Source organism: Stenella coeruleoalba (assembly GCF_951394435.1).
Source record: "Stenella coeruleoalba genome assembly, chromosome: X".
NCBI lineage: Eukaryota > Metazoa > Chordata > Mammalia > Artiodactyla > Delphinidae > Stenella > Stenella coeruleoalba.
The window spans coordinates 122,286,993-122,416,335 of record NC_137152.1 but is presented as its reverse complement, the minus strand read 5'-3'; the positions used below and the strand labels follow the sequence as shown (position 1 = coordinate 122,416,335).

At 53.1% G+C, this 129,343-nt stretch overlaps 4 protein-coding genes across 10 annotated transcripts; 1 reads left to right on the top strand and 3 right to left on the bottom strand.

Moving 5' to 3' along the window:
- Positions 1 to 2,394: 2,394 nt before the first annotated feature.
- HCFC1 (host cell factor C1) lies at positions 2,395 to 24,654 on the bottom strand. 4 transcript variants are annotated; one of them, XM_079911654.1, is made up of 26 exons: positions 23,479 to 24,654; positions 17,865 to 18,013; positions 17,547 to 17,707; positions 16,776 to 16,984; positions 15,780 to 15,864; positions 15,173 to 15,279; positions 13,930 to 14,109; positions 13,488 to 13,847; positions 13,088 to 13,248; positions 12,390 to 12,587; positions 11,795 to 12,019; positions 11,600 to 11,704; positions 10,977 to 11,196; positions 10,515 to 10,657; positions 10,227 to 10,365; positions 9,866 to 10,086; positions 7,818 to 9,252; positions 7,456 to 7,619; positions 6,352 to 6,928; positions 5,593 to 5,913; positions 5,277 to 5,395; positions 5,044 to 5,181; positions 4,528 to 4,713; positions 3,621 to 3,921; positions 3,136 to 3,199; positions 2,395 to 2,905 (listed from the first exon to the last, which is right to left on the bottom strand). In XM_079911654.1, the coding sequence occupies exons 1-26, from the start codon at positions 23,669 to 23,671 to the stop codon at positions 2,866 to 2,868; spliced, it is 6,201 nt and encodes a 2,066-aa protein (XP_079767780.1). In that variant the 5' UTR covers positions 23,672 to 24,654; the 3' UTR covers positions 2,395 to 2,865. The 4 variants fall into 4 exon arrangements, with proteins under 4 accessions (XP_079767780.1, XP_079767781.1, XP_079767782.1 ...); XM_079911655.1 differs by having other exon boundaries at positions 5,593 to 5,910; XM_079911656.1 differs by having other exon boundaries at positions 6,352 to 6,796.
- A 4,548-nt stretch (positions 24,655 to 29,202) lies between these two features.
- Positions 29,203 to 30,452, top strand: TMEM187 (transmembrane protein 187). Its single transcript, XM_079911792.1, has one exon. It carries the CDS (start codon positions 29,419 to 29,421, stop codon positions 30,217 to 30,219), a length of 801 nt encoding a protein of 266 aa, XP_079767918.1. The 5' UTR covers positions 29,203 to 29,418; the 3' UTR covers positions 30,220 to 30,452.
- Positions 30,453 to 54,957: 24,505 nt separating this feature from the next.
- IRAK1 (interleukin 1 receptor associated kinase 1) lies at positions 54,958 to 63,501 on the bottom strand. Of its 2 annotated transcripts, XM_079910939.1 has the most exons (14): positions 63,319 to 63,500; positions 63,068 to 63,235; positions 62,795 to 62,926; positions 62,572 to 62,675; positions 62,235 to 62,420; positions 62,020 to 62,084; positions 61,701 to 61,815; positions 60,904 to 61,022; positions 60,218 to 60,425; positions 59,832 to 59,897; positions 58,455 to 58,691; positions 57,504 to 57,939; positions 56,865 to 57,008; positions 54,958 to 56,477 (listed from the first exon to the last, which is right to left on the bottom strand). In XM_079910939.1, exons 1-14 carry the CDS (start codon positions 63,452 to 63,454, stop codon positions 56,416 to 56,418), a joined length of 2,178 nt encoding a protein of 725 aa, XP_079767065.1. In that variant the 5' UTR covers positions 63,455 to 63,500; the 3' UTR covers positions 54,958 to 56,415. The 2 variants fall into 2 exon arrangements, with proteins under 2 accessions (XP_079767065.1, XP_079767064.1); XM_079910938.1 differs by having other exon boundaries at positions 62,020 to 62,420; positions 63,319 to 63,501.
- A 7,098-nt stretch (positions 63,502 to 70,599) lies between these two features.
- MECP2 (methyl-CpG binding protein 2) lies at positions 70,600 to 128,096 on the bottom strand. 3 transcript variants are annotated; one of them, XM_079911265.1, is made up of 4 exons: positions 127,747 to 127,834; positions 122,465 to 122,588; positions 77,161 to 77,511; positions 70,600 to 75,883 (listed from the first exon to the last, which is right to left on the bottom strand). In XM_079911265.1, the coding sequence occupies exons 2-4, from the start codon at positions 122,488 to 122,490 to the stop codon at positions 74,800 to 74,802; spliced, it is 1,461 nt and encodes a 486-aa protein (XP_079767391.1). In that variant the 5' UTR covers positions 122,491 to 122,588; positions 127,747 to 127,834; the 3' UTR covers positions 70,600 to 74,799. The 3 variants fall into 3 exon arrangements, with proteins under 3 accessions (XP_079767391.1, XP_079767392.1, XP_079767393.1); XM_079911266.1 differs by lacking the exon at positions 122,465 to 122,588 and having other exon boundaries at positions 127,747 to 128,096; XM_079911267.1 differs by lacking the exon at positions 122,465 to 122,588 and having other exon boundaries at positions 127,722 to 127,807.
- Positions 128,097 to 129,343: the final 1,247 nt, after the last annotated feature.

Below are 129,343 nucleotides of genomic sequence, written 5' to 3'. Positions count from 1 at the left end.
GTCGGTGTGGTGGAGGCCCGACAGGACCCCACACTCATGAGACCCCGCGCTTCCAGCGGAGGGAGTACCAGGGACAGGGGCGCACTCTGGGGGGCCTCTTGGGCGAGGCGCCGTTAGGCGTCCGCGGGTTAGAGAGGGAGGAGGTGGCTTTTGGTACCAGAGCGACTTGCCAAGAGCGGGGAATGAGGCAGGGCCCCCGGATCCCTGTCAGAGTGCGGGGCCCGCAGCGAGGTGCTCCCCTCTGCCCCGCGTGGCACCAAGGCTGTGCTGAGCCTCGGCCGCCTCACCCCGCGCTCTGCGGAGCTCCCGTCTGGTCCACGCTGAGGACGACCTCTGCCCGTCTTACCCTGGGTACGGCACCACCCTAGCGATAGCAGCCCACCCCAACAGTGCAACTGTCACAGTTGGTTCAACAGAAGCTCTGCTGCCCCCCCCTTGGGGGCCCTGGCCCGTGTGCAGGAAGGGCAGACAAGGAGTCACTCGGGCAACGCCCACTGAGCACCAGACGGGAGGAGCCACCCCTCGGTTGACGCCGGGCTCTCCTGCAGATCTGACATCCCAGGGGCTCTCCGGGGTCTGTGAGCGCTCAGTGGCAGGTGCTCGGCCCTGGCCAACCGTCCGAGGAGGGTGGCGGCTGGTGACCTGCCAGGCCTTGGACCCAGTCCCCTGTCCGCTGGTTGGGGAGAAGGAAGGTGACCTGGTCTCCACACAGGGAATCGGCAACACGTGTCCAGGGAGCCCCTTGGCCTGTAGCCTGCGCTCTGGCCGCCATCATGGGATTTTCTGTGGGCAACCTGGTCCTAGTGTAGCTCAGTGCCAAGGTCACAGCCCACAGAACTGTGAGACACGGGAGCCAATGGAGAAGCAGAATCCCGCTCACAGCAGGCCCCGCGAACAAGAGGCTCCCTGAGGGTTCTGGTGAGCCCTGTGGGGCCCAACTTCCCCACCTCAGGCAGCCTCCTGTGGGAGCCCCAGACACAGCAAGACGGCAGATGGTTATTTCAAAAAAAGTCTTTTAATTGTTCAAAATAGCACAAAACGACATCGCACTATGGTAATATTGAGTCACGGGGGTTACTCTACATTAGATGAACAAGCTTACTGTTTCCAGAAACAAGAGATCAACGGGTGCTCGGGAATAGGGATGGGGGGAAACAACGGGACCAGGCGGTGGGCTCCAAGGTGACTAAACATGACGTTTTCCACAGCGAAATATACTATAATACAACAAATCAGAGGCCCCAGAGGGCGTGGGCCAGGGCCGGGGGTTTGCAGAGGCTGGGGTGCCCCCGGCCACAGCTGCGTCTCCAGGGCAGAGAAAGGGGTTTTGAAGAGACCGGCTGGTCGTTTCAAATCCTTCTGTGCGACCCGCCTGCAAGTCTCACTCGTTGCCTAAAGCTTGGGTGTGGGGCAGCAAGCTGTCACTAGCCATTCCAAGCAGAGCCCCAAGCCCACCAAGCCTGGCCCAGGAGGACGGGCCCAGCTTGGGGACTGCACTGTAAATTCACAGAGTCAGTGGCACCACACAACTTGCCCTCCCAGGCTGCCTCTGAGGCCAAGCTCCCCTCCATCATGCACCAGCTTTGCCGAGAGAGGGCGGCTGCAGGAAGCGGCAGTTGTGGGTGTTGGATGCTCTAAGCAGTCATGCCGGGGAGCGAGCCTGGGGGTCGTGGAGAGTGCTGTGGCCCCAGGACTGGCTGTCAGGCCGCGGCCCCCACCTCCACACCATCCTCCTCAGCAACCTGACTGACCTCGGGCTCTAGCGGACTCTGAAGCTCCCTCTAGGTGTGGAGCAACTGCCCGTGGGGAGTGAGGTTTGACGGCTCACCCTCCTTTGTCCCAGAGGCCTGGGGACAGGCAGAGGGGCAGAGGACAGGGGCCAGAAAGAGAAAACCGGGCTGGGCAGCAAACACCAGGCCCACAGGGGAGATCCCATGCCTCTCCTACCCTGGCTGCCCCAGCTTCTCCTCCAGAAAGATCCCTGCCAAGGCTTAGCCAAGGAGAAAAAGAGTTTAAAAAAAAGGGGGGGAAAAAAAGATACACATTCTGTACACAGCTAACAACAACAACAACAACAAAAAAAAGGGACAAAACCCCACACGCTAAGGCTAAAATTACAATAAAAATGTTAACTCCGTCAACTTCAACTTAAAAAAAATACAACAAATGCAGCAGTTGGTGATGTGGCCCCTAGCCCCAACCCCAGACAGGCTGAAGCCAGGCTCCGTGGGCGGCTACTCTACGCCCCAATTGGGAGTCGGGAGGTTTTCACAGAACACTGCTCAGGCCACCACGGGGTTCCTTCTCCACCTCTTTCTTTTTCTTTCTTCTCTTTTTTTCAAATGGGAAAGAAGAGGGGAGGGAGAAAGAGGTGGGTGTACGAAGGCCTCTGAGAAAATGTGTCAGCTTCCCATGGGAGTGCCAGGCAGGGCGGGGTGGGAGAAGCGGAAGGGCGGGCGGGTGTCGGGAAACACTAATGGAAGAAAATGCAACAGAACCAGACAGACACCCAGTTCAGGGTGCGGAGGCGGGGGAAGGGGCCCAGGGGGGCACCTCTCCTCAGCTTCCACGCCCACCCCCCACTCCTGGGGCCTTGGTCCCCTGGCAGGCGCTGGGCGGGGAGAGGAAGGGGGGCTCTTCCACATCTGCCTTCTGCTTCCTCCCCACAGCAATGGTAAAATGTGCTTTCTCGAGATTATTTTTAAAACAGAGGGAGAGAGAGAGGGAGAGAGAACGGGCAGCCGGTGTGGCGGCTCGTGAGGGCAAAGTGAGCGCCGGGTGGGCGGGGCGGGCAGGCCCGGGCGGGCGGCGGTCCTGAAGCAGAGGGGGGTCTGGAGAAGCAGCCAGGCGCAGGGCAGCTGCCTCTCACTGACCGTCTGCCTTCGATTTCTTTGGAGCGGATTTCCTTGGGAGACGGGAGGCAAAGGCAAAGCGAGAAGCGTCAGCTGGGTCCCCACGGTGAAGCGAGTGGGACTCATCGGGGGCTCTGGCTGGGCCCTAGCGGGGCGTCGTGCCCGGTTAAGCAGCCCCCCTCGCTTAAGGAGAAGGCGGGCCCTACTGTCCCCACCGCTCCTTCCTCCCGGGATCCGCCTACCCCTGGCCTCAGAAGGCTCTTCAAAGGCACTCCCCGCTTACATTTCTGGAGAGGACATGGGCCGCTTGCTGGCCGGCTTGGCGCCAGAGCTGTCCTTACTGGTTTCTGAAAGGAAAGAGGCCAACAGTGAGTGAGCAGCTCAGCAACGGGGGTGAGACGACTCCAGTGGCGCAGCTGAGGGAACGAGAGCGGGGACGACGCCCGTGGCCCCCCCAGCCCCGCGCAAACTCTTGACGGAGCAGCCCGAGGCCTCTGCTCCCCACCCCATGCCTCCTGCTGCCGGTCTCGGCAGCCCTTCCCGCCCCCAGCAGCCCCGAGCAGTTTCCTCTGCACCCCCAGATGAGGCGAGTAACCCTCCACTCCAAGACACCTACCCAGGGCCCTAGGCCATCACCCGCCCCAGAATACAAAGCCCCCAAGTCCAGCTTGGAGCCGGGTGGTCCCGGCGACGCTCGCGGGGCTTTTCCCCGCCATCCCCCAACCTCTCCCTAGAGCTGCCCAAAGGAGCCCAACGAACAAGACCCACCTTGCAACCACCTGACTTGCGTGGCTGGGCCGTAGCCCTTCTCGTTGCGGGCAGCGATGCGGAAGATGATGGCGGGCTTGGTGGTGTAGTCGATGTGGGCGTTGGAGAGGCTGGAGGACTGCACGAGGCAGGAGGGGCTGGGCCCACAGTACACCCGCATGAAGGCCAGCTGCGCCGGGGTGGAGCTCTTGGACTCGCCCCCAGACTGCGAGCTCTGGATGGCCAGGTACACCGAGTACTCGATGATCTTCCCAGAGGTCACAGAGGGCGGCTCCCAGGTGAGGTGAGCGCCATCCGGACTCTGGAACCGAGGGGGCAGAGATCAGGCTGGGCCATCTTCAGCCTTGTGACTTATTCCCACCCCGGCCACCCGGGTACAGAGGGCCTAGAATGCTTCGAAGCCTCCGGAACTGAGTGTTCATACTTCACCCTCCTCCTAACACAACAAAGCTATTTCAGAGCAGAGCTCCAGGAGCTCCAAAGAGATGGCTTCTTCTGCCCCCACCCGGAAGGCAGCCTGACGCAACAGCACGATACAACCAACGGGACTCCAGCAGCCTTCCCAGCCCCGCTCTGCCACCTAGCATGTGGCTCGTCTTTTAGCCTCTCGGCGCCTCAGTCTCCTCATCGGGGGTTTAAGGATTAGATGAAGGAGCACGTGGAGCACAGCACACAGTGTGTCAAAAGGGGGAGGCGGTGGCAGGGGCACGGGGAGGAACTTGCCCTTGTCTCCCTGGCCATTGCCGACAGAGCCAGGACCAGAAGCCTCACCGCAGAGCCAGCTGGCTCTGCCCGCACCCTGGGGCCCCCTCCCGAGTCACCCCTGCCGGAAGCCAGCACGGAAGAGAGCGCTGAGTGCACGGACTCAGCCGAGGACAGAGGCTGATCCCAGGGCAAGAAGACTCACTTTGCTGATTTTAATGGCACAGGGGGCCCCCGGGAAGCCAGGCAGACACGTCTTAAAGGCTGAGATCTCGCTGAAGGGCCCCCGGCCACAGGCGTTGACCCCGGCAACGCGGAACTTATAGGCGGTGCCAGGCTGCAGCTCCTGCTTGCGCAGCTGGTTATAGTCCGGCACCGCGCCCGAGTCGTCCTGCGGGAAGAGGCCGGGCGAACAGGAAGGGAGACACGGAAGTGCCTGACGTGAGAGGGCTGCTGGAGTGTGGCTCTGGGGCCAGCAGAGGAGTTTTCTACCCTGGGGACGATGCAGGTCCACACAGTGGGGTGGGTGGGCCGGGGAAAGGGCAGCCACGGCAGCCCCTGCACGACAAGGCGGGGACAGGGCAAGGTGGGCCAAGGCTGGGCTTCACAGCCACTTCAAGGGTCACAGGGAGAGAGGGGGGCAGCCCTAAGACAGGCATGCCCCCGGGGAGCTTGATAAATCCCTACCCACCCGGGGGTCTCAGCTCGCGGGGACACTTACGTCCGACGGAGCAGCGTCATCAGGTGGCAGGAAATAGTGTGTCACCATCACGTTGGTGCCTTTAATGACCCCCACATCAAACCACTGGTTCTCTTTCTTCACGGGGGCTTTGCTGGGCGGGGGTGGCAGGTCTGGCTTCTGCAAGTCAGAGAGGGGAGAAGAGATCAGGCCCTCCACCCTCGGGGCCCAAATGCTGCACCCCAACCCCCGAGTCCCCGTCACTCCAGACTCACTACGCCCAGGGACTCGATGCCATTGGCCACTTCCGTCAGGGTAGCCGCGGCCTGCAGCTTCGCGGGACTGGCGACCACGACTGGCTGGGGGGCCACAAACGTGTTGGACGGAGCCAGGCCTGGGAGTAAAGATGGCATCAACAGGAAAGGCCCCGGAGACCTGGCTTTTGCGTGGGAGCCCTTCCCGCAGGCTAGAGGACACGCCCGCCTCTGCACGGAGGGGCCCGGGACCAGCGCCGCCCCCCACCCCCACCGCCGCCCCGAGACTTTCTTCCGCAATCAACCGAGTTCCCTGGGGGAGCAGGGCCCCACTCACTCTCAGTGGCTGTGGAGGGCAGCAGTGCCACGGTGCTGGGCGCAGCCCCGGCCAGCTCGTTGAGGCAGTTGCTCTCGATGGTCGGGTCGTTGAGGCTGTCGGCAGGGGCCAGCGCCTCCGTGGGGAGGTGGTGCTGCTGCTGCTGGGCCTGCGCCTCCTGGAGCTGCTGCTGCTGCACCAGGGCGGCCAGCTCCTGCTGCGTCAGCACGATGGGGATGGTGGTAGCCTGGCCCTCCTGGCCCTCGGCCGACAGGTGGCTCAGCTCCGCCTGCGTCACAGCGGCCGCCGCCTCCGACGTGTCCATGGGCTCCCCGGTGCCTGCTCCAGGTGGAGATGACTTCTACTTAGGAGGAGCGGCAGGTGGGAGAGCCCAGCCCCGGCTACCCATGGTCACCGCCCTCCCGGAGCTAGGGGCAGCCCTGGTGCCCTGGGGGGTGCCGGCCCTCAGAGCCTGTCTCTCGGACCTCGTCTCCGGCCCACCTCTACCCTGCCCTCCCCCGCCCGAGAAAGCCCGCTTCCTTCCTGGGCGCCCAAGTCAGCCTGCCCTCCCCGTCAAGTCTGCGGCGTGCTGCCCTGGCGGGAAACAAGCCTCCTCTTCCCAGGCTGTCACTGGGGCCCGCCAGCCAGGGCTGCCAGCAGGGAGGCTCCAGAACCCCGGTTCCTCACTCCTCCCGAGGAGTCCGTCTTCCCCTCGGGGCTCCCACCTACCCTGAACCAAAGACAGTGGGGTAAGCCACCTACCGTGACCCCAGCACCTACCCATGACGGCCTGCTGCGCGGCCTGGAGCACGGCCTGGATGGCCAGGGCCTGGGCTTCCTCTGTGGCCGCGGCCTGGGCGGCCGCTTCAGCGGCAGCAGTCACCGCCAGCTCCTCGGGGGTGAGCCCCGTTACCATGAGGGTGGTAGTGCCCGCCTGGGCCTCGGCCATCAGCTCTTGGGGAAGTGACAACTGGTCTACTTCGGACTGCGTGGGCGGTGGCGGCTGGACCACCACAGTGGCTACCACGGCTGAGCTGGCAGGCTCCTGGCCTGAAGACGGGTCCCCCGTACTGCTCAGATCCACGGCGGCCTGGAGCTCGGGGGCCTGGGAGGCTGACAGGACCTCGGCGGACTCCCCCATCAGGGGTGCGGAGGCAGGCTGCAGGAGCTGCCGTGGCGGAAGCTGCTGGCGAGGCCCTGGAGAGGCCTGGAGCTCCTCTGGGGGCTGCAGGATGTCAACAGCAGAGAAGGGCATGTCAGAAGTTTCTGTGTTGGCTATGGTCACTGTTATCGTGGCCGGGATGGGGACTTCGGTGGTCAGAGCCCCTGGGGTAGTCTCGGTCACTGATGAGATCTTCTAGAAAGGGAGAGAAGCCCCTGTCAGAGGGAAGGAGCGGGAGGCCAGAACCAGGCAGACCTTCATCTTTCCCTGTGGGCCAGGATTTGCATTCCCCAGGGGCCGCCACGACCCCATCTGATGAGCAGGGGCAGTAGGTCACTGAGCAGTGGGGGGCGTGGCAAGAGGAGTGGAGACCCGCGACCTGCCGGCCAATTTTACCCCATCCTCACAGAGGTCTCCCGGCCTCGCCAAAGGGGCCCTCAGACTCCCGCTGTGCCACTCTTACAGGCGACAGCCGAGTAACAAGCCATAGGAAACAGCTACAGAAAGAAAAGCGCCCACCAGACACCCACCAAGCCTGGGGGTCTCCTGCGCCCTGCCCTGTCAGGCACGAGGCTGCCCTTCTATGGTCTGGAAAAGGAACCAGGAGTGGCGCGTGCCTGGAGCGAGAGCGACACCTGGTGTCCAATCCTGGAACAGCGCAGGCCTGAAGTGCGGTGGGCAACAGGGAGGCAGACAGAGGGGGGCGTTCCGGGGGCTCTTACCGGCACCGAAGGGCCCGGGACCGGTGTGGACTGTGTCACAGTGGTCACGGCCCGTGTCAGCGTGGAGGACACCGTTGTCGTGATAGGACTGGAACCAGGGATGTTCACGCCGTCGCCCTGGGTGCTCTCCACCTCTCCCTGGTCGCTGGCAGGCGGCGGGGGGTCTGCGGGGGGCAAGCGGAGAGCGGGATGACAGGCCCCCCTCCAGCAGGGTTTCCACCCAGCTCTGCCAGCAGGGGACACCATCGCCCAGAGGACCCGCCCAGGCTAGTAAACCGAGCTCCGCGGAATCAAACCGAAGGCCTCTTGCTGGGGCCTGGGCCCCGGGGAGCACGGGTGCCAGGCTGGCCGCCTCCACCTACCTTGGTTGGAACTCATGTTGGAGGTGACGGTGGTGGCCGTGTGCGTGGTGCCTGTCTCGTGGGTCTCACAGGGTGGGTTGGAGCACACCCTCTGCGTCGGGAAAGGAGCCAGCAATGAAGCTCCAGCCTGGGGGGTAACTGCGGGCGGTGCCGCCCCCTCCAAGCCGGACTCCAGGGTTCTGTGGGAGGGCGCGGCGTCAGGGAGCAGGGCGCCCATGCTGACTGACATGGTGGTACCGGTGGAAGCCGTCTGGTGCGTCTCACAGGGGCGGCCAGCCGGGGGCTGCTGCCCACCCTCTGGCTGGCCCGCACCCCCGGTGGACGTGGCGGTGGTGGGCGTAGGGGTGGTGCCTGTCTCGTGGGTCTCGCACGGGGGGTTGGAGCAGACCTGCGTCACGGTGGCCGAGGAGCACAGCAGTGCCTCCAGGGCCTTCACAGTCACAGCGGCGCCAGGCGAGCTCTCGTACCCAAGTGCGGGCATCCCCTGCACCTCACTGGGTTCCCCGGCACCCACGGTAGAGCGGGCCGTGGTGGCGGTGTACGTCGTGTGGGCGTGATGCGCCTCCGGCTGGCGCCCCACAGATACCAGCGGGCCCAGGCCAGCTAGGGGGCTACCCTCACCACCAGGCCTGACCTGGGTGCTCAGAGGGCCCAACTGCACGAGCGTGGCGCCACGGCCACCAGCCTCCAGGGCCAGGCTTGGTCTGAAGAGCGGGCCAGCTGAGCATGGGGCCCCGGTGGCCATCACAGTCATGGTGGTGCTGGTCGCGCCGGTCTGGCGGGTTTGGCACGAGGGCTTGACAGAGCCCTGGGCTCCCTCTGACGCCCCGGCAGCCATGCCGACCCGGACCACGGCGGGCACGGTGCTTGCCACACAGGTGTACCGGATGTCTCGCCGCTGCCCGGCTCCGATGCCCGACATGGCGGTGGTGGCCGTGCTGGTGGTGCCCGTCTCGTGGGTCTCACACGGCGGGTTGGAGCAGCCGTGCTGCCCAGCCATGTTGGAGGTGGCAGTGGTGGCCGTGTTGGTGGTGCCCGTGTCGTGGGTCTCGCACGGCGGGTTGGAACAGACGCGAACCACACTGCCGTTCTGCTGGCCCACTGTGGAGCTCACGAGAGAAGCAGCTGCCTCTTGTCTGTCGCAGACAAACTGCACCTGGGTGGGCTGCGGGTGTCCCCCGAGATTAGCCACGACGGTGGTGGTGGCTGTGTTGGTGGTGCCCGTCTCGTGGGTCTCGCAGGGCGGGTTGGAGCACACCAGTGTCACAGTGCCGGGCTGCACGTCACCCTGGCCTGAGTCAGCGATGGTGACCGTGGCCGTGGGCTGTTCTGTAGTAGGCGAGGCCAGAATGGACACGGGGAGGTCGTGCACAGGCTGGGCCTCGACCCCGCTGGGCGCTGTGATCAGAGTCACCTGGGTAGGCTGGGAGACAGGCTGGGGGAGAGGCCAGATGGGAAATTAGTACAGCATCCCCTACGCTGGCTGGGACCACCAGCTTGGCTCCTAAAGCAACAAAGCTGGCAAATCCAGGACCTGCTCACCCTCTGACCCCAAGAAACTGACTCTCTCAGGAACCAAGGAAGAGGTACTGCATCACCTCAAGGGCCACAGGGACTGGGAAGGGGCTGGGCGGGGGGGAGGCCTGGGCTGGGAACCCTGCTGACCCCAGGCTGTACCAAGGCCAGCCACAGACGCTTCACCACTTCACCAGGAATTCAGCTTACAACGTACGAAGAGAAAGATGCTATATGCACCCCAAAATGAACTGTCGTACCCTCTACAGTATCACGAAAGAAAAAGCCTAACGCTCAAACACTAAAAATGGCTGAAATACGTTATCTCAGCACGACACGCTATCAAACGGTGACTAAGAATCGCAGTTACGTGGCTACAGGGAAACCGTCCTACGGGTGCCACACACGGGAGGGAAAAAAAGGACCCAGCTGCACATGGCAGCAGAAGGAAGCCCGGAGAGGGTGGCCCCAACGTGGAGACCGGAACCCTCAGGCTGGGCCCGCGCTTCCACGTGCTCTCCTGGCTGCCCTACCTGCATGGTGATGGTGGGGGTGGTGAGCCCACCGGCCGCCGTCAGCGTGGTCTGTGCCGCCGACACGGTAATGGCAGTGGGGTTGATCACTTGGCTCGAGAGGGTGGCGATGGTGCCCAAGGTGGTGATGGGTGTGGCCAGGGAGGCACTGGTGCTGTGGCCCCCGGCCCCGGCGAGGCTGGTGGACACGGTGCCTGTCACGGTGCCTAGGGTCGTGACGCCTGAAGGCAGAGAGGGAGGCGGGAGTGGGATGTGGGAGGAAGCCCGCTGTTGGCACCGCCTTCCCGGCAGCTTTTCTCCCTGGGCAGGCGGGGCCGGGGTGCACCCTGACTCTGCCCCACTCCCCCCGCGGCCTACACACCTGTTGTGCCCTTCACGACCAACGTGGTGACAGCCGGCTTGACAGCGGAGACGGTAACGGGGGTGACCAGGCGGACGCCGCCCATGGGCACGGTGCGGAGAATGGTGCCCGGCTGGCCGGGGGCTCCCTTCAGCACCACCTGGGATGTCAAGAGGAAAGCAGCCTCACATCACATGTGGGCTGGCCAGACCCTGCGCTGGCCCTCCCAGGCCCCACGGGAAGACCCACGTGGCCTGCTGTGCTCCCGGACTGGACCCTGGGGTGAGGAGAGGGCCAGGCACGCCGCACCTGGGTCACTCCTTGCTGCCCGTGGCCAGTGGCGATTTTGGGAACAGCAGTGATGATTTTGGCGGGGGCTCCAGTTCCGGAAGTCATAACCTTGGTGGTGATAATGGTGATGGGGGACTTGATGCCGGGAGTGCTGGTCACACCTGGAGGAGAGGGGGGCAGCCTGGCTTCAGGCTGGGCCACGAGGGACAGCGCCGGCCTCCCACCCGGGCCTGCTGCCGGGTCCCGTTTCTCTTGGGCCCCCTTTCAAGCAGTTACTCCTGCTGCCCCTTGATTAAAACAAAGAAGTACCAACTGTAGCCGTAACCCCTGCTACCTCCCGACCTATCTTAAGGAAAAGGCAGGGAGAGGGTGGAAAAGAGGGGAAAACCAGAATGGAAACACGTCGCAGCCCGCCCTCCATCTGCCTGCCTTTTCCCTCCTGACATGGTCCCTCACCAGCACGCTGGAGGAGGCCCCTACCCGTGGCGCCCGCCTGCGTGATGATGGCCGACATGGGGATGGTCTTGATGATAGTGGTCGTGCCGGGCTTGGTGGTGCTGGGGGACACGCTGCTGATGCCCAGGATGGTGGGCTTAGTCCCTGCCCCGCTGGCCTGCGTGGTAGTGATGATGGTGGTGGGCTTCCCATCTGCTGATGTCACCAGCTTCAGGATAGTCCCAGCTGGCAGGGGCCCTTTGGTCTGTAAGGGGAAAACACGCAAAGACGGGGTGAGGTGAACCAGCATCATTGTCAAGATGAGAAATGTTTTTTTTTTTTAATTTTTAACTGAAACACAGCTGATCTACAATGTTGTGTTAGTTTCAGGTGTACAACTAAGCGATTCAGTTATACCCATATATATCTATCCAACCTTTTTTTTAGAAGAATGGCAAGTTTAACAGTGACTCTGGTCTGGCTAGTCTCCACTGGCAGCCCAGGCAGCTCAGAGTATTCTGAAGACCGAGGGTGACAGGTCCTACCAAGCAGTAGGACCTTCTGTGCCATCAGTGTTCATGGGATCATGTCTAGCCAGGGATGCGAGTTCTAACCCCAGGCCAGCGCCCACTCTTGCTTGTGTCACAGTCTGGAGCCCACGAGCTCACCTGGATGATCTGAGTCACCGGGCCTGTAGACGCCTGGCCTGTGACTGCAGAAGTCTGAACTGGTTTGGTCTGGACCACTGACATCACTTTGCCCAGATTGGAAATCTGAAAAGGAAGACATGGAGCACAAAGAGTGATCCAGAGACCAGTCAAGGGCACGGCCTGGGCTGGGCTCTCCTGGCACCCATCACTCACCAGAGCACTGCCTCCTGGGACAGAGATGGGGCTCTTCACCAGGGTGATGGTCTTGGTGACCCCACCCACCACTGTGGTCACCACCTGTGCTTGCTGGGCCACCGTCACAGTCCCCGACTTGTGTACTGTGATGATGGGGCGGGTGGACGTGTTGGCGGCAGAGGAGACAGACGTCCCCACCTGGGCGGCTGCAGTCTTCAGCATGCGAGTGGCTGGGTTGCTCACCTGGAGGGAGCAGAGAAGAGTGGTGGGCGGGGCAGAGAGCACCCCAGCCTCTGCCTGGAATGGCGGGGGTGCGCACACAGCAAAACTCTAGCCTGCCTTGCCCCATGCGTGCATGAGTGAGTGCGTCCCTAGCTCAGTTTGGTTTACCTTTCCTCTAGCAAAGCAAGGGAGGACACTGGGCCAGCAAGTCTAGCCTAAGGCTGCCACACCCCTATAGCTATCAGCTTATTCCACAGCCCACAGCAAACACGTTACGGACCTACAGCCTCTGCGGGTTGGTCCAAAGCCCGGAAGGAGTGACCGCTGTCTGATCACAGTGCCCAGAAGCCCCCGGCCCCAAGGCTGAGAACCAGGCCCAAGGGATGCTCACCATGACTGGCGAGGAGGCCACCTTCACAGTGGCTGGGAGGGTGGTGGTGCCAGGTGTCACGGCCACAGTTTTGACGATGGTGGTGCCGGCCGGGACACTCAGCACCGTGGGTGCCGAGGAAGGAGGGATCTTCTGGGTGGCGGCAGCCGCGGCTGCCAACGCCGCCATGCCACTCATCTGCGGGTTGCTGCCGATGACCTGCAGCAGGCGCAGGGAGTGTGAGCCCACAGGGAGTGCCAGGCCCGCGGCCACCACACTCCCTGCTCCACGGCCTTCACCAGAACCCGCCTGGCTCGCTCGCCCTGAAGTGGCACCTCTCAGCGTCAGGACTGCTGGGCCCTGCTCTACTGACCCCAGACGTGGACTCCTACCACTGATGAGGCACAGCAACCTGGCAGCAAGAGTTACGAGTAGTTCTGGATCTTTCCTAAAGACCACGGAGACAGATACAGCTCTCTCCTCAGGGGGCTGAGTCAAACCCCAGCTGGCTAGATCCTCCCCTCAGGCTCCAGGACAAGAAAATACACATTTAAAATGCCCTCGAGGTCAGACGGGCGGTTCTGAGGCATGAGCTTATTAACCCTTAAGTTAGTGCCGAGTGGTCGCCTCATCAGCGCTTTACGGGCGCAGGATGAGCGGGACTCGAATCCCGCCAGCGCACTACCGACCGCCAGGAAAGCCCCGCCCTAGCTTCTCACCGTCCCCTGGGCGCTCTGCGTAGGCACGACCATTCGCACGCCTGCGGGAAGGGAGGTCACAGTGACGGGGGCTTTCCCAGCCTGGCTGGCAGGTCGCATGGTGACCAATGGGGTTCCTGTTGTAGCCTGAGGACCGGTCACTTTGAGAACAGCAGGGACACCTGGCAAGAGAAGGGGCAGAGGCGAACAGCTTCTGTGACCTGCTTGTGCTTCAAATCTGGCCCTTCCAGACACCCTCAGTGACAGCCTCCAAGGTCGGGACCGAGGTCCCCCGCCACCACTTGGCCACAAGCCTGCACGAATGGCCACCAGGTGTGCCGTCTGTCTAGCGGTCCTCACTCGGACACGTGACCCCCTGGTGGGCCGGATCTTGCCCTTGAGAGCCCGGCCCCCGGCTCACCTTGAGTCCTGGCTGCGGCAGGCACGGAGATCGAGCTGCCAGGCACCGTCGGCAGGACCTGGATGGTGGTGGTGGTTGGGGTGGTGGCGGCAGCCTGGGGCAGGAGCGTGATGCCTACTTGGGTCAGTGGCTGCACAGCAGGCGCGGCTGCTGCTGGGGCAGGGCTCTTGGGAGGGTTGGCAGGCACAGACGGGACTGGATTGGGTGTAGGGGAGGTGGCAGTAGCAGCCGTGGCAGGAATGTCATATTTCTGGAGCTGCAGAAGATAACTGTCGGCTGTTGCCACAGCCCCCCAGCTCACCTCCAGGGAGTTGGTGTTGGCTCGTACCAGCTGTACCCGGGCCGGGGGCGGTGGCTTTTCTGTAAGAGAGCACCGCTGGTGAGAAGGCGGCAGCAGAGACTTCAGGGACGGGCATGGCAGCTCTCCTCCGGTCGGCCTTACCCGTTTCCAGGTACCAGAGGTCCTTGCAGCAGACCTGGTTGTTCCAGGCCTTTCGGTAGCCGTCACGCCCACTCCAAATGTACAGGCGGGTGTTGATGGCTACAGCACAGTGGCCGGCACGGGCCCGGGGAATATTGTCCTCCAGCGTATCCATCAGGATGGTCTCCCAGGCCATGGTATCTGGGGAGGGCAGGATGTGGAGGTCAGTAGGGGGCAGAGGAATAGACAACCCCCAAGGGCTCTTTGGCCTTTTGCTGTCAGGGATGGGGAATTAAAACCAGGAAGTCATCAAAGATTACTAAATTAAGACAAAGACAAAAACAAAAACAACTCCACATAGCAAAAAGACCGTAAAAAATTATAAACCACAAACTACAAACTGGGAAAACTATGTGAAACACACAGCCAAAGGTTTCCCTTCTCACACATCAAGCAACAACAAGAGCCTCTAGAAAGAGATGGGTGAAGAGGAACGCAAGTTACAGAAAAGGTGACAAGAGGATCCGAGGAAAAATACATACCCTCACTCACGATTAAGGCAAACTTAACCCAGAGGGTGCCTGGCAGTTTGATGTTCGTGCTGGTGCAGCCAGGGCTCAGGGTGAGCCAGGGGAGGGAATGGGGGCTGGCCCATGGGGAGAGTCAAGTGCCTACCGGGCTCCGCAAAGAGCGAACTGTTTACCGGCCTGGCAAACACTGCCAGGGGCATCTGTGTGTACAGCAACATCCCTCTGAAAGCAAGTCTACCTCTAGGTCTTCCTCTTTGAATACAACTGCGCTTGGCGAGAATGGTGTGAGGATACTCACGAGCAGCGTTGGTGCAAGTTTTGACACCACGAGAGCAATTCAAAAGAATGAGGCCACTCGCCCTGCAGGGATGGGATGGTCTCCAGGACAGAGTAAATGCAAGGGTCAGGGGCCGCACTGCGTAGAGCAGGCCGCTGTCCTGTTTCCTCGGTTTTAAAGGAACCTAGAGGCAACGCTCGTGTATATAGCAAAGTCCCTGCAGGGTGGGTGAGAAACCACCAACAGGAGACAGGAGGGATGCTCTGCGTGGTTACGCTGGGTAGGAAGAGCCTATTCAAAAGACGCAAAGGAGGAGCGTCCCTCAGAGCACTTGGGCCACTGGCTACTCCTGGCGGATTCTAGAGGCACGGCCTAGAAGCAGCTCGGCTCCCTGTGCTCCCCACACAGCTTTCAGGCCGAGGAGGCCGCTCTGAGCCCAAGCCCGAGGAGGCCATACCCAGGTTGAGACAAGCCAGTGTGTTGGTACACTTCCACTCCTTCTCGTGTGTGGCCACTTTGACGTCATCCATGACGAGAGGCACCCAGCCACCAAACACGTACATTCTGGGACGAGGGAGGGAAGAGTAGGAGAGGATTGTAGAGGAGGTGCCAAGCTAGAGGCCACCTCTTCCATCCAGAAACTTCTGAACACACTTGGTCCTCTAGCTCTCCCCAGGACGCACGAAGCTCTGGACGTGGCCCTCTCCTACTTGGTGGCTCAGCCCTCACAAGAACTGTGTCACCTCCAGTATGTGGAGCCTCGGTTTAGCTCACCTAAAGCTCACCTCAGTCCCCATCGTTCTTATATTCACTTTGGGACTTTGGCATTGACAAAAACACTCAGCTGCTGGCGGAGAGGACGGTCTGTGCCCCTCTACCCTCTGTCTTTTCTCAGTCCCCCAGGGTCATAATGGAAAGACGGGGCTGCCGAACGCCAGCCCAGCCAGAAAGAGGTCTCCTCAGGCCTTAGGGGTTGCTGGAAGGAAACTGCGAGCCCACGGGGGTGGGGGTGGGGGTGGGGGTGGGGTGGGCTAGGAAGGGAAAAGCCGTGGCTGGCTGCTCACTTGTTTCCTATGGTCGTAGCTGAGTGGAGACTTCGAGGAAGAGGTGCCACCCCGCTGAGGCTGGGCTTATTCCACGTCAGAGTCTCTGTGCAAAGCAATGGGAAGGGAAGGTTACCCATACCAGGTCGGACACGGGCCCTCTGACCCACAGGATGTGCCCCGGACACAGGGAAGGTGCGGGGAGGCAGGTGCTGACCCAGCGCAAGAATCCATACCTGGCCTCCTTACAGCCCATGGGAGGCCCTCCGGTCACCAGGTGCTGGCATTTCCCAAGCTGTGTTTACCATCCTCTGAACTTTTACTGAGCACCCACTACAAGCCAGCACCGCTCCTGGGCTGGGGTAGGAGCGGCGGGCGCACCTTCTGACTCCCGGCAGGACGCACTCTCTCCCACACCGCCTCCGCCACCTACAGAGCTGCTGCTGCTGGGGATTCTGCTCCCGAGACACTGTTTCTTTCGAGCACCGATGCTGCCCCACAGGACCACCTAACCCTCCAGACATGTGTGGTCGGCCACCTTCTCCCCTCAGCCTTCTTCAGGTCGAAAGCCTGAACTCCTTTCAACCGCTCCCGCTTCCCCACCTGCCGACCAGCCCGAGGAGTCCCCACGGCTCTAAGGGCATCTGTACATCCCCTCTGACTGTGACAGACCAGGGGGCTCCGCTCCTGGCACAGCCTGACCACTGACAAGTCGACAGGGACAGGTGCTACCTCATCTACACAGTTCCATTCTAGAAAGGCCCTTCCCTCTCCCCTCACTCTCCTGGAAGACAGCAGACCAACTCAGCCAACCGAGCCTTGCTCTTTCTTCAAGCAACGCCACAAGCTCGGGGCAAAGATGACAGCCCCAAATGGGTCCTATCCTGACCCTGCAGCAAGTACAGGGCTAGGCGGGACACTCCCCTCCCTGTGAGCCCCAACTCAACACCCCACACCGGCCGCCCAGCAGACCAGCTTCGCGCCAAGACTACTGGAGCCGCCGCACCCACATCTTACCAATATCCAGCGTCCAGAGGTCCCCCAGCCTGCAGCCACTCATCCCTCCATAGATCACCAGCTTGGACTTCTTGTTGTCTTTCTCGGTGTAGACCACTGCAGTGTGGGACTCCCGGGGTGGGGGAAGGACGCCGTAAGTGATGGGAATGTCCCAGGCTACCACTCCAGAGCCTGGCCGCAGTTCCAGGATGTATAAGTCATTCAGGTACCTGGAGAAGAACAGTCAGTTATGGCGGGCCACCGGCTTCGATGGGTGAACAGTGGACTCCTGGGGAGACAAAGGGGGCTGAGGCTGTGCGAACCCCAAGGTCTTCTACCTTCGCCCCGAAGGAGGGGCTACCAGAAGCTCCAGAGGAGGAGAGCAAGGAGAAGAGGAAGAGCCGGATGGGGTGTGCCAGTCTGCCCTGCACACGAAGCTGGGCGTGACATGAGGGCCTCCCGGGTGAAAAGGGGGCACCATCTCAGGACTACCTCCAAACTTCAGAAAGGACAACAACCATCACGAAGCTTGCAGGCAGCAGATGCTGAGAAGCAAAGCGCCAGCTCTAAACTGGGTCTGAGGAGCAGGAACCAGCCCAAGGCAAGGTGGGTTTCTACCTCCTGGCCTGGCCCTCCTCCCGCGAGGCCTCCTCGGGGTTAGAAAGCTCCTTAGAGGGCATCCAGTGCCACCCTCGTTTCACAAAGGAAAGGCACTTGGTACGGCAGGCTTGGCTGCTATGTGAGCAAGCACCCGCCTTCACGGGATTCCACGTGAACAGGACAAAGCCTCACCTCGGAATGTTGTTCTTGGGGTCCTCGCTATCGTTGGCCAGACCTCCAAACAGGTAACATTTGTTGCCCACAAGGGAGAAGCTGTGCCCGAGCCGAGGACACGGAGGGGGCCCGTTTTTGGGCGTCTTTGCTTTGAGTCTCTTCCACTCCCACCGGCTTGCCTGCAAAATGAAGACCCAGTGATTAAATCGGGGATGAGCCGGCCACTGGCCGCACAGGGAAGGGCTGGTGCTGATGAGGGAGGGACCTGAAGGGAGTGAGAAGGTCCTGGGTGACATGGGGCCTGCCCCCGCCCCTGCCCCAAGAACCAGGGCCTACCTGGAGCTCGTAGAGGTCGTTGCTGTATTTGCCGTACTCCACCATCCCGCCAAATACCAGCAGGCGAGTCCCATCGCACACAAAGCCATAGGCTGCACATCCAGGAGGGATGTCCCCTCTCACGGCCGGGATGAACCACTGGTTGGTCGCTGGAGAACAAAAGTTAGCAGAAGTCAGAACTCCTCGGGAGCCCCTAGAACCAGAACCTCCACCCCTCTTCCTCCCCACACCCACCAGCCTTCAAAATACAGTCTAAGAAAGGAGGGGCTGAGGCACTGCCTCTCTTCCCAAGGATGTGGGACTTTCTCCTTTTACCATCCAAGTGCCAGCCCTCTATCCGAGCCATCTTCCAAACTCCTTGGCCTCAGAGGCCACCTCAAAACAGCCTGTGATCACCCTGCTTCTCATCACGGTCGTCTTAAAAAGCAGGAAGTCACTGACCAAGAAAATTCGTCGGCTTCTGGCGATGTGGCCACCTCCCGCCACTCTATGGGTCATCGGAAAGAAACGTCTAACACCCAAAATACCGTCCAGGGGCCCGTGGCTGCACCTCTAAGTGGCCAAAAGAGCTACCAGTGCAGGCTGGGAGCAGCAGCCTGCGGTATAGGCTGGGGAGGGCCATGGGGGTACGAATCAATCTCTACTGCTGTTTCCCGGGTGACGGTCCGGAGCAGCCCTCCCCCGGGCTCACCCCCTCCCCCCTCCAGAACACGGGCAGAGGTGGCGGCAGTCAGTGCCAACTAAGCTGCCCAAAGCCCATCGCCTCTAGCCGGGCTGGAGCTCCCAACCTGCCCCTGCTCTGCCTGGCATCCTTGCCCCTCCTGGGCCACCGCCCTCACGTCTGCCATGCCAGGTCTTCCTGGAAAAGTCCGGGGGCAAACGCTGCCCTCTTGTGAGGGATGCCTTCTGTCCTATGTTATTTGAAGGGCCATCCCCTAAAACATACACCACACTCTCTCCGAAAACCCCAAACCGGCAGCCGACTGCAAATCTGATTCCACGCCCCTCGATCACTTTTGGTCAAACGTAGGCAAGTGAATTGGGACTGAGGGGCCAGTGGGCAGGGCACGGATCTGGGAGCGAACAGAGCCCCTGTGGGGGCGTGACAGGAGCCGGGACAGCACGGTGCACCCGGTCCCTGACCCCGTCCAGGCTGGGTAACCCGACTCTACCTGCAGCTGGGCAGAGAGGCCTGCCCCACCCCGCCGCCAAAAACACACCACACCTCCCGAGGTAAAGGCGCCCGGCTCGCCGCTTCCCAAGTGTACACGTTAGTTTGCAGTGGGCTGTGGGTCCCGTCCTCAGTTCAGCAGCCAGCGGGCCTCCGGGTCCCCTGCCTGCTCTGCACGCCCAGGCCCCAGACCCCCGCGCTCCACCTCGTCCTACCGCGCAGCGCAAAGACAAACCAAGAAGAGCAGCAGCTTTCCAGGCTGGAGCCATCAGCCCTGCCCGAACTGGGGGAGATGGCCTCCCGCGGGGCCCGGAAGGAGCTTCATCCAAGTTCCCGGGATTGAAGCCGCCACAGACCTCTGAGCCTCCCTCCGTGGACAAAGGAACAGAGACCAGGAGTGGAAGTAACTTACCCGAGGTCACAGGGCCAAACACACACACACAGATGAGAACCTTGTCACCGACGTAAAGTGACTGCTAGGTGCCCACCTGAGGGCCGGGAGGAGGCTACACGGGAAACGGCAGCTCTCTCGTCACATGCCACCACTGACTCAGCGGGCCGGGCTAGAGGGACCTGTGACGTCCTGACAGCTCATTCTACAGCACCCAAGAGGGGCTGATCTCATTCTAGAGCCCTCCAGGCAGGGCAGGGGCTCTCTGCACTGCCATCAGGAGCAGTCTGTCAGGAGGCACAGTTTCTGGTCTGAAGCCAGAACCTGCCGCTCTTCACATCACCTACAGTCCCAGTTCTACCCTGAGATGGCAGCTGCCCCCAATCATGTCATCTCTCGCTCATCTAGCGGGGCGGGCGGCGCATGACCCGACCTCCGGGTCCCTCCTTCTCCCTAGGCTTGGGCTTGTCGCCACTCTCGGCTGCGAGGGGGGCCGAGGAAGGGAGGCCTGTACCCAGGAGGCGGGAGGTGGCCGAGCCCCTCCCCCCGCAGCTGCCTTCCCGCTCGGCTGAGGCTCGAAGCGGGGGTGGGGGTGGGGGTGGGTTCTCAGAAGGGGTGACATGGGAGCGGGGCCTTGAAGGCTGAACAGGACTTCCCGACAAGTGAAACCAGCCGCCGGGCCGAGCAGGAAGTGACTGTGAGAGCAAGAAGGACCCAGAACGGAGGGGGAACGGGTTTGAGATAAGCTCAATTTAGTGACCAATTAGCTCCAGGGACAGAGGAACAGGGAGGTGTCTCCAAGGTGGTGGCCCGCACCCCTTAACTGAAGGGCGAGACAGCCCGACAGTCTCGGTGACGGCCTGTATTCTGCCTGACTCCACTGCCAGCCAGCAGGGTGACCCTGGACCTGTCACTTCCCCTCTCAGACCCCAATTTCCTCATGTGCAAAAACAAGGAAGTTCCACTAGATGTTTTCCAAGGCTCTTTCCGGTGGTATCAGTTGCAGACATTCGAGAACCACTGAGGCAGACCAGCCTTGGGCCACTGGTTTGGCAACCAGCCACACCCTCCCCTCACCAGGGCGCACCCCACTGTGTCAGGGCCGGGTCCTCCGAGTAATCCGCTTTGCTGTTGAAGTAAAATTCCCCGAGGTCAAGGACAGTTGCTACCCTAAGATCTCCCAAAGGCCTGTGAAGTGTTCCACAGCCACCAAAGAGGAAGGACACACACTTTCTCACACACACCCTTCAAGTGCACACCTGCCACCCCCAGCCCCGTCACCCCCCCCCCCACCACCGCCCCGATCTCTGAGCTGACCAAGACAGCGAGGCAAGCACGTGCCCCCTGGAGCCCTTTGTCTTAGCAACGGGGAACTCTCTCCGAAGGGCGAGTCTCTCTGAGCACTCATCTTGCAGAAAGAAAAGCACTAGAGAGTATGCTCTGACCTCATTTAAAACAAAACCAAGGGACTTCCCTGGCGGCACAGTGGTTAAGAATCCGCCTGCCAATGCAGGGGACATGGGTTTGAGCCCTGATCCGGGAAGATCCCACATGCCACGGAGCAACTAAGCCCGTGCGCCACAACTACTGAGCCTGCGCTCTAGAGCCTGCACGCCACAACTACTGAGCCCGAGTGCCACAGCTACTGAAGCCCGCGCGCCTAGAGCCCGTGCTCCGCAACGAGAAGCCACTGCAATGAGAAGCCCACGCACCACAGCGAAGAGTAGGCCCCATTCGCCGCAACTAGAGAAAGCCCGCGCGCAGCAACGGAGACCCAACGCAGCCATAAAGAAAGAAAGAAAGAAATTTATAAACAAACCAAAACCAAGGTAAGCAGGAGGCTGGCTGTCAAGACAGCAGCTAAGGATGCTGCGCATCTGTGCCACGGCTGGTGGGAGAGAGGCAACACCAAGCCTGTCTTTCTGAGAACAGTAGGAGCTCGAGGCTCTGTCAAATAGCAAACACTCGGTGAGGACAGGGGAGCTGGGTCAGCTAACGGCTCTCCCGAGAAGTCACCGAGGGAGTTCATAGGGCACTTTCCAAACTGCTACCCTGGAGGAATCCAGGGCTGCAGCCCTTCGGAAGGCTGGCTATCCTCTACTATACAACACACCCTTGCAGATGGGGAATGAATTAACGCCAAAGGGCTCGATTCATTTTAATAAACTAATGAATACGCAGAGGCCCCAGGAAGCAGTGGACTTTGGAGCTGATGGTAATTAGGCCCCTGCCCTACTTTCTAAAATTGTCCTTCCTTGCCAAGGAGCCTGCTCCAGGCCTTACGAGAATGAAGTTGGTCCAAGTAGTTTAGGAGCTTCTGCTCAGGGCAACGGCCTCTCTAAAAACAGCCCTGCCCCTCAGCCTTACCTTACCCGGCTAATCGCTGCCGCTGCAGCTGTCTGAGCTGGCACAGAGCACCACCAACCAGCCCAGCCTCACTGGAGGCAACAGGTGCTCAGACCCACAATGTGAAGGGTCACCGGCAACCCACCAGCCTCTTGAAAGTCAACTTTGTAGGGTCAACAACCTACAAGATGCAGAGAAAACTAAACTCTGTGCCTTGGGGGAGGCGGCGGTGGGGAGCACCCAACCGAGAGCCCAGCTCCAACCCTCAGCACTCCAACCAACACCTTATCCCAGAGCAACCTCAAAGCTGGAAGAAGGTGCCCAGGCCCGAGGACACCGTACCAACAGAACCCTCGGACAGGATGGCTCTGGGGCCAATGGAGCTCGCCAGATGAGATGGCGCGGGGGAAAGAGCTGGAAGCCGGCCCCTGGCCGCGGCTGACCCGAACGCGACTGCGAGCTGCGGAGGGGAGCTTCCTCAAAGCACGCTGCCTGAGCTGGGAGGGGGTTTTCGCTGCCTGAGCTGGGAGGGGGTTTTCCGCAGCCCCGCCTCCACCTCTCAGGCTGGGGACTGGACCGGAAGGCACCCAGGCCCACCGCTCCCGGCGAAAACGCCCGCCGAGCCCCTCCCTCCGGGCCAGGCGAGGTCCTGCGGGCCAGCGTCCATTCAACAGGCAGCTCGGGCCCAAGGAGGCGCCAGGTGTATCAACCTGGCCAAGTGGCCGCCAAGGGGGAGGGGGCCGCAGGAGGATGCGGCTAAGCCCTAGAGACTTAGCGGGGACACCAGGCAACAGGCCGAAGGCGAGCCGGCACGGCAGCAGCACCCGGAGGCAGAGGCGCACCGCAGCCTCCAGCTATGACCGCACCTTGCTTGCCCCTCCCAACCAACCAGGCCCGGGCTTTGGGGGAGGCATGAGAACGGGCAGGGGAACCTCCTCAGCCTGCTGCGGGATCACTGGAATTAATTCATCTCTTACATCAAAGGATCCCAGATCGAGACAACATGAAATCTGTAGAGAAACGCTGGAGAAGTCAACGCTGCAAGAGGGAAGCAGCAATGTCGTCTGACCTGTGGGTCCCCAGGAGACGGTTACGCAGCGCAGCACACAGCCCGCCCCCCTCCCCCAGGTCGGGATTACGCTGCTCAACTCTGCCCCTTTTCTCGAGACGGCGACCTAATCTGTAATCTAGAAGTTGTCATTTCTCCCGAAAGAGCACCAGAGATGAGGAAGAGCGGACCAGGCGCAGGAGGAGGGAGGAAGGGGGTGGGACTCTGCGCCAAAGGGACGCATCCGCCCGCCTGGCGGGGGTAACGGTGTCTGTCTGAAGTCACCGCCGCGGGAGCCGCCCCCGCTCCTTCACCAGCCAGGGTACAGGCTTCCTCTCCAATAATGAAAAGCGCCTCTCAAACACATGGGAATCAGGGCTGGAAGAATGGGAAAAAGAGCAAGGGAAAGCAGAGGTGCCGGGCAGAGCAAACCGTCTCGGACGGGAGAAGTAGCACCTCGGTGCGGACGGAGAGGGGGAACAGGAGGCGGGGGAGAGGGCTGCAGGGGAGGGGAGGAGAAGGCGGGAGACGGAGGAAGGAGAGAGAGGGAGGAGGGACGGAGGGAAGGAAGGGGAGAGAGAGGGAGGGAAAAGGAGGGAGAGGGAGGAGATGAAGGGAGGAGGGAAAGATCCGAGAACCCAGCGGGCTTTGCACTCACCCGTGTTGTACACGTGCAGTTCGTCCACTATCCCCTCGTTGCCGCCGCCAAACACCACGATGAGCTCCTTGATGGCCACGGCGCGGTGGCCGTGGCGGGGCCGGGGCACTGGACCCGACCAACCCACCACTCGCTTCCAGCGGGGCTGCAGGAGCACTGCTGGCGAGTTGGCGGGTGACACGGCCGAAGCCATAGTTCCGGGAAAGGGCGCGGTGGAAAAAGTCACCAAGCGAGAAGGGAGGCCCCCAATTCCACTCACACACACCCCCTTTCGTCTAAGGCGTCTCGCACAGAGAAGCGGTTCTTCACACAGCGGTGAACGGCTCCATGGAGGCCGCCATCTTAACTATTCTCCTTCTCTTCTACTCTTCCCCTTCTTCTCGCTCACCACGTCTCCTTAAGAGCCTCCTGAAGCTGTCGAGCGCCTAGACCCGAGAAGCTGGAGGCCGCCGAGTCCCGCCGCCCTGACTACTTGCCTGGGAGCTCCCACTTAGAAGCTCGAGCGGGAGGCCCTGGGAGCCGCCATCTTGAGCCGCCTCTCTCTCCTCCCTTCCTCAATCGTAGCCCTCCCCCGCCGGAAATGGCGGAGCCCCGGCCCGGTTCCCACACCCTCCCCAAGTCTCCTGCACTGGCCGGCTTCCGGGGCGGGTGGAAATGAGCCACAAGCGCCGCGGTTGTCCCAGCCCCGCCGGAGCTCAGACCACAATTGTGGGAGCCGCCATCTTGAGACCGTCCCGCTTCCCCGCCCAGCGCTTAGTGCAGAGGCCGCTCCCTAAACAGCCTCGACACTTGGAAAGAATAGAGGCGCGCCGGAGGCCAGTGAAACGAGCTTGAGTTCTCGAGGGCTGCTCGGAGGCTCGCGCCGTACGGCTCGTGAGGTCTCGAGCGTCTCCCTTTAGTCCGCCTCTGCTGCTCAGGCTGCGCCTGCCGCCCTGGGAGTCGCCATCTTGAGACTAGCTCCCCCTTCCCCCCTATTCTCTTCCTCTTGGGTCAGTTCTTCCACTGCAAACCAAACGCAAGGCAGCGTCCGATCCTCGCTTCCCTCCTTATGACTCCTTCCCACAGGAGCCGCTTCAAAGAGGCAGAGTTAGGCCCCGAAGTGGCAACTGTACGGCAGGAGGAGCGGTAACGGCAGGGCGCTCATGCCTCCTCCCTGGGAGCCGCCATCTTGTGTGAAGAAGTAACAACTAAACATGGCGGCGGCGGCGGTCGGGCGAGGGGGCGGAGTCGGGCGACGTCACTGTTTCCCCCCCCACCCCACCCTCGCAGGCTTCTCCTCCCGGCCGCGGCTTCTTAAAAGAACCTCGCGCTGCCTCGCGGCGAGGGACCGGTGCCGCTGCGCGCTTTGCTTGGGGTCAGGCCGCGCTCGGGTCAGGCACAGGCGTCCCCAGCCCTGTGGCCGCCGAAGCGCGCCTCCACGCCTCCGCCCTGGGAGCCGCCATCTTGCCACTTCCCCTCGCCCGGCCGTCCGCGGGCGTCAGTAGCGACTTTCAGCACAAAACAAAGATGGCGGCTGCGGCATCTGGGGAATGCCCGGATGAGAATGCCTCAGACGCCGTTGGCCCCGCCCCCTTGGGAACTGCCCCCTGGGTCGCTGAAGGGACACACGCCAGAGGAATCGCTTTAACTAGCAGTGGGGACAGGGCACAGGTTGCTGAGGGTGGCTGACGGAGACATTAGAGTCAGGCTTCGTACCGGGGAGCGGACGTTTTCCTGCTCCGCACGCCCAGCTGCCTCCGGAAAGGTGGCCCGAAGCCCGCCTCCGGGGGAGCCGGAGGCGGGGTGGGAGTGAGCGGTAACGCGGCCTGGCGCGCCACGCCGGGGGCGGAGCCCTCCCAGGCTCCCAGGCCTGCTGTCCCGCCCCCACGCGGGGGCGCCGCCGCGGCCAACGGCGCCCCGAGAAAAAGAGCGGGGCCGCCGCGCGCCGAGCCGCCTGCCGCCCCTCCTGCTGTCGGGCGGGCAGCCAGGCTGGCGGCGCCTGAGGCGAGCGGGCGGGCGCGGGAGCGGTCCGCATCGCCCCGCGTCACCTCGCGTCACCCCGCCCCGCCTGCTTCCCAGGACCCCGCGCCCCACCCCGCGCGCAGGCGCACGGCCGCCTTTCGGCTCCGCCCTTTTTCGAGATTTGAATTTCCCCCAGCAAAGCGAGAGAGGCAAAATACCCGGATGGTGATCGCTGGCCTTTTCGCGCCAATCCTGTAAGTTCTCACAACAACCTTGAGAGGTGGGTACTGTCATCACCCCTATGTTCCAAATCTTGCAGGAGGCTGTCTGGTCGCTGCACTGTCATGCTCACTGCCAGACGCAGGGTGTAATGCGCTGCTCTCCGGGCTCTTGGAATGACAACAGATGATTTTTCTTGTTTCTCTCATCTTTATTTGATCTTTACATTCACCAACCTCCAGCCGAAATTTGGCCTTTCCCGCAATTACGAGTGTAGGCAGCAAAGCACAGAGGGTTAGCCTGGTGACTGTGTCACCAAAGGAAATGACAGATCATTTGAGATCATATAAATTTTCTTGTAGATATCCTGAAATTAAAGAAATTACACGTTATTATAGAATAACTGCTTTGAAATTACTGTAGTTGGGCTTCCCTGGTGGTGCAGTGGTTGGGAGTCTGCCTGCCAAGGCAGGGGACATGGGTTCGAGCCCTGGTCCGGGAAGATCCCACATGCCGCAGAGCAGCTAAGCCCGTGCACCACAGCTACTGAGCCTGTGCTCTAGAGCCCGTGAGCCACAACTACTGAGCCTGCATGCCACAACTACCGAAGCCAGCGTGCCTGGAGCCCGTGCTCCGCGGCGGGAGGGGCCCCTGCGGTGGGAGGCCCGCGTACCACAGCTGGAGAGAGCCCGCTCGCAGCAATAGGACCCAACGCAGCCAAAAATAAATAACTAAAATAAATAAATTTATTTTAAAAAGGAAATTACTGTAGTTATTCAACCTGCCCATAGATCCTGTAATTTAACCTATTAGTAAAGAAGCACGTATATTACTATATCATACATTTTCAAAAATACTTTAATAACTGTCTTTCGACATATTAAGTTTCTGTTGTAATTCTGTTTTAGTTTATGCATTTGGAAGCATTTGTTTGAGTAAAAGACCAAAGAGTCCTGTGACACAGGCAAAGGACAAGAGCCCTCATCTGTGTTTCTGTGCCACCAGCTGCCCTAGGTGACCTTGTCCGTTCACGTCACCTCTCTGGCCCCAACTCCTTCCCCTGTAAAATAAGGAAGCCAAGCTGCTGGTTCCCAGGCGCCTTAGCCACATTCAGTGATTCTGTCCTCAGAGTTCAAGAATCACTACGGTAGTTCCAGGCTCCTTGGGCATCCAAGTGGCCCAGATTGAGCTCTCCTGCTGCTGGTGTCCCACGGTACAGCCCTCAGACTGGCGTCCCCTTAGCCGCAGAAAGGGAACAAGGTGGTCAGGGTAGTCACGGGCACGGTAAGCAGTTGTCATGAATGATACAGGCCAAAGAAACCACCACTGTGACAGTGGCAGTGGCTCCTGCTTCAATGCATACAGACTGCGGAAGCAGGAGAGTTTAAGGAACACGTCTTAACCCCTTAGCCAGGAGATTGTCACGTTTTGCAGGACTTCCCCCAGAGACCCCAGCACCAGACCAGGGGAGAGCCCTTGGACCTTCATGTGCCGGGGTAAGCTGGGAAGAACTTTGAGAGTCATGTAACAAGTGTCACAGCACCTCAGGGGTACGGAGGAGCTAGGCCATAAGGTACCCAGCCTGGCCTTCCTGGTGGACTTGGGAAGTTCGTTTGATTACACGTCACTTTCAGCTTGCGCAAGGGCTCAGTAGCCTCTGGCCAGCAGTGGGAGAGGAGTCACTTTCCACGCCCTTCCTGGGCCTCCTTGTCTATCAAGCTGACAGTGCTGGACTCCGGTCCCCAGCTCTCCTCCATGCTGGCTGGCAGACGAGAGGGTCAGGCTGGCGCTGGCCGCGTGGGGCCCAGGAGGCCTGGGTCTTCACACCAGGGAGTCGGGCCCCAGGTGGCGCCAGGGAAGGACCTGGAGAAACGAGGCCGGGCCTCAGCTGGTGTCCCAGCCAGACTCAGGAGCGGAATGGGGAAGTGCTGGTGCCAGAGCGGAAGGCATAGCCGAGTTGAGGGTGTAAGCAGGCCAGGCACAGGAGGGACCCGCAGGACTACATGAGCACGGCACTTTGGTGTCTGCGAGAGGTTGGGGCGTGATCGTGTGTGAGTGGAGAGCCGGCCACCGAAGGGTGCTAAGCAGGGGCGGCCCTTGAGGGAGATGCTGGGGGCTGCTGTGTGCAGACCACGTTAGCGGTGGCCAGCCTGGAAGTGGGAAGCCCGGGGCAGGGGCAGCCCCCCAGCCTAGAGGCTCCTTAACCGGAAGCCGCAGCGGGGAGGCGTGAGACAGCGCTGCGTGCTGAGGTGGCGGTCAGGACAAGGCCTGCGGTTCCCTCGTGGAAATGCCGGTCCCCTTAGCAACAGGCCCCCAAGGCAGGATGGGGGCCAGAAACCTCACCAAGACACCCAGCGGGCCCCGTCCCGGATCTTCCACGTGGGCCCCACGGCCAGTCTGAGAAGCGAAATGGCAAACAGGATGAGGAAAAAGAGCAGGGGTGCTGGTTTGGGGCTTGAACCGAAACTGAGCAGGTCTTTGCTGAGCAGCGGAGGGCGAGTGCAGAATCAGACCCTGCCCGGCCCTTTCAGGGCCTGAACTGCAGGAGGGCAGGTGGACATTGGGCCTCAGAAATAAACTGTGGTCTACATAGCTAAGAACTCATTTAATTCACACCATGACTCTGCAGGGAGGTACTGGTAGCATCCCCATTCTGCAGGTATGCAAACCGAGGCCCGGAAGGGTTAAGGCCCAAGATCACACGGTTAGTAGCTGGGGGCACTGGGCTTTGAACACGGACAGTCCCTCTCATCCCCATGCTTGCCTGCCTGATTGCTGTCTTCGCTGTGAGTCACTTTCAGGGCATTGAACCTCTTCTCTTGTTGATATTAATACATCTCTTGGCTACCTGGCCAGCTTACACTGCAGCAGGCCCCAGAGCAGTTGACGGTCCATGAAAAGTCCACATTGTTTTAAAATTATCGGACTGCTTCTGTGACTGCAGGAAGTGGAAGGTTTTCTTGTGAGCCAAGGACAGAAGGTGATTTTGAAAGGCGTGGTACTTCAGGGGCAGGCAGGAGGGTGAACCAATGGGGGACGGCTCCCTGTGCCACCTGGCCTCACATCTAAGAAGCAGAGGGGAGTCCTCCCCCGCCCTCCTCCTACCCACCCCCGCCATCCTTGCCTTAGATTCCAGAACTCGGACCACAGCAAATGGTTTCTCTTTTAAGTGGGTATTTGGTTCAAAGGGCTTTGGGACTGGCTTGGAAACTTCCACATTTGTAATGTCACTGAGGTGGAAAAGCCCATTCTGAGTCTTAACAGCAGACCTAGGAAAGATTTAAGTCTCCAACTGCAGTGGCTCGAAGGGAACGAGGGCAAAGGGGCGGGACTCTTCTAGCACACAGATGAAAGAACAAGAGGGTTCTAGAGCCTTCTAGAGGCCGTGCATAAGAAGGTGAATGGACTGGGTATTCCTGCACTTTTATTTCTGTGGGGTTGTTTGGGTTGTTTCCTGATGTTGGTGGATCCTGAGGCTGAGATGGATTTCTACCCACACTCTTTAACTACACTCTTTTTGTAACCACAAAGGAAGAAGGCAGAACGATCCTCCACTGGTGCCAAGCAATCAGCAGAACCCTCGCCTTCCTCTGGGCCACTACCTCCACGCGGGGCAAGGTCGCAGCATCTGCGTCGGAAATCACGGGGAATTCTTCCTGCTGGCTCAGCTGGGAGGCCGAGGAGTGTTTTGCAAAAAAACTGTTTATCTGAATTCTGAAATAACAGTGGAGACGGCTGCTCTCTTAAGCTCTCCGACCCGGGTCACACATAGGGTTCCAGATGAAGCCCGAGTCGGGGCAGGCCCTCTTGCACGTGGCCCTGGTCAGCTGCCTCTGCGCGGCCACCGTCCACACCGGCGTTTTCGCAGGTGTCTCTGTCGCAGTGGGCTATGAGCACTACGCCGAAGCGCCGGTCGCCAGCCTCCCTGCCTTCCTGGCCATGCCCTTCAACTCGCTCGTTAACGTGGCCTACGTGCTCCTGGGGATGTACTGGCTGCAGAGCAAGGCCAGCGCCCCGGGAGGCCCCACAGAAGCATGGAAGGCTTGCTACATGAAGGACGTCTTTGCGGGCATGGCCCTGGTCTACGGCCCGGTTCAGTGGCTGCGCATCACGATGCAGACGCGCCCCACCGCCGTGTTGGACCAGTGGCTCACCTTGCCCATCTTTGCATGGCCGGTGGCCTGGTGCCTCTGCCTGGACAGGGGCTGGAAGCCCTGGCTGTTCCTGGCTGTCGAGGGCCTCTCCCTGTGCAGTTACAGCCTGGCCCTGCTGCACCCCCGTGGGTTTGAGGTGGCACTGGGTGTACACGTCGCAGCAGCTGTGGGGCAGGCCCTGCGCACTCAGGGCCGCCACGGCAGCGCTTCCTCGGGGAAGTACTTGGCTCTGGGCGTGCTCTGCTGCCTGGGTTTTGTGCTCCTCAAGCTGTGTGACCACGAGCTCTCGCAGTGGCGTCTCTTCCAGCGGCTCACGGGCCACTTCTGGTCCAAAGTCTGCGATGTGCTCCAGTTCCACTTTGCCTTCTTGTTCATGACCAACTTAAACACCTGCCGAAGATGCCCTCCTGCGGAGAAGATGCGTTAAAGTGTGGAAGGAAGGTGCTTACCCACCCTAACATCAAAATGCGCCCTCCGCTGGCATCCTGTCATCAGTGTTCAGAGTCCTGGGTGCAGCAAGATAGGATGATGACAGAAGACTGCCCCTTCCTTCAAACGTATGGGCTTCAATACTCTGAGTATGAATATTCAACATTATGAAACGTTATGCTGTCTGCAACTTACTTTCAAAGGGTTAAAGCAAATATCTAAGGGCCGGGATGTGGGGTTCCATTTGACTATTCTTGTAATTTTTCTGTAGTTTGAAATTTTTCAAAATAAAATGTTGGGGGGAACTGACCCCAAGAAATCCATCAGACTCACGGTTGGACAAAGAATGGTTGTCTGCTTCGGGATGTGGGCTACAAGCACGGGCTGGCCGACAGTGGGGCAGGGTAGCCTCTGGCTGGCGTGCCAGGCCAGGCGCTGGGGTTACAAGTGAGCGTCTCCAGAGGTATCTGGCCTCAGGGAGACTGAGTCATAGTAAACACACGCGCCTAGCAGACTGGTGGGGAAATCCGAAGCCCAGAGCACTAACTCACTGTGCCATCTGTGACTGCCAAGCTGACAGCAGGTCAAATGGGAGTCACATCACCTCAGATCCTCTGTGGAGCAACACCCGCAAATGTCAAGAGGTGAGTCCTCAACAGAGTGTTGCTTGCCGGGTCTTCCCTCAGAGCCAGGGTATAGCTTAGGTGTCCTCAGCAGCTAGGGTTACTGCAGTGTCAAGTGTCTGTCACCCACGGAGAAACCTGGGTCCTTCGGAACCATGATCCCCTGATGGCATCCCAGTGTAGGGCCATGGAGTTGGCATCTTTCAACCCCAAAGCGTGCTTCTCATGCAGATGATGATGTTTGAACAAGAGAGCCCCCCTGGGTGGGGGAACACTGAGGCCCAAGAGACGCTGAGGAGTCTGCCTTTGGGTTGCCTGCTTGTTAACGTGTTCTTTAGACACCTGTTTCATTCCCCGTCACGGGAAAGGCATCTGGTCTTTGAAGACAAAGGCAAGGGCAGAAGGGAGAGGATGTCCTGTCCCTGCCGAATGGCGTCTCAGGACGGGCAGCCCACAGGCATCTGTTCAGTGTCCCCTGAGGCCCCTCTCCCTGGAGCCTCGAGGGTTGGCATGTGGACCGTTGCCATGACTACCAAGGTGCTTTTGAAACTGGGTACCTGGGCAGGATGTTCTGTTCTGGGCACATCTCCAGTGGGTGGCGGGTCTCAACCAGGCTGTTGCCTGAAGAATCCTGTCGGTGATCATTGCCTCTGCCCCTCCCCTGAGGACTGGGGCCCGCGGCGGGGCCTGCCGGCTTTGAAGAGCACGGCCAGCATTTGCTTCGGGAAGCAGCTTTGTTCCACTACAGTTATCTCGAAGGCTTTGTGTGTCCTAGAAGAGGAAAAAGGCTATGGGCATCTCCTCGAAGAGGCCAGAGGGAGGGAGGGGAAAGGCATGATTTCTCGGGTGGCTCAGTTAGAGACGGAGGTGGCAGTGTGGAGGAATGGGGGAGGACCAGGGTCTGATGTGGGGTGGGCTCTGATCCCCCCCTGCTTGGCAGAGTGGATCCCCTGAGAACTGGGGCTTTGCATAGCCTCGTTCATTCCATACCTTTGAGCCGCAAGCCCTCATAACTTATTTTGTTGTTTTTATTTTATTTTATTTTTACCAATACCTATTTAATAAATAACCCTGGGAACCTTCTGGGTTTCATTCCACTCGTGTGTCAGGCTGGGTCCCCACAGGAAACAGATGTCACGCTGAGATCAGGGTGATTCAGGACTGTTTCATGAAGAACTACGAACACCACTGTGCCACGGGGAGGGAGGAAAGGGGGGAACCGCAGGGGGTCTTTTCCACTCTGGGGCCTGGGGAGAGACTCGTGTGGAAGGGACACCTCGGATGGGGCGGAAACCTCCAGAAGCCCACGGTGGTCAGATGAAATGCAGGACATCAAATAATGTTTCAGTACCAGTGCGTCCCCAATGTCTCATGAGATGTGCTTATACTAAAAAAGTGTTCATTGTTTATCTGAAATTCAGGTTTCACTGCGTGTTCTGTCGTTATTTGCTAAGTCAGACGACCCTATATTGAACCCATCCAACCAAAGCCAGAGGCCTGGAACCTTCTCTCTCTGCCCCCTGTTTTTGATCAGCGTTTCTCAAAGTGTGGCCAGCCTTAGCCACGCAGCTTCCTGCGTCCCCTGCAGCCCTGGTGAGTCCTGGCTTCCGGGGCCGGGGCCTCAGCCAGCCTCAGCCCTGCCCCAGGCTGCGAGGGCGCCCGCGATGTCTGAGGTGCCAGAGGACGGAGGCTGGCGGCCGGGCCCCCTCTGGGCTCTGCTCTTTCCTCTGCAACTTGCCCCCGGAAAGCAGAGAGGCCAATGGTTACCAGACGGGCCCTCCCCCTGCGTCTGGCCTAACGGCTTAGAGGCTCTGAAGCTGGGAGGGATCTCAGAAACCATGTGCGCGGCGCCCTCATTTCGCAGAAACTGAAACTATACATGTGCAACTTTGCTGAAGGTTTCAACACTGAGCATCCGAAAGGCGGGCGGCGGCCTCCAGGCCCTTCTGCTGTGATGCCCCACCTCTCCCGGGAAGCAGTGACAGTGGCGGCACCACCTGGCCTCTTCCTCACTTCCCCACACGTGGCCTGGGGATCTGCTCCCCCTGAAAGTGGTGGCATTGGTTTTGCTCTGATCGTGCAGGTATACAGGCTCACGGTGGGGACGACGAGCCACCTGAGAGCGCCATCAGGGTTGCGGTGGCCCCAGCATGGGACACACCCCCCTGCACCTGTCTTTCCCGCTCACGGTGCTGGGCCCAGATGCCACCCCCGGCCCCGCGCTGCTGCAGTGGCGTCTATACCGGCCACCCTCACCCCGACATCCTGTGCCTGCCCCTTCGCCCCAGAGCTCGCCTTCCTCTGGGTCAGGATCAGGGGTACCCGGGTTGCCTTTCCCACTGATATTATGGTTCAGTTTCTAACGGCGATGAGAGAGGCTGGGCAAGGCGTCAGGGGGCTTTTCCAGTTTGTGCCAATCTGATGGGGGCAAAGCAAGACCTCGTTGTGATTTTAACTCGTGCCCCTCCACACACACGTATGCACACTTGTGCACAACTGGTGCTTGTGCACCTGTCTGTTGGAAGCTAGGATTTATTCTTCTGTAGGTTGTTGATTTCCATCCTTTCCTCATTATTGGATTTTTCTTCCAAAAGTTTGCAGGAACTTGTTTTACATTATAAACGTTAACCATTCATCTGTCATGCAGATGATACGTACGTTTTGTTAATCTCATTTGTCTTTTGCCTTTGTGGGCATCTTAAAGGAACGTGGTTGAAGGTTTCCCCGGTCATGGATGTCTAAACGTCTGTCTTTTTCTTTGTAGCCTTTGGGTTTCTTGTCTATACATCAGGTAGCTTTGTCGAATCTTAACATCTCCTATAGCTGCTTCAGGTAGTTTTCATTATAAAAAGTTAATTATAAAATTGAGACTAATACTCATAAAATAGTTGCAAGTTACATTCAGAAACAAAGCAGTGCAGCTGTCATCACTGTTAACAGGACAGTTCACCAAACTGTACTTGCCGGAGCCCTTCACAATCGTGTTCCATGGCGGAGAGGAAATGCCCAAACCCCGAGGAGCATGTTTCATCGCAGCCTGGGGGACAAAGGAGAGTTTGTTTCTCGGCACTTAAAACTGGGCACGTCCCACAGGTAAACATTTCCCTCTCACCTCCGAAAGCCTCCATGAGTAGAAATCTTTGGGTAACTATAAACTAGGCAATTTCTGTTCCCGAGCGAGCCCCCAAATAGCTATGAAATTCGAGAGCGCCTCTTCCCCTTCTAAGCGGGTCTTGCTTTCCCGGTGTTTTCAGCTGCCAGGTGCCCCTGGAGCCCTGGCTGCCTCTCTGCTAAGCGCTGAATTCTGGGGCCTGGCGCCCGCAGGCCGGGAAAGCTCCTTGCAGCCCGCGCCCTGCTAGCCCAGCAGGCCCTTCTAACCGTTTTCATGTGTTTCTAGTCTTTTCTTCCGTTTCCTGCTTTTCACTTGGATCTTCAGAACCGCTGACTTGTGGTTTTACTTCTGCCTCTCCTTTCTCATGCAGCCTAACAGATCACACAGGGGCCTGACCCTACTCTCCTGCCCCAGAGGAAACCACCGTCCGGAGTTGGGTGGAGTCCACTCCCCAACACGTTCCGAGACCTTTCCCACAGGGGAGCGGGGGGAGATGACCAGCGGTGTGCACTGCCGTCTCGCACGTGCTGTAACCTTCCCTAGGTGCACCACGTGGCCCTGATCCGTCTCCCACCGGCTTCGGGACCGGATCTGTGGGTGTTTTTCCCCAGGTCTCCTGGCTGCCCATCAGGGTACTTCCTCCTTTGGTGCTGCTGTCTGGGCCTCTCTGCCTACGTGTGAGCACGTCGCCAGGGGATCTGCCTGTGCACAGCACATCTGCACTTCAGCTGAACTACAAGTTGCCAAATCCCTCGCCACGGTGCTTGCTGAAATGACTGCCCAGCAGAGTTCCCGTTGCTCCGTGGCCTCACCAGCACGTAGTACTGGGAGAGGAGTTACTGTCTGCTGCTCTGATGGCAGTGAACTAGAATTTCATTTCCTTATGGTTTGCCTTTCCCGGCTTAAAATTGAGGTTGCCTGGAAAAATCAAACATAGGATCCAGCAATTCCACTTCTGGGTATCTCCCCAACAGAAGAGAAAGCAGAAAACCAGAAATATAGATCAATGGAACAGGATAGAAAGCCCAGAGATAAACCCACGCACCTATGCTCAACGAATCTATGACAAAGGAGGCAAGGGTATACAATGGAGAAAAGACAGTCTCTTCAATAAGTGGTGCTGGGAAAACTGGACAGCTACATGTAAAAGAATGAAATTAGAACACTCCCTAACACCATACACAAAAATAAACTCAAAATGGATTAAAGACCTAAATGTAAGACCGGACACTATCAAACTCTTAGAGGAAAACACGGGCAGAACACTCTATGACAGAAATCACAGCAAGGTCCTTTTTGACCCACCTCCTAGAGAAATGGAAATAAAAACAAAAATAAACAAATGGGACCTAATGAAATTTAAAAGCTTTTGCAAAGCAAAGGAAACTACAAACAAGATGAAAAGACAACCCTCAGAATGGGAGAAAATATTTGCAAACGAATCAACGGACAAAGGATTAATCTCCAAAATATAAAAACAGCTCACGCAGCTCCATATTAAAAAAACAAACAACCGAATCCAAACATGGGCAGAAGACGTAAATAGACATTTCTCCAAAGAAGACATACAGATGGCCAGGAAGCACATGAAAAGCTGCTCAACATCACTAATCATTAGAGAAATGCAAATCAAAACTACAATGAGGTATCGCCTCACACCAGTTAGAATGGGCATCATCAGAAAATCTAGAAACAACAAATGCTGGAGAGGGTGTGGAGAAAAGGGAACCCTCTTGCACTCTTGGTGGGAATGTGAATTGATACAGCCACTATGGAGAACAGTATGGAGTTTCCTCAAAAAGCTAAAAATAGAACTACCATATGACCCAGCAATCCCACTACTGGGCATATACCCAGAGAAAACCATAATTCCAAAAGACACATGCACCCCAGTGTTCATTGCAGCACTGTTTACAATAGCCAGGTCATGGAAGCAACCTAAATGCCCATCGACAGACAAATGGATAAAGAAGATGTGGTACATAGATACAATGGAATATTACTCAGCCGTACAAAGGAACGAAATTGGGTCATTTGTAGAGACGTGGATGAATCTAGAGACTGTCATACAGAGTGAAGTAAGTCAGAAAGAGGAAAACAAATATCGTATATTAACGCATATATGTGGAACCTAGATAAATGGTACAGATGAACCGGTTTGCAGGGCAGAAATAGAGACACAGACGTAGAGCACAAACGTATGGACACCAAGGTGAGAAAATGGTGGGGGCGGGCGGGGGGGGTGATGAATTGGGAGATTGGGATTGACATACGTACACTAATATGTATAAAATGGGTAACTCATAAGAACCTGCTGTATAAAAAACATAAAATAAAATTCAAAAAAAAAAGAAAAAGGAAGGGAAAGCAGGGTCTTGAAGAAATACTTGTACACCTGTGTTCACAGCAGCATTATTCACAATAACTAAAACATGAAAGCAACCCAAGTGTCCATCAATGGATGAATGGACAAACAAGATGTGGTCCATCCAATCAGTGGAATGTTATTCAGCCTTAAAAAGGAAGGTCGCTCTGACACCTGCTACAACATGGCTGGACCTACAAGGCATCATGGTCAGGGAAATCAGCCAGACACAAAGGACGGATACTGTGTGACTCCACTTGTATGAGCTGCTTAGAGCCGGCAGGTTCCTAGGGACAGAAAGTAGGATGGGGGCGGGGCACGGGCTGGGGGAGGGGGAGGGGGGCTAGTGGCTAACGGGGACAGGGTTTCCCTTGGGGAAGACGAACGGTTCTAGAGATGGATGGTGGGGATGGCTGCACACCAACCTGAATGTACTTAATGCCGCCCAGCTGGGCGCCGAAAAATGGTTAACGTGGTAAACTTGATGTTATCTGCATTCAACTACACTTTAAAAATCGACATTGATCTCTGCAGTTCACTAGCAGAGACACCTTGAATACGTTTTGTCAGCCCTCTGTGCCTCAGTTTCCCCTCTCATACGGCATGGCTGGTTGTGAGTACTGGTCGAGGTGACCCATAAAAGCAGTTCAGGACAAAGTGTCTGCTCAGAACCAGCTGTGGGTCCTGGCCGCTCTCCCCAGTCCGGGGCTGCATCTCTTGGGCTGCACTGTAGACGAGGAAACACGAATCATACTGGGAGTAGCTAATGGTTACTGAGGGCTTACTGTCGAGGAAAGTAAGTTTAGAGAAGTTGAATAGCCTTCAAGTTTGTGGAGGTAGGAAGTGGTCAAAGTGGGGTTGGCCCTGGGGCTTCAGAATTCCCTCCCTGCTCTCGGCTGCTACGTTGTTATTTGTAAATAGAGTCCTTGCCACCATGGCTTGGGAGCCAAATTTCATTTTGAAAATACGTTTAAAGATTGAGGGACTTCCCTGGTGGCGCAGTGAGTAAGACTCTGCGCTCCCAATGCAGGGAGCCTGGGTTCAATCCCTGGTCGGGGAACTAGATCCCGCATGCATGCTGCAACTAAACGATCTCGCATGCCGCAGCTAAGACTCGGTGCAGGCTAAATAACTAAATAAATAATTGAGATAGGAATCACATACCATACAATTCACGTTTCTAAAGTGTACGTTCGGGCTTCCCTGGTGGCGCAGCGGTTGAGAGTCTGCCTGCCGATGCAGGGGACACGGGTTCGTGCCCCGGTCCGGGAAGATCCCACATGCCGCGGAGCGGCTGGGCCCGTGAGCCGTGGCCGCTGGGCCTGCGCGTCCGGAGCCTGTGCTCCACAACGGGAGAGGCCACAGCAGTGAGAGGCCCGCGTACCGCAAAATAAATAAATAAATAGAAAAATAAAGTGTACGTTCCAGTGTTGTTTAGTATATTCTGTGCGACCATCACCGTGAATTCCAGAACACTGTTGTCAGCCCAGAAGAAACCGCAGGCCTGCTAGCAGTCTTCCCACGCTGCCTCCCAGTCCCTGGCAGCCGCTCAGCTGCTTTCCGCCGCTCTGGCGTTGCCTCTTCCGGGCCTTTCGTATACACGGACTGATACACCATGTGGCCTTTTGTGTCTGGCTGCTTTCACCCAGCATCACGTTTCCGAGCTTCATCCGTGTTGCAGCATCTATCAGTACTGCATTCCCTTCGACGGCCGTATAGTCCTCCACGGTGTGGTTAGACCACCTTTTGCTTATCCAGTCATCAGGTGGACATTCGGGTTGTTTGTACCTTTGGCTCTTATGAGTAATGCTGCTCTGCACACTTGTGCCTAAGTTTCTGTGCGGACAGGGTGTTTTCCTTTCTCTTGGGTCGGTAGCTGGGAGTGGCCATGCTGGGACGGGGGCTGATTCCATGCGGTCCGGGAGCGGCCGGACCGTTCCCACCGCAGCACACAAAGCTTGTTACTGATTTTTGATTATAAGCATCCTCGTGGGCGTGACGTGGGATCTCATTATGCTTTGAAAATATATTCTTAATTTTCAAAACCCTCTCATCGGCACTGCACGGGCACACGCACCTGGCTGTGTCATGGGGCATCTCAGCTTCCCCAGAGAGTGCCCTGCCCTTGCCGGGCAGCCATTCGGAAACGTGTTCCATTTGAAACTATTTGTCCTTGCCACTCAGATGGGCTTTCTTTCCGGACTGTTCTTTATAGTGTACAACCCAAACAGGTGGTGGAGCTGAGCCTGTGACACCCACAAGGAGCTGAGCCAGCCCCACTAGCGGGGCTTCTGGGGTGGCTGACACAATAAACAACAGATGCCACCTCTGAGAGGACTTCAGATCGGGGAACTGTCAGAGATTACAGAGATTGTCACGCTGCATCAAAACCACAACCTCCAGGCATATGCTGTTTACTAGACACTCACCTAAAACATATGTCTGCGGAAAGATCACACGTGAAAGAAGGAGAAAAAAGATATACTCGGCACCTCCTAACCAAGAGGGAGCTGGCGTGGTTATATTAATATCAGACAAAACAAGAACATGTTAGGAATAATGTTAAAATAGCTTCAAAATATATAAAGCGAAAATTGACAGAACTCCAGGGAGAAACAGACAAATCCAGCACCGTAGAGGGAGGTTTCCATGGGCTTTCCTCGAAGGTATTTAGGTCAAGCAGACAACAGTTCTGCGAAGATTCAGAAAACGTGAAGGAGCGAGTGACTAAGGGCACCCTGACTGCCCCCGTGGCCGCAAGTGGTGTCTGAAGACGGTGGCAAGTTGGAAGCTTGGTGTCAGACCACTGTATTTGAAGACAGTGTGATTAGGTTGGAAGTCGGTGCACGCATGTGCACACACACAGACAGACACACAATTGCCACACATTGTGAAGTTAAAAAAAAAGGTAACGAGAATTTTAAAATACTTCGAACTACAGTAATAAAAAGAACGAAATAATAGAAGTGGTGGGTGATACTGAAAATGTTATTTAAAGTAAAATTTACAGCTTTAGGGGCTCACGTATCTGCATTATTTTTACTGACCCCAAACATATTAAGTGTAATCACTTGGACTTTCCATACACACAGCGGAGGCGCCATCACACCAAGCCCCAAACTAAACGTTACTGTGACCTCTAGCACTCCCGATTGGTTGTGCACGTTCTAGAAGTTCATATAAACGGAAGCTTACAGCGTGGGACAGCCATACACGTATCAGCACATTGATTCCTTTTTATTACTGAGTAGTGTGCGCGATATGGATATCCGACAGCTCTGTTGATCTGTTAGCCTGTTGATTGGCATCTAGCTGGGGGCTCATATAAAGAAAGCTGCTGTGGACACGCAGGTACAAGTCTTTGTATGGACGTGCTCATTCATTTCTTTTTGGTACACACCTAGAGCGGAATGGCTTCCTGGGGGTAGGTGAAGTTCAAGTTCATAAGAAACCGGCCAGCTGGCCCACTTTGCACCGCGGCTGGCTCCACTCCCTTGACGACACTTGGTATGACCAGTCTTTTTAGTGTTAGTCATCCTGGTGTGTGTGCACAGCCCTGTCACTGCGGTTTTCTCTTGCGTTTCCCCGCGACTGACGAGGCTGTGCAGGAGGCGGGGGCGGGGCTGTTGGAGGAGGGGGGAGGGCGGGGGAGTGGGCAGGGCGCCGCAGGGGGGAGCTGGGGCCTCCGCAGGGCCAGCTCCTCATTCCTGAACCGCTAGACCCCGAGGCCAGCTGCCTTCTGGTTCCGAGCTGTGGCCTCGCCTCGCCCAGCTTCTCTGCGGCTTGGCAGCTGGGAGGCGGGGAAACCGACGTCGCCGACCTTGACCCCAGAAAGTAAAGACAAGCTTCCAAGTGTGTTTAATGAAACCGAAGGAACCTTCTCCCAGAAGCGCGAGAGCAGCACACAGGCAGACTCCCTGTGGCTCCCTGTCCGGGCTCCATTCCGGAGGTCCAGGCTGGTGTCTGGTGCCCAGTGGGCGCTTCTGGTCTGAGGAACTGTATGATCTGGTTTCCAGACTTGACAAAGATAACACACACACACACACACACACACACACACACACAGCACAAAGGAAACTGCAGATCCTTTTCACTGAAATGTCGATGCACATTTCAAAAATTAAAAATTAGCTCAGACAGTCCGAAAGCAGATTAAGAAATGAATACACCATAACCAAGTGGAGTTCATTCCAAGAGTGCAGAGATGATCCAATTAGGAATGATGTTTCTATGATTAGTAATATTAATACGTCCAAGGAGGAAAACATGACATCAATAGTTGTCAAAAGGTATTTAAAGCAATCCCACTTGTGGGTATCCACCCAAAAGAATTGAAAGCAGGCTTTGGGACAGATATTTGTACACCATTGCTCACAGCAGCATTACAATAGCCAAAAGGTGGAAGCAACCCAACTGTCCATCAACTGATGAATGGACAAAGCGTGGTAGAGACACACAGTGGAATGTCATTCAGCCTTAAAAAGGAAGGAAATTCTGATGCATGTTTCAACATATGGACAAACCTTGAAAACACTGTGCTGAGTGAAATAAAACAAGACACAATTGGACAGAGCGTATGATTCCATTCTATCGGGTGCCTAGAGTAGCCCAGCTCGTAGAGACAGAAAGTAGGATGCTGGGTGTCAGGGCCTGAGGGATGGGAGGGGGAATTGTTGTTTAACGGGGAAGATGAAGAGTTCTGCGGATGGATGGTGGTGACGGCTGCACGCCAGTGTGAAGCATCTGAACTTAAGTGCCACTGAACTCACAGTTAAAAGTGGTCAAAATGGTAAATTTTAGACATATTTTTACCACAATAAAAAATGAAGGGAGGGCTTCCCTGGCGGCGCAGTGGTTGGGGGTCCGCCTGCCAATGCAGGGGACACGGGTTCGTGCCCCGGTCCGGGAGGATCCCACGTGCCGCGGAGCGGCTGGGCCCGTGAGCCATGGCCGCTGAGCCTGCGCGTCCAGAGCCTGTGCTCCGCGGTGGGAGAGGCCACAGCAGTGAGAGGCCCGCGTACCGCAAGAAAGAAAAAGAAAAAAAAGGGAAAAAGGTATTTGGTAAAATTCAATTCACTTAATAAGAGAGGAATTGGAATAGATGACATTCCAGTTCACTACGGCTGCACAAGAAACTACCCCAAAACGGTGGCTTAAGGGACTTCTCTGGCGGTCCAGTGGTTAAGACTCCGTGCTTCCAATGCAGGGGGCGCGGGTTCGATCCCTGGCTGGGGAACTAGGATCCCACATGCCACGCGGTGCGGCCCAAACATAAAAAAGCAAAACAAAACAAAAAAACGGTGGCTTGAAACAACGCCAAGTGCCCATTTTGCTGGTGGGTCTGCAGCGTGGGCAGGGCTCATCTCTGCTCTATGTGGTGTCGGCCGGGGCCAGCCCACCAAGAGCAAGTGGGTGCTGGATGGCAGCTGGGCGCTCAGCTGGGGTGACAGAGGCACTGATTCCTTTGCACACATGACCTCCGCGTCACCTTCCTCACCGCTCGACACCTGGTTCCAAGGGTGGTGAGCCTCTCGAGAGACGGACCTAGCCTTGGATGTCACGAGTCCCTTCTGCCAGACTCCATGGTCAAGGGGACTCTACTTCTTGATGGGGGAGTGGAAACGTTCTGGAAGAACAAGTGGGATGGGAAGTATTACTCCACCCAACTTTGGACAGTGAAATCCGTAAACAGACGCTAGTAGCTTCAGAAGCTGATGTGTATGTCTCTCAAGCCAAAAGGCCACGCTATGCTTCGTGGTGAAAGACGACATCCCACGGCCGATCAGCATTATTATTTCACATTGGAAAAGATACAAGGAATATGTGTTGGAAACGACAAAGTTCTCATTATTTGTAAATAAGATGATTGTACAACTGAAAGGTCCAAGATAATCAACTGAAAAAAGAATTCTAAAACATAAGGAAACGCAGTCAGTTGGCTGGTTAGAAAATTAACACCGCACCAAAAAAGGGGCGGGTTTCTACGAAAAAAGAAGTTAGGAAACGTTGCGGGGTATCCCGTTCCATCCCCATTTCCTAAAGCCACACCAAGAACGGGAAAACTTGACAGTCTCGAGTCTCCTTTGCTGGGGGTCACTGCTCCTTTCGGCAACTGGGCCCCGCGTCACTCAGGGAGGTGTGTTTCTGATCCGGGCTAATGAGATGGCACGTGAGGCGGGCCTCGCCAGCCCGGATTCTGGCGTTCTGTGCTGGGTCTGATCTGAGACCGGGCATGGTTTTCTCTTTGGGTTTGTCTGGTTTTAGGATCGGGCTTCATGCCTTCAATCAGCCTTCACAGGTAGTCTCAACTCCTTGGAAGCATATGCATGAAAATGGTTTTATTTTTACCAGCGATTGCCCCCTCCATTGGGCTGTAGGAAATCCCCCTTAAGAAATGGGAGGCCGAGTCCGTCACTTTTCATTGTAGTCAGTCTCATTCTGGGGCTTAAATCCAATGGTGTTCATTTCCAAACGTCCCCCTTGTACCCGATTCACATCTCTCCCCTGCCCAGGAGTCCGTCCGCCTCGGGCTCGCCTTCTCCCTCGCCTCTCAACCCTGCCCACCCCACGGCTCTTGCTGCTGGGGGGGGGGTCCCTCAGCAGGACATCCTTGTGGGTGGAAGTCAGCGAGACAGCCCACTTGAAACGCACCATCTCCTCACTATGCCAGACGGTGGCGGGGCAGGCCGCCCGCGGCCGGGCCCCCCAGCACCAGGAGCTCCGCCACTTCCAGATGAGACGGGGATGACTCGAGCACCTCTGGTCTCCAGGGTTGGTTCTCTGGGGGCACCCCTCCCTGGGCTTTGCAGCGGGCAAGCCGCCCATGCGTTCCCCTCCAATACTACAGCACCGCCACCGGTGGCCCTCGTTGCCTGGTCGTGGGAGGGCCGGTTGTGCTGGAAGGTGCCTGTCACCAGCCCCAGGGAGAGGTGGCTTCCCCCACCACCAGGGCAGCTTCTGACCTGCTCGGGTGAGAACTGAAACCACGATCGCCCAGCCCTTAGCTCCTGGTGCCTGTACTGTGCCCGGAAATTCTTGTCTAGGACATGGAAGTTGCAAATAACTCTATTGTTGATTTCAGGAGCTTCCTCAAGATCCATTTATCCAAACATTAGATTATTCAACCGGCCCTCATCAGGGTAACAGCCTCCAGCCAAGAACCACAGCAGGCTCAGCGGGGCTTTTCAGAGGGCCCTTTATTCTTCCAGTTACCTTCAAAGCCTTCGCTTGGCAGATCCGCCAGTCCTGAGCTGGGTTTGCTCCATCCCGATCAGACCCCCTGGTTGAAAGACCTGCCTTACACCAGACTGGAAAAACCTAATGAAAAACACCTCACCCTTGACCTCGCCCCTCCAAGAAGCCTCTAAGGCTCTGTCAAGGTCGTGGTCTCTCTTACTGCAGCTGCAATGATCTTGGCCTTTTTTGACCAACAAGTCATCTTGGTGGCCTCCCAGGGGAGCGAGTGGGGGCCGACAGTGGCCGAGGGGGTCTTACTTGTGAAATCTGACACCAGTACCCTCTCCTAGTCCTGTGTTAAGCTGCACTGGGAACAAACAGGCCACCCTGTCCCCACGACGAACAATTCTGGGACTGGGCATCCTTTCCCATTGCCTTGTCAAACTGGGAACGGAGCAGAGGACACTAGCGTTTGGCTTCGGGACGGACTTGCCCTAGGAAGGTAAGACTGTAACCCAACCCTGGGTGGAGCCCCGCCCCTAGGCTGTGTCCGCCAATCCAAAGCCCTGTCCCCAGGTTCCCACCTGGAAACCACTGCACGGCTCTAAGGCTCTGCGCCTTTTTTCTAGGTTCCTCTGTCGAGGCGGGTGTTCTTCCTCATTGCCTTGGCAGTGAGTCCAGTAAACTCAGCTTTGCCAGATCAACAGGTTTTTCTGGTGGTCATTTTGGGGACTCTGCCCCCTTGGTCACCTCTAGTGGCTCTGGTGGCTGCACACAGGTAGCAAGGGACCACGCACACATCCTCAGCATAGGCGGTGTTAGGTTCCCAGGTTAATTAGCCAAAGACGCAGAATGGTCCGAAGCCAGATGGCCACACGGGGTATGGGGAGGGGGTGCAGACGCGGCCTCAGCCCCCAACAGGCCTCAGCTGGGGAGGGTCCCCGAGTCTCATTTCTGCTTACACTCGGCGATCCCTGGGCTTGTCCCACCGCGGGAATGCCTCTGTGAAAGGTGAGAACAATTTGCTGAACACGGGCCCTTTTCGTATGATTCCATATCATATGTGATTTTTGTTGTACTCAGTTTTTCTACTTTTTGAGACAATTTTGGAGATTTTTATTTTTCAAAGAAAATCATTCATTTAATCTAGAATTTCAAATGTACCGCCAGCATAGGGACTTCCCTGGTGGTCCGGTGGGTAAGACTCTGCGCTCCCAATGCAGGGGGCCCGGGTTCGATCCTTGCTTGGGGACCTGGATTCAACAAGCCGCAACTAAGAGTCCTCATGCTGTAGCTAAAGATCCCATATGCCGCAACGAAGAGCCCGTGTGCCGCAACTAAGACCCAGTGCAGCCAAAATAAATAAATGTTAAAAAAATAAGCTATTATTCCAAATGTACTGGCATAAGGCGACATTTGGTATTTAGTATTTTAAAAGATTTAGATTTCCTCCTTAACCCATGAGTAGTATTCCGCTGTATACATATACCGCATCTTTTTTAATCCATTCATCTGTTGGACACTTAGGTAGCTTCCTTATCTTGCCCATTGCAAATGATGCTGCTACGAACATGGGGCTGTATGAAACTTTTCAAATTAGTGTTTTCGTTTTCTTTGGATACGTACCCAGGAATGGAATTGCTGGATCACATGGTAGCTCTATTTTTAGTTTTTAGAGAAACCTCCATACTGTTTTCCGTAGTGGCTGCACGAATTTCCATTCCCACCAACAGTGCACGAGGGTTCCCCTTTCTCCACATCCTTGCCAACATTTGTTATTTGTGGTCTTTTTGATGATGGCCGTTCTGACAGGTGAAGATTAGTACATTTTTGAATGGAAAGTACCAGGAACAAAGTTAAAGACACATCACAAATGAGGATAGAATACTTGTAACACGTATGATCTCGATTATGGAAAGAACTCTCCGTACCAATAAGAAAAAGACCCACAGCCCAGTGGAATCTAACCACGAATATGACTAGATAGCTCACGTGAAAAGAAATTCCAAAGGCCAATGCAGGCAAACCGGTGAAGAACGTCCAACCTCACTTATACTGAAACGAAAATAAAAAGCAAGATATGCCTTCTCACCGATTAGATTTGCAAAGGTGGGGAGTTCCCTGGGGGTCCAGTGGGTAAGACTCCACACTCCCGGTGCAGGGGGCCCAGGTTCGATCCCTGGTTGGGGAACTAGATCCCACACACATGCCGCAACTAAGAAGCCCACATACTGCAACTAAGGGTCCGCATACAGCAACGGAGATCCCGCACGCGGCAGGGAAGATCCCACGTGCCGCAACTAAGACCCGGCACTGGCTAAATAAATAAATAAACATTAAAAAACCCAAAAAGCTTGCAAAGGTGAAACCTTTGCCAATACCTGGTGCTTTGGAGGCCAGGTGGGCTACACGTACCAAAATGACCTAGCGACCCAGCTCCTGAGGGCCTCGCCTAAGTGTGTAAAAATACACCTGCGAGGATGCAGGACTGTTTATGGTGGCAAAAGCACAAACAGAAGAAAGAACTAGAAACAACCCGACTCTCCGCAGAGGACCACTTACGTCACTTGATAGTACATCCAGACAGCGTGCGCACCAGGGCACAGCCTTTGGGGGCCCAGCTGGGTGCAGGGGGGCGAGCGTGGTCTGGGTCTCAGGATGTGGACCACTGAGGCTTGCGTGGCTGCCCTCTGCTCTCGGGGAGGAGATGCAGGCGGGGAAAGTGAGAAGGGGTTTGTCTCCCTTTGTACACTACACTCATGTACCGTTTGGGATTCCTCATAAAAAGCAGGTATTTTTAAAAGGCAGTGTTCTGGCTAGGAAAACATGACCGCATGGTGGCCAGGAATGGGACTCCTGATCCCAGGCTGGCTTTGCTCCCAGCCTGCTCACTGGTTGCCTTAGAAACCGGCTAAGAGAGGGGGAGCCAGTTATCTTGGGGAGCCATTAAGGCAGTGACTCAGCAGAAAACCCAACCCAGGAGGGAGGTCTCCATTCACTGTTTGTGCCTGCTGACTTTCTCTTCTAGAGAAACAACAGCGAGGGAGTATTTCTGATGTCACATTTGCAACCTGGTGAGATGATAAAAAAATGAAGGTGACAGGACAAGTCGACCGTCTCTTCTAATTTGTCACTAGCTGAGCGGTGTCTCTCTGCTCTCCAGTCCCTAGGAGACCACGGGTCCCCTGCCCTCTGCCAGCTTGGACCCTCCCGCTGACGGTGCAAAGAAAGCTTCCTTTCGCAAGTGTTTACTCCAGGTTGCCACAGCAACTGATGGCCCGTAGAGCACAAGCAAACCAAAAAAACCACCCAGCATTAGCGGTGGAACTTAGTACAGTTCGTACCTTCAACAGAGAGAAAAGTGAAGGGACATAGGTTTGCTTGGACTTTGCTCTGGCTTGCCTGGGCACAGACCTGTCTTGACTGACAGCACAGTTTAACCTCTGAGTTTTGTGAAGAGACCCGACTGGTAGGAGAGAAGGCTGGAGGGCCAGGCAGGGGCAGGGTCCCCGCAGCAGGGGACAGCTGCAGCCAGCCGTGACAGAGCTGACGGCGGTTTGGCCAAGGCGGGGCTATGGAGACGGAACGAGGCAGAAGGGAGAAATCTACAGTGTGCAAGGAGATAAGACGTGCTGGCGACTTCTTCTGATTCTGGCCGCGACTGATAGAGTATATCAGACTAACTGTCACTGCAAACAGCTAGAGAAGCTGGACAAAATGTATATTTTTAAAGAACCATTTGAAGGCACCAGAGAACAAGCAGGCAGCAGAGGCCTGACTTGAGGGGCTACAATCCTTGAGATGAGGGTGCACTGGCTGGTTCTCAAGCAGCAGAGGAAAGAGGACAGAAGCAATGTATTTGAAGAGATGGTGGCCGGGGATTTTCCAAAAGTGACAGAAAGACACCAAACCCCAGGTTCAAGGAGGTTACAAACATTAAGCAACACAGACACCAAGAAAATCACAGCTAGGCACGAAGCACGTCACAAAGTCAGACCGTTGAACATCCAAGACAGAGAAGAAGTACTGAAAGCACCTAGAGGGAAACAACACATCGACTGCGGAGGCACTGTAATAAGACTGATGATGGCTTTTCAACGGAAATAATGAAAGGTGATGGGATAATATAGTTAAAAGTGCTGAAAGAGAAAAACTGCCAACCTGGAGTTCTATACCGAGCAAAATAGCCTTTAAAGGTGAAGGCAAAATAAATACGTTTCGGGCAAACGTTGGGGCAACTCAACGCCAGCCTACCTGTCCTGTAAGAAATATCGCAGGTAGTTCTTCAGGCTGAAGGAAAACGAGCCTGCCCGTGAAAGGACGTTAAACGTCATTAGTCACTAAGGAAGTAGAAACCCAAGCTTCGATACACTTCACACCTACTAGGGCGGCTATCACTGAAAGGACAGACGATCACGTGGCGCTGCTGACGACGTGGACCACAGGTTGCCGGTGTGGCTGTAAAATGGTGCAGCAAAATGTTACACATACGTTACCATATCACCTAGCAACTCCGCTCCCAGAGAAATGAAACACAGCCACAGGAAAACTTATACACAAACGTTCATAGCAGCACTCTTCATAGCAGCCCCAAAGTGGGAACAACCCACATTTCCATCTATGGAAGAATGGATAAACAAAGTGTGGTCTCGGGACTTTGCTGGTGGCGCAGTGGTTAAGAATCCGCCTGCCAGTGCCGGGGACACGGGTTCGAGCCCTGGTCCGGGAAGATCCCACAGGCCGCGGAGCCACTAAGCCCGCGCGCCACAACTACTGAGCCTGCGCTCTAGAGCCCGCGAGCCACAACTACCGAAGCCCGTGCGCCTAGAGCCCGTGCTCCGCAACAAGAGAAGCCACCACAACGAGAAGCCCGCGCACCGCAATGAAGAGTAGCCCCCGCTCGCTGTAACTAGAGAAAGCCCGCGCGCTGCAACAATGACCCAATGCGGCCAAAAATAAATAAAAGAAATACATTTATAAAAAAATTTTAAAAATGAAGCGTTATTCCAAAAGTACTGACGTCTAGGCCATGGGATCCATAGAGGGGTTTTGGTGGTTTGCAGTAGTCGAGGTCAGAAAACATCTGAGGATGGGTCATGCTCGTTAATGCCTCCTATGGTGATGTTATCCTCCGGTTATTTTCTTGACCTTATTTTCGGTCAAGAAATGAAATCATCTGAGAAAGAAAGCAAGGGAGGGAAGGAGGGATCCAGGGTGGAAGACCAGAGCTGCGGGAAGGCATGCAGAGCGTTAGAAGGGGACTCTACGAGGTAAACACAGCAAAAGTCAAACCACCCCGATGTGAAGACAGCAGCACCAAGGCAAGGGGGACCCAAGAAGGATGACACAAGTGACACTGAAAGAAGGTGAGAAAGGAAAAAGGAAGGAACAAAGAGCAGATGGGACAACACGACCATCTCAGGAGGGAGAATGGGGCGTCACTGGTTAGTGGGCACAGGGTTTATGTTGGAGATGATGAAAAAGTTCGGGGGTTTCGCTAGTGGTGATGGTTACGCAACACGGTGAATGTATCCAGCGCAACTGAATCGGATCCGAATGGTTCACACGATAAATACTATGTCATGTGTATTTTACCACAACAAATACACACACAACCACATGGACAATTACATCAAAATGCCAATGACTAAACAATGATTGCCAGGCTGGATTAAATGGAAAACCACCCCCCCGACAATATGTTGCTTAAAAGAGTCACGTTGTATTTTGAAAGAACAGCTATACTGAGGTAAAATTGACATAAAATCAACGGCACGTAGTTTAAAGCCTAGTCCTGGAAAGTTCTATCTGTGAAACCGTCACCACAATTGAGAATGGCCATATCCATGACCTCCGAAAGTTTCCTCTCGCTCCTGGTGACCCTTCCCTGCCGCCCAGCCCTAGGCAGCCACCTATCAGCCTCTGTCAGGAGACAGAAGTTTGCATTTCCTAGAATTGTATATAAATGGATTCATCCAGTGTGTATGATCCTTTCACTCTGTAGTTATTCTGAGTCCAATAGTTTGTTCCTTTTTATTGCTAAGTTTTCTGCTGTTGTGTGAACACACAATTTGTTTATCCCGTCACCCGATGGCCGTTTGGATTGTTTCCACTGTCTGGCTGTTGTGACTAGAGCAGCTGTGAGCATTCGTGAACAAGTTTTTGTGTGGACATAGATCGATGTCTCTCAGATCGACGTTGGCGGGGGAAGAGCTGTATCATGGTATACGTGGATGATGACGTTTTAAGACACTGCCACACCATTTTCCAAAGTGGCTGACCCATTTTACATTCCCACCAGCAGTGGAGGAGCGTTCCAACTGCTCTACAATTTATATGGAAGTGCAAAGGGCCCAGAAAAACTACGACAGTCTGGAAGAACAAACCCGAGGGCTCACCACTCACAGCAACTGACACTTCCTCTAAGGCTGCAGCGATGAAGCCGGGGTGGTGCTGGCAGAGGGACACCAGAGAGCCTGGTGTCATGGAACAGAGGCCACATCTGGCTAGCAGACTGATGACAAAGTCCCCACTTTGATTCGGTGGGGAAGGATGGTCTTTTTACTAACTGGTGTGGGACAGACTGGATGTCCATGTGGGAAAAAAGGACAGCCTGAGGCAGAAACAAAAATCAATTTGAGATACAGCAGGGACCTAAATAGGAGACGTAAAGCAATGCAGTGTCTAGAAGTCTAAGGAGACTATCCCCACGACCCTGAACAGAGCACAGAAAGCAGTAACCCAAGCAGAAAAGATCAACATGTTGAACTTCACTAAAATTAAGAACTGTTAATCAAAGACGTCATTAAGAGAGTGAACAGGTAAACTCCAGAGTGGCAGAAGATACTATGGGACATATATCATCCAAGACCAATCCTCTGAATGGACACAGGGCCTCGTCACACAATGTGCCTTTCCCAGGAGAGGACCTCCAGATGGCCAATAAGCCAACGAACTCACGTTCATCATTAGTCATCGGGGAAATGCGAACTCGAACCACGAGTCTGACCCCTGTCAGAATGATTACAGTGAAAACGTGCTGAGAACACCAAGTGCTGGGGAAGGGGGTAAACTGGAACAGCCACTCGGGAAAACGTCTGTTAGAAACCTGCTAAAACCGACCGCGCGCATCCCGCGTGACCCAGAAGTCCTGCCCCGAGTACGATGCTTGGGCTACTCTGCTCCCACGTCACTCTGGCTGAACCAAAACAACGTTTCCCAGAGTCCCGCTCGCCGTGTGGTCCCAGGTCAGCGTTGGCCACAGGAGAAATCTGCATGGGATCTGGCAGCTGTGCGCGTGACTTTGTGCTGTGGGGTGCCCGCTTGTCTGTAGGCCACCTGCATCGCCAGCACTTGGATACAGCGAGAAAGACGCAGGCTCCATTTGGGTTTGCTCTCCCACGAACGGCTGTCTCTCCCTTCCAGAGGCCAGGGCTGCTGACCTGAGGCCCAACACCAGAGGCAGAAGCCACAGCCTCATGGAGATTTGCAGGGTCTAACCGTATCTGTAACAATTCTTCTCTTACCAATAGTCGCTCTGCCTCTCGGCCTAAACCCTAACGGATGTAACATCCAAGAGGAAGGGGGGCATCCGTAACCAAGACATGCATGAAAATGTCCAGGGAAGCTTTATTTATACCAGCACCAAACTGAAAACAACCCAGACGTCCGTGAAGGGGAGAAGAAGGGACGAAACGCGGTCTGTTTCTACAACAGAACACCCCTCGGGCGTGAAAGCCCGTTAGCTACTGCTGCTCGCAATAGCACGGCTGCATCTCAAAACTACGGGCCGAGTGAAAGGAGCTGGGCACGAAAGGGCCCGTGCTACACGGTTCCACTTATGCGAGGTTCAAGAACACAACAGACTCGTCTACGCGTCTGAAGCCAGCCTAGCGCTCCTCTCGCATGAGGGACCTTTGCAGGGTGACGGAAATGCCCTTGGGCTGCTTTTCAACCCGTCCCTGAATCTTGACGCTCCTCCCATCAACAGGTGGACTGTAATTCCTTTCCCCTCAAGGGAGCAGCAGAAAGCAGACCATGAAAGGTGACACAGCCTCCAGCAGGCTGTCTCAAGAGGTTCGCGCTTAGAAGCCAGCCCCGCGCTGGAAAGAGGCCACACGGCCACAAGGAAGAGGTATGTGTAGATGTCCTAGTCCCAGCAGGGCCCCTGGCTAACCACCAGACACGCGCGGGAGCCTCTGGACGGTCCCAGCAACCAGCCTTCTGGTCACTCCAGCTGACACTGAGTTGTCCCATCGGAGCCCTGCCCAGGTTGCAAGTTCACAGGCGAAGTTACTGTCATCGTTTCAGCTCCTCAACTTCGAGGTGGTTTGGAACAACAGATAACTGGTACCGACTTGGATCTCAGCAGTGGCTGGCACCTGGCTGTTTACAGCTATACAAAGTCACTGAGCTGATGAAGGTAGATCCAGGAGGGAGGAGGAAATGGATCGTGCAGGAGAAAGATGGGGTGATCTCAGGATTGAAGAATTCCGCAGAAAAGAGGGGAAAGTTCTGATTCTGGCCAGAATAGCCCTCTCGGTGTGAACAACTAGGAAACCAGGCAAAGTATCTGAAACAACTATTTTCAGATAGTGGCCAACGGGCAGCGCACGACTGTGATCAGAAGGAAGACAGATGTGGAGATGGCTCCGAGCAGCCTGCATCTCTGCCTGGAGGTACTTTCCAGAATATGGTGCAGGAAGAGGGGGCTCCTGAGCAGAACCAGTGGCCTCAGTTATCAGAGCTAACAAACCAACCGCAGAGAAAAAATAGAACGCCAGAAATATTTGATTAATCCAAAGAAACCAGGGATAGAGGAGAAAAGGAACAAAGAACAGATGGGACAAATAGAAAACAAATAGCAAGATGATAGACTTAAACCTAACCATCACACGTAAATGGATTAAACAGACCAATTAAAAGGCAGAGCTTATGAGAGTGGTTAAAAAAGTAAGACTGAGGGACTTCCCTGGTGGCGCAGTGGTTAAGAATCTGCTTGCCTATGCAGGGGACACGGGTTCAAGCCCTGGTGCGGGAAGATCTCACATGCTGTGGAGCAACTAAGCCCGTATGCCACAACTACTGAGCCTGTGCTCTGGAGCCCGCGAGCCACAACTACTGAGCCCGCGTGCTACAACTACTGAAGCCCGTGCGCCTAGAGTCGGTGCTCTGCAACAAGAGAAGCCACCGCAAGGAGAAGCCCACGCACCGCAAAGAAGAGTAGCCCCCGCTCGCCACAACTAGAGAAGGCCTGCAGCAACGAAGACCCAACACAACCCAAAACAAACAAATAAATAAAATTGATTCTAAAAAAAAAAAAAAAGAAAGACTGAAAAAGAAACAAACAGACAAAAAACAAAACAAAACAAAAAGTAACACCAAACCATATGCATCTATAACTGCACTTTAAATACAAAGACACAGGTAGGTTAAAAGAACAGAACCGGAAAAGTTATACCACGGAACAAATTAGGCATAAGGAAGTTGGGAGTAGCCACTCACATTCATACCAGATAAAGCAGGCGTCAAAAGAAAGAACATTATCAGAGATAAACAGGGGCATTAAATGATAATAAAAGGGCCAATTTATCAAGAACACAACAATCCTAAACGCCTGTGCACCCAACGATAGCTTCAAAGCAGCAAAATCCGACGGAACTGAAAGGAGAAAGACAAACCCACAGTTACAGCTGGAGACTGCGGGCCCTCTCCCAGTCCGCCAGACACTTGAACACTATCAACCGCCTTGACCTAACTGACATTTACAGAACACTCCACCCAACTGCGGAATATATACTCTTTTCAAATACACAGGGAACATTCACCAAGCTAAACCATAGGTTAAGCCATAAAACGAGTCTCGATAATCGTAAAAGAAATGCAGCTATACGGAGTAAATTTTCTGACCACAACAGAATTAAAAACACATAACGAAAAGATATCTGCAAAATTCTCAAATATTTGGAAATTAAATACACTTCTAAGTAAGATATTGGTTAAATAAATAATCACAAGGAAAATTAGAAAACATTATGAACTGAATGATAATGAAAACAGAACTTATCCACATGAGCAGAACGCAGCTAAAGGTGTTCTCAAAGGGAATTTATAGCTTTAAATGCTTATGTTAGAAAAAGCGAGGTTTAAAATCCGTGATTTAAGGTTATGGTTTAAGAAGCTGAAAAAAGATGAGCAAAATAAGATTTATTACTCCAAAACAAGTAAAAGAAAGGAAATGATAGAGCGGAAAATCAATAAAACAGAAAATGGGCAAACAATGGAGAAAAACCAGTGAAACCAAACTTGCTTCTTTGAAATGATCAATACAATTGATAAGCCTCTATTCAAGCTGATCAAAAAGAAGGAAAGACAAAAATTACCAATATTGGGGATGAAAGAGGGGCTATTGCTATAGATCCTACAGACATACAAGGGTAAGGGGGGATTATTAAGTTTATACCAACTGAGATGAAATGGGCAAATTCCTTGAAAGACACAAGTTATGAAAACTGACCCACGAAGAAACAAAACCTGAAGGGCTTCATATCTAATTAAAGAAATTGAACTTATAATGAAAAACCTTCCCACAAAGAAAACTCCAGCTGCAGATGACTTCACTGGCGAATCCATCAAACATTTAAAGAAGTAACACTGGGGACTTCCCTGGTGGCGTGGTGGCTAAGACTGAACTCCTAATGCAGGGCGCCCGGATTCGATCTCTGGTCAGGGAACTAGATCCCACATGCATTCCACAACTAAGGAGCCTGCCTGCGGCAACTAAGACTTGGGGCAACCAAATAAATAAATATTGAAAAAAAAAAAAAGAAGTAACACGAAGGATACACAAGCCCTTTAAGAACACAGGAGGAGAAGGAGACACTTTCCAACTTATTTTATGAGGCCCTGACACCAAAACCAGATAAAGATATTACCAGACAACTACAGATCAATACCCCTCATGAACACAGATGCAAAAATTCTCAAGAGATATTAGCAAATGGAATTCAGCAATATATAAAAGGATAACACATCATGACCGAGTGCTGTTTTTATCTAAGGAATACAAAGTTGGTTTAATATTGGAAAATCAATTTATGGGGTTTACCACATTGACAAAGTACATCTATGACAATCCTATAGGTAGCATCATACTTAATGGTGAAAAGCCAACACTTTGCCCCCTAACATTGACAACAAGGCAAGGATGTCCACTTTCACCGCTCTATTCAACGTTTAACCAGAGGCCCTAGCAAGTGTTAACAAGGCAAGAAAAATAAATGAGGGAATTCCCTGGCAGCCCAGTGGTTAGGACTCCGCGCTTCCACTGCCATGGGCCCAGGTTCGATCCCTGGTCAGGGAACCGCGATCCCGCAAGCTGCGCGGTGCAGCCACATTAATTAATTAACTAATTAATTAGAAAAGAAAAAGAACTGAAAGGCACACAGACGGAAAGGAAGGGGTGAGACTGTCTTTATTTGCAGATGAAATGATTGTGTGCATAAACTGTCCCAAGGTATCCACCAAAAAACTAGAGCTAAGGTGTGAGTGAGAGCCAAGGCCACAGAATGCAAAGCCAATATACAAAACTCAGTTGTGTTTCTATACGCTGTCAATGATCAACTAGAAAACGAAATAAAAATACCATTTACAATAGCGTCAAAATCCATAAACCAGGGAAAACTTAACAACCTGTGAAAGTACTGCTGGGTAGTAGTGTTGTGGATCTGCCGCCAGCATGGTGGCTTGATGGGAATGGAAACAAGAACCTCCAGAGGACCTGCGGGTGGGAGGCTAGGGTCTGGGTTTGGACAGTCAAGAACACCGAGATGAGAAGCACTGGAAAAGCTCAAGGCTTTCAGTGCCACAAAGCCTACAAGTACAGCCAGCGATCAAAGTGTACGTATTTATTACTCCAGGACGACTTGGACTTCACCAGTGCCTAGCTTCGCGGGGCATGTAGTGTGACTCGTGATCGCAGACACAAAATCATCCGAAGCCTGTGCTACAGCCCTGGGCTACTCTCAGAGACACTCAGTTACACCAACGCCGACTTGCTTCCACAAACGTGAGTCCCATTTTCATTTTCCTTCCTCTCTGTCTTGCTGCCAACTTCCTGCTGTCTTGGGGCTTCTCACTGTCTGACTAACACAAGGTTTGGGCCTAGCCAAACCTGGGGTAGTGGCCCCTCTGTCACGAGCAGTGCCCGGGCCTGAGGCTGAGCCTGTGGCCTCTGGAGCCCGACCTGGCTCGGTGGCCTGTTAGGCTGGCTCCCGGCTCCCTGGGGAAGCCTGCGGACGCTGGCCTGCCGGGAGGCGCTGCTGCACTCGCTGGGGCCTCTCAGAACTCCCGCTTCTAGCTAGTGGACTGAACCACGGGACGGCCACAGCTCACTTTCCCCTTCCCAATTACAAGCAGCTGGGAGGGCCCCTGGCCTCATCGGTTCCCGTCATCAGAGTGGCTGCTTTTCCCCAGGGCTTCAGCAAGGTCGGAAAAGAAGGGCTAAGGGCTGCTGCTGTAGGCCTGGGCTGCAGAAGCCCCGCCCAGCTCTCAGGGGAGCTGGCGCCCCGCTAGTCCCACTGGACCACTCACCTCTCCTCCTTGGCCTGTGTGGCCAGCAGCCTTCAGACCTGCCCTCCTCCCCGCCACCGGCCCCTCCAACGACATCGGCTTTCCTCTCCCGCGAATGCTGGCCTCAAGGCAGGCTGTTGAGATGTCCTGCCCTACTGACAGCCAGCCGCAGCCGGCCTGGGGGGCCCTGAGCCCTGCCTGTGCCCACGCCCCAAGAGCAGCAGGGCCACCACCTGCCCTCCTCCGTGAGGACGGAGCCCCCAAGGCTGCCGAGGGTTCGCGAGCTGTGAGAACTTCCAACCGTGAGAACTTTGACTTCTGGGTTTAGGGATCTGACCAGGCGGCAGTTCAGCTCTGAAACTCATCACTCTCTTCGGGCCCCTGCCTGTTCCCGTGCTCCAGGCCCAAGTCTGCAGAGGGGGGAAGAAATGCCAGTCGGTTAGCAAACGGGGGAGGCACTCGAGGGCTGGGCTGCGCTTCCCCCTTGCTCCCGGGGCGCTCTCTGGAATGGAACGTAGCTGTGGGGGCTGCCTGTGTTCTGGGAGCACGGGGGCTGCTGCCACCCCCAGGCTAAGGGAAGGTGCGTGTCGTCAGGAGGAGGAGAGCGGGCCGGGACAGGGCTGTACCCAGAATACACGATGTCCCAAAGGAGGTGTGGGGGCCGGCCGGGCTCCCGGCCGCCGTTCGAGGGGGTGACGGGCTCGGGGAGCGGGGGCCCTATCTGGGCCCCAGCAGAACGAAGGCTCCGAGTGGCCCAGAGGCCAGCCGCCCGGCCGCAGAGCACAGTCCTGGGGTACCTGGGAGGGAGCTAGATGACAGCAGCTGCAGGCTGTCTAGGACCCCATCCTCGTACAAGGCCAGCTTCTGCAGCATCTTCTGTCGCGCCGGGTTGATGACAATCTGGGGGGGTAGTGGCGACGTGGAGCCGCCCAGGAGCGGTCCTGGGGTGGAAAGAGGGCCCACTGAGCCACAGGGGCCGATGGCCCTGGAACGCCCTGCTGACACTTCTGGCCCCATGAGCCTTCCCGGTCCCCAGCCCAGCTCCCTGCCCTTCGGAAGGACAGAGGCCCTCAGCGCTCTGAGAGCGGGGCCTGGAAGGGGCCGTGCTAGGGCCCTGGCTAGCTGCTGGGCCTGGAGCCCGGTCCTGGACTGGGCCTTCCTTGCCCCCAGCTTTTGGGGAGCAAGGTCCTGGCCTCTCCTCAGCCAGCTGAGGCCGCGGTCTGGGGAGATGAGACGGCACGGGACCGTCCTCTGTGGGCCTTTCCAAGGCCGGGTGGGGGGCCTCCCCGAGACAGTGGCCTGGAACTTGCTAAGGACACAGGGAGCTTAACGGTAGGCCCCAGTTCTCTCCTCCCAGAAGGCCGGGGGTGGGGAAGATGGGGACTGCCACCAAAGGAGGCCGCTGGTCCCTCTTCTGGGCACGTGTCCCCAGGTACCTTCCACAGCTGTGGGCTGGAGCCCCGGGCTGCTCCCCCAGCTCGACTGTCTGGTGGCATCCCCTTGAGTACAGCCAGCCTGTCCGAGGGGTGCTGGCGCCCACACGGCGGCCCCTGGGCCAGGGCTGCCTGGCCGGGCTGGGCCCGGGGGGCAGCTCGGGGTCAGGTGCCAGGAATGCAGGGCAGCAGATAGGCCGGACATGCTCTCGTCGCTCTCCACGGGCTGGTTGGCGCCTTTCTGCAGCCGCTCTGGAGCCTGGGCCAGGGCTCCCGAGGGCGCCGCCAGGGGCTGCCATGGGCTGGCACCGCTCAGGGTACTGCCAGTGGTGGACACGTAGGAGTTCTCCTGAGGGGAAGGGGGGCTGCGGCTGGTGGCCTCTGGCTCCAGAGACGGCCCTGCCACTGCCGCCTGCAGCGTCTCCAGCTTCTGGTACGCCTGCGAGGAGGGAGAGGGGCTCTCAGGGCGAGTGGTCCTCACAGAAGGTGGTCAAACTGCACAGCGGCTCCGGGTCAGGGATGAAGAAGAGAGTTGTAGCCAGCAAAGCTAAGGACTTAGAATGGCTTCCCTCTGTCTTCTAGGAAGCGAACCTCGCTGCCCTGGTGCCCTCGAATGGGGCTTCTTCCTCTTCTCAGAGACAGAGAGGTGGGTGATGGGGAGGGGACTCAAAAAGTTAGGTGCAGTGGCACAGCACAGCCAGAAGGGGGCGCAGTAAAAAGCCTCTCGCCTCCCTCTGTGTACCAGGCGGGGTTCAGTGGAGCTCCGGCCACTCCTAGCAGAAGCACAGGCAGGCAAGGCACATTTGGAGACTTCCTCCAGAAAGAGGTCTGCGAGGGGCTGTGTCTGGCTCCCTACACGGCAGTGCCAGGAATGTGGCATTTCCAGCAGGCCACGGTCTCCCACGGGTGGCTGGCATCTCAGCTGCTTCCCTTCCCCCTGCCTCACAGGCCTACCTGGGTCATGGCGGGTCTCCTCTTGGCCCGGCGGTGCAGGCAGCAGCAAGCCAGCTGGCCCAGGGCCAGGCCCAGCTCTGGTGGGCACGGCCCAGGCCTGGGGTCCAGGTGCTTCTTGTAGATCTGGGTGGCGATCGGGGCGGCCCAGGCATCTGCAGCCAGACCTGCTTGGAGTGTGGTCTGGGTGCTTTTCAGGGCCAAACCAGCCTCCTCGGCTTCCTCTTCAACCAGGTCTTTCTGCGGGACACGTAACGTGAGTGTGGTCACCGGGGGCCGTGCCTTCTGCTGCGACCCCCAGACCCTCGTCGCTGGTGGCCCAGGCCCCAGGGATCCAGCTACACACACAGCACCCGGGCCCGCTTTCACAGAGCTGACTTCCTGGGAGGGGAGAGACGCCGACATGCCTCTTAACCAATGGAAACTGCGGTAGGGAGGCCCACGGGGCTTTCAACTGGGGCCCAAGCAAGTGACACTTCAGCGGGGGATCTAAAGGGATGAACTAGCCGGGGAGGGCGGAGCCGAGAGGGGTGGGAACAGGACCAGAGGCCACCTTGAGTTCTGAGAGGGGAGGGACTGGCAGGAAAGACTGGGGTTGGGTGGGGGGTTGGCCTTTCAGGCAGAGGGAAAGGCTCTTACAAAGGCCCTGGGGCAGGCCTCGGGGAGTCGGCCCGAGTCTGGGGGGCAGGTGAGGGGGCTTCCACAGCCTCCTCATGGTTACGGAAACTCGCTTTGGCTGTGGCACAGAGAACCAGCGGTCAGGCCCGAGGGGTGTGGTGCGCTGCTCCGGGCGGGCGGAGCGGCCCACGTGGAGGAGGTCTCCTGTTTGGCTGCCCGGCTCTGGCACAGACCCACCAAGACCCGGCAACGGACAGAAATAGCCCCAAGCCCGGGGCGGAAGGCCAGGAAACACAGCAGCTTGTAAAGCGTGAAGCACACGCGCCAACCGAGCAGACGGGCCTGGCGAGGAGCTGGGCTCCTGGCTCCAGGTCAGGCCCCGGGCAGCGTGGACCCGCTCCACAGCACTCGGGAGGGCTTCTCAGAGGCGGCCGCATTCTCTGCCACAGCCTCTCCCGTCCCCACGCGCCCACCCGGTTCTGTTTTCCACTGTGGCTGGCACCCTCCTCGCCCGCCCCCAGCCCAGGAGGGGTCTGGAAGGGCCCACGGCATCCAAGAGGACAGACAGGTTTCTCCTCGGCAAGGTAAATGAAGCCGTCTGGGGCCCTGCCTATTTTCAACGATGAGTCAGCAACGGCAGAGGCTGGCTCCCATGGGGCACTGCGTTCCAGATCATTCCGCCCTCCAGGTCTACGCCTGTCTGTCGCCCAGAGCAGCACCTCCCGGCCCACCTTCCTCCCTGCCCTGCCTCAGGAGGCTCACCAGATACTTGGTCTGGGCACCGTGCATCCTCACAGCCCGCTGGCCGGTCAGGGTCTCCAGCACCACCTGGAGAGAGGACAGGCTGGAGGGCGCGGCAGGCAGGCCCACTGCGGGGGGGAGGGGTGCACAGTGGATGGGGACGCCCAGCTGGGCGTGGACCGGGGCTGACAGGGGCACATCCCTCAGACAGGCACACGAGGACCGACTCTCAGCAAGGACAGAGCCGCAGCCGTGGGACTAAAGCTCTGGCGGTTTGGAGGGCCCACTTGAAACAAAAGAATTCAAAACTACAAACGTGAAACGAGGTGCGGGACCGAGGAAGTGGCCTGCGCCGGGGAGGGCAGGGCCCTGGAGCTGAAGCTTCATCACAGGGCCCAGCGGCTCACCACGCCGAAACTGAAGGTGTCGGTCTCCACAGCCAGCCTCCCCGTCTTGATGTACTCCTCGGGCAGGTACGCCAGGGTGCCACGCACAGTCCGAGTCTGGGCCACAGTGCTGCTCCGGCTGGGGTTGGCGCCTGCAAACCGGCTGAGACGGGCCAGGCCGAAGTCTCCCAGTTTGGGCATCAGTCTCTCATCCAGAAGGACGTTGGAACTTGGGGAGGGAAGAGAGTGGTGTGGGCCCAGCCTTGGCCCTGGCCCACTCCGTGACCCCCCCCCCCCCACCTGCCTGGTCCTGACAAAATCAGACTGCAGACAGTGGCCGGTGCGCCTGAGCGTTCCAGCCACCTGGGGCTCCGAGCACATGGCCCCCAGAGCACCCTCACACGGTTCAGCCCCCGTTCATCGGTGGGGCCCGTCGTTGGCCTCTGCTTCCACACCTGTCCCACACCGGGTACTCAGTGACCCAGAGCCCCCAGCCCTGACATCCCCAACCTGAGTCTCGAGCGGGAGAGGGTAGGCCCACTCTCATGGGGGGCGCTCAGGGCAAGGCTTCTCGGGCCCAGTGGGCCGTGGCGAGCAGGCACCACGGCTCCCTGCCGGCGGAAGGTTTGGGAGCGTGACCCCTTGCCGTAGACTATGTTCCTGCCACTCTGAGAGGCCCCGGGGGCCTGGCTGTGTCCCCTCCTCACCTCTTGACATCTCCGTGGATGAGGCTGGGGCTGTCTTGATGTAAAAACTGAATTGCCCGGGCCGTGCCCAGAAGGATGTCCAGTCGCTGAGGCCAGGAGAGAGGAGGCCAGGTCTGGGTCTGGAAGGGCAGAAGGAGCAAAGGGGCAGAGGGGAGGCTGCGGGCCACTGTTCTTTGACCCCCATCCTTCCCTCCACCTGTCACCAAGGGGTCTGGACGAGCAGTTGACTCTCTGGGCCTCAGTTTCCCCTTCTGGAAAACGAGGAGCAAAGTCTCCATGAGCTACTTCAGAAGAGGGTGGCGACTAAGCTCCCGCGGTGCTCTCTCTGCACAGCGCACGGGGCTGGGATCATGCCCTGGGGACCCCCCACAGGCTCTGGCAGTCCTGGCTCTGGGGTGATCAGGATGTCGTCGGAGGCTCTTTCCCCGCCTCCCCGCACACAGCACGCTTATCCTGAGCCCTTCAGCGTGAGGTTAGAGGTGCTCCTGCCCTGTGTTCGGTTAGCCCTTGCGTCTTGTGGGTGCCTCCCTAGATGGGGCCCCGGTGCTGTCTATCGCCTCCTTCCCTCAGGGCAATGCTGACGCGACCCTTCCGCTACCCTGCTTGCAAAGGGCAGAAGCCCAAGTCAAGCTATTCCGAGTCCAGAACCCCCTTTCAGAGGCACCACGAGCCAGGCTTCTGGGCATGCGGGAGCAGCAGGGAGGGGCCCCGCTCGCAGAGGCCGAGAGCCCAGGCCCCGTGTCCCGCTCTGCCCGGGTGCCAAGTGTGATGCAACGTGCCAGCCTAGGTACGGCTACCTGGACATGGAGGCGGTCTTCCAGGGAGCCGTTGGGCAGGAAGCCATAGACAAGGCAGTAGAAGCCACTCTGAGCACAGTAGCCAGCAAAGTCCACGATGTTCGGGTGACGAAACCTGCTTGGAAAAGTGGGGTCTGAGCACTTTGGCCCCCAGCATCCACCACGCCTTCCATCTGACCATCGTGGGGACAGTCCCTGCCGTTTCCTCAGCTAGCCTGAGCCTGGCAGGCTTTGGGAGACCAAGGGAGCCAGGTGCGTGACACACGGTCCTGGCGGGCCTCTCCCGCTGCCCGCACCAGGAGGGACACCACAGGCTCACCGTGACAGCTGCTCCACTTCGGTCCGAAAGCTCTGCTTCACCGTGGTCCACTCCAGGTCTGCCTCCTGTTTTGGGCCCAGAACAAGCAAGGGGCGGGGGCCTTGGACTGGGAAATCAGAGGGCTGAAGGAGCCGTGTGGGGTAGTGGGGGGAGGACCAGAAAAGTGAGGGTCGGCTAACAGCCTTCCAGAGCCTTTGCCTGGACGCTACACACACCTCCTTTAGCCTCTTCACAGCATATACCGTGTTCCTCATCACAGCCCGGTACACACACCCAAAGCCGCCCTCCCCGATCTTCAGCTCCTCTGAGAAGTCGTGGGTGCCCTGGCAAATCTCATGGAGGGGCCAGCAGAAAGAGGAGTGGGCCCCCTGCAGGATGGACGCTGGGCTCTCTGGGCTCCGCTGTGGGAAGAAACCCCAGATCAGGCGAGGTCCCGCCTCCTCCCCTCTGCCTAGCCCACCCCTGCTGGTCTGGCTGGGGCTCCCCAGGGTACCAAAGGCTGCCTTCTCATCGCTTGTCTCAAACCTCTGGGTGGAGGCAGGACCCACCTACCTTGATACAGGAAGGGGCTGCCGATGGCAGTGGTGGCTGGAGGGCAGCAGGGCTTGGGACAGGGCCGAGCTCAGGGTCAGAATGAGTCTGGGAGCCTGGAAGAGCTTCATAAAGACACCAGTGAGAGGCAGACAGAGACCAGTGGCCGGATCTACAGCCGTGGCCAGTGTCAAGGGGCTCCTTTCCTCCGGTTCATCAGGCCAACCCCCGGGAGCAGCCTTACCTGGGGAGAGGAGGGTGGAGGCCGACGAGTGCAACTTCTGGGGGCTGGGGGCCGCGGCCTCAGAAGGTGCAGAGATGCTGTTAGGCCTCGGGGCGGTGGCGCTGGGGGGCAGAAGCGGGGCGGGAGGGTGCCCTGGGAAGCAGAGGAAGGAAAGGGCTGTTAGGCCCAGGCGAAGGGGGGGGGGGATGAGCTCCAGGGGAGGCCCTGGGCGGCCCCTCTCCCGAGGTCCTGGGGGTTCTGGGGGTCCCAGGGGCTCCGGGGCCGCGCGCTCACATGCCGTGATGATGTCCCGCGCGCGGAGCAGCTGCAGGTGCGTGAGGATGCGCACGAGGTCGGCCACGCGGGCGTTGCGGTTGATCCAGGGCCACAGGACGCTGGCCGTGCGCTGCCCGGAGCGCTCGCATAGCCGCAGCTCGGTCTGGTCGCGTACGATCAGGGCGGCTGCGGGGCGGGGGTGCGTCAGGCCGGGGCGTCCGGCCCCCGCGCGCCCCCCGCCCCGCCCCCGCCGGCCCGCCACCACCCACCGAACTGGCACCAGTCGGCGGGCTCCAGGGCGTCCATCACTTTGTAGAAGCGGCACATGACCCAGGGCGGCACCTCGTACAGGAAGTGCTGGGCGCCGGGGACCGCGGGGTCTCCCGGGCCCGGCCCCCCGGCCATGGCCGCCGCCGCCGCCGCCGCCGCCGCCGGGCCGGGGCCTCTCGGGGCCGCGGCGGGCGCGAGCCTCGGCCGGCCGAGTCCGCGGACACTGACTCACTTCCCCTTTAAGCCGGCCTCGTGCGTCGCCCGGCGGGGCGGAAGGGGCGGTGCCCGGGCCCTCCGCCAGGTCGCCCGCCGCCGCCGCCGTCACGAGCCCCGGCCACACGGGGGCGCCGCGCGCGGTCACTCCCAGCGGAGGCAGCGCCCCTGGGCCCGGCGAGGAGGGCGGGGCGGGGCGGGGCAGGCTGCCGGGAGGAGGAGCCGTCTGAGCAGGGCCCCGAGGGCTGGAGGAGAGCGGTTCTCGGCCCGGGGACGACGGGCACAGCGCAGGCGTTCCAGAAAGGCTAGAAGCGGGCCTTGTGAGAGACGCTGGGAGGTCCTCTTCGGAAGTTTCGGTTTCATGCGGGAGGCTGTGGAGAGTGGTCAAGAGATCCAGGTGGGACAGGGTCAGATGGTGTCACACGAAGGCTCCCCGGCTGACTCCCCTCAGCTGGCCGTGAGGCTGGGTGCAGGAAGAACGGTCTGGAAGCTCAGAGCATCTCCACCCACCTCCTGGGCCCTGGATCCCATCTTTTCCGCTCCTTCAGGAACCTGCTCCAGCGATTGTTAGGTCTTTGCAGTACCTGCCATCTTTCCTTCTTCGCTGGCTCCTTCCCACTAGCACATAAAACGTGTTTACATGTCTTAGAAACAGGCTTTCAGCTCTGGCTGTCCCTCCTCTCCTGTCACACGTGAGGACGGCAGGCTCCGGCTGCTCCCACTCTCTTTTCTGAAGCAGGCACCAAGCTCCGTTCCCGGCCTGACGTCTCCCCACCTTCGTCCCACCAGGCTCTGCAGCCGCTGACGTCTCTGGACTCTCTGTTCCCTACCCTGCTGCTGCAGCCACCATTTTCCTGTCACCCCCCTGAACTTCTCTGGAGTCCCTCTCTTCCCCGCAGGCCCACTGCCCCCTACTACCTCCTGCCTAGATGAACCTAGATCAACTGGCTTCCCAGAGGCTTCCCTGCCTCATCTCTGCCTGAGGGGCCTTCCTTAGGGACAAATCACTCCACACCGACTTCCTGCTTAAGACTTCCTGCTTAAGACCGTCCCTCGGTTCCCGAAGCCCTCCGATGGGATCCCGGCTTTTCTGCACGGCCTCCACCGTTGTCACGATGTGGCCCCTTCCTGCCCACCTCTGTCTGGCTCTTTGCACACATCAGCAGCCTTAAGCCATCCAGAACTCCTTGGGGTTCCAAGAATGCGCCGCGGCTCCCGCACCCACGAGTTTGCACCTATAGCTCCGTGGCCCTCACGCGAAGGTGGAGCTCAAGCAGCTCCTCAGGTAGGAGCTGGGTTGAGAGCCCCCGGGCCCCTCGGGCGGAGCTGCCCTCAGCCCCTGCTATGCCTGGTATCCCTGGTGCGTCCTTCTTCAGCCTCGGCACTCACCTGCCTCCCCCACCAGATGGGGGAAGACCCCCCCCAGAGCAGTAAGGGTGGCTTCCTCTTTTGTCTCTCCAACTGGATGCACGCTTGAAAGGCAGCAGGTCTTCCCTGGCCACCCCCCTTGCCCTCTGGATCCTGACCCCAGAGGGCTACTACCCCCCTCCCCGCCCCCAGGCTGTCCATCCACAGACTTATTTAAGGCTCTTTCCAGAAAACAGGTCCGCCCAAGATGGGCCTCCGTTGCAGCCTCTTCCTAGAAGCTGCAGCCAACGCCGGCCACTCCCAAAGAGGAGGCCAGCCACACCCTGAGCCCCAGTGGCTTCCCACGGGGACAGCCCTTACCGAGAGTACCAAGCCGAGGATGGGAAATTATTGGGCACGCACACACTGAGGGAACAGGCACTTGCTCGGTCCTACTTGCTCACTGCTGGACTGCAGCTCCTGGGACAGCCCTGGCACCCGAGGGATGCTCAGTATGCACACGGGGCGAATTTCAACCCTTCGTTTTAATGTTCCAGGCCAGGACTGTCTAGTGCTCCTCCTAGTAGGTGTGTCCACATGTGCCTGTGATTCTGGACTCTGAGCACCTGTCGTCCGCTCCAGGCCATCGACAGCCTGATGGAGGACGGCTGTGGGGATGCCGCCAGCTCCTGAGCGCCCACAGCCTCACGGGAAGCCAGGGAACACGGGCAGCCGGAGCCAGGTCAGCAGAGGCCATGGGAGGGTCTCAGGCAGGAGGCGCCAGAGGAGTCGGAGCTGGGGGTGAGGGGATGGGGGGTTTCCAAAAGCACCTTGGCACATCCAGGACGAGGGGATGGCCCTGCCCTGGCCCTCGGGGAGCCCCGAGAGGGGGCCGGTGCGGGGCGCAGGCTGCCTTTTCCTCCCGTGGCCGCCCCCGAAAGCGGCTGGCTTCTGCGTGTTCGGGGACAGCCAGAGTGGATCAGGAAATGCACCACCGTGCTGTCCTAGGAGCTGTCTGATAATGAAAGCCCAGACCTGGAGTCACTTTCACAGAGAGATTTATCGAGAATGCTAACAGCACAGGATACAGTACTTCCCAACAAAAGGTGCGAACGCGTCACTTAGAAAGGCATGCTGAGTATTCTTGGCTTTCACACGTATTAAAAAACTTACAAAAATAAAATAAAACTGCGTGCTGCCCATCTTTTCAAATAGTAAAAGAACCTTATGAAAAAATCACTTGATTTTACAACAAAAGACACAAACGGACATTTTTATGTAAATTTATAAGGCAAACTCTTTATATAATAAATAGGTTACAGGGATTCAGTGGGGGGGGGTGTTTTTGAAACGTATACAGGTACATTCAGACAGGTTTACTGAAATGGTACAAATTTCCTTAATAAATTGCCTTTTGTTTTTAAATATATCAGTGCTTTCAGTCATTTGGCTATACACAAAGAACCTTTTTTTGAACACTACAAAAAAGCAATCAATATTTTTTGTTTTTAAAACGACCTACTTATTTTTCTAAAGTAATTGTCCCAAAACACAAAAACTGAAGGTGAATGCGATAGAGGGCTTCTGGAGACATCTCCAGCCAAGTCTGTCCTGGGCGGCTCCCCACGCCCCACGCACACCTCTCCCGCCCTTGGTCAGGCTTCTGGGCTTCGGGGCTGGAGCCAGCTCCCTCTGCACAGGGCGACCTGTGTCCCTGCGACTCAGGAGGGGGCAGCAACCCTGCCTGGTTCTTCCCGCTCCTAAGCCCCATGCACAAATGGTCACTAGGGTCAGCACTGTCCTTGCCTTTCAGAGGAGGGGCCCCCCGGGCGCTAAGGGAGCACGCGTCTGTCCCTGTTCCATCAGCCCTAAACAATGGGAGGTAAACGGCTTCTTTGAGGAGGATCGGGTTTTGCCATGAAACAAGAAGGGGGTTTCTCATGTCCAAATTTTGCTGGGGATCGGATGACAGTAAAGGGAGTGCGCCCCCCTCCACCATCATCTTCTCGTCCAGGAAAGCAGGGGAATCGAGAGGTCACGTTAGTGTCGTGCACTGCGGGATGGGGTGGGATGTGATGATGGTGCCCTGAACAGTAATGCCCACCCTGAACAGTAATGCCCTGTCAACATACACCTGACCTGTGGCCACGGTGGAGGTCTCCAGGGAGATGGCCATCCTCTAGCTGAGCCCCGCCCCTCAGGCCCACCCCAGCCTTCTCCCACTGAGGCGAGGTTGGCTCTGCTCACACCCCTCCTGGCTCCCCTTGCAAGAACATCAACCTTGTCTGTCCTTAAAAAAAAATAATGATGCTAATAACCTGGCGTGGGGGCGGTGCGCAAAAGAATTCACTGAGCGGAATAAAACCTGGCTTTGCTCTGACTTTGCAAATGGCGGCACGTCAGCTATTCGGTCCGCTGGCTTTAGGCTCAACTTCTTTGGGTGGCTTCTGGCTGATCCGGGCAGGGGTTCTGTCTTTGGATCTCCCCTCCTGGGGAGAAAGGACAGACCCTCTCCTCTCAGTTACCATCCCCTCCCTCCGAATTCTTTTGTTTGTAAAGAAAAGGTGTCTAGAAGCATTTGTCTCTGGAACAATTACTTTAAACATGGTTACAATACAGACTTCAGTTCAAACACAGAAGAGATTTACTTCGCAAAGTTCCTTTCACCCACCAAAAATTACACAAATATAAGCCTCAACACCACAGTTAAGAGGACCAGTAGAGAGAACCTCATGTTTGGAACACAAAAGGAGAAATAAAAACCAAACCAAACCCAAACAGAAAAACCCCAGAGAGACGAGGGGAGCGTGGAGGAGGAGGGGGAGGAGCGCAAACACAGCACACGTTACAGTGTCCGGGTACACGGAGCCCAGCGCGAGGAGAGGGCTCGGCACACACTGAGTAACAGTCCTGGTGATATTTGGTCATGTATTCATCAACTACTGACTCTGGAGCGGCTGTTATTGATTGAAGCAGTGACAACTCAAACGGAAAAGGAGGCCTTGGTAGCAAGGGAAGGAGCAGGCTTCGAGTTCTGCAAGCCTTTTGCACTCCACCGTCCAGCTCCCCAGAAACACTGAACTGGGTGGGCCCTGCTGCGTCGGGCGGGCAGGGCGAGAGGTCACCGGGTGAGGCTAACTCGGCGCTGATTTCAGATCTCGGGCAGAAAGCATATGCGCGCAGATAACGCGGACACCCACCTGCGAGGCCGGACAGCAGCGGCGGCAGCCTCCTCTGCCCCCGGCCCCGGGCTGGGTGGGAGAGCAGGCAGGGACCCACCGCTAATACTGAACGAAGGCGGGGGCGAGCCCCCAGGCCGGGCCCGGAAGCTGCCCCTGCCCAGGTCCTCCGAGGGGCCCGAGGGGAGCCTGGCCACCCAAAGGGCCTACGAGTGTTTCTCTTTTGGATTCAGGCCTCAGAAGTAAGTAATGATGCGGGGAGGGAAGCTTTTGGCCCTGGTGATTATAATGCTCTCTGCTTTGGAAGAACAAGTTTCTGGATTTATTTTTTTTTTGGTGTTTTTAATTACTTAAAAAAAATGATCAAAAAGAACTGTTACGGCTAAACTCTCTAGCAGATATTGCTCATTAAGAATTACAAAAGCAAATGCAATTACTCATAGGTTGGAGGAGAAGAGGAAGGGACATTTCTGGAGTCTTCGCTACCTCCTGGAGGGGACCCACTGAACCTCACGTGTGGTTCTGGGGTCCCTGGTGTTCTACCTGGTACGGCTCACACTTTCAGAGACAAGACACGGCCTTCTGCCTCCCCTCCAGCCCCCAGACTCGGCAGAGCGGGGGCCCTGCCGGTGGGGAGGCCTGCTGAGCCGGCTCTCCACATACCATCACTCGGACTGGGTCGCTGGAAGGCGTGGGGGGACCAGGCCACCCCCATGGACTCCAGCTGCCCCACCCAGAGATCGAAGGGGACCAGGCAGTGCCATTCCGGGCTTTGCCAGAGCCAGGGAGCACTCTTGCACCCACCCACTGAAATGAGCCGTCCCGCAGTGGCACCCTGGAGCCTCTCTCACAAGCTCGGGAGAAACAGTGCAAAACCCGGTGCTGCCCGGAGCCTCCTTCACTCGGCACTGGGAAGCCCTTGAAAGAAGCGAGGAAAGACCACAGATCTGCTTGGACCGAAGTGACCAGCAGACGGATTTGTCGGTTTTTTTTTGTTTTTTGTTTTTGGTTTTTTTTTTTGTTTGTTTTTGTTTTTGTTTTTTGTGTTTTTTTTGTTTTTGTTTTTAAAATTTTCCCTTGTCCTATGCTATGGTTATCAGAAATATTGTAATTAAGCAACAGGTATAATTTTAACAGGTCTTCTTTTGTGTGTGGAGCCACAAGCAAAATGAGTTTATAACTGTGCAATATACAGGTATATATATATAAAACTTCAGCTGCTTTGTGTGTCTAGTCGGTGCATTAAATCAAAGGGACAGAAGAACTTAAAGCAAAACGAAAAGGCAAAACAAAAGCCCAGGATAGAGGAGACCAAGCAGGTCTATGCGTATAGTCTATAAGATACTGGATATAATCAGGGTCACCAGGAAGAACAGCTTTGTCACTTGACACACAAACACTGTGGGGAGAGGAACTACCAGTGGGCAGGGGCCAAAGCTTGTGGCCTTTTGATTTCATTTTCTCTCACTGCTGAGCAGGACCTGAGGAAAGGGAAGATAGAGGGGGACCCAGCACAGCAAAGGTAACTTGCAAGTTTCCCAAACGTTCTGAAACTCAAAGCTGGACTTCCCTCCGTGAGGGTCCTCGCCCCCGCCCTCCCTCTGCCCCGGGGGCGCCTGCGGGTGAGGGGCGAGGGGGCGCACCCCTTCACCCAGGCCCCAAGAAGAGCAGAGCCGGGGGCTGTCCTTGGGGGCAGGCTGCACCGCAGGCAGAGGCTGGGGAAGAGACATCACCCTAGTTAGAACTTCTTTTTCCTGACACATCAGCACTTGGGGTAGGCTCTGCGGAAATCAGAAAGGAGCAAGGAACAGGTGGTGCCGGGTAGCGAGAAGGTCACGGGCCTTCGGATTCACTGGTGAGCACTCTCCTTCCTTCCCACACCCAGAGCTGGGCTCCTGCAGCTTTGCAACAGGCAGGCCTTCTCCCAGGACCGGGTGGCAGCTGAGCCCTCAGGGACTGCTACCCACGGAGAGACGGGCTCTCCAGTGACACGAGGGCCCTAAGGCTCAGATCCAGCAGTTTCAGGCCGGATTCCCCTTCACCCGCAGCACTTGCCACACATTAGGCCAGGCTCCAAGTACTGTTAGATCAGCGTTTTTGCAAAAGCTTGCTCTTATTCATTCAGACATCGAAATGTAGTTTCCTGCTAAATGTTTTTTAGGTCTTCCTTCTGAATTGTCGACAAGGGGTTTCAGTGTTCACTTTTTTTCCCCTTTAACATGGAACTTTAGACCCTGGGGGAGGCAGTATCCTAGAGAATTGTTAACAATTACACTATGTTTTCTGAAGATTGATAGAGTTTCTAAAAGAGAAAGAAGCAAAAACCGAGACTCAACAAACCCCTCGAGTGGACGGGTTCACGGATGAAGAGAAGTGAGACGGGGCCCTTGCAGAGAGCAGCTAAGAGCCAGAACACGACGTGGCGGGGCCATCGGGCAAGAGAGCAGGGGCTCTACTACTAGGCCTGGTAACGTGGCCGTGCTCCCCCCCACCCCGGGGCCACTGGCCGGGACTCAGGGGACTGGCTAGGCCAGTGCACACAGGGCTCTAGAGAGAGCTTACTTCCCGAGGTCTGGATGGCCTGGGCCACCCGTGTGGGAAACTCGCATCAGGAAACAATTTGGGGCCACAACCCTGCTAGGGATGGCTGGACAAAGCTAGAGCTGGTATCTGTGACCTCCCCTGGCCCCGTCACCCCAGAGAGCCTGGCAGGAACGCTCCGGAAAGGGGGCACAGAGCTCAGCTGCCAGGCTCCACTTGGGTTCCAGGAGATCCAGGTGGCCACACCTGGTGGATTCACTTCACACCCTCTGTTCCCTCCTGGGCTTGAGCTGCTTATTAAAAGTTACTTAAAATCCAGAGGTCCCGTCAGCTAAGGAAACTCCTTTCCCACTGGTTTGTTTGTTTCTGGCTAGTACCCTCCTTCACGATGGCCATCACGACGATGACAAGCTAGGCAGAGGGGCAAGCGACCACGTGGGGCTGTTCCAGGTCCCACCGCCACCATTTGTGGCCTCTAGCCTGGAATGCCACTGCTGAACAAGACTGGTGCCGGCACCGGCATGGGGTCTCAGGAGTAGAAGTCAGGTGCTGGCTGTGGCCGTTCCGGCGTCCCCGGGCCACCACCACGGCTTCCACTTTCTGGGGAGCTGAGGGGATGGGGCCCTTGGCTAGTTTGGCACTGACGGACTAGGGGCCGTGGCATTTCTGAGTGTCTCCTGTGCCTTTCGATACGGGAGTACAGCAGCAGCGGAAGGAGCTGAACTGGATGGAGCCTGGCTGTGGCCCAGTGTCCCCAGCTCACTGCAGTGTCAAGGCCAGCAACTACACTGGTTAGGACAAGCCCACCAATGGGCGGGGCGGGGCTGGGCCGGGCACGGTGGGAGGAGCTTGAGGACACACAGAATTCCATCAGGTGAGGAGGTAGTCACTAATAACCAGAATGAGGGCCGGGGAGACCGAATGTGACTCTGACCTAGCCCACGGGTGTCTGAAAGCTGTCGGTCAATTCCTGCCTTCTTTACACAGTCCCTAAGAGATGGCCCCCGATCTTCATGGTCTTCAAGTACACACAAAATCGAGGTCACACCCCCAAATTGGGCCAGACACAGCTGGTGAGAATTCCGTGGCTTAGGCCTTCCCTCCAACCTCCTGTCAACCTGACTCCAGGACAGAGGTGGTATGGGAGCTTCGGGGCCCCTGCCCAAAGGTGACTCACTAGTAATGCCTTTATTTGGGGAAGAGGGAATGTGGAAGAAAGGGGGGCGGGGAGAGAAAACCCTAAGGTGCCTCAGGCGCCACCTGCAGCCTTGAAACTCTAAGGGAAGAAGCCGGGAGTGAGGAAGGCTGCAGGTCGGGCCAGGCCCAAAGAAAATGACACTTGAAACTTTGTGTTCTCGACCACCAATGCCAGTCAGCCCCAGAATGAACTGTTATGGGTGAAAGGGGGGCAATGGCAGGCCCAGCTCTCTTTTGCCCAGGACCAGATGGTACCAAGCTGATGGGGAGGCCAGCTCTTGATACTGGTCCCAGGAGCCACATTTTACTGGACGAAAAGTGTAATTAATGCCTAAAAACCTGACCGAGCAAAAGAGATGGTGCCCCACGACAAACGGGCTGGACACCGTGCTCACGTGAATAAGAGTCCTCTGGGGGTTACCAGGAGTGCGAGGCCACTGCAGGGTCAGGAGCCTTTTGTCCTTGGAGGAAGAGGGATCCCGAAGGACTCTCCCCCTACTCCGACGCCCAGCCCTTCCTGGGGAGGAGTCATAAGTGAAGCCCGGAGGGTCGACAGCAGAGCAGGTTTGGTTGTGAGACTTGCTTCTGCAGCATCAAGAAATGGATACAAAAATGCTAGAAAGGCCAGCTACGACTCCACAAACAGAACGGGGCAAACTCCCTTGCTTCTAACCATTCTGGGAGAGACAGACATGTTTTTTTCTTAAGCTACTGATTGGAACTGTCAACTATAGGTCCTGATCACTAAGGACTGGCAAGGAAGTGCTAGACGGTTTCTAAGATGTTTCACTCCTTCATGGTTACACCGCAGTGAGGAAGCCAGGGGACAGTAACTGAAATACACGAGACAACACGCACTTGACAGTTCATGGCAGCAGCTCACATGGGACGTGCTTGTGGGTGTTTCTGGAAGCATAAGACTGCTGTCTCGTTTGCTACTTTGATAAGGTACTTCTCAGTTGGACAGATTTAGATAAGAGACATCTCTGTAAACACAGAAAAGGATATACCAATATGATGAAGATATGCAGTTAGATAAGGACTTCCTGAACAGAGGGTGAAAGCACGGGATCCTGAATTGAAACTGGTCAATGAACACCCCAAAACAAGCCCAAGCCTCTACGCGCCCACGCCACAGCCCTGGCGCACACGTGGAGATGCGCGAGGTACGAGCGCACCCCGTCTCCCGCAAGCAGAGGCCACACGGGGCCCGCGGAAAAGAACCTGTGCTCTGAGGAGCAGCAGTGGGGCGTCTGCACTTGCTCTGCCTGCCGCCCCGCCCGACCACCCCGCCCCTAGCCGGTCCAGCAGAGGCCAAGGTCAGGGCTGGGCCACTCAATGACACTGGCAGGCCACAGTGGGTCTCTGTGCTGCCCTTGGCTTCGAAATCCATATCCGGCCCAACTTCTCCCTCCCCCACTTCTGCTGAGTGGGAAGGCTGAGAAGGCCTGGGATCCGGGGTCTGACCAGGGAACGGGACTCCTAGGAGAGCAAGACCTTGCCGCTCCCTTGCCCCTCGGAGGCCGAGGCACACTAGGGCCAGGTGGGTTTAGCAGAGCCTGGGGCTTCCTCAGGACTCAGAATGGGTGGGGGGGGGCTGGGGCTGACGGCAGGAAGGCCAAGGGGGGTGAGTTCTGGGGCCCTGGGCTGACAGCGTCGGCTCAGGGTACAGTTGGGCACTGCGGCTGCCTGGAACAGAAGGGATGAGGGTGGGGGGAGGGGAAGAAATGAAAGGATGAAATGGAAGAAGGCAGAAATTGAAGGAGAGAAGAGAAACCAATCAGGAAGTCCTTATAAATTGCAGCAAACACTTAGAGTTTCGGAGCTTCGTGGGAACCCTATGTGCTGAGCCCACTTTAAAACAAGCGCAGGTATATACAGATCCAGGTAGTTGTCAACACCGTCACGTCTGGTGGCTTGAGGGACAAAGTGTCACCAATTCAAGCCAGTTTGCTCTCAGAGCGTGTTTGTTTTGAAGTGGGAACATGAAGACTCAATAGTGCAAATAGTTCTAAGCTGTCCCTAGAGGAGTTAGAATTGGAAAGTTTTGGAAGAACATTTCCCCCTCCTTCCCCCTGGCCCCTGCCCCATCTACTAAGGCTCTAACTACCAGTCACGACTGCTCTGAGCGACTAGGAATCCCTTCCGCCTGGCCTGCTGCGCTCGGCGGTCTGGAGCCTGGGCCTGCCTGCCTGGGCCTTGTCCTGCGGCCTTGGCGGCCTCTCTCTAGCGCCACCCGCGGGAGGCCAGCCCTGGGCCATCGTCTCCTCTGGCTAAGGCCAGTCTACACCCAGCGGCTCAAAGGATGACTCCTTCCTAGCCAGGCCAGAACTGGGGCGAACAGGTGCTACTTCCCCGTCCTGTGAAATGTCCTTGTCGATTTGGGATTGGGGCCGGCGTGGGGCCAGGTTTGTGCCACCACAGGTGGGATCACACGGGCTATAGCCACTGGCCATCCGCATCTTCTCTAAAGGATCCACCTGCCTCTCTTGCCTCACACCTCCTTGTCCCGACGTGGGTGGGAGTGGGCGAGGCGGGGGAGCTGGAGGCCGGGCAGGGTGGGGGGAGGAGAGCTGAGACTGGGGCGCCAACGGCACCAAAACCAGGAGTGTCCTCTCAAGTGCTCTCTGCCCCTAACGACCACGTGGGGGGGCTGGGTGGGAGGGAGGTGCAGGCGCACCCTAAGAAGCCTGGGCAACAGCTTGTCTGGTCAGTAGTATCTGCAGCAAGCCTTGTTGAAGGAGCCTAGTTTAGAAAAGTGCAAAGCTACTTCTGGCCCTGGTTAGGTCTTCAACCTGACTGTGCTTGTCGGTAAGAAAAACATCCCCAATGCTCCAACTACTCCCACCCTGAAGCCACGAAACTCTAAGTTTACTGAAAGAAAAAAAAATATTTTTTATTTCAGTTAATCGGGAAGCTTTGTCAGAGCCCTACCCATAAGGAGAAGAGACAACAGCTGCCTTTATTCTTGTTGGTTTGCTTTGCAATCCGCTCTGTGTAAAGTCAGCTAACTCTCTCGGTCACGGGCGTCCGGCTGTCCACAGGCTCCTCTCTGTTTGGCCTTGGCATGGAGGATGAGACAATGTCTTTGCGCTCTCCCTCCCCTCGGTGTTTGTACTTTTCTGTGGCCGCGGCGGCGGTCGTGAGCGCGGGCTGAGTCTTAGCTGGCTCCTTGGGGCAGCCGTCGCTCTCCAGCGAGCCTGCTCTCGGCATCTTCTCCTCTTTGCAGACGCTGCTGCTCAAGTCCTGGGGCTCGGGGGGGCTGGCGGGGGCCTCGGAGCTCTGGGGCTCCGGCGGGGGCGGGGGCGGGGGCGGGAGCAGCGGCGCGGGTGCCTTCGGGGGCTCCACGTGGTGGTGGTGGTGGTGGTGCTCCTTCTTGGGGGGCGAGGAGGCGCTGCCGCTGCGCCCCTTGGGGCTGCTCTCCTTGCTTTTCCGCCCGGGGCTCTTGCAGGTCTTCAGTCCCTTCCCGCTCTTCTCGCCAAGGGTGGACACCAGCAGGGGCTTCACCACCTCCTTCACCTCGATGCTCACCGTCTCCCGGGTCTTGCGCTTCTTGATGGGCAGCACGGTCTCCTGCACAGACCGGATGGAAGACTCCTTCACGGCTTTCTTCTTGGCCTCGGCGGCGGCAGCCGCCACCACACTGCCCGGCTTTCGGCCCCGTTTCTTGGGAATGGCCTGGGGGTCAGCCTCAGCTTTTCGCTTCCGGCCGGGGCGTTTGATAACCATGACTTGGGCCGACGTGGTGGCCCCACCCCCTTCGGCCTTGCTGCCCGGCGAAGCTTGGAAAGGCATCTTGACGAGCAGCTTCCCGGGACTTTTCTCCAGGACCCTTTTCACCTGCACGCCCTCTGATGCTGCTGCCTTGGGTCTCGTGGTGCCGCTCCCTTTGGGGCGTCCCCGGCCTCTGCCAGTTCCTGGAGCTTTGGGAGATTTGGGCTTCTTAGGTGGTTTCTGCTCTCGCCGGGAGGGGCTCCCTCTCCCAGTTACCGTGAAGTCAAAATCATTAGGGTCCAGGGAGGTGTCGCCTACCTTTTCGAAGTATGCAATCAGCTCCACTTTAGAGCGAAAGGCTTTTCCCTGGGGACTGTGGGAACAAACGGAGAGACACAAAGAATAATCAGAAGCTTCCACAGCCATGTCAGAGATGGGGCAGAGGAGAAGGTGGTGGCAAACCCTCTGACAGGAGACATTCTGCAACTGGCATGCCCGACAATACAGCTGAACAGGAGTCACATTTAAGAAAAGCTGAGATGAGCTAAAACTAGGGAGCTGCGGCCTCGGTTACACAGGAAGCAATCGGGTTGCCCAACGGCCGTGGGCGCCCGCGAGGCCTGCTCTGGTGCCAGAACGGCTTGGTGCTGACTGGATGCCCACGAGCAGCTGCCTGCCACCAAGCTCCTCTGGCCCCCAAAGGGGTCTGGCCTGGGGACCCTGTCTAGCTGTCAGGCTAACTCGGGTACGCTGCTTAGCCTCTTTTGGAATCAGTTTCCTCATCCGTCAGTAGGATAACGCTTTGCTCACCCTTTTCTGAGTTGCTGGAATTAAATGAGGCTGTCTGAAAGCAGCCTTTGAAAACTGCTAACCTTTCTGGAACCATCTAAGGGGAAGAACTGAAATGCACGCATTCACACTTGTCCTCTGAAGCTCTGGCTTCGAAGTTACTCTGTTTCAACAGGTAACACCCGACGACCAGCCCACAGCTGGACAAAGGCCCAAGGGACAGTGGGAAAGGCACACGGAGCCCATCTGGGTCTCTCCCCAGAGGCCCTATCAGAGAGCCCATCTGTCCCAACATGCTTCACAGAGTAGACTGAGTCCTATGAACTCCTGTTTCTTTGGGTTCATGACTCAATGTCAGAGAAGTACTGTCCCAGAAAGAAGAGGTTAACAGGTTCTGAGGAGGGCCCCTCAGCTGGGAGATGGCAGCGAGCCCAGGGAGCTCCCTTGCATCCCCAGCCCAGGCCAGTGTGCACGGCAGGACCTTGCGTCCTCACTGCTTCCCAGGCGGCCTCTCCTGGTGCCCTCACTGAGGCCCTGGGTAGGCCCTACTGCTATTCCAGCTCCAGATGAGGCCTTGACGGCAGGTGCGGAAAGCCACACTCTGCTACCCCGGGCACATCTCATTCAGGGCAGTGACCTACGTACGCGGTCATTCCAAGCATACCTGGTCGCGCCCGCAAGCAGTGGTCACTACTGAAGCCCCTGACCCGAGGTGGGGTTATGCACACACATTTTCCTGATCAAGGAGCAGCAAAGAGCTACCACTCCAAGGGGTCCCCATCAGTTTTTTAGCACCGGTCCCTGACCCCCCGCCCACCCGGCCCTCCCCGCTCTGTAGAAACAGGAGTCACCCTTACTTACTTGATCAAATACACATCATACTTCCCAGCGGAGCGGCCAGATTTCCTTTGCTTAAGCTTTCGGGTCCAACCTTCAGGCAGAGTGGGGTCGTCGTACATAGGTCCCCGGTCGCGAATGATGGAGCGCCGCTGTTTGGGGGAGGCCGAAGCTTCCGGCACGGCTGGGGCCGAGCCCGACCCTTCCGAGGTCTCTGCTTTACCTGCCTCTGCCGGCTCAGCAGAGCGGTGGGCCGCTGGCTGCAGGGGCTCATGCTTGCCCTCTTTGTCTTCTTTCTTATCCTTCTTCACCTTTTTAAACTTCAAAGGTTTATCCTTCAGGCCCTGGAGATCCTGTTCTTCTGACTTTTCTTCCCTGAAGTATTAAACGAGTATGTAAGTATCACGGAGAACACACTGGTTTGCAGAAACAGTGAGCAACAGGAGGCCCCGGGCGCCCCAGCGTGGGCAGGGCCCTGAGAGAGGGGCTGCCCTGCCAGTGCTCGCCCAGATCCAGATGCCCTTCCCCTGCACACATCATTTTAGAGCCCTTGGGCTGCTGACGGCGATGGCCCACCGCACCCTACCTGCGCCGTGGCCTAAGTCCCACTCCTAGCATGCCTGCACTGAGAAGGTGACTTCTCAGTGTTACGAGCTGTGCCCGAGGGCCTCCGTGTATGACGGATGACAAGAGGCCCTCCTCGACTGCCGGAGAGGGACCTACCCACCAAAATGGAGGGGGGCTCCTCGTCACGAAGGACTGGCTTGGCTGTTACTACAGCTTCTGTGTTTTGGGTTTTCTCAAACGTGTGCTCAGTAAGAACAGCACAGTACAACTTGCTGACGGGAACAGTCCAACAGTGCCCCTTGGGCGGTGGCGCAGAGCACAGCGCTGTGGAAAAACACGCAGATTCGGAGCCAGCCAACCTGAGCTCAAATGCTGACTTTGCCATTTTCAAACGCGACCTGAGCAAGTGAGCTCAGCATCCCGTGCCTCGGTCTCCTCATCCCAACAATGGGTCAACACCCCAGAGGGAGAAGAGTCACAAAGGCGTTGTATAAACTCTGGCGGACGTGGGTAACCAGACACTGATGCCCAGGGTTCTGGCATGAGAAGAGGAGCAATCCCAGGTCGGGGAGCCTTTATCACCAGACGCTCCTGACGACACAGGGCCTTGGCCTTGGCCGATGGGATGGAAGAGCAGAGAGAACGGAAAGGTGCAGAAGAACACGCTCCTCATTCCAGGGCGGGCACCTCCTCATTCCTTCATGCCAACAGAACAGCTCCTTCCCTATGCTTCCGTCCCACCCGGTAGGGTCCCCTCCTCGTGTACTTCGGCAATGGTCACTGTGAGGCCCCGGGATCAGGGTCTGGCCATGATGCGCTCATGGCCAGGCCAAGAGGGCAAGAACACTACCCGGGCCAGGGAGGCTTGAAAGAAGAATCGTGGGCTCGGAATCAGGCACCTGAGAAGCCCGCAGTTAGCAGCTCATCTCATCCGGGAAAAGAGCCAGACTCCTCTGTCCTTCAGATCTCAGTCCCAGAGCTGCCTGGGCCCACGCGGCTCACGTCGGCCCACCCCAAGTGACTTCCCTTCTTGGCCAAACCGCGGAGACCGCAACAAAGGCACCACGGCGTGCCCTGGCAACCAGACTCCAATGACGTGGCTAAGTCACCAGTGGTGAGTTCGCACCAGGAACACTCAGGTCAGGCATATGGGGAGACAGGGTGTGGGGAGGGCGCGCCCCGACCTCCTCCCTATCCTGGCTCCGCCTCCAGAAGTCTAGGGCCCCGAGTGTGAGCTCTAGCACACAGCTGACTTTCTAATTCTCCAGGCTTAGCTCCTTGATGGGAGATGAGGAAGAGCCATGGGCAGCTCCATGCAGCCCGCAGCCCACTGTCACCACGGGAACCTGGGCAGTCCCGAGCCCGAGAAAAACACTGCACCGATGGCAAAGGCTGGCTTCTTGAGAGCCCTCATCTGCACTCCCCTGATAATTTAACTATGGTGAAGTCAAGCACAAACCACACGCCCCAGGAATGCCTCTTAGGTACAAGCAAGGGTGCCGATGCCATCTAGGGCCAGCCCTTCTAGAAACCTACCCTGAAGAGACACCCACAGAAATGCAAAACAACAGATGCCCGATGTTACTGGCGACAACATTCTTTTCATCAGCTCAAGACTGTGGCCAAGCCAGACGGCCGCCGCCAGAGACCTGCTGGGCAGACGCCGACGTGCGCACCACGGAGAGCCGGGCGGCCCGAACCATGAGTGAGGGACCCCCAGGACCTCCTGTGAGGGGAACACCGTACACTGTAGGCAGCCCTCTGGGGGAGAAAAGAAGGGGACTTTAGGAAGCAGATGGCAAAAACGAAGGGAATCAGTCCTGGCACGGGGTAGGCAGGACCAAGGTGAGGACAGGAGTGAGGCAAGACCTCGCCGGGTGTGTCAAACCAGAATTTCAATTTCTGAATCATGTAAAAGTTTACATAACCAAAACCAAAATGAAAACAAAAGGGAACATGCCTAGCATCCACGGAGGGGAACCAGGCTAGCCTGGGGAAAAGTGGGGGCTCCAGTTCTGGGGTGGCCTGTGGGGTGGAAAGGCAGGGCAGCACACAGGGGTGGCAGAAGGGTCAAAAGGACGTGGGTTGAAAGGGCTCCTCTGTTGGGCTACGCAGTGACCAGGTGACTGTCCAAAAGAATGAACTGATTAGAATATAGTTAAGAAAAAACCCACTTGGTGATGTTGGGGGAAGTAGAGAAAGACATAAAGGAAGTGAGGGTCCAATGGGCTTATGGGGGAAGAAGGTTCCAGGCAGCAGAGAGGCCTCGAGGGGGCACGTGGGGCTGTGTCGGGTTTTATTCTGAGTGTGATGGGATCCCTTTGGCTACTATGTGGAGAATGGCCTGCCAGGGACCTAAGTGGGCAGCAGGGAGCCTGTGGGAGGCCTCTTGGGGCACTCTGGGCATGTGATCCAGGGCGAGGAGGGCAAGGACTGGGGACGTGACCAGGAGGTGGAGCAACAGAGCTGGCCGGTGTGGGGACGAGGGCCGGGGATGAGCTAAGGGCCATGGCCAAAGCCTGCGAGGATGGTGATGCCACCAACCGAGGATGACGAAGCCTGGGCCAGCAGCAGGGGGGAGCTACAGCCACACCCGCGTCGAGAAGCTGAAGGAGCAGCTAACACGGCACCGTAACCAGCTACACTTCAACATAAACAAACCAAAAGAAGCTCAAGGAGGGGAGAACATAGTTCTTTGACTACAAAGTGGGGAGGCCCCTGTGCCCGGACTCTGACTTAGCCTAAATGAACTGTTTGGATTTTTAGAATTTTTTATTGTGATAAAACAGACATAACATAAAGTTTACCTTTTCAACTGTTTCTAAGTATACAATAAATGAAGTTTCAATAGCACCAAACATGGGAATAAAAAGGCCTTTAACTCTGTGATTATTCTAGCTCTTTTAGATTGAAATTACTTGGGACTTCCCTGGTGGCGCAGTGGTTAAGAATCCGCCTGCCAATGCAGGGGACACGGGTTCGAGCCCTGGTCCGGGAAGATCCCACATACCGCAGAGCTACTGAGCCCGTGCGCCACAGCTACTGAGCCTGCGCTCTAGAGCCTGCATGCCACAACTACTGAGCCCGCGTGCACAGAGCCTGTGCTCCGCAACAAGAGAAGCCCCCACTCGCCGCAACTAGAGAAAGCCCACACCCAGCAACGAAAACCCAATGCAGACAAAAGAAAAAAAAAATTGAAATTACTTGAAGCAACTGTGAGAATATGGTGATTTTCAATTCTGTGCACTGAGGAGCACAGAGGTGTTTGGTACTTTATTTTCTGACTGCTACTTCTCTGCTTAAAAACAAATAAAAGCCCACGAAGAAGTCTGGAAGCCATTCTGCTGGGTGTGGAGTGGAGGCAAAAATGATGGAAAACAGGTAATCCAAATGAGTTTACCCTCGGCCCAGCCACCTGCTCAGTGCCAGGGTAACCTGAGGAAGGGGGCCAGGCTGGGGTACTAGGCGAGTACTCAAGGCCCCCCACCAGGAGGATTATAGGGTTTGCTGAAACACACTTTTTCAAAGAAACCAAACAGGGACTTCCCTGGTGGTCCAGTGGCTAAGACTCTGCGCTCCCAATGCATGGGACTAGGGTTCGATCCCTGGTCAGCGAACTAAAATCCCACATGCAAGCCGCAACTAAAAGATCCTGCATGCCGCAACTAAAGATCCCGCATGCTGCAACTAAAAAGATCCCACACACCACAACTAAAAAGCCTGCGTGACACAATGAAGATCCCATGTGCTGCAACTAAGACCTGGCTCAGCCAAATAAATAAATAAATATTAAAAAACAAAGAAGAAACCAAACAGCCCTCCAGACCGTGTATCTCTGCATGCATGTGCGCACACACACACACCTGCTGAGAGGATCGTGAGAACTGAGCACCTAGTTCTTAAGTTCACACATTTTAGAGTTGGGGGTATTCACCTGTTCAACTCTTCAGTGTTATAGGTGAAAAGAAAAGCAAGTACAACCAGACAAGGGAACCTGCCTGAGGTCATGCCTGAGCTGACGTGTGTTCATCGACTGCCCTTGCCCTGAGCCAGCCTCTGCTAAGGGCTGGGAGGCCAGGGTAGAACCAGCATCATTCTCTGGTCTTCTAGAGCTCCCAATTTCGGGGGCGGGGGTGAGGGGAGGCAACAAAGAAAGAGCATCCTCTCCTCTGTTCCAGGCACGGAGGAAGCCCAGACACAGCTGGGTGTTTAGGGCTGAGGAGGAGTGCTTATCCCAGTCCCAGGCCAACAAGGAGTGCTCGGGGCAGGCTAGACCAGGTGGGCCCGGGCCGGCACTATCAATAGCCCTATCCTGTCACCACTGTGACGCCCCTCCCTGGAGGGAGAAGCGAGTCAGGATAAGCATTCTGTGTATGCATTCTGTGTATGCATTCTGGGCCAGCCCTCGCTCTCATCTTCCGATAGGCCTTCCCTGCTCCACGCACAGTGCATTTTGAATACGCCACCCCGCCGCTCAACCCTCCAGACAGCGTGCATCTTCCTTCCTGTCGTCTCCCTGCTCGGTGCACAGGAGCAGCGCTTAATTCTGCCAAGGGATGATCACAACGCACATGGTATGCTACCTCCGCTTCCTCTGACGGCCCCATTCCCCTGCCCATCAGCTTCAAGTAGCACGGGCTAGTTTAGCACGCAAAGCAGTAGGCTTGAGTCAGTGAGTACATGATGACTTTGGACGCCTGGGCCCCGGTGGGTCGGGGCTGGCAGGAGATGACGCCGGAGTGGTCACCGAGGGCCCAGAAAGGCAGATGGTGACGTCTACAGTGATGGAGAGGGAGGGGTCACGGAGGACAGACATGCTGGGACGACAGGTCCCAGGCTTCCACAGATCAGCTCCCAGCAACGAGGCGGACGGGTCTGCAGAGACTCCTCTTGCTGAAACTACTAAAAATGCCGGACCGAACATCTTCTAGAAGATATTACAGAGGACAGTGTTTAAAACGTCTTACCTGTACTCACAAGCTGGCCAGAAAGTAAGGAATATGCAGGCTAAAGAGGCAGGGAAGGAAGGGAGGGGTCCTGTTGACGGAGGAGGCCGGCAGAAGAGCCAGGGAGAAGGAAGAGGCCACGAGGAAACGCCTGGGAGAGTCCAAAGAGAGGGGCATCCTACACGTTGGCGGGCCTGGACTCTTCAAAATGGGCTGCGGCGTGAGGAGCAAAAGGAGACTGAAGAGACAGGACAACGAGGAGCGACTGGCTCCCTGGTCTGAAGGCGCTACAACGGCAGCAGCGGGGGGTTTGGGCAACGTGAATATGGTCGCACGTGAGCTTGATGCTGAAGCCCCCGAGTGCACGAACTGCCCCGGATGAATGCTCTGAGGAGAGCCATCCTGCGGGGCTCAGGAGCGCGATGGAGCAACTGCCAGCGGCGGCAGGGGCAACGTGTCCACAAAGGGGCAGACGACAGCAACATAACCGGAAACTGCTGCTGGACAGGAATACTTAAGAGCCGTTTCGGTCAAGCTTCCTAACAATTAAAGAGAACGCCTTCACGTTACATGAATACATTAAGAGAAAAGGCTGAAAACCTCGCAGAAGTGCCTTCTTGTAGTGGCTCAAAGAACTGCAATGTTTTCAACAGCGTTATGCTCTGTATGGTGAAGCCGTGAGTGTGAATGAAGGTGTTGAGGTACTTCCTCGTGTTAAAAAAAAAAAAAAAAAACACTGCCAAAGGCAGCCTTGCCTAGGACCTGACTTCTAATATCGATGGAACAACTAATCTGTGCACTGTGTGGGGGAAATGCAGGTATCACATTGAAGCAGAAGGCCTTCACAAATCTTAAATATCTACGAAGACTGAGAGAAGGCTCTTGTGTGAAAAAAACATCATTTGGTAATTTTGCTGCTAAAACGAAAACATGAGATCAAATCCTTCCTTTGATCTAGCAAAGGAAAATGAGAGTTGCCGGAATCTTGATTTCAGGCCAAATCATTGTATCCCGAGGGGTCTGATAGCACTCTTTTGACCCGAGGCTCCTGTGCATTCCAGCGGTGCAATCAGCCAACAGCTGACATGTGCAGCTGACCAGACAACTGCAGCTGAGGTGTGACTACTCAATCTCCAAGGCTTCCATATTGAAAAAGAAAAGAAAGGCCACAAAGCCAGGTGAAAGCCACAGCTAAAAGGTGTTCTTCACTTGAATCTGCATCCTGCCCCCTCCAGAGTGAGCTCTAGGAAACCTCCAGAGCACCAGCAATATCCTGACCTTTCCCAATTTCAGTCATGTTTGCATCAGGCCAATCTCAGGAGATGGAGTGTCTCAGCACCTTTCATTCCCAGTCATCCACCCCATGGAGCTACGTAAGGAGCCCAAGTACCACAACAAAGCCACGAACCGGAAGGACAGGGTGGCGGCCACTTCCCCAGGTCAATGGTCAGGAACCAGAGGAGAGACATGGCCTCCTGGCAGTGGCCGCTTCCATCCTCCAGTATGAGCTGCAGAATCGCAGAATCAAGGGGGCTTCTCTGCACGAATCAATAAACGTAGCAGCGCTTTGAGACGCCAGCTTTGGCCCCTTTAAAGATCTGAGAGAAATCAAACTGGCACTGGAAGAGGGTCTCAGTGGTCTCTGGGGAGCAAAAAAGGGGATGGGGTTCAGCTCAAAGGCTTCAATGGTGGAACCTGAAGTTTAGCGGACCCGCTCTGAATTCAGTGTATTTTTTAACACCCCAGTTTTTAGAAGATGCAAGAAACTGTCTATGTTTTGAAAAGCTAAATAAAACACAGTTCTTGCCACCCAAAGGTAGAACCCTCCCCGAATGAAGGCAATGAGCACCACACGGTAAGTCTTACCTTGAAAGCGTGAGTCTACCACACACGGGAGAGAAGGAAGTTTGAAAAAACACTGCCACCGTGGAGAACAGTCAGGCAGTTCCTCAAAAAGTTAAACGTGGCTAGCTCCCATGTGACCCAGCGATTCCCCTCCTAGGTATGGACCCCAGAGAGTTGAAAACAGGGACTCGAACAGATACTTGGACGCTGATGTTCATAACAGCACAGTTCACAGTAGCCAAAAGGTAGAACCAACCAACCCAAGTGTCCAGGTACACATAAATGCAGAAACAAAATGTGGTCTGGGGCTTCCCTGGTGGAGCAGTGGTTAAGAATCCGCCTGCAAATGCAGGGGACACAGGTTCAAGCCCTGGTCCGGGATGATCCCACATGCCGCGGAGCAACTAAGCCCTTGCACCACAACTACTGAGCCTGTGCTCTACAGCCTGTGAGCCACAACTACTGAGCCCACGTGCCTCGAGCCTGTGCTCCGCAACAAGAGAAGCCACTGCAATGAGAAGCCCACGCACCGCAACAAAGAGTAGCCCCCGCTCGCCACAGCTAGAGAAAGCCTGCACTCAGCAACAAAGATCCAACGCAGCCAAAAATAAATAAAAATAAATTTATTTAAAAAATGTGGTTCATTCATATAATGGAATGTTATTCAGCTTTAAAAAAGAAGGAAACTGGGGAATTCCCTGGCGGTCCAGTGGTTAGGACTCCATGTTCTCACTGCCAAGGGCCCAGGTTCGATCCCTGGGCCTCGGGGAACTTAAGAGCCCACAAGTCCCATGGTGGGGCCAAAAAAAAAAAGAAGGAAACTCTGACACCTGCTATAGCATGGATGGACCTTGAATTGAAGACGTTATGCTAAGCGAAGTAAGCCACACACAGAAAGACAAACACTATGACTCCATTTATATGAAATGTCCAGAACAGGCAAATCCAGAGATTGAAAGTAGATTATTCATTGCCAGGGTCCGGGGGTAGTGGGTAATAGGGAACGACTCCTAATGGGTACAGGATTTTTGGGGGGGGCGGGGGGTGTAATGAAAATGTTCTGGAACTAGATAGAGGTGATGGCTCACAACATTATGAGTGTACTACATGCCAGCGTACACTCTAATGGGTGAATTTCACGGTATGTGAATTATATCTCAATTTCTATAAGAACCCACTAAAATGACAGCTGACTTCACCCATTACCCTAAATCATAAAGGCAGGTTTTACAACGCTCAGGCAAGTAGCTCTGCTGTCCATGTGAGAGAAATTGGCGAATGTGGGGACCTACGGTGACACATGCTAGACTGGACCACGCTGACCTGAATGCCATCTCTGAAACCCAGGACACGGTAACCACGACGGTCAGAAAGGAATCTAGTCCAAGAAGTTTAATGACTAGGCATTTAGCCAAGTTGAAGGTTGTTGGCTAAATATTCTGAGGGTGTTTGATCTTTCTTTTTATTGTGGTAAAATGCATGACATAAAATTTACCATTAGCAGTACTTAGTACATTCACAATGTTGTACAGCCATCACCACTATCTAGTTCCGGAACATTTTGTCACCCCCCCGGAGGAAATCTTATGCCCACTAAGCAGGTACTTCCCCAGCCCCCTTACTCCCAAGCCCCTGGCAGCCACTAATCTCTTTTGTGTCTCTATGGATCTGCCTGTTTGGACCTTCCATATAAATGGAGTCATATACCATATGGCTTTTTGTGATAGGCTCCTTTCACTCCGCACAATGTTTTCAAGGCTCTTCCACATTGTAGCGTGTATCAGAACTTCTTCCCTTTCTATGGCTGAATAACATTCCACTGTATAGACACACCACACTTTTTGTTTATCCATTCATCTGTTGATGGACATCTGGGTTGCTTCTACTTTTTAGCTGCTGTGAATATTTGAGTACAAGTTTTTTGCACGGGTGTATGTTTTCAATTCTCTTGGGTCTATACCTAGAGTGGAATCACTGGGTCACACGGGTACTCCATGCTTGACTTTTTGAGGAAGCTCCAGACTGTTTTCCACGTGGCTTCCTTTGGGGGTGATGAAAATGTTCTGGAACTAGACAGGAGTAAAGTAAGGTGGCAGAAACTGCTTCCACTCTGGAATGCCTAGCAAGGAGGGGCAAGCTTTGAACAGAAGTCATCATGACAAGGACGCGGGGAGCGGGGTGGAGGTGTTTCATGTCACCTACTCAGTCATTCGGTAGCTGACAATCTAGGTAGTGGGCCCGAGCTGTGCTGGGGCCAAGGCTGCTCCGGTAACAAGACACACTTTCTACCTGCATCCGTTTCTTCTCTTTCTCCTGGTACAAACCGTCTTCCAAAGCATACAGTCAATAATGAAATCATAGCGATTTTGCTGAGTGCTGTGAAAGGGGAGAGAGCGGGAGCCGGGGGAGCGCTCCGGAAGGCGATGCGGGGCCGCTGTGGGTGGGGGAAGGATCGAGCCCGGCGTGAGAAGCTGGTACAGTCGTGGAGCATGACTAAAGCCAAGCTGGGTGGCTTCACCACCAACTGTCCCCATGCAGGCCACTGCAGAGGGGGCTGGCCAAATGAGTTAAGAATGGGAGAAAACCAAGAAGCCAGTCGTTATGACTGACATTTTTGTGATTTCATCTCTTCCCCTGGACAGCCTGTGTCGTGAGCATTTGCTCCCCGGCCTCCACATCTAGCTACGTCTCTTCCATCGTGTCTCCTCCACGCCGCAGGGTGCTCACGGCAACCCTCCTCACAAACGGGGCAAAGCTGGCCTCCGGTGCCCTCACGACAAATATCCAGCTTTCAGGTCCCCACAGCCAGTCTGCACAGGCGCTCAGGTCACGCCTGCCTCTTTGGTCCCCAGCAATAGATTCCCACAGCTCCTTCCTGCTGCAGTTTTCTGTCATTACTGTTTTCCTCTCACTTGAGGTGATGCCCTTGTTTTCATTGCTGTGCCTCTCACTAGTGTACGTCACCCCGCAGCTGCATGCCTGACAGACTTGCTTCCCGATGATGACATAGGAGCCACTGAAATGACCAACAATAGAAAAAAGGGGAAATGTGTCTGTCAGAGCTGGCAAACAAGAGGGTGCCACCAGTGGCTGAGGCACCGTGAGAGATGCCAAGGAGGGACCTGCCAGGGGGGTCGGTGGTGACAGGATGCCCCCCCACCAACAGAGGCCGAGGAAATCTTCAAGGTCACAACGGTGGGACCCAGAAGCCAGGCTGGCTGAAGTGCGGTTTGCCGGTGGCAGACGGAAGGGCCTAGAGGCCGACACGGCAAGGCCAGCAACAGGCTGAGGGGTTTCCCTGGGCACTGCTGGGAGCAGGCAGGGCCAGAGAAGGGCAGCGGGCAGCAGTGGGCAAGCAGTAGGGACTAATCTCTATCCCGTAAACAACTCTGGGGACCGGCTAAAAAGTAACTAACATGGGGCTTCCCTGGTGGCGCAGTGATTGAGAGTCCGCCTGCCGATGCAGGGGACACGGGTTCGTGCCCCGGTCCGGGAGGATCCCACATGCCGCGGAGCGGCTGGGCCCGTGAGCCATGGCCACTGAGCCTGCGCGTCCGGAGCCTGTGCTCCGCAACGGGAGAGGCCACAGCAGTGAGAGGCCCGCGTACCGCAAAAAAAAAAAAAAAAAAAAGTAACTAACGTGCCTGGTGACAAGACAAATATCAACCAGTCAGCGGCTTCCCTGTGTACAAATACTAACTGGGTAGAAAATACAATGGGAACATGACTACCAGCTCTCCAGCGGAGACTGACCTAGAATCAGTGCCTGTGAACAACCAGAGAAAAACACGGAGGGGTGGCAAGGCCGTGACGTGCTTCTTGTGACCACTGCATCCTCCCGCCACACAACAGCATCAATTCCACACGGATTAGACGGTTAGGTTCAAACGGCGGGTTACAACGTCCCACAGAACTCCTCTCTCCCAATGCCTAATAAAAGGAGAAACACACAGACGTGGGGAGGAGGAGTGTGAAGGACAGAATTCAGCAAACGAAGGAAAGGGACATAAAATCGAACGCAGTACATTTCGAAACCTGGCAGCCGAAGAAAGGATTCCAGAGAACAAAGCAGCAGCAAGACTGAGCTCCTGCCCCACCCCTGGAAACCGTGCTGGGGAGCCCACAACACCCCGAAACCTCTCCTCACTGAGCTGGAAAGAAGCAACTGGGTAGGAGTCTGTAACTTTTTCCTTTTAGGCCCAGGAACTACAGAAGCTGCAACCGGGAGGTGCAGGAGAAACAGGTAAAGCACCCAGCGAGCCAGGCCAGGGGACCACTGGGAACCTGGGGTGGCCCCTTCCCCTATCCCTTATAGGAATGGCATACGTGTCCTTCAAGCGGCTAGACTGAACCCTGGCGTAAGACAATTAACACAATTCCTAGGCTAGAGAGAAGACTCCAGATGCTGCCGAAGAGTCCCCCTGACTGCAGCTCCCCCACGTGTACAGCTTGTCTCTGCCCACAAGAGAACGAGCTCATGACAGCCCAGAGGGGAAAGCAGTGAGAGAGGATGCCAGAAGACGGGGAAGAGAGAGCCAGAACCCCCCTGCTGCACCAAAGCAAACAGAACGACTGGATGGAGCCGTCTAAGCCTGAGCCAAGTTGACAAGAAACAACATGGTAACTCTAGAAACATGGCCAAAAGCGACAAAATAAAAGTGAGGCGGATGGCTCAGGAAAGGCAAAATCCCACCAAGAAGAGAATACACAAAAGGAAGAGAAGGAAATTCCTCACAACTTTATAAGAACATGTTCTCAATAACAGTTCAAAGATGAGAAGATAAAACACAGTAAGATGAAAGGGCAGATTCCCAACCTAGGGAAATAAACTGCAGACCAAAACACATCATTACGGAACTAATAAATACATTTAAAAACAGCCAGAAACAGAATATACGTAGCTGAAAATCAAACTAGACAAACAGTGTATGCAGATGAAAAAGATAAAAGCTAAAGCAATTAGAGTGTAGCTAATAGCACTGGAAGAGAGACAAAGACAACCCAACATAAGGATAATTCGTGTCCCTGTAGTAGGGAACCCAAAATGGCACATAGATGCCATCAAAGATATATTATAAGAGGACTAATCTGAAACGAAGTGAGCTGCATCTGCAGCCTGAAAGAACACACCATGTTCCCAGGAAAATGTGATAAACAAACAAACAAACACCACTCACCAGCGAGAGGGACTGTGGTTAACCTCCTCAATTTCAAGGATAAAGAATTCTTCAAGCGCCCCCAGGGATCATGTAAAGAGGGGCCCAGGCGTTAAGGACTAAGGACCAGCAAGAGCCAAGGACCCGACCCCAGGAACAGTCTGGCACGTTCCAGGAAAAGCAAGAATGGCGGGCTGGAGCCAGGTGAGCAAGGCGCAGAAAATGAGCTCAAAATGAGGCAGGCCTGGCTACATAATATGCAGGGCCCAGTATAAAATGAAATTGCAGGGCCTCTTACTCAAAAATGGAGAATTGTGACATGGCCGCAGTAGAACAGTAAACCAAGTGTGGCTCTTCTAAGCCCTGGGCATTATACAGGCTGCATGTCCAGGAAGCCGGCCCTGCTTCCAGGAAATAGACTTTCGATTTTATTTTGTGAGGGATGAGAGGCCCTCAGAGGGTTTTTCTCAGGGGAGCGACAAGATCAGATGAAGAGTCTGAAAAAGTTCACTCTTAATGGAAAATACAGTGTGAGGCGGGGACGAGGGGGCAGGCAGACGCAAGGTGCTACGGGGTGGGCTCACGGTTTGGGGTACTGAACATTTATTAGGGATTGACACTCGTGAACGGAAGGGAGAGGAAGCAGATCTGGGCAGGGGATGAAGCTGAATTGCAATGCAGGCTCAAGAAAGCTCCAGGCCACCTTGGGCAGTGATGGCAGGGCAGTGGTTTTATACCCCCTGCCTCATCCAGCCACCTGGGCGCTGCCCTGGAATTGGTGTGACCGAGTGAGGAAGTGCTCACAGCTGAGGCCAAGGCCAAGCCCAAAGGAGCCAGCAGCTGGAGGCTGCCTGCGGACTGCACTTCTGGCTGGGGATCCACACAGTGGCCTCCTTGCCTGCTGTGTGGGGCTACTGCAGAGTCTAAGCAGACGACGCGGTGGCTGCTCTAGGTGCCATCAGTGGAGGGCATGTGTGTGCTGGGGGCAGGGGGAGCGCAGGAGATCAAGGACTCTGACTTCCGTATTTTACGTTTTCGATGTTGAGGCATTTCGCCTTCTACAGGTCTAGGCTGGAGACAGAGATCTGGTAGTCACTGGTGCAGAGGTCTGAAGAGCCAGGTGAACAAGTGAGGGCACCTCAGATGTTTGTGTGTGGACAACTTTCCTCCTGTTATCTGGAGTTGTGACAAGGAGAAAGAGTCAGCAAAGGAGACAGACAAAGAGGAGTGAGGTATTAGAAAGACGATCAGGTGTATCTGTCCAGATTATTGGTGGCAAGCAACAGAGACCAACTCTAGCTGATTTACACAGACAAGGACTTGATTAAACAGCTACTGGAAGATGGAAGGTGGTGGTGATGTCTGCACAGTATAAATATACTTCATACCATGGAACTGTACACTTAAAAACGGTTGAAATGGTAAATTTTTTCATGTGTATTTTACCCCAATAACAAAAACTGGGGGGAATAAAAGGCTATTAGGTGGCCAGAGGGTTGGAGAAACAGGTTTGAATCTCGTTAGCCAAGAACAATATTCCAAACCCTGCTGCCAGCACTGCCTCTGCCACCCTGCAGGGGGCAGCAGTGGCCGCCAACACAGCAGCCACTGCGGGAGCTGGCCCTGCTCCCTTGGAGAGGGTGGGTCTGATGTGAGAGCCCGAGGCGCAGGGCCATACCCCCTTGGAGGGCTGAGGCCATTTTCTTCCGTAAAGGGCCAGATAGTAAGCGTTTTTTCCTGCTCTGTAGGCCTCACCGTCTCTGTCACACTCACTCAACTTGCCAGTGAAGCGGGAAGGTAGCTTCAGGCAATGCATAAAGGAAGGAGTGGGGTTGGACTGCAATAAAACTTTATTTACAAAAACAGGCAGTGGGCCAGACTTGGCCTTGGCATGTAGTTTACCATCCACTGTACCAGCTGAAAGGGAAATTATGAAGAGAAGCGTATGGCATTTTCAGCGACTACAGTCAGAGGTCACCTGGTCTCTCAGCAAACTCATAGGATGGGGTAAGAGTTCCCTCAAACAAAGAAGGGGGCTCAGATGTGAAAGTGGCCAAAGAAAATAAAACCGACTAAGCCAGTGATGCTGCGCCAGGAGAGGCTGCTGGTGGGGGTCCCCGAAGAGACACAGCAAGGGGATTCCAGGAGGGAACAAGCCTGTCAAGAGGAGGAATCACCACTGGCCTGGGTAACACAAACATCCATTAGGGCCGGAGCAAAGTGGGAGGTGAGGAGGGGGAATACTGAGTAGCCAAGTCTTGAAAAGCCTGGCCAAAGAGGGAACAGAGAACTGGGCAGGAGCTGAGGAGGGAGCGCTTGGTAAAGATGGGAAATTCGAAAACACGTTTGTATAGTGATGGGTGTGATTCACGAGAGGAGGGAAAATTGACAGATTCCTGGGGAGCTAGGAAAACAGGAAGTCTCTGTCACCAGTGGAGCTGTCTGTTAAGAGCTCCAGGGGTGGAGCAGTTTCCAGTGATGACAAAGTCCAGGCTGTGACCTTGGCAGTAGGTGGCTGAGGTCACTGGAACAGAGGTGATCAAAAGTTGGGGGCCAAGCACTAGGAGGGCCCTCTATGTGCATGCTTAAGCCACCTGTGGGATGGAATGGTCAGGAACAGAGAGACAAAGACTGTGGGCCTGGCACCAAGTCCCCAGTGGAGGGGGGCTGTCCAGGGTGGCAAGCAAGCTCATGACGGGGAGTTGAGGGGCCTGCGCATCACAGCGTGCTTTTAATCAGAGCGTAGATCATGAACACGGAGGACGCGCTCCTGCTCGGGGTGTGTGGGCTGGGACAGTCAACAGGCCGCCCTCTGGTTGTGAGGTACCTGCAGGGAGCCAGAGCTCAAGAGGAGAGGTCTGACCCAGATGGGGCCTGGGGGCCTAGGAAGGACTCTCTGCAGGAAGGGATACCCGAGGCGAGTCAAGAACCAGGAGGAGGGGGAAATGCAGCACGGGGACCCGGACAAAGGCCAGGAGTATGAGCTCAGTCCTACGTGGCTGAGGGGCACAAGGATGAGAAAAGGAGTGGTAGCGGAAGAGTCGAGAGTCGTGTGAGGGGCCTTGATGCCACTGGAGGACAGGGGCCCCACTCTCACGTTTAAAGCAGGAGAGTGACATCTGACACTAGGGACTGCGTGGCAGGGAGAAACGTGGAGGAGAGCTGGAAGGCTTGAATCAGGCCGGTGGCGGGAGGAGGGCAACAGACCGGCAGGGCTGGTGACACTCGGGTTCCCAGCCTGCGGGACCGGTGCTGCTATCTACCATGACAGAAACCAGAGGACATGGGCTTTGGCTGTTTAGCCTTCTGACCTATCCACCTTCTTTGGGGGGGGGTCTGGAGGGTGGTAGGGCAGGCAGTGGGTTGAGGAGAATGGGAGGAAGAAAAAGGGCAAAGCCTTTTACGTGCCTTGCATGGTAAAACCTGACTAGTGCAAGCCTTTCTCTCACAGAAGTGAAAACAAGTTCTAGTTCCTTCATACTCCTTTTCAGTGCTCTCTGTCGCCACCTAATGGGATGTCAGCTGAAACCCCAAGATTCACCTGTGGGGGACGGGACAGCACCCGGGTGGAGAAGAACCTACTTGGCTAACTTTAGATCTCTGAAAACACCTCTAGGGTCCACGAGACCCCCTTCTGGAAAATTAGAGCTTCCTGGAGCTAACAGAGACAGGTGTGTGTTGGTAACACCTAATTCAACTTCAGATCATTTTCCACAGACGAGCTTTGACTTGGCTTCTGTGCACTCCCAGGATGCACGATCAAGTCGAAGTGGCTGAGAGAACCACAGCCCTGAAACAAACGGTCCCTTGATGGGACAAAAATTCCAGGGCACTTGAACCTAGCTGAGCTGTTTCTGGTTCTAGTGTTTCACGTGCCACCTGTAGGTTGAGGCGGACTTACTTTGTAAATCTGAGAATGCATTAAAGTCTTCTACTGAAATGTCTTAGCTTGGGGGGTAATTTACAAAGAGCCACACCCCTCGCTGCTAACTGCCTTCCTCCCAGACCTCTGACGGACCTACAAATGTCACTCACCGAACAAGAAGAGTAACAAGTGCCACACCAGAGATGCCAAGGGGAGGCTGTGGTGGGCAAGCAGAGGCAGTCACCGCCCTCAGTGGCTTCACCCTAGCAGGGGGCACATGCGGCAACAGACAACTTCATCATCATGTGGGAATACTGGGAGAGAAGGCCGCAAAGCCCAGTGTAGCGGGAGGGGATGAAGAGACAAGGGCCAAAGGACATGACCTGGTTTAACTCCCCGTTCTGTCAGTGAAGAGCTGCAAGAAGGAAATCAATATTTTCAGATGCCACGGAGAGGCTACTAAGATAAATGCTGAGTCTGGTAAGTTCTCACCTGCAGAGCATGGGTAAGGACCAGCCTGCCTTGTGTGGGCTGCTGCGGATTCCATGAGTGGATCCTGATCGGGCAGGCAGACAGCAGCTGGTCCGGAAGCACCGCACGAGTGAGTGAGTGAGTGTGTGGGGGGCGGTGGGGGGAGCGGAAGGACTGAGTGGAGAGGTGATCCCAGGAGCTGATCAACGGCGATGTGAGATCACAAACATAAACTCCTCTTTTGAAGAGCTTGGCACAGAGAAGATACGAAGCATCCAGAGGTAAGGGGTAGGGAGTCAACAGAAGGCCAAGACAGAAGATACACTAAATTTGTGATGGAATCTAAGTTAGCTTTAAAAGGATGTTCACTGTTTTTCTTAACATGGGTGTCTTAGCTCGGGCTGCCATAACGAAATAGAACAGACTGAGTAGCTTAAACAACAGAAATTTATTGCTCACAGTTCTGGACGCAGGAAGTCCAAGGTCAAGGTGCCGGCAGATTCCTTGGTGAGGGCCCTCTTCCTGGCTTGCAGACGGCTGCTTTCTCACTGTGTCCTCATATGGCACATGGCAGGGAGTGAGATCTTTGGTGTCTCTTCTTATAAAGACACTGATCCCATTGGGCTCCAGCCTCAAGACCTCATCTAATCCTAATTACCTCCCAAAGGCCCCATCTCCAAACATCCTCACATTTGGGGTTAGGGCATCAACATATGAATTTGCGGGGGGCGGGTGGGGAGACAAACAAACACTTTCGTCCGTAACAATGGGGATGCTTATGTTCTACTGTGAAATGGTAAATGAAAAAGCAGGGTATGGTACTACATATACTGCATGACAACAATTAAAACTCATTCCAAGAGATGGTAGTACAACAGTTTGAATGTATTTAGGGCCACTGAAGTGTACACTTAAAAATGGTTAAGATGGTAAATTTTATGTTATGTGTATCTTACCATGATTAAAAAAACAACTCAATCCAGGAGAAGGCAAGAAAGGAGAAAAAAATAAAGAACAGAAAATGTGGAAAAAATAGAATGCACAAAATAAAATGGTACAGACAAATCTAAATGCATCAGCAATTAAATAGGTGTTAACAGATATGGCAGAATGGATTTTTTTAAATCCAGCTATTTGCCATTTTCAAGAGCTACATCTAACCCATAAAGACACAGAACGGAGGCAAATTAAAAGTGGCAGCGCGGACCAAACACACAGCTGCTGCAGCACCACCACTATCAGATGAAGCAACATTCAAGGCAAAAGCACGACTAATTACAAAGAGGATCACTTCATGATGCTAAAGGGTTCGATCCACCAGGAAGACAAAACGGTTTCTAAAACTGAAAACCTGGCCTCAAAATAAATAATAAAGCCAAAATTAACAAAGCCCCTGGAGAAACTGGAGTTTGTGACACATGCTCCCCAGTAGCGAGGAACTCAAGTCGAGAGAACAACAGTAGGAAGAGAGGACGCTTTCATAATCCCAGGGATGAGATGAAGGAGACGAGCTTCTTCTGGCTCCTGCGCCCCACCGACAGCCCATGCTCATCTGGGTGGTCCCGCACTGCTCCACAAGCTGTGAAGCGGATGCCCCACAGACCACAGTCTTGGAGCATGGTGCCATTTAGCTAGGATCTTATTTTTTATTTATTTATTATTATTATTTTTTGCGGTACGCGGGCCTCTCACTGTTGTGGCCTCTCCTGTTGCGGAGCACAGGCTCCGGACGCGCAGGCTCAGTGGCCACGGCTCACGGGCCCAGCCGCTCCGCGGCATGTGGGATCCTCCCGGACCGGGGCACGAACCCGCGTCCCCTGCATCGGCAGGCGGACTCTCAACCACTGCGCCACCAGGGAAACCCTAGCTAGGACCTTATTTTTAAAAATAGTAACTAGGAAAAAAAAACCCACAAAGCCATGTACTTGGAAATTTAAAAAACACATTTCTAAATAATTTGTGGGTCAAAGAGGAATCACAGAGGAAATTAAAAAAAAACCCTTTGAGCTGACTTTAAGTGGAGATGCGACACATTGAAACTTGCTCGATGAGCAGAAATCGTTTGAGGATCAGCTTTAAATGCTTATGTTTGAAAAGAAGGTTGAAAACCAATGAGCTAAGTTTAGAATGTAAGAAGTGAGAAAAAGAAAACCAGAGAATGTACTCCAAGAAAGTAGAAGATATAATAATAAAGATAAAATTTTACATAACTTAATGAACTGGAAAGCAGACATACAGTAATACAGGACAATAATGCCCACAAGTTCACTCTCTGAAAGACTAATAAAACCCAAACAATTTTTACCAAGACAGGGAAAAAAGGGAGAAGGAAAAAGTAACAGCACTAGAATGAAAAAGGAGATAAATACGGACGTTGCAAAGGTTTATAAAAAGGTAAGCATGGCTTCTTGCTAGTAAACTTAGTAACACAGATGAAATGGACAAACATATACCTTAGCCACACTGACCTGAGCAGGTGTAGGTAAATGAAAATAGGTTTCGAAGTGCGTGTATGTGCACAGAACACCTCAAAGACACATACAAGCCCCTGGAGGCATCTGTTCCCTGCAGAGGGGCCCGGGGGGCAGCAAGGACACTGAGAGACCAAGCATCACTCTAGAGCTCACACTTCCTGAGTTGTGAACCATGTGCATGGGCCACCTGCTCAATAGCGGATCCAAATGCACCCAGAGACGAGGAAAGGCCTCACCTGACGGTGCGTGTAGGCCAGCCCAGAACATGGGGCTCGAACTACGCCGCAGGAGCCAATCTCAACATTCGCTGGCACTAGGTCTTTTCTTTCTATTTGTCCTTTTAATCTTCACAAATTTGGTAGGTCAAAATGCCATATTCTTTGTTTCCATGTGTGTCTCTTTGATTATCACTGAGGCAGAACTCTTTCCCTATCTTCATTGGCCACCTGTATCTCTTCTTTATGAATTTCCTGTTCATATTCTTTGTTCATTAGTGGTGACTGGTAGTAAGTTAGCAGTAAGAACTGCTGCATTCAAGTCTAGAATAAAAAGGAAATTTAAAAATCTGCCCCAGTGCACTCACAACAATCACTGTTCCCACTGCCCAGTGGCAGGCATTAACCCTAGGATGATTCGCTGGGTGGTGATCTGCAGCTTAACTATTTTCTCCAAACACTTCAGACTCGCCCAGATCCCAAGAAATTGCACCGCAGCATTCCTCCTTTCAGCAAACAACCTCTGGTTGTCAAGCACCACTGTGCTCTGCTGGAGGCCAGGGCCTGCCGAGAGCGCTGCTCAGAGTGGGCCCCAGGAGCGCTCCCTGTCCCTTCTCATCCCCTGCCCAGCGGGGCCCTTTGAGCTGCTAACAGTACTCCTAGGTTGCTAACCCACTGCCCAGGTGATATACCGTCCACCAAAAACCTCAGGCTAGGATATGTTCCCAATACTTTCACTATCATCGCTTTACATACAATCTCACTGAATGCTCAGCAACACACAAAAGCAACATTTAAATGAAGGCAACACTGAGGCTCAAGGAGGAAAAAGTGACCTGAAAGCTAGTAGGTGAACAAGCCGGGATTTAATCCTAAAGGAACCTGGCTCAAAAAGCCTATGTTCATCCACTCTACTCAAGATAAAACTGCGAAAGCAAGGTCCTGGCTGCAAGCAACAGAAAACAACTCTAGCTGACCCCAGTCACAAAGGAGTTCCGCAGCAGCATGTGTAAATGAAGAGAAGACTAGAAAACTAAGCCCAGAAAAGCAGCTGCATGACTGAAAACGCAGCCAAGGTTGCACTGAAGGGGCCGTGTGCTTAGGACACCCACCCTGGGCAGCACCACCAGCAACTTCAGACATGAGCCACTGACACTGCCTTCCTGCTGCATGTGCCACTACCATGACTTATCTCTCACTGTCTTTCAAGAGCCAAAGTCGGGGAATTCCCTGGCGGTCCAGTGGTTAGGACTACAGGCTTTCATTGCTGAGGGCCCGAGTTCAATTCCCGGTCATGGAACTAAGATCCCAAAAAAAAAAAAAAAAAAAAAGGAGTCAAAGTCCCTGAAGGGAGAATGGGTTTGGCCAAGCCTGGGTCTCATGGCCGCCCCCTAGCTTCTGGAGACCAAGGGGCAGGAACATCGGTCCCCCATGGCAGGCACTACCAGCTGCCCCCCAACACCCAGGTCCTCTGTCTGCCTTCCTAACAGAACCTTGCGCTCAGCACACCTCCCGCCCACTGGCTCTGCACGTGCTCACACATCTGGCTTCACTGATGGGACCGAGGAGGAAGAGACTTTAAAAGGCCTCTGTGGGTCTGCTCACTCCTCTTGGGCTCCTGACATCTGCCTAAGAAGAGACCATCTCTGACAGTTGCTTCTCCCTCCTGGGTCCTGGAACGACAGGCTTGAGAACAGATCTGAATCCCACCTTGCAGCTGACCCAGACCCATGAGTAAGAAATAAATGATCGCTATTGTAGCTGCTGTTTGTTCCTCAGAAAAAAAAAAATGATGGACACGGAGACGGAAATGGAAATTACTGAATGGGACTGGAGGGTGTGCCAACAAGTGCCCTTTTCCCCTTCCCCCGTGCCCTCCTTCTCTCTCCCTGGAAAGCAAGATGCAACAGCTAGAGCTGCAACTGCCATCTTGGGACCACACGCAGCCTTGAGGATGGAAGTCACCTGCTCAGGGTGATGGGGGAAAAAGACTGAGGGGCCCTGGATCCCAGATACTTACAGCCATGGACAGCCTGCCCCCAGACGTCAGGGCACACAAGAGGACACCACAAGCCTCCAACCCCATCTTTAGGCTTTCTTAAGTAGAAGCTAGGATCCACCTGCTTCAAACCCAAGATCCACAGAGTAGGGGATTCTTTCAACACGAAAAGGTATCAAGCTACTTAGAAGTCAAAAAAAAATATTCATGATAAACCATATGTGAAGTTTACTTGATACACAGCTTTTTTCACCAAGTTATCACAATCACTATAACTGAAGCTACTGAAAAACGACATAAATTCTGAGCTTCTTTCTTTCTATTTCTGTTGGCTAAAAATGCAGCCTTTGAATTGTGTATAAGTGAATTCAAGAGACAAAAATAAATCCAGATAATTCAGAATGTACTGAGGGCCACACATATGCCTTCTATGTGATAAACTCTCAGAATTATTTATTCAAAGAAAACTCATTGCAAAAATATAAAAAGCTTACAGATAAAACAATTAATGACACAACATACCACCTCCTACAACACCAGATTCCTTTTCTTTCCTTCATAGTAGTGGGTGTCATAACCCAACCAGAACAAAAACAAAACAGCGTTTGATTGAATTGCTGAGACTGAGAAAGTTCAATTAGCCAGAGCCACCAGGCAGGGAAAGGAGTGGCCCAAGCCCGCGGAGTGCGCCGGGAAACCAGGTCCAGGTAGCGGGCACATGCACACACGTGTGCCCAGAGGCTGCATGGTGAGCCAGAAACGCTGCCCCTTATGGCTTCCAGGAGACCCGGAGGGACACCATCGGTTGCTCATGTCAGGCGCTGTACTATGCAGGGGAAGGCCCCAAGGACTCATGTGGGGTCTCTGCTCCAGAAGCTCATGACCCACTGGGGAAAAGCAACATGCCAGAAACGGTTGTCCCTCCTGGCTACAGGGCCTGCACCAGATGTCTGTAGGGGTCGCTAAGGGCCCAAGGGAGTAGTGGTCAGGCCCCCAGGCCCAGGAGCTGGGGTGGGCAGTAAACACCTCTTCAAAGGCCATTCTCATGAGTACTTTAAGCTGCACGTCTGTTGGCAAAACACAAATACTGTTACACAAATACAAAGCCACAGATGGCAAAGGCACCTGACAGCCTTTAAAATTCATTTCTCCTGTTCTGCAAAGCTGCATTGGGAAATCGTGCTGTTAAATTATACACTCATAAAGGATGTACAGACATACCTCATAGATACTGTGAGTTCAGTTCTATACCACCACAAAAAAGCAAATATCACAATAAAGCGAGTCACACAAGTTTTTCTGGTTTCCCAGTGCATATAAAAGTTATGTTTACACTAGACTGTAGTCCATTAAGTGTACAATAGCACTATGTCTAAAGAAGTGTACAGACCTTAATTAAAAATACTTTATTGCTAAAAAATGCTAACCATCATCTGAGCCTTCAGCGAGTTGTAACCTTTTTGCAATAGTAACATCAAAGATCACTGATCAGAGATCGCCCCAACAGATATAATAATAATGAAAAAGCATGAAATATTGCGAGAATTACCAAAATATAACAGAGAGACACAAAGTGAGCAAATGCTGTTGGAAAAACAGCACCAACAGGCTTGCACAACGCATGGTCGCGCAAGCCTTCAATTTGTAAAAAATGCACTATCTGTGAAGCACAATAAAGTGAAGCACAATAAAACAAGTTATGCCTTTATATTTAAAAAGTGGTGGGCTTCCCTGGTGGCGCAGTGGTTGAGAGTCCGCCTGCCGATGCAGGGCACATGGGTTCGTGCCCCGGTCTGGGAAGATCCCACATGCCGCGGAGCAGCTGGGCCCGTGAGCCATGGCCGCTGAGCCTGCGTGTCCGGAGCCTGTGCTCCGCAGAGGGAGAGGTCACAACAGTGAGAGGCCCGCGTACCGCCAAAAAAAAAAAAACGGGGGGGGGGGGTGCCGGGAATTCCCTGGCAGTCCAGTGGTTAGGACTCGGCGCTTTCACTGCCATGGGCCTGGGTTCAATCTCTGGTTGGGGAACTAAGATCCCGCAAGCCACACGGTGTGACCAAAAAAGAAAAAGGTGGGGGGGGGGGACTAGGGTAGGTGCTATTTAGGCTTTCATCAATTTATGCCATGTTTTTGGATAACTGCAAATCCCCCCAAAGTACCTCAAACTCGAAGTCCACACATCCGCCCTTTGCGGGTACCTTCTGCAGACTGCAGATTTGATTAAACCATAAAGAATATCGCTCCTCTTGGCCACAGAGAAGCTAACGAGTCAACAGCAGAGCAGGCTGCATTCTATTCTGCCCCTCTTAGTATAAGACAAAAGCTTAGGGCAAGGTCCCACTGCAGAATTCATCCATCTGTCCACCCAATAAGTATGCGTGATTCCAGGCACTGGAGATACAGCAGGGGAGAGGCAAAAACAACCCCTCTGCCCTCCAAGGGCTTAGATTCTACTGGGAGGAAGAGGGAGAGCGGAGGGGGCGGTAGAGAGCACGTGCGAGCACAAGTAAAACCACCAAGCAAAACAGCATATATCAGGTGATGACAAGGGCTAGGCGAGGCAGGGGAAAGTGGGAGGGTGGCATCAATCTTCAGGGAAGGCGACACTGGGAAGGTGACACTTGAGCTGACTTGAAGGAGATCGAAAAGGGAGCCGGGCGATTCCTGGGGGAAGAATGTTCCCAACAGAGGGAAGAGCGGGGGGTCGAGGCCTGAGGCAGGGGTGTACCTGGAGGGCCCAGGGGGGCCACAGTGGATGAGGGGCAGGAGAGGGGCAGGAGAGGGGATCCCAGATTGGGCCTTGCAGGCCACTGTAAGGACTTTGGCTTTGACTCTGAGTGAGAGGAGAGTCCACATGTTGCAGGACTGAACAGAGACAAGGCCGAGGTCAAGGGCAGAGGGAGGCGGGAGGTCAGAGCAGGATGGAAGAACGGAGCTGGGGAGACCTGCCAGCAGGAACAAGCGGCGCTCGTGCGGGAGGTGGTATGAGAGAGAGCAGCACGGGGCACTAGCACCGGCTTTCTGAGCTGAGGTGCAGGAAGATGGAGCTGCTGTTTACTGGGAACGGAAGGCCAGGGAAAGGCCAGGCGCGAGGGATTGGGAGCTCAGGCTTGAACAGGTACAGTTGGAGAAGCCTGTTGGAAGCTGAGCAGGGAGGTCAAGTCGGTGCTGGGTGCGCGGGTCTGGGCTTCAGGGGGCCCAGTCACCCTGAAGACATGAAGCTGGTAGCCAGCGGCTCACAGGTGGAAGAGAGAGCCTTGACGCCGAGAAAGATCCCCTCGGGAGCGAGGGTAGAGAGAAGTCTGAGCCCAAGGCCCCCCGACAGCGCATGGGGCGCAGAGGCAGACCTGGCACACGCTCAGCCAGGACCTCTCAGGACTCAGGGACACCAGACACCATTCCAGGTGTCCAAGCCACCTCCGTGAACACGGCGAACAACCCCACCCCATAGAGTTCTGCCCCAGCAGGGACGACAGACAGTTAAGATAAACACAGTCAATCACCATTTCTATTAGAAAGGGACCAAAGCTATGGTTTGGAAAAAACAGGGCAGTCAGGGTAGGCCCAGCTGAGCAGGTGCACAGCCTCAAGGCAGGGGAAGAGGAAAAGTGACAAGTGGCCCCTAGATTTTAAAACATAAAGGTCATCATCCATGTCAGCAAAGGATCAGTTGGAAAGGGCCCAAGAGAGCACATGGAGACACAAAAGAAGAGTCCTGCCAATAACGAGAAGCAGAGCAGCTGGAAGGGTGCCGGGTGCCGGGATGGAGGCAGCTCCCTTCCAGGTGGGAGAGGCGGCGGCTGGCTGAGGGGATGGGGAGGGGGGCCCAGGAGAGGAGCGGGGAGCGGGGAGCAAGGGCACAGGCTGCCGAGGGGATGCTGGGCCTGGGGACGTCCTCCTCGGATTGCTTCCCTGCTCTCCAGGAACCAGGAAATGAGGTATCAGCTTCGAGATGGTGTCACAGCTGGTGAGGAGGGTGGCAGAAGCCAGGAGAGACCAGGGAATTGCAGTATGACAGGCAGCATGAAATGCTCCTGAAGTGAGTGGACGTGAACTCAAAAAATGGGAGCAACCAGGGGGCCACATTCAGCTGCGGGGTAGGGCGGCAGAGCAGGTGGGAAGCCGGCGGATGGCTACATTTTACCAGGGTTGGGGCCCTATCAACTGAGTATGACAAGGCCACAAAGTGGTGAAGCTGCGGGGTTGGTGCGTCACTGGGAAGGAGATGAGAGAAGACACAGGGGAGGCAAGGGCCGGAGAAAAGATGGGAACATCAAAGGTGCCTGAGTGCCCGTGAGGGGAACGCATTATTGGAGTTGGTTGCAGGGGCGGCGAGCTGAAGGTATGAGGAAAAAGATTAGGGCCAAATTGGCACCAGCACCAGCCAGTGTAAAAGTCTGACTTTGAGAAAGAATAAAGAGATGTGGCTACCCTTCGGAGCATGTGCATCTTTAAAAAGGTGTCTCCAAGAACACAATTTTAAGTACTTCCACTTTTTAATGTTTCATTTCTATGTCTTGTCATAGAACAAGGTACAGAAGTACGAGCACGGACTTAAGGAAACACTTGATTTCAACTACACAAACTTGCCAGTGAATAAAGAGGGCTGTCCTGTTAGAGCTGCCAAACTGTGGCAACCAGACAGCCAGGAGTCATATGGGTGCTATGTGAATGCTACTTAGGACAAAATGGCCATCGCATTAAATCTACCATGAACCCCTTTAGTTAAAACTGTGGTTACCCTACGCGGAATAGGACCAAATTGCCTCTGCCCATCTTCTTACAGCCTGGATTCCACCAAAAACAACTGTTCTGTGGGGACTCCTGGCCTTCCCTGGGCCCTTCTATCCTGGAGATGGACAGGTTTCTATAGCGGGTTCAATGGTAACCCCCAAAAGGTACTGCACGTCTTAACCCCTGGACCCTGCAAACGTGACCTAATTTAGAAAACGGGTCTTTGCAGATATAGCCAAGTGAAGGATCTCAAGGTGAGATCATTCTGCATTTAGGGTGACAAGACACACACACAAGGGAAGGCCAAGTGAAGATGCGAGCAGAGATTGGAGTGATGTGACCAGAAGCCAAGGAACGTCTAGGATTTCCAGGCAGCCACTAGCCGCTAGAAGAGGCAAGAGAGAATCCTCTGCTAGAGTCTCTGGAGAGAGTGGGACCATGTGGCACCTTGATTTCGGACCTCTGGCCTCCAGCACTGTGCGAGAATGCGTTGCTGTGGGTGGAAGCCGCCTGCTCTGGGGTCCTTCACTGCAGCTGTCCCATAAATTCACCAGCTTCTGCTTGAGCTCTAATTCTCACTAGACTCCTGGGCTTTTACTCAGGACCCATGCGCCTTCTACACTCCCCGCATTTTTCAAGGAGGAAGTGCCTACCCAGGGCCTGCCCTCCCGTGGCCTCTCTCCAAGCAGACTGCTCATCCAGGACCCCAGGTCCTCCGGCTCCTTGTGCAAACGTGCTCTCAAGAGCCCCCCTGAAGCAGACTCTCTGCAACCCCCCCACCACCCCTGACCCCACCCAGCCCATTTCTCTGGTCCTCATCACAACAAAACTTCTCAAAAAGGACTGTCTACACCCAGTCTCCACTCCATCTGACCTCTGTTCCTCACCACCTCTGATGAAGGTCACGTTACAGCTAGTTCCTTGATTAAAATCCTTCACTAGAGGATGACCAACTGTATACATGCATTTGCTACCTGGCCCTTCAAACCTCAAAGAAACGAAGTACAGATGCATAAAGAGGAAGAAACCTCCAACAGAGACGACAGAAACGATAACAGGAGGGGACTTCTGAACACATGAAATACGTTTCACAAATTTCTAAATGCTGGAAAGAGGAGTGTGTTGACTAATGGAACAGAGTGAATGCACTACAAGGGAGCTACAAAGGAGATGGGAGCCCCTGTGCCTGTCAGAACCCCCAGAAAGGCTCTCAGATCAGAGCAGACCAGACCAGGGGCAAGCAGTGCCCCTCAAACTCTCACGGACACACAAGTCACCTGGGGGGCTGTTGACTATCAGATTCTGATCCAGAAGGTTTGGGGGCAGGACACTTGCAGCAAGCTTCCAAGGAGGGCTGACAGTACTGGGGTTGGTTAGTGGAGCACATGTGGAGTGGCAAGGTGTCACTTCCTTCCACAGGCAAGAAACCAAAGGGTCTTTTCTAAATCAGAGGCTGGAACCTTCCTTTCCTTCCCACAAGGTTCCTGGTGTGGCTGGCAGCAGCCCAGGTGAAGCCCACCTCCGTCTGGCCTCCAAGGGTCCATGGTGTGAGGGAGGACCCCTGTCTGCTTCCCACCAAAGCCAAGTCTGCAGGTCAGCCTGTCCTGCTCTGCCCTAGCCCCCGCAGAACTCCTACTCCAACCCTCCCTAGGGGGAGGGACCCCACAGGAAATGGGTGACTCCACCAGAGCAGGGGTAGGGTGCCAGCTACCAAGGCCTCTTGTCACCAACCCGAACAGCTCTCCAGGGTCAGGGGAAGAGACCCAGCAATATGGAAGAGAGATCAATTTTGTCCCTAGAGAAAACAGATAATATTCTCATATTTTAGAAGATAATTCAGCCATAAAACCAGAACAGAAACATCCACAAACAAAAAAGAAACAGAGGACAGGAGTTCAAAGATTAAAAATGGGTTAGTTACAAATACGAAACAACACTGTGTCATTGTTTACAACAGGAAAAGACTGAAAAGTACCCAAATGTCCATCCACAGGGAGCTGCTTGACTGAAGCATGCTTCATCTATACAACGGAGTCTGTGCAGCAGGAACAAAAAGAATGAGGAAGGGAGAGCTCTACGCCGCCATAAACAAGGAGGGTATCGACGCTGATAGGGAGCAATCTCCAGGATAGAGGAAGTGAAAACAAACTAAAAACGAGATGCAACAGAAAAACAAAACAAACAAACAAAAAAAACGAGATGCAGAACAGCATGTCAAGTATGCTTTCTGTGTAAGAAGGATAAATAAGAATACATATATTTACTGGTTTATCTTTTTGCAAGAGGAAACACTAGAAGGATAAGCAAGAAACTAATAACTTCTGAGTATTCTATAGGCTTAGCTTCTTAAAAATAAGAAAAAAATTTTGGCCTTATTTAAAATTATATAAGTTTCAGGTGCACAGCATTTGACTTCTGTATACATTACAAAGTGATCACCACCACAAGTCTAGTTACCATCTGAGGCTTGGCTTTTTTGCTTTTGTTTTTGTTTTTTTGCGGTACGCGGGCCTCTCACTGTTGTGGCCTCTCCCGTTGCGGAGCACAGGCTCCGGACGCGCAGGCTCAGCGGCCACGGCTCACGGGCCCAACCGCTCCGCGGCATGTGGGATCTTCCCGGACCGGGGCACGAACCCGTGTCCCCTGCATCGGCAGGCGGACTCTCAACCACTGTGCCACCAGGGAAGCCCTTGGCTTTTTTTTTTTTCTTTTAAATTCAAGCCTGTTATACTAGATTCAACAGATACCAAATTTCGTTTCAATAAATGTAATCAGAATAAATATAACAAAAGAGAATTACAAAACCCATACATGTTGTTTACGTGTACATAAAGTGTGCATATAGGATATTAATATAAAGAATGATTATGACAATTGTAACTTTTTGTGATTCCACAATCGTAACTAAAGAAAGTTTGGTAAAGTAGCAATTCCCCAATCAGATTAGGCTTGACCTTTGAACCATCAAATACTTTATATATTCCAAAAATAAAGAGAAAAAAGCAAACCACAAAACTGAACACAAATAAACCTAACTATATCAAATCAGTAACATAACCACACAGAAAAGAATTATTCCAAGTGACATTTTTTCCAACACATTATAAAGAAAAATTTGAAACATACAGAAAAATTGAACAAATTGTACAAAGAACACCCACATACTCATCACCCAGATTCTACCATTGTTGACATGATTCATCTACCCATCAATCCATCTTATTTGTGATGCATTTCAAAGTTCAGCAGTACACTTCATCCCCAAACACTTCAGCATGCATATCATTAACAAGAGATGAAAATTCAGTTTCATTTTTTTAGGTAAAATTTACATCCAGTGAAATGACAAATCTTAAAGGTATCATTTGATGAGCTCTGTCAAGTGCATGCACCTGTATAAGCCAAACCCCTATCAAGATAGACGATGTTACCATGGCCACAAAAGTTCCCTGGCACCACTTTCCAGGCAGCCCCATCCCACATCCTCAGCAACATTTGGTGTTGTCAGTTTTCAGTTTTGGCCATTCCAGTGGGTGTGTAGTGGTACTTCACTGTGGCTTTAATTTGCATTTCTCTGATGACTAATGTTAGCACTTTTTCGTGGGAATACTGGTCATCATTCAGATGCCTTCCTTCATGAAGTACTTCTAAAATCTTTTCCTGTTTTAAAAATAGATTCTTTTTATTATTGAGTTGTAAGAGTTCTTTATATATTCTGGATATGTCCTTTGTCAGATATATGACTTTCTATTTGCGACTTGTCTCAACTATTTTCTCAGTGACTTGTCTTTTCATTTTCTTAATAGTATCTTTTGAAGAGCAAAAGTTTTATATTTTAATGAAGTCCAATGTACCCATTTTTTCCTTTAATAATTATTGCTTTCTGTATCCTAAGAAACCTTTATCTTCAGATTGTGAAGATATTCTGTTTTTTCCTAATAGCTTTATATTTAGATCCATAATCCATCTGGAATTAATTTTCATGTTTGGTGTGAGGTAGTGTTACAGGTTAAATTGTGTCCTCCTCAAAAAAGATATGTTGAAGTCTGAACCCCCAGTACCTAAGAATGTGATCAGCACCTAAGCATGTGATCTTATTTGGAAATAGGGTCATTGCAGATGTAATTAGTTAAGATGAGGTCATCCTGGAGTAGGGTGGGTACCTAATCCAATATGACTGGTGTCCTTATAAGAAGATAACCATGTGAAGATACAGACACAACACAGAGAACACCACATGATGAGGAAGGCAGATGCTGGAGTTACGCAGCTGTAAGTCAAGGAACACCAAAGATTGCCAGCAAATCACCAGAAGCTAGGAAGAGGCAAGGAAGGATTTCCCTACAGGTTTCAGAGGGAGCATGGGCCTGAGGACACCTTGAGTTTTAAGCCATCCAGTTTGTGGTATTTTGTTATAGCAGCCTTAGGCAACTAATATGGGTAGGGTCAAGGTTCCTTTTTGTCTGGTATGAACAGAACCATTTGCTGAAGAGGCTTTCCTTTCTCACACTGAATTGCTCTGGCGCCTCTGTTAAAAATCAATCATAGAAGTTTGGTCAATTTCTGGGCTTTCTAGTCTCTTCCACTGAACTATGTGTTTATCCTTATACAAGTACCAGGCAGTCTTGATTATTGTAGCTTTACAGTAAGTCAAAGTCAGGTAGTATAAGTGTTCCAATTTTGCTCTTTTTCAAGATTGCTTTGGATATTCTAGGTACTTTGCATTTCCATATACATTTTAGAATTGTTGTAAAGATTAGTCTTTCGATCCATGGACATGGTATATCTTTCTATTTATTTAGGTCTTTAATTTCTTTCAGCAATGTTTCCAGTTTCAGTGTACAGACCTTGTACATTTTTCATTAAATTATTCCTAATGGGACTGCATTGTAAATTTCATTTCCAGTTAATTTTTGTAAAATTGACCTTGTATCCTGAGACCTTGCTGAATTCACTTTTTAGTTCTAGTACATCTTTCTCTCTTATAGATTCTTTCAAATTTCTATATTACCTCCCAAAACAAACAGTTTCACTTCCTTTAATATTAATGCTTTTTACCTTTTTTATTGCCTTACACTGGTTAGAACTTTTCCCTGATTTAAGAGTAACATGTTCAATATTTCATCATTAAATACAATTTATATGTATCTCTTTCTTAAGGCACTTTATCAGATGAGGAAGTTCCCTCTTATTCTTAATCTGCTGAGTTTCTATTACAAATGAGCACTGAATTTTGTCAAATACTTTTTCTATATTTATTGAGTTTATCATATGGTTTTTCTCCTTTATCCTCTTAATGTGGTGAATTACAGACTGGTTTTTAAATGTTACCCCACATTTGCATTCCTGTGATAAGCCTGAGTTGGTTGATATATTATCTTTTTAATATACTGTTAGATTTCATTTGCTAATATTTTATTAAGACTTCGACATTTATGCTCATGAGGGATAATGATCTGTAATTTTCTTTTTATGTAATGTCTTTTGTAAGATTTAGTATCAGGGTTATGTTAGACTCATAAAACAAACTACAAAGTATTTCTTCTTCCTCCTCTATTTTCTAAAAGCTTATGTTTATGTAAGATTGGTGTTATTTCTTAAATGGTTGATGAAATTCAGCTGTGAAACCAGATGGGCCTAGAGTTTTCTTTGTGGAAAATTTTTTTGATAATGAATTGAATCTTTTTACTAAATGAAGGGCTTTTTTCTATTTCATATTATGTCGATTTTTATATGTCCTTTTTTTCAAGGAATTTGTCCATTTCACCCAAGTTGTCAATTTAACTTGTTCATAACATTCCCTTATAATCCTTTTAATGTCTGAAGAGGCTTTGGTAATATCCCCTTTTATGCCTGATACTGGCAGCTTACGTGCTTTTCTTTTTATCTTCATTAGTCTGGCCAGGGGATTACCAACTTTGTTGATATATTTTGGTTTTGTTAATTTTTTCTACTCTTTGTCTTCTATCTCATAAATTTCTGCTCTTACCTTTGTCACTTCCTTCCTTCCCACTACTTACTTTGGGTTTACTTTGCTCTGCTTTGCCTAGCTTAAGATGGAATCTTAGATCACTGATTTTATACCTTTTTTCTTTTCTAATAAATGCATTTAAAGCTATAAATTTCCCTCTAAGTATTCCTTTAGCTGCGCCCTATAACACTAAATATGTTGTATTTTCATTATAATTCATTATTACTTGAAATCTTCTCTAGTTTTTCTTGTGATTTCTTCTTTGACCCATGGGTTATTCAAAAATGTGTGGTTTAATTTTCAAATATTTGGGTTTTTTCCCCTAATCTTTTGTTATGGTTTCTAATTTAATCCCATTCTGATCAAAGAACATAATCTGTAGGATCTTAAGCTTCTGAAGTTTATGGAGACTTGTTTTATGGTCCAGCAAATAATACATTGTTGAACTGTATCATGTACACTTGAAAATAATGTGTGTTCTGCAGTTGTTGAGCATGTTATTGCATAAATGTGGCTGGTAATACTCAGATCTTCTACATCCTTACTGATTTTTTGGTCTAGTTCTACCAATTATTGAGAGAGGGGTACTAAAACTGTCAAGTACAATTACGGATTTGTCTATTTCTCTCTGTAATTCTGCTAATTTTTCTTCATGTATTTTGCAGCTCTGTAATTAGGCACATACACATTTATGACAGTTAATTTCTTCCTGATGAACTGACCCTTTTATCATTATGAAATGTGTCTTTTAATCTCTGGTAATATCCTTTGTTTTGAAGTCTGCTTTTTTTGATATTAGTATTGCCACTCCAGCTTTCCTACGCTTACTGTTTGCATGGTATATCTTTTTCCATCCTTCTGTTTTTAAGCTAGCTGAGTCTTTATATTAAAACTGTTTATCCTAAAGACAATATATGCTGGGTCTTGCTTTTTAATTCAGCTTACAATCTCTGCCATTTCACTGAAACATTTAGTCCATTTACATTTAATGTGTTATTGGTAAGACTGGCTTTTAGGACCACTAATTTGTTCTTTCATTATGAGCATATTTTCTTTTATGTTCTTGAGCACAGTTATAACAGCTTAAAATAGTTACTATGTACAGAAAAAAATTTGCTTATCCCTGCTCTTGAGTAAGGGTCACATTTTCCCTATTTCTTCAAACGTCTAGATATTTTGAGTGATACACTGTCAGACTTTGGATTCTATTATGTTCCAATGAAGAGTACCGATGTTTTATTTTAGCAGGCAGTTAATTTGATAGGACTCAGACTCCAAACTGTCTTCCCTATGGTGGGCAGCAGTTGAAATCAGTTTATTCCTTTGGCCTTAGCTAGAGTTTATATGGAGAATTTGCTGCCCCCCCCCCCCGCCCCCTGCCCCCCACCCTAACTGCCCGTGGCTATCTGCTTTCCAGGATTTGTGCCTTCAGTCCTCTGAGTCCTTAACCCTTGAGATTATAGGTCTCTATCCAAGTCTCTGTCTCCCTGAAGCAGCACTGACTAGGACTGCCCTTGGGTAAAAAGCCGTTATAAACAGGAAATTCATCTAATGCAGTTCCTTTCTTCCAAGTATCAACTTCCCTCCAGTTTCTGCTTGCTTTAATCACTCTCTAGTGCCTTTAAATAGTTGTTTTTTATTTTTGTCTTTGCGTTTTTAGCTGTTATCTGCAAGGGAGTGGGGGATACTCCAAGATGAGCTACCTCACTACTACTAGAAGCAAATTCCCCAAGTGACTTTTGAGCACAATAATCTTGATTTTACATCCTTGGTGAGATACATCCTAATGACAAAAAGAAACAAACTTCGTTCAGGATTTTTATTGTTAGTAGCAATACTGGTATTACAATTTTATAATTATTTTATGTATACTACAAGATAAAGCAAATAAGTAACTGTTAATGTTAATTAGGAATGAACACTTTTTGTGTAAGAAAAAGATATACAAGGATAAAATAAAAGTTAAAGACAAACGTTGTAATGTTAAATTTCCATTGTAGATATCATTATGTATTTATGAGTTAAGAAATTTTTTCAAAGTTTTCTAGCTTTGCCCACTGCAAGAGCCTAGATACAATATCACCCCAGTAAGAGTGTGCATATCTAACACCCAAATCTTGGATTCTAAATACCATTTCCCACTAAAAGGATCCAGAGCTCTTGGAACCAGTTCCAGGGTAGGAAAAGCACACATTGGGATGGAATGTCTTGTGCCAGAAAGCAAAACATCACTCAAAGACTAATTAATGAGGATATGCCAAGATGACACCAGCATAAAGGGAATCTCATTGACCAAATTTGGAATAATTTGATCAAAAACGAATAGTGACTTTGGCTGAACTGTAAAACATTTAATAAATAAAACTCCATGAGTCCATACTGACATGAGACAACAGAAAATACAACAGCAAATATTTTGCCACCATTTGAGATGATTACTACACCAACTCCTTACTCTGGAATTTAGTAATCAAAGGCAAAGATTCAGCATTTATACTGATGCAGGGTCATTATATCCCCTTATATAGTGGGGAAGTGCCATATGGACTAAAGGTGACAGAACAGGAACCACTGTTTACAGTTACAGAGAAAACGTGAATATGAATCTCAACAAGGGAGGTGATATAAGCTAAGTTGTCTTCTTTCATTTCAGGGAGTTAACATAACTCCCCAACGTTGTCAAATCAAAAAAGATGTATAAGCATACAATTTAGTTTTGACGGTAACCATCAAAGAAACTAAAAGTAGAAACCGTTAAAAGCTAGCATCTCTAGGTCATGGAACAGGAAGGAGGGGTAGACTGCTGTTTTCACCATAACCTCCTTTGAGAGAGGTTATGTTGTTATCAAGTGGCTGTAATATTTTGATTAAAAAAAATCAAAATCCAAGCAACCTAACCCTTCAATAGTTTCCTACTGCTCTGACATTAACATCAAAAATCCTGCACCCAAGGCTTCCCTGGTGGTACAGTGGTTAAGAATCCGCCTGCCAATGCAGGAGACACGGGTTTAAGCCCTGGTCCGGGAAGATCCCACATGCCATGGAGCAACTAAGCCCGTGCGCCACAACTACTGAGCCTGTGCTCTAGAGCCCACAAGCCACACCTACTGAGCCCGCGCGCCTAGAGCCCATGCTCCGCAACAAGAGAAGCCACAGCAGTAAGCCCGTGCACCACAAGGAAGGGTAGCCCCCACTTGCTGCAACTAGAGAAGAGCCCGCGTGCAGCAACAAAGACCCAATGCAGCCAAAAATAAATAAATAAATAAATTTTAAAATCCTGCACCCAGCTCGTCAACCTCTCACCCTGCATCTCTGTCATCCCCCCACCCCTGCTCTGCTCCAGCCACACAGGGCTGCTTAAGTATCTCTCTCTGATGGTTAAGCTCCTGCCAGCCTCAGGGCTTTCACACATGCTCTTCTCCATCGGGAAAGCCCTCCTCCACTCTGTGCTTTGCCCACGTCTGTTCACCCCTTGGTTCCCCGTTTCAGCACTGCCTCCTTAGGGCAGGCCTCCTTATCCCTCCCAAGGCTCAGCTGTTCCTCCATTACATATGATCACAGTGAACACTCCCCCCAACTTGTCCTTTAGAGCACTTAACCCATTGTAATTACATAATTACTTGTGCATTATTTAAAGTCTGTCTCTCCAGCCAAACTTAAGCTCCATGAGGAGAGATACCAATCTGTCTCAGTCACCCTACAGCCTGCCTACCACAGTGCCCCAGGTACTGTAGACACCTGACTCCATCATGGAATGAATGACTGGATGACAGCCTGATGAACTGCATATCCTTCAGCACAGAGCAGCAAGGAACTCAGTACTTAAACTGAACTGTATTGGTCAGATGAAAAAGTTACGAAATGTGGAACAATTCCATCATTTAGAATTAAGTGCCATTGTAACAAATAGGCCTATGAAACATGTAGTGTTTCCTAATGTTGGTGAGAAAGCTGTTTAATATGTCACCCAAAGTCCCACTGCATCCATCAGTGAAGTGACCTGTGGCGAGGACTAAGGTCTTAGTGGAGATGGTGGGAAGTTGTTGGTTCTGGGGTACATTTTGAATGTAGAGGCCCACAGGACTTGCTGGTGAATTAGAGGAAGGTGAGGAAAAGAAGGGAATCAAGGACAACTCCTGGGATTTTAGATCGGTAACTGGGTGGATGCTGATGTTATTTAATGAGATAGAAACTAGGAAGAGAAGCATATTTGAAGGGGGGGGGAAAAAAGCAAGAGTTCTGTTTGGGACTTGTTACATTTGAGATGTCTATGCGCAACTCCAGGGGAAACACTGAAGAGGCCATCCAACGTGGGGCTCAAGTGAGAGGCTAGAGACGCAAGCTGGAGACACAGGCACAGAGCAGAATGGTCAGCACACAGCCATACCCATCATCTGGAGCAATGAAAGCACAGAAACAATGGAAACAACCCTAATTAAATCAAGGGATAGCCATCAATAAAATGTCAGATGGTCATTAAAAATGATGTAAAAACATTATTCAGGGACTTCCCTGGTGGTCCAGTGGTTAAGACTCCGTGCTCCCAATGCAGGGGGCCCAGTTTCAGTCCCTGGTCAGGGAACTAGATCCTGCATGCCTCAACTAAAGATCCCATGTGCCACAACTAAAGATCCCACATGTCGCAACTAAGAGCCGGTGCAGCCAAATAAATAAATATTATTTTTTAAAAAAGAGTCCTTCTGTAAAAAACAAATATTATCCAGACGTTATCTATCTGTAGACGGCAGATTTATGGGCAATTCTTACTTTTCCTCTCTCTATATTTTCTAAAAAACATTTTTTTTCATGAAACAGATATTACTTTTATAATTAGAAAATACAATTAAGTTATTTTCATTTTAGGGAAAAGTGATGATATTATGTTTTTAGTGACATGGAAAGATATCTACAACATTATCATTGAGGGAAGAAGGCAAGTTACAACAGCACATACTATATGATCCCATTTATCTAAAACAACATATATGCATGCACACAGGTGCATAAGGAAGACTCTAGAAGAATGTTTAAAATACCAATAGCAAAGGTAACTTTTAGGCTATTATTTGCCAGTTGTAGTTGCATTACACTTTGCACAGTATCTGGAAAACACTAAATGTGTTCATAAAAAATATTTGATATAATAATTTGAACTAAGTTTTAATGTCATTCTGTCTCTCTTTATTGCACCTGTGCTTTAGGGCTTTCCTTGATCTCTTTCCCCAACACAGTGACCACTCAAGTGCTGGCTGTTCTTGTATTTGTAGTTGCACAGTATAATGGACACAACCGGCATTCTTAATCTTTTTATGCCATGGGCCCCACTCTTCAGAAGAATGTTTTGAAGTGCATAAAATAAAATGCATAGAAATTGATTAACAACTTACTTCGAGAATTGGTGCTAGAGTAATGTGCTTCTTTAGTAAGCCACTAAACAGCCAAATCTACAGGTGGGTCTGATAACTAAGTCTGAATTGTGATGAACACAAGTGATATTTCAAAATCTCTGTAGTTGTAATATGATATGAAAGCATCTTTGATCTCTATTGGTGACAAAATCACAGGTACTCCTAATACTACCATGGTCTGCTGCCTATATTTGTCATAAAATTTTCAGTGAGAGGTTAGTGAAAATAAAGATGGAGTGTTTTTTCCATCCAAGGTTACAGAACCCCTGACTTCTCAACCCTGAGTCAGAACTCTCAGTCTAGAAAGATATACACCGAACAGTAACAGCAGTTTCCTCTGCATGGTGGAATCTCCAGAGTGATTTCCATACGCATTTTCTAAATTTTCTACAATGATGCTTTACTTATGTAATTAAAAAATAAAGAGCGTAATGCATAGTTTTTGTTTGGTTGTTCATTTTGTTTTGTCTTAACCTGGAAGAGTGGTTAAGAAATTTTATACAGTTGCTTACAAGCTGTATTAACAGTTTCTTACAGTGATACCACTTAAAAAAGACTTTCAACCTTCCCTAACTACTTATTATGATGAATTGAATCATTCCCGTGTTCTTACAAACCTAGAAAAAAATTCACTAGAATTATTTATTCTGGAGTTAAAAGGAACAAAAAGACAAACTGTCACAACTGCAGACATCTGTCTATTTTTTTGCCAAGTGTAATTCCAAAAACAGCTGAAAATATTAGAGCGAATTAGTACTTAATATGGACTAATAGCTTCTGCTGTTTACAAAAACACAAACCCCACAAACACACAGAAATTTATATTTTAAAAATAAGTTACTAAAAATGTATATACAAATTTAAAATACAACTTTTCAAGGAAATGTCAAAACTAAAGTACCACTAGAAACCCCAGAAAAATGAAAATGCTTTAATTTTTCAAAAATAATTTACATGTAGAAAGTCAGCTCATGCTGAAAAGTGCTCAAGTTGGTGTCTTAGCAGCAACGTGAAATGTTGCAAAGGAGATGGGAATGAAGGGAAATGTGCATATCTCAGAAGCCTTCTTTGATTTCTTTCAAATCTAAAAATAAAACCTTCGGACTGCTCTATTAATAAGTCTGGAAAATGGATGCCTTTTTTTGTGGAAAGCTTTCACAAACACAGAAATAAAAATATCTTCTTCTCGGTTAATAGACCCAAAGGATGTAAACATAAACCAGATGTCAATCCTTGTTTCTCCACAATTCCATTCTCCCTCAGGGCTCTGGTGGGACTTTGGTTGTAAAGATGTTTCCACAGCACAAGGAGACATGTTAAATGAATGAAGGTCTGCACAGAGCAACATGGACCAGGCTCAAAAGGCCAAGTATAGCGTGAAAAGAGCGAGCTGCAGAATGTCACATACAGTAGGATACCATCCTGTAAATTTGCAAAACACTTTTGAATGTTATATACTGGCACGTGGAACACAGCATAGAGCACGCATGGGGAGTATGCCCATCACCTTCGGGGGACAGAGCGGCAAGTGCAACCATAGGCTAGGGTGTCACTGGAGCTGTCCCATTCGGGTTCCGTAAGAGGAGGCTGACGTGAACTGGGCAAACTGCTAACATTTCCGGAGTATGAAGAGAAAGTACCCGAGTCTACCCCCGAGTAGAGTGCAGAGGACAGGGAGTAAGAGGGCCAGGAGGCCTGTGGGAAGGCAGGACCTGAGAAGCAGCAGGGTTGGGATGGCCTGCAGGAGCACGAGCGCGGAGCAGCAGGCGCCAAGGAGCCCACCGCCCGAGCCCGGGCTCGCGGGGATGACGGCGGCGCCGTCCACAGGGGCTCATCAGGGTGGACCTGGTCCTTGACAAGACAGGAGTGAGCTTGTTCATGCACTGCTTCCTTCACCACGAAAGTCTTGGCAAAAAAATAATAAATAAAAATCAGAACTAAGCAGTGCGTTTGGTCCCATAGTTGACTCACACGCCAGGCAAGCTGTCTCCCTCCTCGCAGTATCGAGTGTCAGAGTGAAGCCCTGGGGCAGAAGTGGAGGGAAGGAAGGTTCCAGGAAGAGGTCTGGAGCAGGAGCCCCAGGGGCCTGATGGGTAGGCGACCAGCCGACTCAGGGCAGATGGCCTGGAGAGCAGGGGCGGGGTGGGGGGAACAGGCCGGGTGGCCAGAGCGCCTGGCACAGCCTCCGGGGGCTCCGGTGGCTCTCAGAGTGCGGCGGCTCGAAAGGGAAGCTGAGCCTATTTGGCACAGCCGGCGCAGCTGTGTCTGATCTCCCACCAGCACACTCTGCCAGCGCAGCTGCTCCGAGACCCCTGCCTGTCTCATCCCCGCACCCTGAGCCCTCGCGGCCAGCCTGACAGTTCTCTCTTATCCGAGCCTGCAGACGGGCTGCTCTCTCCTCCACACATACTTTCTCCTGGACTAGCTAATGTTGCCTTATCGTTCAGGTCTTGGGGGGGGGTCACTTTTCAAAGAAGTCTCTTCCCTGACCCTACCCTACAGTCTAGGTGGGATCCCTCTAATATTTATGTGCACCCTCAGTGGCCACTGTAGCATTTAGCCCCTTGTAAAGTAATGGCCTATTTGCCTGTCTGTCTTCCTTTAGACCACAAGACCACTGAGGCTAGGAACAGTCCCTAGCATCTAGGACAGGAACTGACAAATAATAGATGCTCAATTAGTACAGGGTAAATGAATAAAGGATTGCAATATAAGAGTACCATGGTCAAAGACAAGTGAAGCAACTGCAATATGGTCCTGGACATTCCTTACGCATATTACAATACGAAAAAGACAGAATGTCCAGCAGCTGCGGCACTCTTCAACCCTGAGTCCCAAGGAGCCACTGCAACTTAGAACAGTACCAAAATAAAAATGCTCCATTTTCTTCAAGATTTCACAAACAAGAACAGGCTGAAGTTCCCCTTGCCAAGTAAAGGGTCCTGTCTCAGCCTCCGCTCACATGAGGTCATGAAATGGAAGCTTCTGAAATTTTGCTTTCTCGTGCTAACTGCTGAAAGCAATTTCTTCCTAGCCTAATAAACAGCTCTCTAATCTCTACAAATTGCAGTGCAGTCATACATTTTTGTGCTTATCTACTCATATGTAGTTTTTTCTCTAAAACTGTGCAATTAAAAGGCCATCCTTGATTTAGCAATATCTATCAAAGTTTAAAATGCATATATCCTTTGACCCAGCAAGTTCCATCTTTAGGAATTTCTTCCTACAGATAAACTTGGCTGTGAGCAAAATGGTATTATGTAAAAAACTATTCACTACTGCGTTAATGAAATAAAAAACACTGGAAACATAAATATCCAGCAAGAGAAAACCACTTAAAGAAATTACGGTGCATCCATAATGGACTACTACCCCAACCCTAAAAAGAGTGACGTGTCTCTACAGAAACTGATACCGAACTATCACCAAGATATATTAACTAAAGAGAGCAAACTCTGCAAATACGCACAGTATGTTACTGTTTGGTAAAAAAACACACACCTTTGTGTGTGTAGACACATACATAAAATATATACATAAACACATATATAAAAACATATAATAATATTAGGTATCTAGAAGAGTCAATTTCACAGGAGACAGGAAGTAGAAGAGTGATTGCCAGGGGCTGGGGGAGGAAGGAAGAATGGGGAGTTATGGTTTAAAGGGGACCATTTCAGTTTTGCAAGATAAAAAGGGTTCTGGAGATACACAGTGGTGATGGTTGCACAACAGTGAGAATGTACTTAATGTCACTCAACTGTACACTTAATAATGGCTAAAACAGTAAATTTTACATTATGACTATTTTACCACAATTTAAAAATTACACACACACACAGATTAATAAGAAACTGGTAATGATGACTGCCTTCAGGGAGAGAAATGGATGTCTGGGGACAGAGTGGCAAGGAGATCTTACACCATGTAACCTTTTGTACCACCTTTTTCATTCCGTACTATATACCTAACTATTCTAAAACATCATTAAAAAAAACCCCTCAGCCTTATACAAGAAGCCTTTTCCTTAATCACAAATCATTTATATCATTTCTTTAAGTAAAAAAAAAAAATCAGGATTCCACTTCAGTTTTGAGGGTATTTATTAGATTTAAATGATACAAGTTGCAAAAAATTACACTTGTTCCCCTAAGATTATAGTCACCAAAATCCTGTCTTTATTTTTAATCAGCTATTACAGAAAGCTTCAAAATCATCATAGAAGAAAATTACCATTTTTATCAGTACGCAACTTTTATTCCATCACAACCAAGCCGGCTGAATATAGAACTATTTTAACAGCAAAAAGCCCTCATCATAAATCAAGACACAAATCAGCCTTCAATTACATGAGTTAGAAAACAAACTATGCTTATGTTGCAGTCTACCCTAAAGCTTTAACTTCTATGTCAGAATTTAAAACACACACATGCACACACACACCCTCTGGATTCCTCCTAGTTTATCTAAAACCTACTTTTGTGAAGATCCACTATTTTCTTGAGTCTTCCGGAATGAGCACTGTAGCCATGCAGTTGGCATCATGACTTCTGTAGCCTACCCCGCCACCCCTTGCCTGGTCAAGAAGGTAGTACTTGCAGGGCCCAGCACCGTCCCTGGCTCAAAGCAGGGGCTAAAATATTTGTTGGGTGAATGAATAAATGATTATCTGCTGACAGGCTTGCCACCAAGCCTCACAAAGAAAAAATTCAGAAAGAAAAAAGTAAGAGATGCTTTGTTCACCTGAACTCAGCATATGATACACCAGATGAAGCATATGAAGACCGGATGACTGGTTCACCAAATGGCTATGATACAACTGGCTAGGCGGGCTCTAGACCTCATCCCACCGCAAAGTTAAATACAAACACAAGTATTCTAAATACCATACAAAAAACACAGGACAACTTACCTATAAGATTCTTGTGCATGTATCAAATATGTATATATGGATATAGCACATCATCAAGTTTTTTAGGAAGAAAGGAAATACAGATGCACATTGTCATGTTTTTAGAGTAGGAAAGGACTTTCTAAGTATAAAAGCAAAAGAAGAAACCATAACAGAAATTTTATATATCAAAAAGACAAGCAGGATCAAAAGATACATGACATGGGCTTCCCTGGTGGCGCAGTGGTTAAGAATCCGCCTGCTAATGCAGGGGACACGGGTTCGAGCCCTGGTCCGGGAAGATCCCACATGCTGCAGAGCAACTAAGCCCGTGCACCACAACTACTGAGCCTGCGCTCTAGAGCCCGCGAGTCACAACTACTGAAGCCCGTGCGCCTAGAGCCGGTGCTGCGCAACAAGAGAAGCCACCGCAATGAGAAGCCCACGCACCGCAACAAAGAGCAGCCCCCGCTCGCCACAACTAGAGAAAGCCCACGCACAGCAACAAAGTAGGAAAAATATCTGCATGATGACAAAGAATTAATTTCCTTAATACATTAAGAGTCCTTATCAATTGACTTAAAAAGAAATATCCCGAGGGAAGGATAAATGCAGAATATGAACAGGCAATTCACAAAGACCAAATACAAGTGGCCAATGACTACTGACATTCAACCCCAGTAATAACCCAAGGAGCACAAATTTAAAAGATGGATATCCAATTCTGGGAGGGTATGGGAACTGGCACTTTCTAAGACTGTCGTGGGAAATGGGATAGACATTTTGGAAGGTGATGTGGTAGTACCCACCAGTAACTCCAAGTCTAGGTAGCCATTCTTCAAAAAGACTGGCACATGAGGAAGTTCAATCCAACAGCATCTTAAAAAGTGAACCATTGGGAAAACCAATAGGGGGACAACACATGACAGTAAATTGGCACCAAACCACGCTGCTATTAAACAGAAATGAGGCAGAGAAACGCATCACATGGCTAGATGCAGAATACGTACAATACCATTCTTGTTTTGTCAAAAATACAAAAGGTGCATGTTGGTGTAGCCTGAGAAGATGATTCAGAAGGATCTACGTTAAGCTATTAACAGCAGTTACTCTGGGTAGTGGGTACGGAGAGTAATGGGGAGCTTTCGCTTTTTTACTTGATATACTTTCAAATGGTTTGAACTTTCTATAAAAAGCATGTATTATTTTTATAATTTCTTAAAAAGGAAGAGAAAAATAGCAAGATATCAAGCACTTATCTATTAAAAACAGGTTCTGTCCTTTGAGAATTACCTTCTAAGTTCCTTGAAGCTCAAATGGCCGTGTCTTTCCCATTCATAAGTAATAAGAGATATTTTTAAAAACATCTCTTCCTTTCTACATTTCTTAGAAGAAACTGTACAGAGTCACCACTGTCTTCTAAAATCCATTCGTAATCTGAGAAAAAGACTATTAAAACATAAATCACCCCCTTAGGCCTAATATCTATCAGAAGAAACCCATTCACTGCCTATGTTACATTTAGTCCACACAATTTCTGAGACAATGCACAAAGCGCCAGCCACAGAACTCCCACCAGCATAAATACGTGGCGTACAAAGAACGCCCTGTCGGCAGGGCCCAGAGCACAGCCCGCAGCGGTAAACGGGAATGACAATTTGAGTCACAGGATCAGGAGTGAAACCCAACTTGGGACTTGGAGGCAGTGTGATGCTCTTCACTTCCTTCTACACCTTTTATTCTCTGCCACCCAAACTCTGCCCCTCGCACAGCCCCGAAATGGGCGATCTGTTACGGATGTCCACACGGCTTTACACTGAGGCGTCAGAAACCACTAGAGAGATACAGCACAGTGCTACTTGAGGGTCTCAGCTGGAATCACAATGGCAGCATATGTGTAAACTCACATTTTTTCTTAGGAAAAGAAATGGAAAAATCAAATTAGAACGTTCTGTCTTACCACATGGAATGTTTGAAATCCGGATGTCAAAACATCAAGTGTGGAGTGACCCCTACTCTAAAAAAGCTTAAGATATTGAGCCAGACAGTTGAGAAATTAGGGAACCACTCATTTTTACGAAATTAAGTCCACGCAGTGGCGCCAAAGTAGCCCAAAGCGCAGCTGATAGAGCCTCTGAGTGTCAGACTCAAATGACTTAGCTTCCCAGCTTTTCAAAAGGCATTCATTCTGCTCTAGAGTCTCAAGAGCCAGAAGTGTATCTGGGTGTTCTCTGCAGTCCCCGTGGGAGGAGTGCGGCAAGCACACACCATTAGCCATGGGCTCCGCTGTCTGGCAACAGCTTTCAGGATGTCATCCTTCTAGGGGACCACACACCAGTTCCCACGTCTGAAAATGCATTACCGCCACTCACTAATGTTGACCAGGAAGTCATTTACCCAATACCAAAGCAAACAAAGCACAGTGCTGAAGGCCGCTAGGCGACAGCAGTAGCGGCAAGTGAAGAGCTCAGTCAAAGCGCTCTCAGCTCAGCTGACCTGCTTGAAGGTGAACTGAAGGTGCAGGTCACCAGTTCCGGCTCTAATCTGACACCCGCCCCCAGATCACACTGTGGCTACCAAGTAGCCCTACCCAAACTGACCTTTCAGGGCTCAGGGAAGTGACTTTTTTTTATTATATGGCACAGTTTGGCACAGTTATGTCTTTAGTCTTTGGGGTACTTTTATACTGTCCAAGAGTAGTATAACTTGTTTTATTCCTTTTTTTTTTTTTAAAAACAGATGGCCAAACCAGGACATATACTAAAAAAAAAAAAAGGAAGGTTACTTACCTGAGCCCTAACATTCCAGCTACCATGGAATCTTGTTGGAGCTGGTCTACAGAAGCAAGATGTATTCTGGGGAGTCACATGTCACATCAAAGCAGGAACTGGTGAGTCTGTATTTTTATGGAGCCTAAAACAAAGAAAATCGTAAGTTGAAAGCCCCCATTGTGCTCCACGACCTTTTTCCCAGGGCTATTTGGGACATTTTGAAGATAAACATACAGACAAAGTACTATGCTATCTCCCGGCTTACCTAGCTAGAAACAAAGAATAAACTGCAATTTACTGACATATAACACACGGTACTAAAATAAAGGAAAGACTCATGCATGTTAGAACCGACACTATCACAGGTCTTGTCACCTCTGAGGGAAATTTTGACACTATAAAACATACCGTTAGTAGCGATCTCTGGTTAGTACTTCTTGCAACATGTCATACAGAAATACTCAGGGAGAGAAGACATGTTCAAGAGAACATGCAACATCAAAATGTCATCCCAAGAAGAACACATGAAATCCAGAGGCAAAGTCTCCCTTCATTTTAAAGCAGCTGAAGTTGCAACACGCTGCTGTAACATTACATAAAGGGGCTTTAACCGTGAGAGAAAAAAGGCAGCACCAACAGAAACCAAGTGCCCTGGGAGATCCAAAGCTATCCTCAAAAATACACAAGTCTGTTTTAGAGCAATCACTTTTAAGCCTCTCAGATCAGGAAATCGAAATGTTCAACAAACTGGGTTAATAGCTTGATAGTTTCTATTTTGCTTTTGAACACATGTTCAAAAAAGGTCTTTTGTCACTCTATTTTTTATCAAGATAACCGTCATTTCCTTGTTAAACCTAAACTGCCCCATATTAGCTAATCTCTGATACCTTGCTGGCCCAAGAGTGGCACTTTTATCTTTAGACTAAAAAAAGCCTAGAGTGTATAACTTAGAGACTCTTCACACAAACAATTACTCATGTAATCAAACCCAGAGGAAGGGCAACACCAACCAAGTCTTTTACTGCTGGTCTGTAACTACCAGGATGGTACCTGGAATTATCTGTTGAGGTGCAGTGAGGCCTTATAATTCCCTTAAACATTCGAGCCATAGAACACTTTGAAATCCCAGAAGTCAAGGTTACAGTATTACTCAGTTAGCCATATAATAAAAATCAAACTGGCACCCTGGCTGGGAGGCCCTGGAAAAGCCACAACTTCTCACAGCTGCATTTTTTTTTGGTAAATTGCATTTTTATTTGTAAACTCAGGGAGCTAGACTAAGGTTTCTTCTAGCTCTGAAACTTTAAGATCTCTGATAACTCAAGATTCCGTGGAGAAAAAAAAAGAGCCAGCAAATGAGAGCACTTAGGTGAAGATCCAATAAAGCAATGATTTGCAGGTCCATATACATAGTGCCCCCAGCTCTTAGGCACAGAAGCCAACTGAACCCTTCCTAAGGATTGCTCCCAAGAGTCCAGACCTCTGCAGTACTGTAAAACAGCTATGCTAAAGACACATTCATACACCAGCAGAACCAACGCAAGTGTGCCTTGAAGAAGTGAAAAAGGCCAAGGCTTTATTCTGTAATGGAATGGTCACAACTCCCCTTAAACATGGGAGTGGGCATGCCCTGCCAGCCCCCCAATTCCCATTCCCACTCAGTTCCCCCACACACCATACCTACCATCAAAGGGGTGGAACCAGGTATTTAAGCAATGGCATGCAAATCAAGCTTTCAGTAAGAAGAGCTTCCTTGCCAGAAGCAGGCAGAAGAGACCAGGTAAAGGCAGAAGAGCACAACTTTTGTGTCAGTGAGTCCCAGGAAGAGGAACTCATTTACATCCGTCCTACCCGAAATGAGGTAAAGGCACAGCGGTGACAATGGCAGTTTGACTGGAGAGGGCTGGTACAGAAGCATTGAGGACAAGGTCCTTCCATTGGAGTGGCAGTAATGCTCTACCCAAGAAAAAAGGTTGCGTCTGCCGGCCACACGAGGCTGGTCTGCATGCATGTCACCAGAGCAGAGGGTGGTGAGAACAAGCAGGTGTCCTGCCACACTCCCTGGAACCACCAGTCTAGGACCAATGCTTTACTACTTCTGCACTTAAAACACTAGTTACTACAAACGCCAAACATTTTCTGTGCTCCTCTTCTTCTCATACATAACTTGGGCAGGCTGGCCACAGACTGCTCTTAGCCAATTAAAAGCTTTTCACTGATATTCACCTTTATAAAAGATTACAGGGCTTCCCTGGTGGCACAGTGGTTAAGAATCCGCCTGCCAATGCAGGGGACATGGGTTTGAGCCCTGGTCCGGGAAGATCCCACATGCCGCGGTGCAACTGGGCCCGTGCGCCACAGCTACTGAGCCTGTGCTCTAGAGCCCACGAGCCACAAGTACTGAGCCCGCGCGCCTAGAGCCTGTGCTCCGCAACAAGAGAAGCCACTGCAATGAGAAGCCCTCGCACTGCAACCAAGAGTAGCCCCCGCTCGCCGCACCTAGAGAAAGCCCGCGCGCAGCAACGAACACCCAACACAGTCAAAAATAAATAAATAAAATAGATGTTTTAAAAAAATAAAGAAAAGATTACAGGTTCCAGGAGACATCATTTATAATGTAAATAGTCTGGGCAGGTGTATTAGTGGTGGAAACCGCCCTCGAGTAAGGAACTGACACTTTTCCGTCTGCTCTTCTTTATTCTAGGTTCAAGAAGCGAGCTTCTCATGCCATCTCCACATGGGGGAAGGGGTATTCGGGTGGGGTAAAATCATATTGGACTCATCTAGCCACTTCTTCTGTCAAATTCCACAGCTTGCCTCCCCACCCCACTAAATTCAGCCACACAGAGGCAGGGCAGGCAGGGAAACAATGGCTGTGGCTGGAAATTGCAAATAGAATGCAAAATTGTATTCTAACCCTCCTGAAACATAAGCAGCGCAGAGCAAAAGTTGGAGTACGGTTGGACTGCATCATGCTCTATCAAGTGAAACAAAGACCCGGGACTCTAGGTTTAAAGCATTCCAGGCAAATCTGTAACAACAAAAAAAGAGCATGGTGTGATAGGCCAGTACTGGCAAGAAAGCCACAGAAGGTTTCTTCAAGCTGTTAGGACATGATGACTTCAGATGCCACCAATCACTTTGCAGAGAAACTATATTCTGGAAGCTGTCTGTGCAGTTTAAAGGGATAGGGATATGATGGAACAACTAACTGGAGGGGCACCCAAGGAGGCTAATGCACTGCCCATGACGCAAAACAAAGCAGAGCCCTTGTCCTGTCACGTCTCAGGCTTAGACGTACAAACCTTGGAATCTTCGTCAAGTGAGCTCGTGTTATCTGTGTGTGCAGACGGGAACGCACCTCAGTGATCGGCCGGCCACCTGGCTGACATGTCATGAATGGGTATTCTGTGGCAACTTATTCAATCAACTGGACTTCTACTAGATTGATTGTGCCCTTTAAGGTTCTGATATGTCTGGGTAACAAAATAAAAGCAAATGTTTCCTAGGCTCCGTGACTAGGATTTTAAGTAGAAGTCCTAAAAAACCCATAAATAAGCCTATTTCCGTAAATCCCTCGTGGAAATTCCCAAAAGACCAAAAAAAATCCAGATTTTTTAAAAAAAAATAAAGATCCAGCATATTTCAAAGGACCCAAGAGGAGAGGTTAATCTCATTGTTAGCTGAAATCACTCAGATGCAGATGAAAATTCCGGCCATGAAACCCAAACTTCTCCTGTATAGTAACTGCCTATTAACAATAAATTTTACTACCAAGGCCCAAATATGCTTCGTTTTTGTAATATAACAAAATGCCTAAAACTTGCCAGAGTCCTACAAAGTGTAAGCCACTCAGCCTCCAGGCCAGTAGGTTCGGTTCCACAATCACCAACCACCCCCTGAATTTGATCCTACCATCTTCCAATTTGGGGCACTGATCCCGCACAGCAGAGACACAACGTGTGAATGGCTCTGCAGAACCTGTTCCTGTTCCTGGAAAAAGCAGAAGCACACATCTGCCTGACCATGAGTCAGGAATATGAATTTTGTGGTGGAGCCCATTTCTGCTGTGACCGATGCACACCGAACACACTCACAACAGAAGCGACGGCCACAGAGGTGTATTCCAGAGACAGCTTTTCCCCCTTGGATCCACACTCAGCAATGCCATGAACGGTCTCCTCTGTAAGAGCAATCTTTAGACTCTTCACAATGACCTTAAGTCTTCAGTGCAAAACCACAAAAACATTGCCACGCCACGAATAAGTCACCTGAGTTTCAGTCTGCGTGACTCAGAACCAAACTAAAAAGAAAATAAACTTTCAGGGACCAACTGATAGGAGCCACAGCGATGCGGTGAACTTGCCCCATCTGGTACTGGTGATCTTGAGCAGGGCACGCTCCAGGACTATGGAAGCCCGTCACATACTATGTCCCACTCCACTTATGTAACTGAAGATCGCCGGCGAAGGGGGGGAGGATGGGAGGGCGCTCGTATTCTGAGGCCACGGCACCCCCAAAGGCCCTGGGGGCGCGCTCCCACCGAAGAGCCTCAGGTGCTGCCGGACACAGTCCCCTACCCACGGCTCCTGATGGCAACTATAACCGCCTCTTTCTGATGAGCTGTGGGGTCAGGAACACAACGTCTAGTGCCTTTTGTGGGTGGACAATAATTCCCACCTACTTGTTCCTGGTAGATGCGAAAGAAACTCGCTCGCAGTGGGGGCAGAAAGTCATGGAATGGGCGAGAAGGAGGGGGAGGCAAAGCCTGGAGATGGGGGTGAAAGCGCAGGAGCCCTTGTGGCGCACTCTCCCGACGGGAGGCGAACTGCGCACGCGCGCCCGTGGGGGGGCCGAGTAACGGGAGAGGGGGCGCGCGAGGGAGGGAGACGGGAAAGCGCGATCCAGGGAGAGGCCGGGGCCGCGGGCGCGCGACGGCGCCTCGGGCCCGAAGCCCCGCGAAGGGCACGACGCGCGCGCGCAGCCCCGACAGGCGAAACCCCGGCGACAGGGGTGCCCGCGGGGCCGGGGGCCGGGATGCGCGCCGAAGGCGGGAGGGCGGGGGGAACCAGGCGAAGGCAGCCCTGGGAGGCCGCGCCGAGGACGGTCACCCGCAAGTGCGGGTAACGGGCCGGGGGGGGGGGGGCGCCGTCACCAGCGGGAGGGGGAGGGTAGAGAGGAGGGACGCCATCCGCCAGCCGTGTCGCCCGACCCCGCGGGCCCCTCCCGCGCCACGTCCCGCCCCTACCCCCCGCCCCCCAGCAAGGGTCCCCACCCGCGGCCGCGGCGGTCCCACTCACAGTCTCTCCTCCTCGCCTCCTCCTCCTCCTCCGCTCGGCGCGGCAGCGGCGGCGGCGGCCATTTTCCGGACGGCTTTTACCACAGCCCTCTCTCCGAGAGGAGGGAGCGCGCGCGCCGCCGACGCCGAGACCCCGCACGGCCGACGTCGCGCCCCGCCCTCCCGGTCGGCCTGTGCGCTGCTGCACCTGCGCGCCCGCGCCCCGCCCCCGGCGCCGCTGCCAGCCGGCCCGCCATTGGGTGCGACGGCAGGGGCGGGGCGGAGCCTCGGCGGCGACGCCTCCAATTGGCGGGAGTTCGTGTCCGTTCCGGCAAAGGAAAAAGGGGCGGACGCCCCTTCTAGCTGCCGATTGGCTGCCGACGGCCGTCATTTGGGGAAAAGAGGTGGCTTGGGTGCCGAGGGGCTGGTTTAGTGGGCGGAATTTGAATATTAAGGATTAATGGGATGCTGGGGCAAGTGAAGGCCTAGGCTCGGGACGCCTGTTTGTGCGGCCATCCCGGGCCCTTGACCCGCTGTCCACAAACACACGAAGTATGTTACCATAAGCCTTTCACAGCACCCACGTTTTCTCAACATCACCACCTTCAGTACAAGCAGCAAAGTTGCCTGACATTGTTCCAGCCGAGGGACCTTGCTTTAAGAGGCCTACCCAATGCATTCTTTCATCTGAGCCTGCCTTGTGCCACACTCTCAGAGGGGCAGGGAATAAACTGAACAACAAATCACAGCCTTGGCTTTCTTGAAACTCTGGTGGCGGGGAGAGGGTGCATGCCAAGGCTGCATGAGACCTGTCATTGTTGGATGAGACGGTTTGGTGTGGGTGGGCAGAAGGGGTAGTGGGAGCACAAAGGAAGCAGCACTTAGGTCTGCCCGGAAGACATGATTTGGGACCTAAGATCCAGCAACGCTGGTATGGAAAAATATTTAAGAGTATGAGAAAAGTTTTAGCTAATGGAGTGTTCAGGATAGGACTGTTTGTCAAGGCGACCTTACTCTGATTCCAGCTGTCATCCAATTCATCCAATGCTCTTTGTGCTAGTTCCATGCTTGACAAGGAACCCTCTGACTCTGATGTCACTCCCCAGCCCCCATTCATTTATTAGATCCCTCTTATGTGCCAGGCACTGTTCCAGGCTCTGGATGCACAGTACTGAACAAGACAGCAATCTAACGTTCTCGTGGGGGCAGACTCATAGTAAACATACAAATAAGTATATAATATAATGTCACATAATGATAAGAACTTTGAGATAGATAAAGCAAGGGTGAAGGGGGTGCTATTTAGATATCCACAGGCTTTTGCTCTCATTTTATTCCCCCATATGGTTATCTGAGGAGAGAAGAAGATTCCACACAAGTTCAAAGGCTCTGAGGAGAGACTGTGCCTGGTACATTGGGGAGTAACAAGGAAGTTTATGTGGCTACAGGGTGGTAAGGTATGCAGTTGGAGAACTGGGAGCTTATTCTGAGATGAGAAGCCTTTGGAAGATTTTGAACGGGAGCTGACATCATCAGATGTATGTTGCAGGTGCAGTGTGCAGATCTGTGGTGAGACAAAAGGAGCAAGAGCCCAGTCAGGAGGCCCTGACAACAGTCTA

Excerpts from the sequence above, each read along its gene's own strand:
- HCFC1 (XM_079911654.1), bottom strand. The coding sequence starts at position 23,671 with ATGGCTTCGGCCGTGTCACCCGCCAACTCGCCAGCAGTGCTCCTGCAG. Across the intron at positions 7,620-7,817 it reads CAACATGAGTTCCAACCAAG|ACCCCCCGCCGCCTGCCAGC; the intron begins GTAGGTGGAGGC and ends TGCCCCCCGCAG. Across the intron at positions 2,906-3,135 it reads CCCATGTCCTCTCCAGAAAT|GAAATCCGCTCCAAAGAAAT; the intron begins GTAAGCGGGGAG and ends CCGTCTCCCAAG.
- MECP2 (XM_079911266.1), bottom strand. The coding sequence starts at position 127,808 with ATGGCCGCCGCCGCCGCTGCCGCGCCGAGCGGAGGAGGAGGAGGAGGC. Across the intron at positions 77,512-127,746 it reads GGAGGCGAGGAGGAGAGACT|GGAAGAAAAGTCAGAAGAAC; the intron begins GTGAGTGGGACC and ends TTAATACTTCAG. Across the intron at positions 75,884-77,160 it reads TATGATGTGTATTTGATCAA|TCCCCAGGGAAAAGCCTTTC; the intron begins GTAAGTAAGGGT and ends TTGTTCCCACAG.
- IRAK1 (XM_079910938.1), bottom strand. The coding sequence starts at position 63,454 with ATGGCCGGGGGGCCGGGCCCGGGAGACCCCGCGGTCCCCGGCGCCCAG. Across the intron at positions 61,816-62,019 it reads GAAGTGGAGCAGCTGTCACG|GTTTCGTCACCCGAACATCG; the intron begins GTGAGCCTGTGG and ends TTTTCCAAGCAG. Across the intron at positions 57,009-57,503 it reads CCAGCCCACAGCTGTGGAAG|GACCGCTCCTGGGCGGCTCC; the intron begins GTACCTGGGGAC and ends TTTCCACCCCAG.
- TMEM187 (XM_079911792.1), top strand. The coding sequence starts at position 29,419 with ATGAAGCCCGAGTCGGGGCAGGCCCTCTTGCACGTGGCCCTGGTCAGC.